The following is a 140,709-nucleotide window of genomic DNA, read 5'->3' on the forward strand; positions in this document are numbered from 1 at the left end:
GACGGTTTGATGAAATGCCCACTGTTAACCCGCAGCCCACTGAATGCCCGCACTGTTTGGTAAAGCCCCTCGGAGGCGCGTGTTTTCAGCAGCGCGGACAGTGTGCAAAATTGCCACAGACTGCAACGGAGAGGGGTGTCACCTGGGCCACGCTGTCAGCGTCCCCGTCTGCCAGCCCCAGGCCAAGGAGAGGGGGCCCAGTGCCGCTGGCCAGAGCGAGGCTGGGACGCCAGCCACACCCGCCCTGACGGCGGGCCTCCAGGAAGACTCACGGGCGGCAGGGCCCCTGGGGGTGGCCTTGGGCAGGCTTGGGCTCTGTCTTCTCCAGGCGTTTCTGCTCACACCTCACCAGGCAAGTCAGCTGGGGTGGAGGGGACGTGACTGCACAGAGGTGACCCTGGGCAGAAGTGAGCTCTTCATTCTGAGAAATCCCTGCTCCCCACTGTGGGTGCGGAGAAGCGGAATTCTGCAGAAGTGGCACGTCCTTGACTTTGCACCTCGACTCCGTCTCCTGCAGAGGGGGGGCAGGCCACGGGCAGAAAGCTCACGTGCTTGGGGTCTGCCAGACCCGAGTGGGGTTGCCAGTCAGCTCTGTCACCTCCGGCAGGTTTGTCGGGGTCTCGGCCTGGGGCTCCCCACCTGCAAAGTGACGAGGGGACAGTTGCCGTGGTGACAGTGTCTCTCAGTCTGATTGATGGTTGCAGGCACTGCTCTGAGTGCTGGACACCTCAGCACCCCTGTGGTGACCTCAGCTTACAGATGAGGCTATCGAGCACAGAGAGGGTGAGTAAGTTGTAAAGGCCACACAGCCAGGAGGGGCCGGGGCTGCGATCAGTCCAGGGAGCCTGGCTGCGGGTCCGCCGGTAACACCATAGTCCGCCAGGGCTGTGGTGCCGTGGAGGGAGATCTCCCAGCCGTGAAGTTGCTCTGTGCTGGCAGCTTGTGTCTGAGACTCACAGGAACGGAGACTTGGGTGTTGCGGGGCTGTGGGCTTGCGACGGAGCTCTCCACAGACGGCGATCGGCGGTCACGGGGAGGCTGTCATTGCTACAGTACGTCTCTCTGCTCCCGGATGCTCTGCCTGCGCCCCGGTCCAGCCTGGCCACCTGTCTAACTTCCACCTTCCCTGTCCAGGCCCACTCCCACCTTGGCCCATTGGGACCACCGTTCACCTGCTTTCCAGGCTTGAGACCACGTGAGCCCTCTGTGGACAGCTCGTGCCCCCACCCTGGGTGCCTGGGGCCCCTTCCCGGCTCCCTCTCCCAGGCGCCTCCTTGGTGCCTGCATAGCGTCTACCTGGGTTTGTGCCATTCTGAAGCCAGGGTGTTGTGTGTGGGTCCTGTCCCCCCCACCCCCGCATCACCCAGAGCCGTGCTGAGCCTTTGTGGAGCTGTGGACGTGGGTGTCACGATGATGGCGATGATCTCGTCAGGAGTAAGGCTGCATCCTTGTCAAGCTCTCCTTGTTGGCCAGGCCCCTGGTGCCGCCTCTGCCCTGGGGAGCCCACTGGGCAGTGTGCAGCCTCCAGCTGCACCCCTGCCAGAGCCCCAGCTCTGTGTTCGTGGTACGAGTCAGATGGACTCTTGCCTGCTGTGTGGCCTTGGGTGCATTGTTCACCCTCTCTGTGCCCCATTCCCATTGTCTGTAGGTTGGGGTTAGTAGCAGCATCCATCCCTCGGGGTGCAGGAGGACTACAAGCAGCCTTTGTAGCTCTGTGCGCAGCACCTGCCCGCAGCCCCCGCCTGGCGCAGGGCTGCCGGGGGTTCTCCTGGCCGCAGAGCTCAGAGCCGCTGTCGCTGGAGGGCTTGTGGAAGCGCCGGTGCCTGGGTCCAGGGCCTCTGATTCTGAGTCTGGAGCGAGGGGCCTGAGAGTCTGCATTTCTTACCAGTTCCCGGGGTGCTGGTGCCCCTGCCCAGAGGTCGGCTCTGAGAACCCAGGAGTCTGTCAGCTCTGCTTCAGTGGGTCTTCCGTGACCTTGATGTGTGTGGAAGGCACAGTGACCCCGCAGAGTGAGGAGAGCAAAGACATGCGGCAATGGCGGCTCGATGCTTCTCGGGGGGGCGGGGTGCTGCTTCCCGTACCAGGTGACCCCGCCCTGGTCCTCCTGGGGGCTCTTGTGCATGTTCTGGCCTCAGCTGGAAAATCCCCAGGAGACAGGACGAGATGAAGTTGTCACGCTTCCCTCTTCTTCATTCTGCAGCCGTGTGAGGTCCTACCTTGTGCCCGCTCTGAAGTGGGTACGAGGCCACCCACACCGGGCTGGAGCGGGGCAGGAGCAGCCGCCGCTGCCTGAGGAAGCCCGAGGTGGGACCCGGACGGGCGCCTCACGAGAAGGGTCAGGAGAGCGTGGTGCGCAGGGCTGGGGAAGGTGGGCGGGGGGGGGGGGTGCGAGGCCAGGGAAGCAGCCCATCAGAGGCCGCAAGGGTGGGGCCCTTCGGGGTGCAAGGGCTGGGCAGATTCAGTCTGCCGTCTCTGTAAAGCTCCAGGGTTCAGAAAATGTGCTGCTCTCTGCGTGCGCCGGGCGGGGGACGCACCCCGGCTGTTTGGAGGTGGGGGCAGCTGCTGAGGAGCTGATGACTGTCCTCTGTGGAGCCTGTTCTCTGCTCTCCTTGCTCCTGGCTCAGCACAGCCTGCAGGTTTAAGAGTTCAGGAGGCGGGAGGGAGGGAGGGAGGGAGGGAGGCAGTGGTTGTGCGCTGCCTTGTGCACCTGGGGCGGGGGAGCCGCGCGTCCCCTCTGTGAGTGCCGGTTTTCCCAGCCGTCACCCATCACCTTCATGAGCTGTAGAAGGGAGACTTCAGGGTAGCAAGACCCAGGCAGCTCGGCGACCTGTCTGACTGCCCGGTGGAGGCAAAAAGGTGTGGTTGGCGGGGGTGGAGCAGCGGGGGAGTGGGGAGGAGAGGCAGCACCAGGAGCCAGTTCCCCCCCAATTCCCCGCATGTCCTGACCCCAGGGAGCACCTTCTTTCCTTAGGCATCCAAATCCATTGCCTTTCCTGGGGAGCATCCTGGGACGAGAAGATCTTTGCAGTCACCAGTGGCTCATCCTTTGCTTCCAAGTAGATCTGCATCCTAACCCTTGGAGATGGACAGGCATCTCTCCATTTCACGGATGGGAATGCTGAGGCCTGGGTGTATCGACATGTCCAGGGGCAGCTAGTAAATGCAGAACAGCTACAGCAGTTGAACAGAGTCCGGGTCAGACAGTCTCGTGAGCTCACCTGCCCCTGGAGAGCCAGCTGGGTTCTTCCTTGGGGCAGCCGGGCTCGGAGGATGGACCCAGACTTGGTCCGGGGCGAGCTGTCCTCTGCCCTCTGTCACAAGGCACCATGGCAGGAGGAAGAAGGCAGGACAGCCCAGCCAGCCTGCTGTGGCCAGAGTGTCCCCTCTCAGCGGGGCTTCTCTGCAGGACATGCTGGTGGCCGAGAGCCGGCCCACGGCCCTCCCAAGTCTGTGTGACCGCCAGCCTTCCTGGGCTCCGGAGGCGCACGTCAGCGTGCTTGTGTCCAGAACCAGGAGCCGTGAGATGCTCCTGGCCCGTAAATCATGGAAAACAAGGACATAACCTTGGTTCTTTCTGCACCATCAATACATTACCTAATTCAATCATAAAACGGAAGAGCGGGTCCATTTGTATAATTCCGTAGGAAACGCCAGCAGATCTTTGCATCTTAAGTGCTGCCTGCGCAGCCTCTCCACGGGCCGCGCGAGGCCTCCTTCGACGGAGCAAGGGCCAGGCAGGAGAGGGTGTCGGCGCGCTCTCGCGTCACCGCCTCCGCGAGGACGCTTACTCAGGGCCCTCTCAATGCCTCGCCGCCGGGTTTGTTTGCAAATGGTCTGCAGGCTGCTAACAATTTGTGTCTCACGATTTGTGGGAGCCTGGCGGCAGCCTCGACCTAACTAGTAATGCTGACAGGTCACCGGACGCAGCGTCTTCCTCTTGAAGCTGCTGTTACAGGAGCTCCTTCCGAGACTGGGATTTCCAGGGCTGCAGCCCCCTCCCCAGACAGCTGACGGACAGGCTGGATGAAGGCCGCACCCCAGTGCCGTCTTAGCCTGCGCTGCGGGGCCCCCCCGCCCCCAGCACCCCACTCCCAGCACCCCGCTCCCACCACGGGGGCAGGTGCTGCTGGCAGCCCGCAGTCAGCCATCTGGTCAACCTGAAGCCACAGGGCCGACAAGTCTGTTTGCTTGGTTGTTGTGGCCTCCGCCAGGTTGGGGATGGTGGGACGTGTCAGGTGACAGCAGAAGGACCCAGGCAGCCACTGAAACACACCCCAGATTTGGCAGCACCCCTTTTTTGGTGCTGTGGTCAGGGTAACAGCTCCGGGCAAGATGAGCCCCCTGGTCTGTTTGTCCCCTTGGCCGCCCAGCAGTCACCGACAGACGGCCTCCTGTTTTCCCAGGGAAACCCAAACTGGATGTTGAGGCCTTTCTGATCCTGTGGGGTCCTCCCCCAAGAGCACAAGTGAGGTGCGAGGCGGCCAAGGGTTGACAGTGGCTGTGGTGATGAAATGATTTCGCCTCGTGTTTCCTCCTTCCTTACGCTCTTGGGGGAGGGTCTCCCCCACTCAGTGACCCCTTGGCAAATGATCACACCTGTTTGAGGGTCCTGGGGTGGCTGCAAGCAAGCTCCATGGACCGGGGGGCTCAGGGCCAAAGAAACCCCTCCTCTCCCAGTGCTGGGGGCCGGAGTCTGAAATCAGGGCATCAGCGGGGCCGGGCTTCACCCCCAGTCTCATCGGGAGGCTCCTTCCGGCCTCTCCCAGCTCCCGGACCCCCGGGTGCTCCTCGGCCGGTGGCTGCATCCTCCCATCTTCATTCGAGCCTCCTCTGTACCCCAAGTGTCCCTTTGCCTTTCTCTCCCAAGGATGCTTGTCACTGTATTTAGGGTCCACCCTGATGACCTCATCTTGAGGTCTTTAAATTAATCATATCTGCAAAGAGCCTTTTTCCAAATAAGGCCACATGCTCAGGTTCGAGGGGCTAGGAGGTGGAGCCCTCTTTTGAGGGGGACGCTTGCTGTGTGCTGGGGATTTTGTGTCCATCATCCCTCCTTCTGAAACCCCACCGGGTACCTTTTGTCCTTTGCAACTACACGTGAGGAGACTGAGGCTCACAGGCACGTGAAGGCCACGTGGTAAGGCCAGGAAGCCAGGGGCCGAGCTGGGCTTCAGCCCAGGACTGCTGGCCTTCAGGGTCCAGACTCCCGCCTTGGTGCTCCACGTCCCTCCCCGCAGCTGGAGCCTCGAGGGTGTTGGGTTCAAGTTTTCGTTCTTCCCTGAGAGTATGAGCCCCTTAATTCCTTTGTGTCCCCAGAAAAACCCCGTTTCCCAGAAAGTGCCCAGGCGGACAGTTACTCAGCCTCAGGAAGTAAAGAAATTTTGATAAACTCTGGCCCTCCCAGATCCCTGGCCAGTTCCGAGGGGGGCACGCCCAGGCCGGGGCCCCGCCGAGCCTCTCGCGTCAGGCTCGCTCATTTATCCCGCCCACCCCAAAGCCCACAAGTGAAGAAGGCGCCCTGGGGAGAACACGGACAGAGCGTCCCTCTGGGTGCGTGTCTCATGCGCCCTCCCCGCTGCGGCCAGGACGCCAGCCGGGCCACAGCCCTCCGGTCTGTTCGTCCCCTCTCCCTCCCGGCCGTCACCAGTCCCTCGGGCCCTGCTGTGCGACTCACTGGCTTGTATCAGCCCTGCTTTTAGGGTTTCAGCCTCCAAGCAAAAGATGGTCTCTGCTTCTGCAGAGGGATCAGGACAGAGTCGGACCAGCATCCTTGCTGCTCACCCGCGGCCCCACGCGGACCAGGAAGCCACCTGCTGTCTGTGAGCCAGCTCTCCCGCGCGCCCCCCACCCCCGTGAGGATCAGGACCGAGAGCACGGATGGTGACAGGAGCAGGGGTCCCGGTCCTTCCCTGCAGGACTGTTAGCTTGGCCTCTTCCTCCTAAGAGACCGCCGAGCCTTCTGTCTTCCTTTCTTCTCTCTCTTTACAGAACCCACAAATGGAGAAAAGTATTTAACTTCTAAAGCCGTGATCGCAGTGAGAACGTAGGACCGAGGGCTTGAAAACCTTGTGAAATCCACGCGGGCGCTCACCGTGGAGCGGCCCCCGGGGGGACTTAGGGAAGCCTCGGACCAATTTGTCATCGCCCAGTTACCTGTTGTCTCAGCTGAAATTCAGAGATAGGTTTTCCTTAAGCCTAGAGACAACGGCACACCCTCCGTCGGCCTCAGTGAGCCGCTTCAGCCGGCATGCCATGCCCAGCGTGAGGCCCCCGGGCGGGCCCGCCTGGCGGGCGGCCTCTGGGAGGAGCCAGAACCCTGGGCTTCACGTGCTGGACCGTCCCCCCGATGTGACCTAGCGTCCTGTCTGTGCTCATCCCCATGGGGGTCGAGGGTCAGATGGTACCAGGTGAGGCGGAGGACGGATGCAGAGTTTGAAGGGGTGATGGCAGGAAATCCTGCCCTCCAAGACTAGGGCTCCTTTAAGAAGGAGAGACAGCGCGTGGAGTCTGGCCACTCGGGCCCCCGCCGTGGGACGCTGAACTGGATCGTGGGATGAGGTCGCCGTCGTTCAGAGAAGGGTGCCCAGGACCAGGGTGCTCGGTGCAGACGAGGACGGGGGGAGGCAGCGCAGGTGCCGTCCATCCGTCCACCTGCCCGTCCAGCACCTGTGTGCTGGGTGGGTGGGGAGCTGGGGTACAGGCCAGGACAGAGACCTGGAGTCTTGGGGCCCCCAGCCGAGGAAAGGGGTACAGCTCTGAGGGGCCGCGCCCACGAGAAGGCTTCTCTGGGCCCCGCTCTTCCCGGTGACCAGAGGATGTTCAGAGGAGGAGGCACTTACGCCACAGCCGGAGGGCAGTGGGCCGGGCCCCCAGGACTGGGCCCCAGAGGGTCGGATGCATGGCCAGGGGTGCTGGCCCAGCCGTGGCAGCGTGGGCACGCTCAGAACGACCATGCGCTCGCGACCTGAGAGGTGGCTTGGCTCCCCCAGGCTCTGAGGAGGTGGTGTCCCTCCACCACCCGCCTGGCCCCGGGCCAGCTCAGTGGCAGGTTCCTGGCCGGGGCCTGGGGGGCCCAACCGGGAGCAGCCTAACCCATGTCTGTGAGCTCCTTGTAGACTGTGGTCCCAGAAAGGAAGGAGAGAGGGAGGGAGGAGGGAGGGAGAGAGACAGGGAGACAGACAGACCGACAGAGACACGGAGACAGACTGAGACACAGACAGAGAGAGAGACAGGGAGACAGAGACAGACAGACAGACAGAGACAGGGAGACAGACAGAGACTGAGAGAGAAAAAGAGACAGAGACAGAGACAGAGAGAGAAACAGAGACACAGAGACAGTGAGACAGAGACACGGAGGCAGAGACAGAGAGACAGTGAGATACAGGAGGGAGGAAGTCCTGAGGTGAAATGTAGATATGCTGGCCGATGTTCAAACGTAGACTTACTTAGTGAAAACACTCAAGGTGTAGCTTCTGCTTTCAAAACAAACAAGTGCTTAACTTGAGAATGGAATTCCGGGGGAGAACAGAGAGCCCCCCAGCGATGTTCTGTCTTGTTTTCCTCGCCGTGCGGGTGACCCACGTCCGCGGAGCGGACCCACCCAGGAGCGCAGGGCCGTCCGAGAGCAGCGCCCCCTTCCACGAGTGGGGGCCGAGGCACGGGGTCTCTGCGGGCACTGACCCCTGGGGGGGCCCGGGCTCCGCGGGGCCCTGCTCAGAGCCGGCAGGCAGGTGGCATACACCCATCGGAGGAGAGGCTCCTTGGGGCGCACGGGGGTCTGAGGGGCTCCCCTGGCGGGTGGGGTGGAGGCGAGGCCCCCTGGGGGCGGGGGGACGAGGGCTCCTGGCTGACCCGGCCCAGCAGCTGGTCTGGGACTCTGTCCTCCGTGGAGTGTTCCCGAGACCACGGACAGGGAACGAGGGGACGGGGCGTTCAAACCGCTCCTGGCAGAGCAAAGAGGGGGAAACACCAGCACCCTTCTGCCCCAGAGCGGCCTCAGGCACAGTTACGCACAGGTCGGAGCGGCGCTCGCAGGGTGGGCTCAGCTGACTGAGCGGGTTACCGCGCTCGCCCTTGCCAAAGGGGGGCCCGGCTAACAGCCCAACGAGCGGTCTGTTACTCCTGAAATAGCCGCTTTCCGAGCCGCAGGCAAAGGGGGCGGAGCCCCCCGCGAGCGGGCGGGGCCTGGGCCGCAGGGAGCGGGGCCGACGCGGGGAGGCGGCGAGGGCGCGAGGGCGCGGAGGAGACGCCCCTCCAGCGCCGCACCTGGGCACGCCTCTGGATCCTGAGTCTGGGTGTCCTCGGCCTGGAGACACGGCTGGGCCGTGAGCGCGAAGGCGCACGTGCTCTGCACGCGTCCCAGCGCTGGGCTCCCTGAGGGGCGGCAGTGAAGTCTGGAGGGGGCGGAGGGGGCGGAGGGGGCGGGCGTGTGGGCAGCGTCCCCGTGCGGGACGGGAGCCGCAGGCCGAGGCACGTCAGAGAAGCGGTCTGTTTTCTTCCCTGTGAACAAGGAGAGAGGTGCCCACCTTCACGGGCTGCCTGGCCCGGGCTGAGTCCCAGGGGGCAGCGCAGAGCCTCCCAGCTCCGGCACGAGTGGCACCCACTGCACCCCTGCTGACTCCAGGGGTGTGTCTGCTCCCTGACAGGGACGGACAAGGCTCAGCCCCGCCCCTGGAGGAGCGGAGCGGGGCCTCACCGCTGTCCACGCCCAGAGACCTGCCGACTTCCCCTGGGAGGCCCGCGGAGCGGCTGCACCAGCGGGACCCCTCAGGAGGCTCACCGGGCCCTGGCCCCTTCCCGGCTCCCCAGGCAGGGCTGGCCGCTGCCACGCCCTCGCCTCCCGGGTCTGCGACGCCGAGCTGGGTCTGCCAAGGTGTCCAGACCTTTCCCACCTTTACAATGGGAGCGAACTTTTCTTTTAAGGACAGGAGCCCAGCGGGGAACTTCCTGGTTGAGAGAGAAGCGGCTGGGCCCCGGGGCTGCAGGGCCCCGGGGCTGCAGGGCCCGAGTCCCCACCGCACGAGGTCGCCGGGGTTGCACCCCTCCCATGAGGCCCTTCCAGACCTTCCTCCAGGAATTTGTCAACAAAACCCCCAATTTCCCCAAGTAGACTGTGAGCCCCTGGCTCGTCCATCCATTCACTCATCTGTTTGCTCCCTGGATGAATGAGTATTTGTGAGCCGGGCCCTGGGCGGGGTGCTGGATTAGGGCAGTGGGGTGGGGTGGCACCTTGTTTCCTTTTTACAGATCCCCAGTGCCCGTCACTGTAGCTGTTTTGTCAATGGTTACACAATAATTTGATGAAAACAAAATTAAGAAGCACAGTTTACTTTAGTATTAAAGCATAATTAATAGTAAGAATCAAGTTCAATAAAAGTCCACCTCAGCTGCAATTTTCCTTCCTCATCACGGGTGTGGGAGGTCCGCGGGGCTGGGCCCCTCTCCCATTTCATAAGGAGAAAGCTTCTGAAGAAGTCCCTGTGATGCTGCCAGGACTCAGAGACCCCCGTAACGGGGTGGGGGGTCAGCCAGTGGTCACTGGACGTCACAGGCAGGCACCGGTGGAGACAGACTCTGAGCATCAGAGGAAACACAGGAGAGAGGAAGGCAGGTGTGGGAGGAAGTCATGGTGGCTTCCTGGAGGCGGTGGGAGGGGGAGGATGCCCTCCTTGGAGACAGCAGAGCTCCGACTCCCACAGGCTGCATAGGGGCCCTTCATTCCCCCAGTGGGGCGACCACGCACGCTCCGGGCGCCGGGGAGCTGAGAGGGACATCTGCCAACTCGCGTTAAGAACATTTAGTGCCAGGAAGGGAGTCTTGCTCCCTGACGCGGGCAGGTAAAGGAGATCCCCCTGTGGGCTGCGGAGCACCCCTCCCTGAGGCTAGGAGGAGACAGAGTGAGGGCTTCCCCCTGCCCTCCTGCACCAGCATCCCCTCGAAGTCCTCCCGCGGTCCACCAGCACGGCCAGACTGGGTGGGCACAGCTCCCTCCACACAGGTGCCCACGGCTCAGTGTCCGCCGGCCAGCAGCGCTGAGAGTGGTCCTAACAGGTCAGAGAGGCTTGAGAATCAGGGCTCCCTCGACGGACAGTTGACCAGCAGGGGCAGCACGTACAGAGCGTGTGGGGCTGGAGCACAGAGGGCGGGGGGGACCCCGCGGGGTGAGGGCTGGCCCTTGAGGCTGCACCGCTGGCCCTTCAGGCTGCAGGGAGGAGTGCCCTGGCAGTGCGGGAAGGAGCAGCGTGCGGTTGGGCAGCTGCGTGGAGGACGGATGGTGGGGAGTCAGTGTGAAGTTGGGGACAGTGTGGAGTCGGGCAGGACGGCAGCCTGGCGAGGGTGGAAGTGGAGACTAGGGGACAGGTCCTGGTGCCTGTTACAGCAGCTGTCCTCAGCCGGAGCCCTGGGCCCCAGGGCACTTGGGACAATGTCAGGAGGCCTTCCCCGTTGTCACAACCTGGGGGTACCATTCACGTCTTCTGGATGAAGGAGGTAAACATCCTGCAGTGCCCAGGACAGCTCCCCCTGCAAAGAATGGTCCAGCCCAAGGTCTCTGTGCGCAGGCTGAGCGCCCCTGCGTGGGAGGGAGCGATGGGCGGACCGCCGGGGGCAGGGCGGGGCAAGGCGGGCCCGGGTGGCATTAGAGCGCTGTCTGTGACACCTGGTAACTGGCGGGGCCCCCGGGTGCGCTGTTGGGTGCGCCATTTTAAGGTGGACAAGGGATTTGCATGTCCGTGTTGAGTCCTGCCGTGAGCTGGCCGAGACGGTGGTGAGGTCCGGGCTGAAGAGCCAGGTCCAGACCTGTGAGGTGGCGTCATGTGCGTGAGTGACCCCTGCACGTACAGTCCAGAGCCGTGGTGCCAGATCCCCAGGAGAGAAGGAAGATGGGGACCTGCCGGGCCCTGAGCCCTGAGCCCTGCGGGCGGGAGCGGTGAGAGAGAGAAGGTCCCTGTCCTGCTCAGCTCGGGCCCCGCTGACGGGTACCACAGACGGGCCTGAACAACACACCTTCACCGTCTCCCTGTCCTGGAGGCTGGAATCCAAGATCAACCCAAGGTCAAGGCGTGGCTTCTCCTGAGGCCTCTCGCCTTGGTGTGTCCCCGCCGTCTTCTCCCCGTGTCCTCACGTGGCCGTCCCTGTGTGTGTCTGTGTCCTGGCCTCCTCTTCTAAGGACACGGGTCACATGGAATTAGGATCCCCTCCAGTGACTTCGTTTTACCTTAATTACCTCTTCAGAGACCTCCAGTTCCAAGCACAGTCACATTCTGAGATGTTGGGGGTTGGGATTTCAATGTATGAATTTGGGGGACGCAAGTCGGTCTATAGCAGGATCCCGGGAGGTGGGAGACTGACCTTAAGAGAAGGCATTGCTCGCTGGGAGGCAGTGGGCGCTGTCCTGGGTCCCGCCAAGAGGTCACGCCCAGGGACAGTGGGCCTGTCCGCCGGATTTGACACTCAGCTCCGCTGGGGTGTTTTAGGAAGAATTTCCCCAGAGAGAGTGTTTTGTCCTCGTGCCCGCAGTGGCCATGCCATAAACTTTTTGCCAAATTGCATTTGTGGCTGAACCCTGGACCTTCCACTTGGAGACTCAGGGAAATGGTGCCCAGAGTTGCGGGTTTCACAGCTGGGCCACAGGAGGGGACATTGGGAGAACCAGAAATAGGACAGCTGGGAACACGTGTGCAAGTGTCTGTGTATGCACATGTGTGCACCTGTGTGTCCATGTGTGTCTGTGTGTCCGTGTGTGTCCGGAAATATGTGGCCCGCACGTGGCGTGCTGCTCAGGGGGTGGATAGGTCCTGAGTCCCTGCAGGACGGCTAGGGCGGGGTGGAAATGACACCGGAAGTCTCTCTCCCCAAGTCCCTGCCCCACACTCGCTCAGTGCTTTTTGGAGGCAGTAAGGTCCCCGTCACTGTTCATGCTCCAGCTGTGGCTGTCCGCATCGGGCAGGAGGTCCCCGGCTCCATCTGCCTGCGCCACTGGCTGGAGGCCGGCCCCCTCCTCACTCTGCACCTAGGGCTTCAGGCAGCTGCAAAGCAGTCTTGAGCCCTGCAGGCCGGTGCCAGGTCCCCGAGGCACCGCCCACTGGCTGGTGACCTGGGCAGGTGCGCTGACATCTCTGAACCATCCATCCCCTCACTAGCCACTTGGAGGGAGAGGGCATGGATGGGGTCAACAGGCCGGCCAGATGAGGACCTAGAGAGGACCGGCCCCGCGGACAGTGGGCCCCGGCTGCCCAGTGGCGCTGCTGGTGCTGGGTGAGCCCGTCACGCCTGCCACTGCCCAGGGCAGCGCCCCTGTGGTGCCACCGCAGCCCAGTGGGACTTGTGTCCCTGCCCTTCCCCCTCCGTGGGGGTGGGGGGTCAGGGCGGGGGGGGGGTGGGCAGCGGAGCCACGCCCCCACCTGATGGAGACCCGGGAACTCTGTGTAGCGGGAGATGAGGCAGAACGTGACCTACATTGTAGATTCGCACGGATGATTTCATGGACTTCCGGCAACTCCAGCTCATTTCCAAGCTACCGTGTCCTCTTTTCCCCATCTGTGGACGCTGCGGTGTTCAACGGACCACAGGGGAGCCCCCGCCGTGCCCTGTTCTCCAGGCCCCGCCTCCACCGCACTTATCCTCAGGACCCCCGCGCCCCACGCAGACTGCCGTGTGAGTCCCTGGCCCCGTGCACCTCAGCCTCGCTTACACTCAGGGACAAAGGACCGAGGGTGACGACTTCCACAGCAGGGTGTGGAGACCGCTACCTGAGGTCACCCGGGCTCCCCCGTCTCCTCAGGTGGGGTGGGCCTGCTTTTGGCTGTGAAGCAGACCCTCCTCCCTCCTACTTGAAATCTGCGCAGCACAGACCCAGGAGGACCTACGAGGCCGTCTGCCCCGCCCCCGCCCCGCCCCCCGAGGCTGCTGGGGCCCCTCCCCCAGCTGCCTGACCGCTGGGCCTCCTTCCTCTGCTTGAGGCTCTGCACCTCTCCGGCTTCCGCTATCATTTCATCTCCTCCGTGACGCCCACGCTGAGCCCTGAAACTGCAGAGTTTGTCTTCCTCAAGTTTACCTTCTGATGTCTGAGGGCCCGCTGTGCTTCAGCCAGTCTGAGCCCCTCCGAGCGGTGGCCCCAGCTGTCCCGGGGGTTCCGGAGGTCAGAGACGTCAGGGGCGGCCTGGAGGCCCGTGGAGAGAGCTGGGGCTCCAGCTGTCCCTCCCTCTCCATCCCTGGCCACGCAGCTGCCCTGCCTCACCCTCTTGTGGCCTGAGACCAGGCCTCCTCTCGTTCCTAACCTGAGTAGCTGGCTCTTTGCTAAGAGCTCTGCTGGCGTCTTGTCTTTGTCACATCCCCTGGTGCAAAGCGGGCGGGCGCGTGACCACCTCAGGAGACGGTGCCCAGGGGAGATCGAGGGACCTGCTCCAGACCACAAGGTTGGTGAGCTGGTGATGGAGCCAGACTTCAGCCCAAAACCGCCTGACCCACAGCTTTCCTTTGGCCACCTTGCTCTTCCTTCTGTGCCCCGCCCTCCCCACCTCCATCCGCGGCGTCCCTTCCCTGTCTCTGCAAATCCCACGGCAGCCCTGCCTCCTTCTGTGACTCCCTCCCTGTCCTCCTCTATCCTTTGTTGGCTTTAAAAGTGCCTGTGAAAGCACGTGTACCAAGCTTCGCAAATACGTCGTAACAATGGCAACGCAGCTAAAATAGATGCTTCCCGTGAGGAGAGAGGAACTTTCGTGGGTGCCTTGGAAGTGACAACATTTATTCGTCTGAGTCCACCTTTCAGGGACGAGGCTGTTGGTAGCGAGCCATCTGTTGCCAGGAGCAGCGTCTGAGACTCGCGGGACGTTCTCCACGAGGGACGCACGTCTCTCGGCGTCAGAGAGACCCCGGGACAGTTCTCAGAACCGTAGAGGGGCGCGTCCTTCCCAGAGCCAGCTTCCCTCCGCGGCTGGACGTGTGCCTCCTTCAGCATCGCCTGCTCTCAGTTGGATTTTTAAGAGACGTCTTCTCAGAGCAAAACACGGCTTCTATTTCCGTGCTTTTCTTTCTTCTGCGAGATGAGGGTAGCGGCAGCTCTTCTGGGAGGGTCACCGTGCGTGGCGAGCATTTAGCCCAGCGTGCGGGGCGGGGCTGGGGCTCCATCCGTGTGGGTGACGGATGCGGTGCCTGCCGGCCCTTTCTGTGCGTCATGAGCCCTCTTCAGTGCAGTTCTCCGCAAACACGCCTTTGCGCCCTGGCTCTTATCTCCTCCCCCGATCGTGCAAGAACTTTCCCGAGAGCATCTTCCCAGCCTGACCGCCCTCCTGGAAGGAACTGGGACACGTGGTGCCAGACCCCTGTGCTGAAGGGTCACTAGCCTGCAGTATCCCTTCTCCCCTCCCCCACCACCCCCATCCTATCTCTTCTTAAAAATGGACACGAAGTAGGATTAAAGTGGGTCCCAGTGAGGAACGGGCGACCTTGCTTAGCTCTCAACCCTGGGCACCCCTGGGGAGCTTCCCAAAACGTTAGCGATGCTCGACCCCGTCCCCAGGGATGCTGCCAGTGGGTCTGCAGGGGGGCTGGGTCTCAGGTTCTGTAACCACCCTCCACCCACCGGATGGTTCCCGCGCAAGGCCCGGGCTGAGAACCCTAGCCAGGGGTTTGCAGAATCAACATTGCCTTTCCGGGGCCTCTGGTCCTTGCTCTGAGATGGCTTCGGTGGTGGGGAAGGTTACCAGACGTAAGGGTTCTTGCCCAGCTCCTGTGAATGTTTGGCTTTGCCCGGGGAGATTTGGAGGAGATACCAGCTTGACGCTCAGATGGATCAGCTCATGCTGGGGGCCCGTCTCAGACCTCTGCCCCCACCTGCAGAGGGAGCACGGGAGGTGTGGCTCAGGTACCTGGCAAGGCGGGCTGGCCAGCCCGGGGAGGCTGCTCAGCCACGGGGGCAGCTGCTACCCAGGGAGGGCACAGACATGAAGTTGAGGGGACGGACTGGGCTGGGGGCGCTTCGTGGGGCCGCTGTTTCCGGATAGCCTGCCCGCTGTCCCCCTGTGGCACGGTTGCAGGAGGGCAGCAGGGACCTGGCCGCAGCCGTGGGAGCTGTAGCTCCAGACACACGGGAACCCTGTCCCCCCCCCCCCCCCGCTCCTGGGGAGAGCGTTCTGCCCACGGTGCTCCCACCCACCGCTTGTCACCACTTCACTCCTCCGGAATGCTCTCGGGCACGTTGCCCAGGCAACCAGAATGCCAGCACGTTGCCATCCTTCAGTCTCCTCCAAGCACCTGTGAAGCCTGGCGTGCACCAGCCCCCGGGGCCTCCGAGTTCTGCAGACGCTCCCAGGGGAGGGAGACGGGCCCCGGGGTGCCGTCCACCGCCACAGCCACCAGGGGCATGCAGGGACCGCAGCCGAGGCTTGGGAGCACTTCCGAGGAGCCAAGCCTAACCTAGTCTCTGTGGCGTTCCCATGAGACCCTGTAGGCTGTCACCCCATCTTACAGGTGGGGAAACTGAGACTTAGGTTCCGTGGATCACCCAAACTCACACAGCCAGCAGGTTGCAGCGCCAGGACGGGGAAGTCAGGTAGCCGGCTGTGCGCCCCCTCTGTCCCCACACACAGCGCCACTTCTGGAGTCTGTGTGGGTTGGTCATCTCCAAGCCTCTTTCCTCTTGGAGATAAAGATAGCCAAGCCCACCTCACCAGGCCCCGGGGGGGGGGGGGGCAAACCATCTGTGTGCGAGAGCTTCTGACTTCAGCCCTGAGGACCCTGGGGCCAGACAAGCCTCCGTGGTGGGGCCTGTCCTGTGCACGGGGCAGTTTCTGCACGTCCCTGGTCACTGCCCACTGGACGCCGGTGGCAGTGCCTCCCTCCCCAGCTGCTGATAAGCAAGGCGGTCTCAAGGCCCTGCTCAATGTCCTGCGGCGGCCTGGTTCCCCCACCCCCAGTGAGACACACTGGGACACACCGTCGGTGTGAACTTGGCGGCATCTGTGACCCACCAGGGGTTGTTACCTTCTCCAAGAGCCCGTGAAAGGATTCCCTGGGCCCCCCACCCAGGGCCCTGATGGCTGGACAAGGCTGGGACGGTCCGGTGCCTGCCCAGGTGCCTCCCCACGGGCAGGGCCTCTGCACGGACTGTCCGGGGAGCCGAGTCACCGCGGCTACGGGTCTGAGGGCTTGATCTGGCTGTTTCTTCTCATGTGTGCCTGGTCCCACGGTCTAGGATGCTTGGGACCTGGTTCCTGAGCACAGAGATCATAAGTCCTCGTGTCCTAGACTTGCAGTGACCCAGCCGGGCGCCTTCGTGTGTGGTCTCATGTTGTCGACATGTGGGTGATGAGGGTCTGGGGTGAGCGCACCCACCCACAGATGCTGCAGGACAAGTGGGTCCGTCAGGAGACCAGTCTCCCATGCTTCGCCCAGTACCGAGCGCCCAGGAGCGGGAAGATGCGAGGAGGACCCCAGACCCCGAGGCTGACCCTCCGCTCCAGGGAAGGAGAGGAGGCGCTGGTCACGCTGGAAGTTTTCCACCCAACACAGATGGACTGTCTCCACTGCTCCGTCTCTGAGAGTCAGATACCACGTGTGCACCTGACCCCCGCTGGGGCCATGGAAGATGGAAGCCTCAGGGACTGAGGGCCTTCCCTGAGAGGGGGGGATGCTGTAATCCCCGCGGGTCGCGGGGCTGAGTGAGGAGCCACTCAGACAGGACATTTCGGTGACATCAGGCTGGGAACATGGTTCAAGGGAATCCCGGCTGCATTTTTTCATTAGGAAAATTGAACCATGACTGCTTTCCAGGAGAAAGTGTGTGTTCCCTTCCGGAGCTGAGGGGCGGAGACAGAGGGACCTGTGCCCCTGAGCAGGGAGGCCGGGTCTCAGGCTTGCCGTCCTGCTGGTGATGGGGGGTGGGGGACCCAGGGCGGAAGGAGGCTCCCTGAGCGTGTCTGGGCGCCAGGGGCTCGCACGTGCAGGGAGAGGAGATGGGTGCCTCCTGGCACGGAAGACCATGTCCCTCGCTCTCCAGGGCAGAGAACTGGGGCAGCGCAGAATCAGGGGTGACCTCGCACAGCCAGCTCTGCCCTCGCACCTGGAATCGAACGTCTCTTCCTGATGGGACGCACGTTTTACCAGGAGGAGGACAGATTCGTGAGTCGAAGGCTCACCCCACCAGGAGTTTTTCTCCGCCCAAGGTCAGGGCTGGTGCGTGGCTGCTGTCTCCCCTCTATCTCAGCCCTGGGGTCTGGGACTCCTTGTGTGGCTCCCTGCAGGCTCCATCCAGCCAGGACCCCAGCCTGCCGCCCCTGGGTCTCCAGTCTCTGCAGAGCGCAGAACCATGCTGCCGTGTTCTCGGAGAAGATACCCTGCGTGTGCTGGAGAGCAAACCTAGGGGTTCTTCCCTCCAGCCTCCCGCCGGCCCCCTGGGGGGCGAGTCCTCAGCTGGAGCGCCCCGACCCTCCCTGCCAGCCCACACCCGACAAGCACGGGGAACGCAGGTGTGAAAGGAAGGGGAAGCCGTGCCTGTCACTCACCCACCGTCCTCTCTGTTCGGGACGGCTGCTTCCTTAGATTTGTCCCGTTCCACAGCCTGGCCGGCAAATGGGTGAGTTTCAAAGAGTTAAAAACAAAGTGGGAGGGGGAGGGTGTGGCTCAGTGGTAGAGCCTGCGGTTAGCGCGCTTGAGGTCCTGGGTTCAGTCCCCAGCACCTCCAGTAAATAAATGAATGAATAAATACCTAATTCCCTCCCCCCAAAAAAAATAAAATGAAAAAAATTTTTTTAAATGGGTTTTTTCCCTGGAGTGTGTGCTATGCTTGGGGACCTGGGTGGAAAGGGGTGGGACGTCTGGCAGATGGGACGTCACCAGGTGACCGAGGTCAACGTTGTCACTTTGGTCGTGATGACCACAGGCACCCCGATGCCACGTGACAAGGGGGACACTGCAGCTCTGGTGCCTCCCAAGGACCCATTGCCCCAGTCTCGCCATGAGAGAAACACCAGACAGACCCAAGCAGAGGGACAGTCCGCAAACTGCCTGACCCCTCCTCCTCCCAGCTGTCAAGGCAGGTCTGAGCAGCCGCCACAGCCGGGAGGGGCCCGAGGAGACGTGATGACCGACGTCACGTGGTGCCCCGAGAGGGATCCTGGAAGAAAAAACGTGAAGTCCTAATGAAGTACGGAATTGGGCTCCTGGTGGTGGACCCGCGCTTTCCCTCAGCTTTAAGAGACTCAGCCGAGGGAGGGAGGGAGGGTGTGAACCTCGGGGCATCTGGGAGGGGGGCACACAGGGACTCTGCGCCCTCGTGCGGTTTGTCTGTATATCTAAACCTACCCTAACCTGAAAAGCTTATTTAAGCAAACAAACCAACAGAAGTGGAGTGGGAGTGAGAGTCGTCTGGACACAGGGTCCTGCCGGAAGGGGGGCAGGTAGGCTCCGTGGGGGCTCCCTGGGGTCCTGGGCCCCAGCTGGGGGGCCGCCCTCATTCGCAGGGCTGTTGGGGGCGCCCTCATGGGCACAGGGACGTCTGTGAACCAGCTGTCCTGGAAGAAGCGCATCGGCGTGTGCACCACCTGCGTCCTCAGAGGCGTTTCTGGGGGGCCATCGGGGTGGGTCACAGACACACTCGTCTTCCTAGGGGGCGAGGAGCCCTCAGTGCTGCCTGCTCCAGCCGTTTCCTCGAAGGTTGCAGACCTGGGACTCCCGGGGCCTAAGCAGCAAGCCCACACCCGGGCCAGCCTCAGAGAGTTCTTCCCACTGTGGCTCGTCCCCCAAACCGGCTGCGGACAAGCCCCAGGGCAGACGTGCAGGGGTGGGAGTCTTCCTCGGTCATCTCTCGCGGGGGGTGTGCATGGGGTGCGGAGACAGACTGGCCACACGTCGGACCCTCCAGGTCCCGTCTCGTCCTGGAACTCAAGGTGGCCTTGGGGCCAGGCCGCCCCAGGGCTCCGGTGTCAGCCTCCGGCCCAGCCCTGAGTCTCAGGGCCCCAGGGCTCCGGCAAGAGGGCGCCGGCTGCTGGCAGGGGGGACCCCTGCAGACCCCTTGCTCGGGGAGAAGTACACCCTTCAGTGGAGATGTCTTTGTCTCCCTTAACTGACAGTGATTTTCTTTGGAGAAGAAAACATACAGAAGGTACCGAATTGAATCTCAATTTGTTGAATCTTATTAAACTGCTCTTGGGGGAAAACAGATTTCAATAAAAATTGAACAGGGAGAGAAGCAAGCCACAAACTGGAGAACACAGTGAGGTGGAGCGTAGCTCCCAGTTTGGAAGCGGTGCGGTGGGGTGGCTGGCGGAGCTGCTGCTTCGTCTGAAAGTCTGGGTTACTGCAGGGGGCGCCCTCCGGGGCCCGCCTTGCCCAGGGTGTAGACGCCGCAGCCAGACACCCAGGCGAGGAGCGTGTGGACGGATCTGAAGTCTTAGCTGCACGCGCGCATTGCAGAGGCCGGCTCTGGCCCCAGCATCCTTTTTCCCTCGCACCTTTTAGGGACGGGGAACAGAGTGAGGATGCAGCGCGGCCCACCCGAGTCAGTCTGTCCACTACCGCTGCACCTTCGAATGCTGCTTCAGACCTAATTTACACTCCCTAAAATTCACGCCTTTAAACTGTGGAGTTCCGTGGTTGTAGTGCATCCACAAGGCTGTGCACCTGCCATGGCTACTAACTCCTGAACAGTCTGGTCGCCCTTAAAGCAAACCGCGTAACCACTAACCGTCACTCCCTAAGTCCCCCGCCCCCAGGCCCCGCCCCCACCGACCCTGATTCTGGGTGTTCTGTGTAAGTGGATTCGAACTACACAGAGCCTTATGTGACTGGCTTCTCTGAATGTTTCCAAGGTTCATCCCCATGGTAGCAACTAGCTTTCCTTCTCACGGCCAAGTAGCGTTCTGCTGTGGTGAGGGGCCACCCTTCTTTTTGGGGAGGGGATTAGATTTATTCATTCATTCATTCATTCATTCATTCATTCATTTATTATTAATGTTTGGTGAAGGCACTGGGGATTGAACCCAGGGCCTTGCGCACGCTAAGCACACGCCCCGCCTCTGAGCCATACCTTTCCCCGGCCCAGGGTCACAGTTCTTGACCCCTCATCAGGTGAAGGGTGCTGAGGCAGCTTCCCTTCCTTCTGCCGTGAATTTTGCGCCACGAGCGTCACGTACCCGCTTTGGTGTGGACGTGGGCTCATCCCCAAGACTGGAATTCCTGGGTCTGCTGGGAACCCTGTGTCTTGGAGGACCCTGCAGGCTGCCTGATGGCTGCACTATTCCGCATTCCCACCAGCGGTGCACAAGACGCCCCGTCTCCCGCAGCCTCGCTGGCACTTGGAAGTGTCCGGCTTTTTTGCTGGTGGCAGTCCCTGTGGGGTTGCAGTGGAGGCACGTTCGTTAGGGGTCTGTGGATGCCTCAGAGTTTGGGGGGAGGCCGTCCCACCTCGGCCTGCACCATGGCCTGGCCTTCTCGGCGTGTCACCACCAGCTCTGATGGTTAGTGGTGTCACCAGCCCCTGCCCACGTGTGGGGTCCTCTCCCATCTTGAGAGACGACCGACAGCGCCCCAGATGCCACCCCCCACCCCGGGGAAGAAGATGTGTGGGTGGATCCTGGAGAACCTCTTAATTGTGAAATGGGTCTGGAACTGGGGGCTTCCCAGCCCCGTGCTGAGGAGCATGAGAGGGGAGGGCAGAGTGTTCCTGGGGTCCTGCCTGGTTGGACCAGCTGGAGGGATGAGGGCAGAGGTCACTTGTTGCCTACGTGGTCCCTGCGCATGTGGCTGAATCCCCTAAAACCACAGTGCATCTTTGCCCAGGACGCTCCCACGCGAGTCCAGGAGGGACCAGATCAGGCAGGGGGGCAGCAGGCCTGGTGACGGAGCACAGGATGTGGGGCATCTGACCCTTGTAAAGAGACCAACCGGGAGTCCCCTGCAGGCCACAGGACGGGCCGCGGACCTCCCTCCGAGGGCAGCCGTCCCTGCTCCCGGTCCGGGGGCTGCGGGTGGTGGGGCTTCTGTCCCGACTTGCTCACCTGCCTGCTTTACTCTCCCTCTGTGAACAAACCCACCACTTTAGAGGGACAAACAGGCCTTGAAGAGGAAGAACGAACCAGACTCTTCCCGCCAACAACTGCAGTTGGATGTTTTTCTGCGTAACAGCTGGGTGGCGTGGAAAAGAGGGATTTCTATGCTAACCAATTACAGCGCGCGATTGGGGAAAAGGGCAGAGACAGCCTCGTGTGAAGTTACGCCGGGGCGGGCCGGCCAGGCTGAGGTGCCGCTGTCTTCATTTCCTGGGGCGCTGGGCCTCCAGGTACTGATGGCAGGCAGGCTTGTGAGTGGCTGTTCTTCATTCAGCCTGCGGGGGCCTGGCGGGGCCTGTGGGGCCCAGTGTGACTGTGGTACCTGGTGGTGCCCAGTGAGGTCTCTGGGTACCTGGTGAGACCTGGGGGTTCCTGGTAGTGCTTGGTGGGGCCTAGTGGTGACTGGTGGGGTCTAGAGAAGCCTGGTGAGGTGGTGGTAACTTGTGGTGCCTGGTGAAGCCTGGGGATACGTGGTGAGGCCTAGTGGGACCTGGTGGGACCTGATGGGACCTGGAGATGCCTGGTGAGGCCCGGGGAGGCGTGGTAGGCTCAGTGGTACCTGGTGGTGCTTGGGAAGCCCCATGGTGCCTGACGATGGCCAAGGGCACCCTCCAGGCTGAAGCAGCACGCCTGCTGGAAGCAGCGCCCCAGTCCCCTGAGGGCTGGACTCGTGTCCAGGTGTGCAGCGAGGTGGGAGAGCTCGAGGTCCTAAACCATCCATCCTTCACGGAGCCACTGTGGCCGCAGAGGAGCCACACTTAGAGTGTGCATGGTGGGGGGTGGTTCTCCGTGCACAGCCAGCGGGGCCGCAGCCCCTGCACCGAGCTCGGCTGGCTGCAGAGAAATTGTGCCCTGGCAGCCACGCGGTGCAGAGGCATTAGCATGATGAGCATCTCCCAGTTCCTGCAGCAAAGCGCTTTCCTCCCGATGAGAGAACCGGGGCCTGACTGTTTGGGGATCCATTAACACGTGTTTCTTCCTTCGACTTGCCGATGGCTGGCGGGGACAGCGTGTCCCCGAGTGTCAGTGAGAGGGGTCCGCACCGAGCACGTGGGCTGCAGAGCGGGGGGCGCACACTCACACACACACGTGCACACACACTCTCTCAGGGACACGCACACATGTGCTGAGTCCCTTTTAAAGTCACGTGACTCCTTTGAACCGAACGTGCCCAGCCCCATCCCTAAATCCTGCCTTCATGTCAATTTTCAGACGTGATGTTGGTGACAAGCTCTGACTTTGAAGGTGCCTGTCGCCGGTCCCTGGGCCTCAATCGTCTACGCTGGTGGGAGGGCGCGTGGGCCGGGTCCGCACGCCCTCCATGTGGCTGCCATGGGTGGCATCCTTACCTGCCACGCCCGGGAGCCACCTGGGCCCAGCCTGCGCTGAGCCCCACTGCCCTTGCTGCGCGGTGCGGGGTGCTCCCCTCTGGCCTCCCCGCCCTGAGGAGGTGGGTAATCGGGTTTCAGAGGGTGCTCCCCCCAGAGAAAAATCGAGGGAGCAGAGATGTCCCCAGAGCAAGCACATGGGCAGAGGCGGTGCCCCGCGAACTTGCAACTTCTCCGCAGCACATCTTCTCCTGAGTGAGGTTTGGAGGAGGCCTAAAGTCAGAAGCTTGCCCGTGTACGTGTGTGGCATTGCAGGCCTCGGGCCTGCTGTAAAATATGCATGTTCGACTGAGAGACGAGGTGGGGTCTGCGGAGTGCAGGGCCCGGCCCGGAGCAGTGGATGCCGGGGCCTTGTGCTCCACCCACGTGAAGCCCCACCAGCTGCAACCTCTGTCCCTCTGGACCTTGGGACGCGGCCGCAGGCTTGGCGGCCCCCTCCTTGGATCGGGAACTTCTGTGACCCAGAGGGAAGGGTGGGCCCCAGATCCTGGGTGTGGACCTCGTCCCTGGCCCTGCCCTTCCTCCCTCGTGTCCTCTGGGAGCCCCCGTTTTATTCTGGGCCAAAGCAAAGCGGGGATGGAAGGCCTGTGAGGTCGTCTCTCCAGCTGATGGGTGGGGAGGGGCCCTGAGACCCGGTCCCCCTCCCTCCCGGGCAGCAGTGTTCCGTCACTGTCACCGGGAAGCTGTGAGCGGGCAGGCTCCCCGGAGGAGGCGGGACGTGCCGGCCGGGGACCAGCTCATGTACGGCAGGGCTGCTGCTCCTACGTTGCTGATCAGCTGGCCACACTTGACTTGGCCTTTGGAGTCCACTGATGAAGGGTTTCGTTCCTCTTGCGGAGCTGGGGTTAGCGCTCAGGACGAGGTCGGGCGGGGGCCGGGTGGAGGCAGGGGAGCCCACACTGACTGTCCTCTCTCTTCCCCACGCAGCTCCACGCCCATCCGCTGGCCCGGCTGCTCCCGGGGGAGCCATGCTTGGATACTCATAGCCATGTTTCAGCTCGTCCTGGACCTGCCGTCGTGTGAGTCCCTGGGCCCGGGCCCCGAGTTCCGGCTCCTGCCCCGGCCGCCCCACCGGCCGGCCCGCTTGTGGAGTTTTAAAAGCGGGCAGCCCGCCCGGGTCCCGGCGCCCGTGTGGAGCCCCCGCCCGCCCCGCGTGGAGCGCGGTCACAGTCACGGGCAGATGCCGGGTGTCCGGGCCCGACGGGCGCACAGACCCAGGGACCAGGTGGCCGCTCTGGTGCCCAAAGAGGGGCTAGCCAAGCCCCCAGCCGCTGCCAAATCCAGCCCTTCCCTGGGCTCCTCCTCCCCGTCCTCGTCCTCCGTGGGGGGCAGCGGGGCCCCCTCGGACCAGCAGGCCCTCCTGAGGCGGGGAAGGAGGCACCTGCAGGGGGTCGGCTTCAACAGCTTTGACTTCCGCGGCAGCCGGCCCACCACGGAGACAGAGTTCATTGCCTGGGGGCCCACAGGGGAGGAGGAGGCCCTGGAATCCAACACATTTCCGGGCATTTACGGCCCCACCACAGTCTCCACCTTCCAAACACGAAAGACAACGGTGGCCACTGCCACCACCACCGCCACCGCCACCACGGCCACCTCCATGACGCTGCAGACTAAAGGGGTCACTGAGCCCCTGGACCCCAGGAGTAGGATCCTGGTTGGGGTTAGCACAACGGAGCCTTCCGCCAGTCCCAGCAAAGACAGTGACAAAGACAGCAAGCCCCCGCGGGTTCTGGGGGAGACCTCAGGTACGCACCTCTTTTCTGGTTGGGGTCCGCTTGTGGGGGGCCTTTGGGGTGGGGCCTAGGAGGGACGCTGAGCTGTGCCCGGGAGATGCTGTCTGGTGGGACTCCCCAATCCCCAACAGTGGAACCTAAAAAAAGGGTGCCTCAGGGAGAGACGGGGTGCTGTGTGTCCATGAACTTGCCCATGGGTGTGCCCTGGCACACGTGGGTTGTGCTGTAGAGGGAGGGGCTAGGCTGTTCTGTCTGGTGGAGGGAGAAGCGAGAGGGTCTCTCCTTAGTGGTGGCCTGAAAGTGGACCCTGTACCCGCCTGGCCTGTGTTAAGGGTGTCTGAGCCCCACCAGACACAGAGCCACAGCTTCCTTCGCAGCAGAACTTCATCTCCTGGGCCAGCCCAGGAGTAAGACGTGGGCGCATCTGCTGATGGAGTAGGGCTGTGTGGCATCTTCAAAAACCTTCAAGGGTGTGACCCTATGAGGGGCGACTGCCGGACTGGCTCAGAACTAGGAATGACCTTACACAGCAGGAAAGACTGAGGTCAGGCATCAGGAGGAACTAACTCCCTGCGGTGTTAGTTGAGGCTTTGCACACTGACTCAGGCTGGGGCTCTCTTTTCCCCCAAGATGGATTAGGAGGTGTTTGGAGGACGGAGACCAGATGAATGGCTTTGGTTCTTCTGCCCGTGTTATTCCAGGTGCATGTAGACAATTAGCGCTTCTTGGCCTCAGCATGTCTACCGCAGCTTCCTCTGTGTTTCTTTTCCCTCCTGTAACCCCTCCAATTGCTTCGAAGTGAGTAGCCCTTGAAAACCTCCCAGGCCAAAGCTTGTCCCTTCACTTGTGACCCCCCAGCACGTACCCGGCTTCAGGCTGGGCTCTGCTCCTGAAATCTAGCCGGAGGGCACAGCATCCCGGTCCCCTGTGTTCCGAGCCTCCTCCGGCACCCTTAGGCCCCACGCCCCAGCCTGACTCCCGGGTTCACAGATTGGATCTGTGCGTGCACACCTGAGACTAAGGGGCCGTATTTGCTGACTTGTAAAATAGGATGCAGATTCCAGGGCATAAGCACAAAGGGGTGGGGGCTCCGGGCCGCCTCCTCCACCCCCAGCTTGCTTCTCCTCTTCCGCGGGGCTTGGGCCCGACACGGGTCCTCTTCAGAACCCAGAGGACAGAAGAGAACGGCTCCTCAGGGTCCCTCTGCAGCCGGGGTGCCACACTGTCCCTCTCATGCTGCGGGTGCCCCAGACCCTGCATCCTGGCCGGCAGGCGGGCTGCGGTCGGTAGTCGGGCAGGTTTCCGTGGAGTGGGTGGCTTTTGTTCTGTGACCTACTTCCTTCTTGCACCCGGACAAGAGACCTGCAGTCTTTATCCTGAGCAACTCTTCCCTAGAGAGCCGCGTGTCTGTGGAAGCAAACCCAAGCTTCATTTCAGGCTGGGGGCCGGGGGCCGGGTCCAGGGATGCGGCTGGGAGCTCGGGAGCATCACCGGAGAGGGTCTGCGGGGCGGCGCCTCCACCGTCTCCCACGTAGCCTCCTTCCAGAATCTACAGACACACAGAGCCTGTGTGACATCTCTGTGCCAGGCTCCCAAGAGCGGTTTACAAAGCATTCGTTTTTATCTCAATAAACTCACAAGCCTTCATTGTAATAGAATTTAGCACTGCCTTCATTTGCTGCCATCTCCTCTGCATACGTCACTTACTGTACAGACATGGCTGAGCAAACTAACTCCCATTTATTCCGAATTACATTTGTTATGGCTAAAGTAAAACGCCCGGGCCGGCATTATAAGGTTCAGCAAATTAATTCACAGTACATTGGCCACTGCCGATCCAACATGACAGACGCTTATCTTGGGAAAGATTTATGGTTCTTCATAATCTAATCTGGTGCTAGGTTAATTTGTTTAGCACAACAAATTTAAAAGGGGGGAAAATTTGTGTGTTTGCTTTGAACGCAGAGGAGTGTTGATTCTGGGAAGCGATGCTGAATGCTCAGGAGGGACAGCCCGTGGCCCGCAGACGCTGGCTCAAGGGTCAGGAAGAGAGGAAGTGCTGAGATGATTTCCCCAACAGGGTCCATCCACGCTTAGCTGGTCCTGCCTGTGGGACCCACGCCCCGGGGTGCTGAGGGCCTGAGCGGGGTCCTGAGGGTTCTCGTGCTCCTCAGACGTAGACCGGGGTCCCTAGCTCCTTGTGGAGTACGGCCTCCACTCACACTGCTCGGGCAGAACTTAGGGTGGCCAGGGTGGTCTTGGGGGCCCCTGAGCTGTGGGCAGGGGGCTGTGCTGGCCATGTGAGCGGTGTGTTTCTGGGCTGCAGGGGTGCGTGTGAACCTGGGCTCGGCTGCGTGTCGCTCGGTGACCCTGGGACAGTTCTCTTCTCTCCTGGTTTCATTTTTTTTCATCAGCACAAAGCTCAGAAACCTCTCTCCTAGATGGTCGCTGCGAGGATTCAGTTAATCAACACTGAGTACAAAACACGAGGCCTGGCACCTAAAGATCTGCCCCCCGTGCCAGTTGTTTCACACCCAGGGAGAGTGACTTCCTAGAGCAGGTTGCCGGTGTCAGGGCCAGCAGGCCCAGATGCGCCCCCTCACAGCTGGGAGCACCCCTAAAAAGTCAGGAAGGAAGGTTTTAGGAAGTGATGTGAAGACGTTGTTAAGTTAGCTCTGTTGTCCAAAGAAGTTGCAATCAGATTTAGAGAGTTGTCTTTGTTTCTGTAGAGACATGTTTAAATGTGGATGCTGTGTTTTCCAGTCTGTCTGTAGCACAGGCCTTGGTGGGCATAGAATGGGCAGGTGGCCGGTGAGCGGGGGCCCTCTGGAATCCCTCCAGAGCTAACATCATATGGAATAGCTGCCGGAATTATCCAAGGGCCCCTCCTGCAGGAATCACCCTGCAAGTAAAGAGGCTGAGAAGTCTCTCCCAGTTTTAGCATGGTGGGTAAGAGTGCCACTGCCCGCCCGCCAATTCCTGGCTTCACTGTGTTAGCTGTGTGAGCGCGGGCGGCTCGCTGCTCCTCTCTGTGCCTTGGTGGGAATTATAGAATTAACTGTCTCATAATGTTGTAAAGATTAAGTGAGATAGTGCGTGCCAGGTGTTCAGTGCCTGGCACATAATAGCTCCTTCGTACATGTTGGCTGCTGTTAATATGATAACGATGAAGATGGTGATGGTGATGATAATGGAAATAATGGTGATGATGATGGTGGTGGTGATGATGGTGATGGTGATGATGGTGGTGATGGTGGTGATGATGGTGGTTGTGGTGATGGTGGTGATGATGGTAGTGGTGATGGTGATGATGGTGGTGATGATGGTGGTGATGATGGTGGTTGTGATGAGGGTGGTGATGAAGATGGTGGTGATGAAGTTGGTGGGAATAACAGTGATGGTGGTGATGGTGGTGCTGACGACAGTGATGATTGTTATCCTTGTGATGATTTGCATCACCAGGTTGCTGCTCCATTTGCTGCTCCATGGTGAGGTCATTTGATGAGGTCCTGTGCCCTCATCCTTGACCTTGGTGCAGTGACACTAGCTGGGAACTGCTTGGGATGGAAAATCACCTGGCTCAGGTTCACCAGGGTATTGAGTTCCAGCCTCACAAGGTGCTGGTGGAGGGTGAATGTCGGACGGTCAGCAGTTCACCTGAGGTCAGGAGAGGAGGGCTCCCCACAGCGGAGCGTTGTCCTCCTGTGACAACTCCCTTGCTGGTCGTGTTCTGAGTCTGGAATCACAGTGTCTCCCAGGAGAAAAACGGAAAGTCGTTTCCTGGGCTTTAATCTTAAGCCTCATAAAGGGAGCTGCGGGGAATCTAAGCCAGCTGGTTTCAGTCCCCTCAATTGCCTGCCACAGGAGCTCCTGGGCCCCGGGCGCGTGGTTAGTGCTCAGTAAAGATTTCCTGGACCAGACACTCCTAGACCCTACAACTGCCTGGGATTCAGCCAGTGCAGACACATCTGGTGCTTTCCCCAACGCCAGTGTTCACAACTCTGAGAAGGTGTCCTGCCCAGGAGGGGCCAAGGTCCCCATTATCATTCAAGGTTTGTCCCCATTTAGATCAATCACGTATTCGTGACACCTAGCAGCTCAAGGATGCGATGGCTCCGATGTCATCCCAGTCCTGCCTGGTAATTTTTACATTGGAACCCACTCATGCGTCTCCAAGGATGATTTCCAAGTTGCTTTGTCCTTGTCAGTAGGGGGCCTTCAGCGTCCTCGTGCTGGGACAGGCTGCTGTCATCTTCTCTCGCCCCAGTGGTCAGCTGACCTGAACAGGGAGTGGAGAGACCTTGGCTCAAGTCCCACGAGGATGGACTAGTTTCCAAAGGCCGGGAGAAGGGGAGGGGAAGCAGGAGAAGCTGATGTAACAGGGGCATGGGCCCCTCTCCTCTGCTTAAAGCCGTGATGGCTGTTTAAATGCTGAGCCCCTTTTAATTAACTTTCTGGGTGTTTGCTGCCAGGGAAATGAATCCGTCCTTAATTTAAAGAGATTCGAAGCAAATGACTCATGAACTTCAAAAGTTTTGAGTGGCTTAATTGGGGTAAGAGCATCAATGAACAAATGAGCACAAGGCGCTTTCCCAGGCGTCCTACACTCTGCAGGCGGCGAGGGGGGTCTTTGGGGTCTTAGCTGGGACTTTCGGAATCAGTGCGGTGTGGCTTGTCCTGCGGGCTGTGGTTGCCGGTGGGGACCTGTCGCGGCCACAGGCGGATCCTGTGTGTCTGCCGACAGCTCTGGGACGCGTCCAGCCTCTCGGAGCGCGTCCCTGCTTTTGCTGAGCAAAGCTATGTTCACACCAAGTGGATAAATGAGCTCTGACTCGTGAAGCTGGCCGGGTTCTTCTGGAGATGACTCTGTCGCCGGCTCCCTTCATTTCCTGCGCGTCCTTCCTGTTCCACCTTGTTGCATTTAGTGCTTCTTAAGCTTTTCGTCTCCCCCAGGGCCTCACCCTCCTTCTAAGAGAAGTTGCGATCGGAAGGCCGTTTAACTCGTGCAGAACCCCGGCGCCTGTCCGGGTGTACTTGCTGCCTTGGCGCTGCGGGCCCCCTCTCCCCGCTGGGCTGCGGGCCTCAGCAGGCCCTCGGGAGGCGCAGGATGGGGGCCCGCGCTGGTGCTTCCCTCCTTGGAAGCTGGTGTCCTCTAAGGGTGCGGGGCGGGGGGGTTGCCGGCTCTCCTGGGCCCGGGGAGGAGGGAGTCTCCCCTCCACGGTCACGGCACTAACAGGTCCGTTTGACATACGGTGGATTAAATTCATGGTTTTCATCCACTCACGGGAGAATGATTCTGAGCGTTGAGATTAAATATTAGACAGAACATCATTTTTAGGATTTTTATTTGACTGTGTTAGAACTGGTTTTAGAGTTTCTGGCTTCTGATCAATTGCGCAGCGAACCGTCCACTCCTTAGTTGACATTAAATGCTGCACCTCGGGGTGGGAGCAGCAGGGGGCAGTTAGGGGATGGAACCTCCCCCAGCATCTTGCCCTCTTTCCAAGGAGCTTAAAAATCGCTTTGGGAAAGCCGGACAGGGAAGGCCACGTGCTTGCACAAGAGACAGGTGACAGCTAAGGACGCAAGAGGGAGTGTCACCATGCGAGGTCGGCGAGAGCACAGTTGTTGCTCTGGAAATGGGTCGGGGAGGAGGGGTGAGCGAGGCCCGGTTTTGATGGACAGGGAGGGTGCGCACATGCAGAGGACGGGGAGATGGGGAGTGGGTGGAGGGCGGAGAGCTCCCAGCACAGTGGCGAGGCCAGCGCCCCTGAAAGCCCGGAGGCCTGCCTGGTAGTGGGAGCCGGGAGGCGACCCCAGGACCGTGTTCTCCCCTCTAGAACAGGCGCTGGAAGGGAAAACCCTCGAGGCCCCTCGTGCGGCTCTGACCTGACGCAGGACCGTGCGAGGCCCCGTGTCCTTCCTCCAAGAGTCAGGAAGACAAACTCGGTGCTGCTCCCCTGCCCATTTTGTCGTCAGCGAAAGGAGGTCCTTGGGGACCTCCACGTCTTCCAGTGTCACCCTGCCATCCGGGGGCCCAGGTGGCGGGCCCAGCAGCTCCAGGCACAGGTCAGCTCCAGGGCCAGCTCGGCAGACCCTGGAGACTGGGTTTCAGAGCCGCCGTTTGGGGTGAGATGTGCCTCCCCACCCCCTACCCCTGCCCGCGAGCCGCCCTGCGTGACGGGGCTGCTGTGGAAGGGCCCGTGGGGATACACCTGGCAGGGGCGCCCCCGTCCTCACCCCCGCGGCAGATCGGGCCCCAGTGGCGCTCTGGCTCCGCAGAGCCCCCCGCCATCCCGGAGACTCAGGCCCGCTTGCAGGCAGACACATGATGGCCGGGCTGCGTGGTTAGAGGGGAGGACGAGGCCTCTGGTCTTTGCTCCCGACCAGGTCCAGTCTCCGCCTTGAAGTCTGTCGTCGGGGGTAATGAGCGGTGGTAACGGAGGAGGACGCTTCTCTCAGCGGGAGCTTCGTCGCCTGCAGCAGGGGCTCAGAATCTCCCGGCTGAGGTGGCCGGTGAGCGGGGCTTGTAGGGGACGGAGCCTGGACCAGCGGGGGGGAGCATCTGACCCAGACCTGCCTCAGGCCCTGGCCACCCACCCGATGGCCAGTGGTGTGGCCTCCACTGCGCACGTGACGTTGGGGAGTCCCGGCTTCCTTACCTGCCATGGCTGTTCTGAGACTCGACCGTGTCCACTCCGGTGGAGCGCAGAGCTGTCAGGGGTCCAGGGCAGCAGTGAGGGAGCCCCCTCCGAGTGTGGACCCCCCGGGGGGTGGCGCAGTGCCAGTGCTGGGAGGCGCCGGGAGGTGCTGGGAGGTGCCAGGAGACGCTGGGAGGTACTGGGAGGTGCCGGGAGGTGCTGGGAGACACTGGGAGGTGCTGGGAGGCACTGCTTGTTTTGTGTCCTTCAGCTGCTCCCTCGAAGGTATTGGGACGAGGACACGTGGGAGCCTGGCTATCAGTGGTCTAGCTGTTCTGTGACTTCCACCTGCCCTGGAAGGCTCTGGGCGTCAGACTCCCCCCTGGAAACCCAGCAGAACCCCTCAATGAGCCATGCCCACAGCCCCTATGTGTGGGGGGTGGGGGCACCGCCCTGGGGGAGGTCGTGAGCTAAAGCATCCTTTGTACGGGGACAGCCTGCTTGTCTCCAGGGTCCCCTCTGCCCACCACCCATCATGAGTGGTCCAGGCTCCCAGCTGGGCTTCACCCCCCATGTTCTCAAACCCACCCTGGGGGGCAGGGAGGTGCTGACACTGAGAATCAGGGGCCAGTGGGCTTGGCCCCAGCGCTCCTCACCCCCAGCAGGGCCCTTTCTGTGGCTCCGGGGGACCCTCCCCACCACACATCCCTGCTTGAGGCTTCAGGACATCCTGAGCGGGGGCCCAAGTCTAAGAGGAGACCATGGTCCTCACTGGGAACGCCCCGGCCCATGCACGAGGTCCAACGACCAAAGGGCCTTCCTGGCTGCTTGGGCCTTCAGGAGGCTCCAGGGGGCTCCCCGCCCGCAGAGCCCACAGCAAGGTGCGCGGAGGGCAGATACCCACGCGGTGTGATTTCACACACTGTCTGGAAAGGCCAGCAGCCCGGGCCCCAGCCGGGACTCCAAGGGTACGTCCTGGGACCCAGGGCAGAGCCTCTAAGAGGCACACAGCTGGGTCCCCTTCTCTGTCCCCACCTCCGCAGGAAGGAGAGCCCCAGTGTCCTCTGTGGCGACGGGGCAGGAGGAAGGGCTCTGGGGACAGAGGCAGCTGGAGAAGGTTGGGCTGGGCGGAGCTGCCGAGGAGCAGAGAGGGAAGGCCAGCTTCCAGCGCAGGCCTCCTGACCCGCCCCGACCCAGGGCTCGAGTTCCTAATACACACTGGCAGTGCCCCCGACTCCCTTTCAGTGCGTCTTTTCATAGACAACGTAACCTGCCGGTACCAGTTTATCTGAAAACCCGTGCAGGGCCCTGACTGATTTAGCGGAAGCACAAAGGAAGGTGACTTACGACAGGCTGATCCGGGCCCATCTTCCCTGGGAGGCATAATGAGGCGTGAAAGGCTCATGCCCACCCCAGGCTTCACCAGGAAGGTGCTGCGATCAACACGAGCCGAGGCGGGTGTGTCCCCTGGGCCTGGACGGCAGGTGACTTTCTGAAACAGTGGACAGTTCTCTTCGACCTTCAGGACAAAAATAACACAGCCTGCAGCCTCCTTTCGTTGTGCTTGGTGGTTGAGTTCCTGGAAACGTCGGTGCTTCTTAAAATCACGCAAAAAATATTCTGCGTCTGTCCCTGGTGATGAAGGAGGCTCCGTGGGCTCAGAGCGTTTGGAGCCCAGACGTGCGTCAGGATGCTCGAAGTCACAGAGGGCGGAGGGCCGTCCGCCCGTGGAGGAGCGGGTCTGTCCTGCGCACTGCGGGGCGGGGAGCATCCGGCCCCACGCCACTGATGTCAGTCATTGTGACAGCCAGACTCGACTCCACATTGCAAGGTGCCCCTGCCCCCCGAGAATCCCTGCTCTGGTCCCAGACATCCCAGGGGCAGCCTCGCACCTGGGGGAGCCCCGTACCTCTCCGTCACCTGCATGCTTCCCACAAGAGGGCCAGCTTTCTCCCACATCCGAGTGTCCTGGGGGCGCGGCAACAAATCACTGCAAACTGGGGGGCTTAAAACAACAGAACTGCCTCTCTCCCGGTTGGTTCTGGAGGCCAGAGCCCAGAATGATGGTGTGGGGGGGCTTGCTCCCTCCCGAGGGCCCTCCAGTGCCGGGGCTCGGGTGCTGCACAGCTGGCGGTCTCGTCCGCACGTGGCTTCTCCCCTACGTGTCTGCGTCTCCCCTCTCCTTACAGGGACGCCTGTCACTGGGTTCAGCGCCCACTGTGGTTGCCCCGGAGGGCTCCCTGGGAGACTCTTAACTGTGTCTGTAAAGGCCCGTTTGCGGAACACGGTCGTATTCACAGGCTCCAGGAATGAGGGCATGGCTGTCTGCCGGGCCATTCAGCTCACTCCGGCGGGAGGAGCTTTCATTAGTTCTGGCCGGGGATTTTCTCCTGCGGCGGCTGCAGGTCCTTCCTCCTCCTCCAGCCCAGGTGGTGCTGGAGAGGAATGAGGGGCGGGGAGCCAGTGGGGCTGGGAGGAAATGGAAGCTTCCTTTGGAGAAAATGCTTTGTATAAACTGAGCTGCACAGGCAGGTCAGGGATCAGAGCTTGCGGTCCACTGGCCGTGTCCCCTGGCGCTCCATCCCTCACTCAGCTGTTCACTGGAAAGTGCTCCCTGAGCCCCTCCTGTGCTCCTGGCTCAGAGGCGCCACCCAAAGGCAGCGCACGCGCGGTCCCTCTCCCCTTGGGGGCAGCGGACAGACAGACACACCTGCACAAACACGAGTGAGGAAACTCCAAGGAGAGACGCATTCGAGGAGAGGGCACTCGGGTGGGGCAGGTGGGTGTTGCCGGGAAGGCAGCCCCCAGGACCCCAGTGATGAGAAGGAAGCAGTGACTGGAAAGGGAGGGTGGAGGTGAAGGAGACAGTGAGATGTGACGGGTGCCGTCAGGGCTGTTTGGAGGGTCCTGTGAGGGGGGTCTGGGAGGGGAGGTCAGGGTGCTGGGCCGGGCGAGGTCCTGAGGTGCTTGGAGGCAGTCTGAGGCTCTGGGTTTTACCCCGAGTGTCCTGGGATGAGCAGAGGGACGTGGTCCCATAGAGGGTCCTGGAGGACAGACCGTGGGTGGGGGGCAGGAGGCGGGCGGCCACAGCGGAGGTGATGGCAGGAGTCCAGTGGAGAGGGGAGGACGGGGGCGGACGGGACTTGCTGAGAAATCTGGTAGGGAGGTGAGGGAAAAAGCAGTCTAGAAGGCCTCTGGGTTTGGGTCTGGCTGAGATAGGCGGCGTGGGTGGCACGGGTTAGGAGGAGCCTCGGCCCCGCTCAGCGGAGTCGCCTTGAGCTGCCGCAGTCACTGTCCAAGTGGGACGTCTGTGGGCTCCTGGGTTTGGGAGTTTGGGGAAGGAAGGCTGAGCCTTAGGGTGGACACCCAGGAACCCTCCTGTGTTTGGATGTGGACGCCTGAGATCACCCAGGGGGAGTGTGGACAGTGTGTGATGGGGTTGGACATGGGGCCCGGGGAGGCAGTGAAGCATGAGGAATGGTGGGGGGACGGGAGGGGCAGGAGGAAGGAGAGGAGAAGGAAGGGTCTCACCATGGGGGAGGGGGAGGAGGGCGGGGTGGGGAAGAGGGACAGGAGGAAGGGGAGGGGGAGGACATGGACAAGGAAGGGTCAGGGCTTCTGGGAGGCAAGGGAGATGAGAGGGCAGGTGACTGTCCTCTTGTCCTGCGTCAGGTGTGGGCGATGGGAGGCCTGGTGAGGAGCCCCACTGGGGAAGATTATGGGGAGAGGGGAGGGAGGCGAGTGGAGGCAGTGGGCGGAGACAAAGGGTTTAGGAGTCTGGTCTGCAGGGGTGCCGGGAACGGGGAGGGGAGAGGACTACAGAGGTGACAGAGGACTTTTGCTGTTTTAGGGAGGGAGCATGAAGGCCCACTGCCTGCCGGTGTGAGTGGTGCAGAAAAGGATGAAAGTTCACGGTGGGGAGAGGACAGAGATACGGGGAGGCAGGGCCCTTGAGCTGGGGAAGGGCTGGCCTTGGTTGCTGAGGCAGAGGAGTTGGGCTGGTGGTGGAGAGAGTGGGGCCTTAATCAGGGCCTGGGAGACACAGCTTTACCCAGTGAGGGACCATCCCCTTTCACTGGAAGACCTGCACCAGCTCAAGGGGGACGTGTCCACCAGGGCTGGGGGGCACAGAGGAGGCCCTGCGCCTGCAGGTGGGGACTGTGAGCAGGCGAACAGAGGTCGCTTCTAGTGGAGGTGGGGGCAGGTGAGCGAGGCCTGACTGGCGGGGAGGTGTCTTGGGGGGTGTGGGTGGGGAGCCTTCCAGGGCCACGTGTAGAGGCCTCCAGGCAGGAGACTGGTTGTGGGGAGAGCAGGCGGGGGCAGGGCGGGAGCTGGAGCTTTCCTGGGGGGCGCGGGTGGGGTCCTGGGCAGGAGAGGAATTGGATGTTTCTCTAAAGTGTACACAGGAGCCATGCGAGGGCTGTCCCCAGTATGCAAGCCGGCTTCTGTCCCCACTGGCCTTGGCCATGACTGGGATCCCCCACCGTGGTGACGTGAGCTTGGGGTCCTCACCTGGTGTTGTAGTGGGTCAGCAGAATTGGAATAATGCATCCCAGACACTGCCCTGCACCAACCCCTGCGCCCCATCTTCCAGGCCTTGCAATTCCCGCCCCCCCCAGTCAAACAGGTTCTTGGGAAAACATCACCAAGTGCTCGGTGCTCCTTCCATCCCCAAGGGGATGCAAGCTTCAGCCCCTTCCAGGTGTGGGAGTCAGCTTCTCCTCTGTGGGAGCCTTTGCCGGAGGCTGGAGGGACTTGGGGCCACTAAACAGCTATCTGGAGCACAGCCTTCAACTGTCTGCTCAAACCCCCACCGGGACTGGCCCTGCTCCTGCTGGAGACTCAGACCCACACTTAGAAATGAGTCCCTCACTCTTCCCTCTGGGGCCCAGGCTTTACTGGGGGTGCACAGTCTCCTCCGTGTGGGGAGCGACTCCAGCTCATGTCCAGAGCAGCAGACTGGCCGTGTCTAGGAGGAGAGGATGCAGCCACCTGTAGCCCGCAGGCTCCAGGTTGCAGAGGCTAGTGGGGACTCCCAGCTCAGCCAAGGTTATCTGGTCGCCTGCAGCTGGAGTGCAGGCAGCGGCCTGCTGGAGGGCAGTCTTGTTCAAGTGTGGAAAAGTCTTGTTTCAGAAGGGTCCCGGGAGCCCAGGGTAGCAAGGCCATCTTCTGTCCAGCAGGCAGGGAAGAGGAGACTGGCCACGTCTGCAGCCAGGGCTGAGGTGCCAGGCCCAGTGAGGCTGGTTCCAATGGGAGCTGATGACAGAGAGCCCACAGGAGGGTGGGCTGGGGGAGGAGGTGCTCCCGGACCAAGGTGGAGAGGAGAACTCAGTGAGGAGACAAGGCCAGCCATCTGCAGCCCAAGATGGAATTTTCCATGGAAGTTGCTTCTGTGCTCAGGATGCTGTTGAAATCCACATTTCAGAGGGATTGAGTAAGTTCACTGGGGCTGGGTCTCAGTCTCACGGCCATGAGGGTGTGAATTCTGCTGATGCCTGGAAATGAACTTTCAGGCAGGCCCCTCCCTAGTGAGGCTTCCAGATAAGAATGCAGCCCAGGTGTCGGGGGCACCAGGAGCCTCAGAGCAGGGATGCCGTCTGGAGCTCAGGGCCTGCAAGACCCCAGTGGAGGACCCAAGGAAGCCACAAGGGGCTCTTGACCCACAGAAGCTGACATAATGAGTAGGTGGGGTTAAGCCCCGGTGCTCCTGGTGCTTTGTTATGCAGCTTTGGTGACCACTACAGCCTGGAACCCGGGGATGCCAGTAAGTGGGTTTGAACAAGTGAGTGCAGGGATAATGGCCATTAAGGTGATGGGTCCAGGTGGGCCCATCTTTCGATGGCCAGTGCCCTGCACCCCCACCCCAGCCAGTTTGGAGAGAAGCATCAAGCTTCTGGAAACTTCCATCTTGCTAACTCTCAGCCCCCGCTGAGTTAGCCCCCAATGTTCATGGGGCCTGCAGCCCCCGAGGGTGCTGCCCCCGCTCTCCTGCTCCTTCTGTTCTTGGCCAGCTGGGAGCTCGTCATTCTGTTGTGTCCTGGGAGGAGAAAAATCATTGGAATAAATTATGCATCAACACCAAGAGGTGGGTCATTTATTAAGAAGCGCGGCCGTCCTGGCTGCCCACCCGTAAGTAGCACCTCCAGCGAGTGAATAGATGGCCAGGCTCCGGACCTCGATACCGACAACTTCTTCCTTTTCTTGCGTCAGGGGAGCTGGTCGGGGGGGGAGGAGCCCTCAGCCAGGTCAGTGTCCCGTGGGTGTCACCACGCTAACGGGGACTCCCTGGTGGGCGAGCTGGAGCGTGCGGGCTGGGCCTCGCGGTAGCTGGCTTACCTCTGCAAAGGCCCCATTTCCAAATAAGGAAACTTAGGTCCTGGTGGGCAGGGCTCCAGCATAGCTTTGGAGGGGGATGCAAGTCAACTGGTCATTGGATTTAGGGCCTCCCGCCCCCCAGATAATCCAAGATGATCTCATCATGAGATCTTTAACCTGATTGCATCTGCAGACTCTTTTTCAAAAACAAGGTCACCTTCGCAGGTCCTGGGGGCTAGCACTTCAGCATCTTTTTTGGGGGACAAAGTTCAACCATAGAAGTGCCCCCTTCTTTCCACCCCCCATGGCCAACCAAATACAGCTCTTCCTTCCTGTCCGTGTGGCCCCCTGAGAGCGAACCCTTTGGATGGGGGGCTGTTTGGGAAGACGGCTGCAGAGGGAAGGGGTTCTTTACCCTGAGAACAGAAGTTTCTGGACATTTTCCTTGGCCACACGTGGAGAATGTTACATCCTATTAGATGAGGTGGCGGGGAGGGGAGGTGAGTCTGCTGCACATTTAGGGCAGAGGTTCTTGTAAAGTTTACCGTTGTTGACTTTGGCTTTGGGGAGAAAATGAGTCTACGAGACGCCAGAAGAGAAGTCGAAGCAGCGGGCCCGGCACCACTGTTCCTGAGACCGGGGTCCGTCTCAGCCCACCTGACCCGGCGTCTGGAGAAGACACGGGCAATGGGGAGGCACTTCCCTTCTTCCTGCTCTCGTCTCATCTTTACAAGTCTTAAAGAAAAGCGAAAACATGAGCCACTGCTCTCCTGCTGGACTTGCTGTTCCTGTGGGTTGATTTCTGGGAGGGGTGCTGTGCTTCCTGCCAGCCCAGGCTGCAGGCCGGACGCAGGGCCTTCTGCTCCGCAGCTGGAGACGGCGCCGCAGAACCCACGGCCCTCCTTTCAGGTCAGAGCTGGAAGAGAAGATGCATCTCCCCCAGCAGGAAAGCACCCGCCCTTCCTGCCCTTCAGGGCTAAGCCCACATCTGCTGGACAGAGGCCCCCCTCCCCCTGTAGAAACGGCATTCCTGGAGCGCCTGTCAGGTGCATCTTGGAGCTGGGCATCCAGAAGTGCAGAGGGAAGAACAGACACTCCAAGTGACACTCGACACCCACCGGCCCCGCTGCCACACTCAGGGCTTGAACAATTCTTGTCCCCTTGCACGGCTGGATCAAACTGTGCCTGTACTCCCCCTTTTCCTCTAGGCAGAGGGTATATCTTTCTTCTTTGGGTATCTCTTCTGAGTCTCACTCATAGATTCAGCTTCCGAAATTAAAAGGAGAGCGCAGATGCTTTTACCATGAGAACATTTCTTGTTGTTGTTTTGGGAAGTAAGTGAAGAGCTGACATTTGCTCAGGCTCCTTCAAGATGTCATCTGCGGGGAAGAGCTGCAGCTTTCTCTTGGCATTTTAAGTGCCCCCAAAGAGCTAAGCAAAGTACAGCATATCAAAGCATCCTGTTGTACACTTTAAATGTATTTAACTTTATTTGTCAATTATATCTCAGTGGAAGTAGAAGGAAAGGGCGCAGGACGAGGCAGGCCAGCCAAGGGGCCGTGGGCGTGGTCAGCCTGTCATCATATCAAGTCAGAGTTGCAGGGACAGCTTGAGAAGGAAGAGGAAGCAGGTGGTTTCAGGGACGGTGGCCTCAAAGCTTATGGTGGCATATGGAGGCGTTCCAGAAGGACTAGCTCCTGCCGGCTCCCCGCCTGCCTGGGGCAAAGGCAGAGGCACACACACGGTGGCCTCTTAGCCCGGTAGCTTCTAGAGAAAAGCTGAAGCCGCGAGGCTCTGGGCTGGTGCCCTTCGCTCCCATTGCCTCTGATCCGATCTGTCCTGGGGGGCTGGGGTTCTCCTCGACACCCACCAGGAAGGGGCCTCGGGGGCTGGGGGCTGGCACCAGCAGCCAATCCTCTTCACATTGCCCATCCCCCAAGACCCCTCCCTGGAGGCCAGAACGCCCCCTCCTCCTCTCAGCTGTGATAACAGAGCAGGGAGGGGCATCGGCCAGCCCCCACTGCCTCGGCATGGCCGTGGGGCGTGCCCCCGAGGGAGGAGGGCTCTGCTGGGAGAGAGCGGATGTGAGCGTGCCTTCCCCCTTGTAGGGACCAACGAGGCCATTTCCACAGGCCTCTCGGGGTGCGAGGACAAGCCAGAACCCTGCTCAGAGGGCCCTTGGCACACAGGGTATTAGGACAGCAGTGTCTCTCTCTTCCCCTGAGAAGGCAGCTGTGTGGTGGGGTGGGGCCCTCGGGGTCACCGTGTACTGAGAGGGGCATACAGGTCCGGGGGCTCTAATGCCATCTCATCTAAGGGCTTGGCTGTGGCGTCATGTGGCTGACCTGGGCAAGGTCCAGCCTCCTCGAAGTGGATACAGGGAGAAAGCACATGGAGATGCTGGAGAGGGGCTTCCCTGCCCCGCAGTTCTGCTCTACCGGCCCATCCCCGGCATGGTCCACCGGCTTTCACCCGTGTCCTTGGGCCTGGGAACCTGCTGTGCGTGGCCAGGGCTCTGAAAGGAGGGAGGTCCCTCAGAACTGCACTCTGCCCACAGTGCTGGAACTTTCCATGGACAAGAGCGGCACCCCCAGCTGGGCGCCCCGCGGTGCCCGACGCTGGCTGGTGCGGAGCGGCTCAGCAGCAGCAGCGCAGGGGGGAGCCTGCACTCCCACCCCTGTGGGACCTGGCGTGGGCCGAGAGCCCCGGGCCTCAGTGCGCACATCTGTGAAGCGGGGCGACCTCTGCCAGGCTTCCCCGGGCTCCCAGGTGACGCATGCTAGAGCTCCAGGGGAGTTAGAGTATGCGCTCACCCTTCCGCCTGTGTCCTCGAGAGATCCTCGGAGAACTTCCTCCCCAGATCGCCATCCCAGCCTGGGCTCCTGCCCGTGGCCTCTTCTGGTCCAGTTTCCTCACAGATGAAGTTAGCAAGGTTCTGGGCTCAGCCCACTGGGTATTTCAGCATGTGTGAGCATGGAGAGTAATTAGAAAGCTGTTCAAACCCTTATTTTCACCTCAGGAATCGTCGTGGGGTTTCCTGGCCCCTGGGCTGTGGGCCGCCCCCTGCCCCGCCTTCTCCCTGCTGCTCTGGCGGAGTAGGGCTCACGGGAGGCAGCGGAGTCCCATGGGGCTCAGCTCAGGTTTTCACTTGATTTCTTTTTTACAGAAATAGGCTGTCCCCTCCCGGCTGCCCGCACGAGGGAGAGGCGGCCTGTGCTCGCCCAGGGCCCCCGCTGCCCTGGGAGTCGCCATCTGCAAACCCCAGGGGTCGAAACACGTCGCACAGCAGGGAGACGCGGCCCCAGGGGACCCCGTCTGCTCATCCATTCGTTCGATTATTCATTCATTCAACCAGCCAAAGTGTATCAAGGGCCTGGCCCTGCAATCGGAGCTGGGGCCTTCGCAAGTACAGAACAGTCTCCTGACCTCGGGAAGTCCGTGACTAGTCCAGTGGGAACCCGAGACCCCGGGTCAGCTGGCACCCCTGTTCCGAGAGGCCGGGCCTCGCGGTTCTAGGCGATCAGGGCAAGAGCTCATCCTGCTCCCGAGCACAGGGGACCCACCGGGCGTGACCCGTGGGGAAGTTCCCGCGTGTCCTGACCCACCCCGGTGGTCCGGGCTGAGCCCCCGCCCCCCTCGGGGGCAGGGCAGGGGCAGGGCACGCCCACCGTGACGTGCGCTCTTTCCCAGATACCGGCGAAGATTCTGGTGTTATGATCTGCCCACACGCAGCCGTCTGTGTCAGAGCCAGAAATAGAACGCAGAAGATTCTTGCTCTGATTTCTGCTCTCATAATTCTAGGGCAAGACGCCCTTACGAAATGTGGATCAAAGGAGATTGGGGGGTGGGGTGCGAATGGAGCAGTTCACGCGAGGGCTGTGCAGCCCCAGCCCGGCCTCGCCGAACCTCCAATTAGCTGCGTTTATAACCCATCACATCCAAGTATTGACTCGGCTCAGCCCAGGGGAAAAAGGGAGCGATTTGCAAAAGGCTCCTCCAGTCATGACAATGAAAATCCACATACAGACCTGCAGATCTCCCGAACCCCAGGCACCTGTTCTGGGTGGAGGAAGAGAGGTGCCAGCCAGGGAGCTGCACTTGGAAGATAGCAGCATGTCAGCTGAGCCCCAGGAAATGAGCGGGGTGTCGGATCTGCAACTCCCGCCTTAATGTTAACGATTAGATACATTCCGTGCTCACTACGAGCCGGGTTCTAAGTGCCTGGCTTGAATTCAGTCAGTCAGGGTCCTTGTAAGATGCACAGCAGCTCTGGGAGATGAACACATCTCTGATCCTTATTCAGCAGAGGCCAAAACAGCACAGAGAGGCTAAGTGACTTGTCCAAGGTCACACAGCCTATAAGAGGTGGAGTCAAGATTCGAACTCGACTTCAGGGATGTTCTTTCCTTTCAACAACTCTTTGGAGTATATAGTCCAGATTAGGAAAGGGAGACTACAAGAGATTAAGGAGTTTAGGGGAGTTGCAGAGGTTGACCCCAGTGCTGCCTGGCCCCAGAGGCCTGCTGTTCCCAGCACCCCGGGCCTCTGAGCCCACACATGTGTGGGACCAGCCCACCTTGTGGCTAAGCCTGGAGTGCCCTCTGCCCCGTGTGGTCCTGGCCAGCCCTCTCTGTTCAGACCCATTCAGACCAGTTCTCAGCAGCTCACAAGGCAGCCCAGAGGCAGCTTCTGCTATGTCTCCAGGAGGTGCAAGTCCCAAGAGGTCCCAGCAAAGGCAGCTCGAGCATCTGCGGAAAGGGAGGGGGCAGAAGGTGAGAGGGACGTCACATACCCCTGCATCAGCTGTGGGAAAGGCCGGCCCTTTCCCCAGCTGCAACCAGGCAATAAACACACGACAGCCCGGCCGCCAGGACATCTCAGTCCAAGTCCGACTGGGCAGAGTGACCGCAGGGTGGCGCTGCGTGTGGTGCACAAGCTGTCCTCGTTCTGGGAAGGGAGGAGAGAGGCAGCCCCGAGAGGAGCATGGGTGGTGGCGGGGCCGCGTTTCTCACCTCCTGCTGTGCAGGTTCCAGGTCCAGGGCTGCCCGCTGCCCCCGTGTCCCCATCACAGGTCAGCACGTCCGTGCCTGCTGTCCGAGCTGCTGCCGGTCTTGGCCCCGGTGCGTGGAGGGGGCTCAGCTGACCCCTTGGTGGGCACTGCTCGGTGGGTCTGGGGCCCCCTCGGCCCCCAGCAGGATCCAGAGGGTCCTCACTGCTAAATGGAGAAGACAAGAAAAGCATTTTGGGCTCAAGGCATTTCCAGCGGGACGGCGGCCTGTCTCCCCTCCTGACTCTCACTTCCGGGAGCTGGGAGACGAGTGATTCCCGGGAGGGGTGATGCTCGGCACACAGGGTCCCAGCTGGGGACCCAGGGTTGGGCTCTGCCTCAGTGGAGCCTGTTACCCCTCGCAGCCTGCCTGCAGCGTCCAGCTCAGCCCTGTTTGTCTCCTAAAGGCTCTAATTCTGTCTTCTGCCCCGAACACAGCCGGCCAATCCAGGGGACCGGAGCTTAGGAGGAGAGAACCGAGCCAGGCTCTCCGTCCAGGAGCCGCTCCGCCGCCCAGTTGCTGCAGCTGCCTGGCCGCTCCGAGCCTCTCCTTTCTCTTTGGTGAAACGGGGATCCGAAAAATGCCTCCTTCGTCAGGTTGTGAGGACCGAAGGAGCCAATCCTTGCAAAGTGCTCAGAGCACGCCTGGCGCCCAGGAAGGGCTAGGAGGGGGCTCACTCGGTACATTCTGTGAAATAGTCCGCACAGGACAGCCAGATCTGACATTGCCACTCCCCTGCTCAACAATCGCCTGTGGCTCCCGCTGCCCGGGAGAAAAGTCCACGCTCCCTAACTGGGTTCAAGGTAGTGGTCACCTTCACACGTGGCCCCCAGGGGCCTTCCTCCTCCCCAGGGCCTTGCCTCCTCTGCAGCGCCCTCCCGCCCCCCCCCCCACTGCTCCGGAGCCCCCGGCCACAGACACGCCTCTCGCACAAATCTGCCTTTGACCCCCCGTGGCCGGAAGTGACCGCTCCCTGCAGTGTGCAGGATGCCTTCCCTGTTGTGCTTATCTACAGAAAGAGCTGCAGGATAGGATGGGAAGGGGGCCTCCCCCCGACCCCCGTCAGCCCACTGACGGGGCCCTGGGAGTCTCTTTCTCCCCTCCACGTGGCGTGATGCGGACTGATTGTAGCCACGCGGGCCCACTGTATCTATCGAGTAAGTTAACGGACAGAAAGGTTTTTAAATGAAGAGCGTGCCCCTGTTCAGGTCCCCCGTCGACTGTGTGCACTGGGGGCGCAGGTCGGGGAGCCCCTCTGAATGGGGTGTGCAGCTCAGCTGGGCTCCGCCTGGGTCTCTATGGGGACCCGGCTGTCCTGGGCTCTTGGGTGTAGAGCGAGGCCTGGGCGGGTCACCCTGCGAGGGCTGGTTTGCGGGCCCTGGTCAGGCAGGGACCCTGCTGCATCCAGCACCTTGGGAGGGTCAGGGCAGAGGCTCGGGAGGTGGATCATTACCCATTTTGGCTTGTTGCAGGGTGGGGATGGTCTGAGTTGTTTCTTGAGACGAGCCTGCCCTGCCCCTGCCTGTAGTTACTGCCGGGAGGCGGGCAGAGCCCTGTGGGCCCCCGGGGGCTCCGGCTGGAGCCACCGTGCCTACGGGGAGGGGCTCGAAGGCAGAGCCAAAGAGCGGGCCGGGGGAGCTGCGGCTGCTGCTGGCCTCTGCCCGGCACCCCGGCCGAGCCTGTGCGTTACAAGCACTGATGCGGGGGGCGGGGTGGGCGCGCTGTGCTAGCGTCGCCCCGGGGTGGTTTGGGTTGGTCCCGTCACACGGGGTCGGATCCCGGCTGCTGGCCCCAGCTCTCTGAGGCCCGTTTCCTTGGGCTGGGCCAGAGCTAGAGGAATACCCGCCAGCTCATCTCAGTCGCGCCCAGGGGCCAGAAGAGGAAGCCACGAGCCCAAGGCGGGCTGGGTCTAGGCGGTGACCCGAAGCCCTCGTCACAAGAGCTGGTTAGGCCTCTCCTACGTTCCGGGGGTGCCAGCCGGTACCAAGGACTGATTTTCCTCCCTCACCCTGAAAGTCGTGTTTCTTCCCTCGTAATCTGTCAGAAACGCAGTGAGACCCCACGCCAAGGTCCTTGAGCCCCTGCAGCGGCACGACTGGGGGACCCGGAGCCTGGACGCCTGCCCCAGAGCAGAGGAAGGTCGAGGCCATCTGGCCGCGTAGACGCCCTTCACCATCTCTCATCTTTGTCGACCTATTGCGAGCAAGCCCGACGCCTTGGGAAGGCGGGCCCTCCTGAGGTGGGGGTCCAGGAAGGGGGCTTATCTGGGAATTCACTCAAGTGCGTGATTGCAAACCGCGGCCACGGCAGAGTTTACAGAAGATGAATGTCCTTCCGAGGGGAGTTAGTGTGGCTGGAGGGGGTTCGCCGGGCAGCAGTGGAAGGGGTGAGCCCTGCAGGTGGCATGAAACAGCTCGGGGTCAGTAGAGCAGGGGGAGGCCCGGTGCGGGGGCAGAAGGTGCAGCGGCCGGCGGAGGAGCAGGGCATTCAGACCACGGACGGCACCTCGCGGGGATCTGGAGACAGGAGACGCCCCTGGAAGGTCAGAGCAGTGAGCTCTCACCTTGGTTCTCAGGGTTCCCTCTGGCTGCTGTGTTGAGGAGAGACATGGGGGCAGGAGGCCAGGTAGGGGTCCCAGCGCAGGGGTTCAGGAGAAGCGAAGTGAAGCAGGACCTGCATGGAAGCCCTGTGACTGGACTCAGGTCCATGAGGACAGAAGTCCCAGCTGGAGGAGGTCAGGGCTGGAGGATGATGTTGAGACCTGATCAGTGTGTCACCTGCCGAGCTGGAGGGAGGTGGGCAGAGCGGGGCAGGAGAGGGCGGGGGCACATGTCCAGGATCCTGGTCACCCTGATCGGGCCGCTGCAGGGGCTCAGGGACCTTGGTGTGGGGTCTCACTGCGTTTCTGATAGATTACGAGAGAAGAAACATGACTTTTAGGGTGGCCAGGTTCCAGTGGAGAAGAGAGAGGTGGGGAGGACAGAGCTGTCTGTCCCTGAATCCCACGGGAGATGGATTTTCCATCATCACTAGCCTGAGACTCCTGGTACCAACTAGAAGCTGAATGACACAGGGAACCAGCCAAGGTGCCCGACAAGCAAACGTTGTTGCCTGCACGGACCTTGGGTCCTGCCAGCTTTGGAGGGCCCATGGGTCTCAGCACAGCAGCTCTCCTCCGGCAACGTCACAGCCGGGTGACAGCTCCTGGAAGCCAGGTGACTCCTCCCCCGGCGCTGCCGTGCTTCCCTGGCGAGCGTGTTCACCTGCGGTCTCATGGCTGTCTTCCGAGCTTTCTAGGGGACAGAAGTCAAAAAGTTAATTTGATTTTGAACAGATTCTCAAATCGGCTCCCAAGAGGCAGAGATCAATTTGCATTTCATGTCTTCCCACTGAGTCATCTTGGCTGGTATTTCCTGAGTTCTCTCACTGCACAGAAGTGACCCTCAGAGCATATTTTTAAAGGAAGAAACCATCTGAAGACGGGAGGAGACAGCAGCTTCTTTTGTGCTTGTGGCTTCTGTTCCTCACAGCCCCGAGGGTCACAGTGGCCCTCACCTCTGACTCTGAGTTGTGCATTTGGCCAAATGCACGTTTCCTCCTGCCTCCCTGTCAGAGTCCAGCATCTCTTCGTGTGCCCTTGGCATCTGGGTATCGACTGGGCAGTAGGGCTCCCCCCATGCAGACCCCATGCCCCAGGCCCTCCCCTAGTGTGGGCGTCCCCATGCAGAACACAGATCCCCTCCCCTGGGAAGGTGGACAGCCTCTGACAGAGCAGACACCCAACAGAATTGGAAGCAAGGACTCCAAGAGATGTTTGTACACCCACGCCCACAGCAACATTATTCACAATCGCCGAAAGGTGGAAGTCACTCAAGAGCCATGCATAGATGAATGGATAAACGCACCGTGGACCATCCGTACAGTGGAATATTATACAGCCTTGAAAACGAAGGAAATTCTGACATCTGCTACCATTTGGATGAACCTTGAGGATGTTATCCTAAGGGATGTAAGCCAGTCACAAAAGGACAGATACTGTGTGACTCCACTTAGATGAAGTCCCTGGAGCCGTCAAACTCATGGAGACAAAGTAGAAGCAGTGGGTGCCGGCAGCTGCGGGAGGGGATATGGGGAGTTACTGCTCAGTGGGGGCAGAGTTTCAGTTTGAGAAGATGAAAAATTTCCAGAGGTGAGTTGCACAACCGTGTGAATATACTTAACATGACTAAACTGACACTTAAAGATGGTGAAGATAAGTTTCACATTATGTGTATTTTTTAGCACAGTTTTTTAAAAATTAAAAAAAAAAAAAAATAAGGACCTAACAGTTCCATGTGGTGTGAGGACCGAGGTGTGTTGTTTCTGACACTGGCCCCCATCGGATGCACCGGAACTGGAGGGACCGCCTGGAGGTTCTAACGGCAGAGGCGCCATCAGGTCCTGCAACCAAGAAAGGGCCCTGCTGACGCCCGCGCTGGGGCTCTTCAAGGGGGGAGGGGAAGGGGCGTCAGAGCAGGGCGGTGGTCGGCGGGGCTGGATGGGCTGCCTGCAGAGGTGGAGCTGAGCAGACCAGCAAGCACGTGCTGGAGCCAGGTTCCCCCCAGAGAGGGGGAGGCACCAATTCGGAAAGGGGGGAAGCGAGCATGATCTGAAGGCGTGGGTTGCATTTGGAGGCTGTAATGGTTCCTCGGGGCTTCTGCAACAAAGTGCCACCAACCCGGGGGCTTAAAACAAGATGTTCATTCTCTCACAGTTCCGGAGGCCAGAAGTCTGAAATGAGGTGCGGGCAGGACCGTGTTCCCTCCGGGGGCTCCAGGGGACCGTCCTTCTTTGCTTCGTCCAGGCTCTGGGGCTCCGGGTGTTCCTTGGCTGGTGGCCGCATCCCTCCAGTCTCTGCTCCGTCCTCACCGGGCGCGGTCTCCTCCCGTGCGTCTGCGTGTCCTCTCGTCTTCTTAGAAGGACTCCGCCCACTGGATTTCGGATCCACCCTAATCCAGAATGACTTCATCTTAATCACATTTTCAAAGACCCTGTTCCAAATAAGGTCACATTCTGAGGCTCTGAGTGGATATGATGGGTGGGGCGGTCAATATTCCACCAACTGCAGAGGGGTTGGTACCCTCATGCTTTCCCAGGTGAGTGTTCAGAATGATGTTTCCTGGCTTCCCAGCTCAGAGGACTCAGGAGCAGCAAGACCCCAGCCAGCACTGTCCACGGAAGACAAGGGCTCCTGGAAGGAACGGCTGATTCCAGGGTCGGGGCGGGGAAAGCAGAAGTCACGCCCGGAACACCTGGTACCAGTGGGTGAGGATGCACTCAAAGGACCGAGGGACGTGTCCACAAGGCGGAGAAGCTGGCTTGAAGGGGTTCCCGCTGACCAATCCTGCGACAATTTCAGGTACAACATCAGAAGCAATGCCGTCACCGGTTGAATAAAGTAAGGGGTGCCTGAGTGGATAAAGAGATGAAGACAGGGAGCCCTTCCCCTTGATGGTGGATGCGGTTAATAAACGCAGAAGGAACAACAGGACTGAGCAGGTGCCAGCATCACAGTGATCGTCCAGGCAGGAAGCACCAATGGGCCGTAAAAGAGTGGGGGAAAGTTGGGTGAGGAATGGACTTTACATCTCAAATTGTCTCCCAGAAAATACTTATTTTCCCAAGGAGGGGGAGGGGAGCAGCCTTGCAGCGCAGACGCCTGGTGGGCACCATCTGGGCCCAGTGGTCCAAGTTGCCCCCACCAGGGAGGGGACACGTCAGCCTTTTCTCCGGCCGACAGGAGTCACCGAGGACCCAGCCTTGCGCCGTGACTCCCCCCCAGATCCGTAACTCAGGAGGAAACGTCAGAGAAAGCAGAGCTACGTGCTCAGGATGCCTGATTATTCTGTTATGTCCAAAAAGACCAAGGTCTGGGAAATTGTCCCAGACTGAAGGGGACTGGACAAACCGAAACGCACTAGGATGCGTGGTCCAGGCCGGGAGGTGCCGGGATCACTGGTGGGTCCCGTGGGGCTCTGGGGACAGGCACGCTGGTGTGTGTCCTGTCCTCGCCCCTTTTGGAATTGTTTGCAAAGACAAAGTAAAATAAATTAGACAACCAAACCTAAGAGCCGATCACCCTTTTCAGTGCCTCCCTAAGCTTCTCCCTGCACGCGCACACCCAGGCACACGCACCAACACACGCGCGCACACGGGCACACGCACCAACACACAGGCACACACACTGACACACGTGCACACACCAACACGTGCACACACGGGCACACGCACCAACGCACAGGCACACACACTGACACACGTGCACACACGGACACACACACCAACACACACGCACACACAGGCACACCCCCCGACACACGCGCACACACAGGCACACGCACCGACACACGTGCACACACGGGCACACGCACCAACGCACAGGCACACACACTGACACACGTGCACACACGGACACACCCCCCGACACACGCGCACACACAGGCACACCCCCCGACACACGCGCACACACGGGCACACACTGACACACGTGCACACACAGGCTCACACACTCACACACAGGCACACACAAGAAAAAATGTTCCTGCCACCGGAATCCATGTAAGTCAGGGGACATCGTGACCCCACCCTCAGGTAAAACACAGCTCAGAGACAGTACATTTACTTTTCTGTAAAAGCCCTGGTCTTCGGAGGCCATTCCCACGTGAGCTGTTTCCCTTGGTAATTGCATCCTTGTAGGGGAAAAAACAAAAACAAAGGTGAGGCGATGATGGCAAAGACCCGCCAGACCGAATGCCAGTTCCCAGGTACCTGGAAGGGCAGGTCAGATGTGCTGGCCTCTCCTGGGAGATGCCCTCAGACCCCATGTGCCCGCGCAGCCTGTGATGGCTCCATGTTTGTCTCTAGATGGGACTCGGGGGTCCTGAAATGTGGCCTGTGCCCAGACACGCCCCATGGTGGCTGCAGTGCCGTCCCCGGCCCCACTGATGGCTGCCCTGGGCCAGGTGTGGGAGGCTGTTGATAGACAGGAAATGTGTTCTCTGCCGCGGGTCCCAGGGGGTCATTTGGGCTCCTTATTGTCAGGTTACCTCAATGTCATCAGAGTCCCCAGGACGACAGGACGCAGGACAGAGTCCATACAAGCAAAGGCTGGAAACCCAGCACCACATAGCCGGGGACACGTGTGTGGTGGGGCAGAGTCAGGGATGCGCCGGGGGGACGTGATGGGGGCAAGAGCTGGAGCCTGGGGTTGTCGCGAATACAGGGGAGAGGGCTCAGCATGGGCACAGAAACACAGAAAACCCGGGAACTGCAGGATCCGCGCCCGCCCTCCCGGGTGTCTGTGTATCCGTTCGTTCGCTCAGTCATTAGCTGGAGGCTGTGGGCGGAGGCGGAGGCTTTGCTGGGAGCTCGTGGCAGGCCAGCCCGACTGGGCCCCTCTGACTCCTCCCTGCCCAGCCCCGCCTGCCCACAGCGAGTCTGTGCTTTAGGCTGCGACCTGGACCCTGAAGCCCTCTGGGCGGCAGGGGTGGATTTGCCACACGACGCTCAGGTTGGCTGAACCCCATGTATAGGAGTCCTCGCCAAGAACATCTCCTCACTTACCTACTCAGAACTGCTTGGGGAGCAATGGGTCTCCGGACTTTGATAACACTCGTGTGCTGATTCGGTCTCGATGATACAATTGTGGGGGAAGGGGGGCCACGGCATGCGGATGGTCGCCCGAGAGCCTCAGGGGCTGGAACGCAGCTCAGGATGGGAGGTGGAGCAGTCTGGTGTCTCTGTTTGGGATCAGTAGGGACAGGCTGCAGGGACCGACAAGGGGTGTAGAGGAGTGTGAGCACGGGGACGTGGGTTCACGGCGTCCCCTCAGTGCCATCGTGAGCCCACGGGACAGCTGAGTGTGTGGACCCAGTGGGCCCTTCAAGGCCTGCCTGGGTCGCCTGCCTGCCCAGGGCAGGCACGTGCGTGCGGGTTCAGCTCTGGCTCCCTAGGGCTGGCCGTGACCGCCCCTCCTGTCCCAGCCGCAGACGTAATCCTTGCGTCTGTATGAGGCTCCGCGATGTTTAAAGGGCTCGCACACGGTTTCTCCTCCTGCGGATGAGCAGGCTGAGAACTGAAGTGGTTTGTCCAAGGTCAGAGAATCAATCAACCGAGCAATTACTGAGCTATCAGAGAGCGTGGTGCCGAGGGCCCCGCCGGAGGGGCCCGGAGGAGAAGGTCGTGGGCCGGTCTGAGCTGCGCCCCAGGTGGGGGTCTGAACGCGGACGCCGGCGGCAGGTGTGTGCGCACTGGCACGCCCAGCCAGAGGTGCGTAGCGCCCGCAGGCACGTGTGCACGGGGGCACACCAGGCCGACGCCAGCCTCGGGTTCGCCCAGTGGTTCGCCCAAGGGTGGGGGTGCCACGTGAGTTAGGGGGACTTCAGGTGAGGCGACCCGAGTGGGGCCCGAACGCTGAGCTCAGCAGCTCTTGAGGGGCCCGGGGGCCCAGACCCCGTCCTCCCACCTCAGACTGACGCCACCGCACCAGGGAAAGAGCCCTTCAGAGTCTCCTTGGAAGGAGTGAAGGAGGCGATCCCAGGGGAACCTGCAGCTGCGTTTCCCCTCCGCGGCTGGAACTGAAATAATCAGAATAATCACGGGCAATCAGGCTCAATAACAATGTGTAGTGATAACAAACGGTCGTCGGGGGCCCTCCAAGGCCCGGCCTTGGTTGGCAGCCGAGGATGACAGTCTCCTGCCTTAACTGCTCCGGCGCCAGCCCCGCGGCCCAGGTGTGGTTCCGCCCCCTCTTCCCAGCGGGAGCGGGCATCCTGCTTCTGTTTGGCTTCTCTCCCTGCCTTCGGGGCCACCGCCGTCCCCGCCTTCCAACCTGGACGGCAGGTCCAGATCTGGGTGCTTTGATTAGGAAATAACACAGAACAAGCCTGAGAGAGGGGCTCCTCTGGGGGCCAGGACCACCCCCCCCCCCGCCACGGCCAGCCCGCCGCGCGCCTCCGATCGCCTGGTGCCCAGGGATGAATCGGACATGTTCCCAAGCTCCCAGCGCGCGGCGCGGAGCGCAGGGGATGGGGGAGGAAAGGCCGCCCCGGAAGGTGTGAGGCACCCCGTCTGCGTCTGGCTGAGCCCAGAAGGCCGGTCCCGCGGGGACCCCAGGCGGACCCCGGCCCGTGGGGGCTGCTGGGTCCTGAGAATCTCACTCTCAGAGAAAGTCCTCGTGCCACGTCCCTCTGGTGCTGGGCGAGCGGCCTGCTCGGGGTTCGGCTGGGACTGAAGACGCGTGGAGAGAATGTGGGTTTTGGAACCAGGCTGAGCTGGGTCTGAACACAGGCTCTCGCGTTTAGCGGGCTGCCGGCCACCGGGACCAGCCTTGCTTTCCTCCCCGCAGAGTGAAGGCAGCAAAGTCGGGGTGACAGGTCACCACAAATGGGGCATCTTAACATGACAGAAATACGTCATCCCCCAAAGTCCCAAATCAGAGTGTCGGCGGTCCCTGCCCCCTCCGAAGGCTCTGGAGGAGGGTCCTTCCTGCTTCGGTTCCCTTGGCTTGTGGCCGCACCCCTCTAGTCTGCCCCTGTCTCCACACGGCCTCCCCCCGTGCCCCGGCGTCTCTCTGTCTCTCTTCTCTCCTAAGGACTCCTGCCACTGGATTTAGGGCCCAGCCTAAGTCCAGCAGAACGGAGACCCTTAACTAACTCTGTCTGCAAAGACTGCTACCAGGAAAGGCCCCATGCAGAGGCACGGGGAGGCAGGAACTAGATACATCTCCGGGGGCACTGTTCAGCCCCCTGCACCTGCCTGATAAGAGCGCCACTGTAGGAAGAAGTGACGCCATGCGCAGTGGCCCGCCAGCCCCTGGTGTGCAGCGATGACCTGACAAACGGTGGTCTGTCATCGTCACCCTAGGAAGGACCCGAACCGTCCAGCCCCGGCCGCTCCAAGTCTTCTTGCAAGCTGACTTCACACCATGACTGCAAACAGGCTTTAGGGCTCAGGGCGAAAATCTTCACATTTGCTGCAAACTCTTTCCACTGAGCCCCGCCGTCTTGCAGCTCAGCAGGCGCCAGCTTGGGTGTTTGGGTGGAACGAACAGCAGGCTCTAGGTTTTGCCTGTTCGTTTGGTTGTTGGCAGCTCAGCCTCTGGAAATGCTCTCCAGCCTGAGAAAGTGCCCCCCCCCCCAAGTCGGGAGTTTGGTTGACATGGCAGCTGGTGACCTTGGGTGTCCCAGATGAGACAGGAGCGGTGGCACCCCGGGTCACCGCATGCCGTGTTAGTTCCCTGTGTCAGAGCACCGCAGCCTGGGGCTTAGAGCAGCGGAAAGGACTGCCTCACGGCCCCAGCCAAGAGCAAGGTCGACGTGGCGGCAGGGCGTGCGCCCGACAAGCGCTCGGGGTGGATGGTCCCGCCGCTTCCGTTCCCAGGTGACCCTCGGCTCGAGGCCACATCACTCTGATCGCTGCCTCCGTGGTCCCGTGGCCCTTTCCTCTCCGCATGTCTGTGTGTCCCCTCCTTCCTTATGAGGACACCAGTCACATCCGATCAGGGCCTCCCACCTCCGGTGCGACCTGGCTGCTAATCACATCTGCCACGACCACGTCTCCAGATACGGGCACATTCGGATGCACGGGGTGGGGGGCAAGGATCACACCCTACCTTTTAAGGGGGTACAGTTCTGTCTGTGGGACTGTTTCTCAAACTCGGTCACACTCCAGGTGCCCCTGCCCCCAGCAGGTCAGGCTCAGGGGCACTGGCGTTTCAGTCCTGTTAACTTCATGTTCCCTGCACAATCGGTAAGTACCTTCTGGGCGTTTAAACAGCTGATGGGACCCCCACCCCCGTCAGGACCTACGGGGCCAGAGCGGCCTCTGAGGATGCGCACCTCTACAGGATCTCGCGTGGGGCGTGGAGCGGGCACTGCCTTCGGGCTGTGCTTTGTGCTGCTAAGAGAGGCCACCCTGCCCCTGGACCCTAGGTCGTCTGACCCACCAACGCGAGATAACATCCCCACCCCATGCGTCTCTGCAGGAAGCCGAAGCAGGAGACGCTGTGACCCCAGGTGTCTGTTTCATCACCGGGAGGGGCACCAGGACCCCGACGCCAGAGGAGTACAGAGACCCCGCGGGTAAGGGGCTCTGTATGGCAGGGGTGTCTCAGGAAGGCGTGTGCACGTGTGTCTGGGTGCCTGTTTGGGCCTGCCCATGTGTGTGCACATGCGTGTACACGCGTGTATCAGGAAACAGTGGAGGCGTGGATGCACTTCAGGCCACCAAGGCAAGGCTGCCCGGCTGTCTCACTGCCCTGCACACTTCCGTGCTGAGGACGGAGACGGCAGGTGACTGAAGGGCCCCGACAGCCGAGCTCATCTAAGTTCTCTAGAAATGGTGTTCGGGGAAACCTAGAGTGAACGGTGCCCGTGGCAGCTGCTCCTTGACGGACAGAAACATCCTCTTGATCATTTGCAGTGGGTGCCCCCGGAGTGGGGCTGAGGTGGGGCACGGCGAGAGCCTCACATCGCCTGCAGAACCCCCGCCCTCCATGCCCAGGAGGGGCCCTTGCGGCCAGGGTGGGAGGGCGACGTGCTCCGATTTGGCCTGACTGGACGAGTGAGGAGGGAATGTGACCTTCTGAGAGTCAGAGAGACACAGAGAGGCAGAGAGATAAAGGGAGACAGAGAGAGAGATGGAGAGACAGAGATAGACACAGAGAGACAAGGAGAGACACAAAGACAGAGAGACAAAGAGAGACAGAGACAAATAGAGACAGACAGAGACAGAGAGACAGAGAGAGAGAGAGACCAAGGAAGAAGGAGGAGGAGCGAAGGGTCACCCTCTACTCCAGCCACACCGCCATTGTCCCCAGAGCTGGTGACGTATTGGATGGCATTGCCTGGAGGCGGAAGAGACCCCACCCACTGCCCAGAGCTGGGCTGGAGGGCGAGTGGGGAGCAGTCAGTTCTCGCCGGTCTCCTGTGTGGAATCTGAGACTCTGAGCGGGTAGCCGACCTCCCTGCCCACGGCCACGTGGTTAGGAGTGACCGAGCCACTCGTGGAGGCCAGTGCCCCGTCCCCTCCCCCGACCTTGCTTCCCACGCCCGCGGCACCTGCAGGGAGGCACTCCCCCTCTTCCCCATCCCAGCCTTTCTTCTGCACCCTCATCCGGAGACCACATCCCTGTTCCCGGATCCAGCAGAGGCTTCCGTGGCCTGGGAACCATTCTGACCACTCAGTCCAGCACAGCCTCTGGCACACGGGGCAGCCGTGAACGAGCGTTCTGGTCCCATTCAGTTCCAGAGTGGGTGAGGCGACGGGTCTGGGTGCAGGGCTCTCTGGGCGGGGCGGGGGCAGGAGCCCAGGGGAGGGGACCGGCCCACGCCCGGGTGCGCCCATCTGGGCGCCCTCAGGCTCACGGCCCAGCATGTTCTGGCTGCGTGTCTGTTCTCCAGCTTTATTTAGGAGCTGGCCTTTCCCTCTGAGGAACAGAGAGGCCTGCTGGGCAGCCCAGATGATGGTATTCACCCAGGAGAACAGAAGTCTGTTGCAACAGAAGTCAAGGGAAAAAGCTTCCCTGCTCTCCAAAAACATGTGTCCCTGGACCCTGACACGCCGGCCAGGCCTGAGCAGAAGCTGGGTGCACAGTGACTCTGGACACCGGAGCTGGGAGGCTGGGCCTGGCTCCTGGACTCGGCCTCTTGTTGGCCCCATGTCCTAATGCGACCAGCCCTCCTCCCACCCCTGGCGCTGCTGTCTCACTAGATGGTGGTCAGTGCCCACCGTGAGGCTGGGCGAGCTAGCCCTGGAGCCACCGGGCAAAGAGCAGGGCTTGTGGGTGCAGGAAAGTCCACCAGACACACTGGAGGGAAAGCCACAGAGTGTCAGTCATCAAAGGACCGGGGAGAGGCGCGGAAGAGATTGGTGGCGGCCGCCAAGATGGAGGGGCAAGGAAGGGACAGGTTTGTTTGGTGCCTGAAGGGTGCAGAATTTCCCCGGGGAGATCCCAGCAGAGGGCAGGAGGTGAGGTCTCGGTGGGAGGTGATGCCTCGGGTGATGCCTCCTCAGCGTGGAGACGGTCATCGCAGAGCTGAGAGCTCCCAGGATGGCCCAGGGGGGCGTGCGCGCAATCTCTCTGAGCCCGTATTCACCGTCCTGCAGAGCTGGGAGGGCTGAGTGGTCCACCGGGCACCTAGCAGGGGTGGAACAAATTGGGCCGCCTCACTGTCGAGTCGACACCAGCCAAGGAGGAAGGAACCTGGTCCAGTTCCTGCCGTGGAGCTCTTTTTGAGGGTCAGCCGCCATCCTTCCCTAGCTTTCCCGCACCACCATGTGCGTCAGGACCCAGGGTCTCCTTGCTCCTCTCAATCCCTTCTGTCACTGAGAAATGACCTCCTGCCCCCCACCCCCCACCCAGTGACAGCCACCTGAATGATTTTGTCTTCCAAGGAGAGTTCGCGTCTCAAAGACAACAATCAAACCAGGAGCTTGATGGCAGAATTCAAGGCGTGAGACCAAGGCTGGGTCCTCCGGGGAGAGGGAGACCTTGGAAGCTGGGGAGACACGTCCTGCTGCAGATGTGGCAGCGGCCCCCTGCTCTGCCCAAGGCGCTGCACAGGTTTCCTGCCAGTCGGGACCCGGGGGCTCCGTGGCCGTGTGGCCTTCATTCTGGCCAGACAACAGTCCCCTTCTGTGGCCTTTCCTGCTCATCCCTTCCTTGCCTCTGAGAAAACGAATCTCCTCCCTTCACAGAATTGTACATCTTTGCTGCTGGAAGGACCCTTGTGCACGAATCCATCCAAAGTTTCCAAAGTTCTTTCTAGTGAACCCTCACACCCCCAGGATGGAGAATGAGTTAAAGGGGGACAGCAAGGCATGAGTGGGGACCCAGAGCCACCTCCTCAGTCCTTCTCCAGCCCCTCGAAGGCACGGTGTCAAGGCTCAGAACAGGTGGAGGAACCACCATGGAAGCCCAGTTCCTCATGACGTGGATGGGGAACCAGGGCCCCAAGAGGAAGCAAGACCTACCCGGGGCCAATCACACATGGATTAGCAGGAACAGATTCTGTTTCCTTCAAAAATAGCCAGATGCATTATTCATATATAAATACATAAATTACTCATATGCATTATTTATACATAAGATACTAGTATTTATCCCAGCTCTCTCTTGAAATGCTCTGTCTTGTCATCTGTTGTCTCTAAGAGATTAGTCACTGTTACTTTAAAGTTGGTGCCGGGGCAAGGGTATCGCTCAGTGGTAGAGCACATGCTCAGCACACACAAGGCCCTGGGTTCAATCCCCGGTACCACTGTTAAAGAAATAAAATAAAATAGTGAATGTCGGTGCCTGAAAACTCCAGAACCTAGATATTCTAGGAGACTTTTTCTGTTTTTTTCTTTTTCCTTCCCTTGTGTTTTGTCCATTTGGTCCTGTCCCTGGGTGTGTCTGGTAATCTTGTGTTAGATGCTGGACATCATGCGTGAAAAGCTGCAGAGATCGTCTGAGGCTCTGGATCAGAGGTAGACCAAACCCTGCCTGTTTCCTGTGTGTGTGCGTTGTTGTGGGAGCTGAGAATTAACACATGTAAAATGGCTGAACAAAATCCTGAGGATGATGTTTCGTAACCTGTGAAAATTACGTGAGCTCTGAACGGCGGTGTCCACGGGCGGAGTTTCTTTGGACGCGGCAGCCACCCCCCACCCCACCCCCAGTTTGCTCGGCTGTGTCTGTGGCGGCTTCTGGGCTGCAGGCAGGATGAAGGGCTGTGCGGGAGGCGGTGTGAGCCGTGGAGCCTCAGCTTAACCGGCTGGCCCTTTGCTGGAAGGGTCTGCAGACTCCCGCCCCGGGGCCAGGCAGTGAGGGCAGGCTCCTGTGGGCCAGAAGCTGGGTTTCCGTCTTTCTGGAAGGCCGTCTAGCCCCCGGACACCCCCTTGATTCCAAGCAGCCGTCCTCTGGTGGGTGGTAGGACAGCGCCGTCTTTGTGCCCTGAACCCGCAGGGGATTCCCGGCTCCTGGCGCCCAGGCTGAACTTGAGCACTCTTCCGTCTGTTTCTGCTTGTTCTCTTGGATGGGGTCTCAGTCTCGTGCTTTGAAAAAGCCTGTCTTGCAGACACGGGTTAGAATATTGCCGGGACCCCACCACAAAGCAAAGAGCCACTGTTTGCCGATCAGCTTCCTTTCCGCAGCCCTCCCCTGGGCCCCCCACCCTCAGGCCCTCCTCCCTGCTCCCCTGGCATCATGGGGATGGATCCCAAAGCCATCACTGCCTGGATCTTTTATGCTCTGACCTTGCAGCAGCCCCGGGAGGCAAGATGCAGAGACAGGTCCAGCCCTGCCCGGGCACCAACGCTTCTCAGCTGGCCCGGCAGGGGGTCTACCCCCGGTGGGGGGGTGGGGGTGGCAGCGGTGATTCTCATCTTGTGCCCCTCCCTGCAGGACACTGCCCAGCCCTGCTCCCATCCTGGTGGGGGAGGGAGGATCAGACCACCGCCACATAGTGAGGAAATGGGCTTCCATGGTGGTCCTGCATGATTTCTTCTGAGCCTTGACACTGTACCTTCTAGGGGCTGGGGAAGGATCCTCGGGAGGGCCACTGGGGCTTCTGGGGGGGCTGGGGGTGGTGGTATTGGGGTCTTTTAAGCGTGGCTGTTTGTCTGTTTATTGTTTTAATAAAAAGGTAGTTAGCAGCATAAAGACAGCAGAGGCGAATGGATGTAAGGATTTCCCGCCAGGAAGCCTTGAAATGTGATCCAGGAACCATGCGCGCCGCTGACGCTGGGCTCGCTCGCCTTGCCTCTGTTCTCTTGTCCGCCTCCCCACCCGGGTCAAAACTGCATTGCAATTTCCCCAAACTTTCTGGCTACACAGAGGTTTTAATGGGACGTGGGGATAGCCATCTCCCTCCTGCTGGCTCCGTTGACACTGCCAGTGGATTTTGAAGGCAGAGCTGACAGCCAGCTGGGCCTCCGCGCTCTGTTTGCAAGCTTAGCGCTGTGCGCTCCGAGGAGCCTGGGCCGGACACCGCACCCCGCCCCTGAGGCTCAGTTTGACCCTGAAGGTTTGGCTCAGAACTCACAGGAAGGCATGTCCCTGATGGAGGGCAGGAGCCACATCAATGCAGAGAAATAGACTCTCAACAGAAAAATAGAGCTGGGCCCCAAACCAGGAGAAGCCAGCCAGGTAAGAGGCTCCACACTGCAGGAAACAGCTCAGAGACGGCTGAAGGCATGGCTGTCCTGGCTCAGCGGGGGCCGCTGGCTTGGCACTGGGCACCCTTGCTCTGGATGCTCCTGGTGGGGTTTGTGGACAGGAATCCTGACCATGCTTCTCTGGCTCTCTGGAGCTGAAGCTTGTCCCAGCCAAGACTAGGCAACAGGGGTCGCCCCTCCTGGACTCAGATTCCCGAGCTGAGTTTCTTCTCTCCATCCAGAGACGTTTGTTGAGGGTGGAGGGGACGACAGGGAGTGGGCTGGCATTGGGGAAGCAGCGGCACCCCATGGCGGGGGCGGGGACGGGCTCCTCTCCTAGCCCACGTCCTGTCAGGCTCCACGGACACGCGGCTTCTCAGCAGTTCAGACGTGTGTTCTGGGGGAGGAGAGCGCAGACGCCAACATGTCTGCGGAACGTGGGGTGAAACCAGCTCTCTGAAGTCAGCTTCTTTCCCGGGCGATTCTCACATTTGTGCGTCACGAGCCCCTGCGGGGGCCTCAGTGCAGGATACACGTTGTGATTTGGGCCCAGAACTCTGGTTTTGGGGGGACCCCGAGAAGGGTCTTTGGGGAGGCAGAGGGCCTGCACCCACCGTGGCCCCTCCCTTCAGGCTGCCCACAGCCACCTCCCTAAGCCTTCTATCTCTACAATGCAGGGCAAATCCCTTCTGTCCGTCCCCCGTCCCCACTCTTCATTCCAGTGTCAGCCTGGCGTTCCTGAAGGGAGAGCCTGGGGCTCACCTGTGTGTGGTTGTCAGGATGTGAGAACAGTGAGCAAGGCTGGGAGCACGAGATGTGGCCCCCAAGGTGACTGGGCCTCTGAGCTCTGAACTGAACCCCCCCCAACCGGGAGCCGGGACCCTCCTGCACTGTCCATCAGTGGAGCCTTCTTGCCCTGAGTCCTCACACTCCCAGGAAGCCATCTCTGACCTTCATCCTCCACACAGCGCATCCTCTTTCCCCAGAAGACCCATCCCTTTCCCTCTTCACTTAGTGTATCAGCTAGCCACGGCTGTGGAAATGCCACATAACAAACAGCACTGAACCTTAGGATGTACAACTGTATGAATTACCGGGGTTCATTCTGTCACTCATTGGGACTGGCTTTTGTCCCCGAGTTCAAGGCTGTCAGCTCTGCTCCACCTCCCATCCCCCCACCAAAGGCTGGGCATATTCTCATGGCAACAGCAACATGCGAGATGCCTCTGCCTGGGTTCTGCCATTGTGAAGACCGGGTGGGAGCCACCGTCCTCCACACACCTACTGTGTGCCTGCCCCTCCTGGTCTGGAGCCCCATGGCAGCGCCTGGCACAGGACCTGCAGACGGGGAATGTGCAGGCGGTGCCATGAGGATGGTGTGGAGTGAGGGCAGCCAGGCTTTGTGGGGAGAGCCTCGCTGTCTGCCAGAGGTTTGATCCATTCACTGTTTTATGGGCTAAATTTAGACCCTGTCCTGATGGCGGGTGCTGGGTCCGCTGGCGAGTAATCCAGTCACAGACTTGGCAGCTGACACGTGGGACCAAGAGCCCCAGCTGCCAGGCCCAGGCCCGGGGACGTGCCGCTCTGACAGCAGAAGGCCTCAGCTCTCTGCACCCCTGGCCGATGGGCGCTGCGTGTCCCTCCTCACCACCTCCTTGGCATTGGGCGGTTCCGGCTGCCCCGGTGCCCCTTCCCAGGCTGCCGTCCTTCGTTGAAGTCGCCAGGTGCTGTTGGGAGTTAAGGGGAAAATGGGTCATTTCCTTACTGGCTTCTGAGCTCAAAGCCCAGGATCAGCTGCTTTGGTTCTTCAGTGAGATGAGCAATAACCTCAATGCGTGCGTGTGTGCCCGGGTGTGTGCATGTGCGTGTGCCCGTGCGTGCGTGTGCACGTGAGCACGTGAGCGAGCCTGCGCGTTCCAGGCGGGGATCACGAGCAGCACGGGAGAGGTGGGGCCGGTGACACACTCCAGAAGGCCCGGCGCACACGCTGCCTTGAAGCCCGGGCCCACCCCCCGGGGGCTCCGGCGTTCCCCTCGGGACCGGTCTTTCTGCCAGAAACGACGCGGGCCAGGAACGGGCATCTCTGACCCCGGGCCTGCGGAGGCCGGGGCGCCAGGCTGCAGCCACGTGTCCGGGTTCCCCTTCGGTGTCTTGGTTGTTTCTTGTTACTGAATGCAAGTCTGAGCCACATGGATGGAGCCTGGCCTCCGTGGGTGACCCATTTTCAGAGCCATGAAATTCAGTTCAGAAACCCTTTCGAGCCTTTGCCGCTTTCTGAAAGGGGCAGCTCAACCCCCAATCCGTGCGGTCAGGCAGCGCGAGAGGCAGGTGGAAAAGGGTGGACAGGGCCAGGAGGGTCACCCCTCGCCCTGCCCAGCTGCCCCTCCGTCCCCGCCCTGGTCATGCCACACGCACGCCGTACCTGCTCCGGGATTCTCAGCCGTCCCCTAGGGCAGGGGCCCCAGATTTTCCATAAAGGGCCATCTAGGAACTACGTCAGGCCTCCAGGCCACACGGCTCAGTGCCATTGCAGCCCAGAGGCAGCCCGAGACAACATGGAAACAAGTGGCCGTGTCCGCGCGCCGGTAAGACTTTATCCCCAGTGGCAGGCGGTGGGCAGGACGCCGCGGTTTTCTGATCAAGGCCTTGCTGCATTGGGTGCGGTGTCGGCGACCCCAGGAGCAGGTGAGACACAGGATGTCGCCCCTCAGGAGGCCGGCTGAGTCAGGGTCTGCATTCACTGGCCCCTCGGGGATTTGGAGGGTCTGCGCCTGCCGGGGAGGGAGAAGCTAGCCCCCGAGACGCGGCCGAGCTGAGTGCATAAAATAAGAGAAATGTGTTCTCACGGGTCTGGAGGCCAGGAGCCAGCATCGGGTGCCTGCAGGGCCGGGCTCCCTCCCGGGGCTCGGGGGGAGGCCGCTCCCATGTCTGCCTCCAGCTCCCGGTGGCTGTGGTGGCCGCGGTGGCTGCATCACTGCCCCTGTCCCCATGCGGATTTCTTCCCTGCGTCTCCGTGTCTTCTCCTCTCGTGTGTCTTATAAGGGCACCAGACGCTGGGTTGAGAATGACAGTGCCTCCAGATGCTTAAGTGATTAATTACACCTGTAAAGTCCAGATTTCCAGATCAGGTCATATTCCAAGGTTCTGGGGGGATGTGAATTCTGGGGGAACCCTGTTCAACCCACGACAGAGAGACCCCATCACCTGTCCCGGCGTCAGCGGTCTTGGGGCCGGGGGAGTGTGCGGTGAAGATCGGGGCTCAGGGTGCAGGCCCCGCCCTGCTCTGTGATGTCCTGGTGGGGGGGGCTAGCTGAAGGGCGTGGGGTGGGGGGGCCAGAAGGAGAGCCCGGCCGTGGTTCTGAGTCAGCTGGGAGGTGGGTAGTGGTCTTACAGACTTCGGGTGGGGGCTCTGGGCCTCCGGGACCCTCACTGCCACAGTGCCCCCCCGGGGGCCTGAGCATCACAAACCGCAGAAGGCATAGGAGCTCCTGGGGCCATGGGGGCAGGACGCCAGCATCTGCATTTGGGGCGGGGGACAGGGGGACACAATTCGACCCCATGACAGGAAGCAAATCCTGCTGCCAGCGAGGGGGCTTCCCCGGCTCTCCGTGTATCACACCCCACCCCCCTGAGGGTCCCCGGTCCGAAGGGGCAGAGCTTGCCTCCTCCCTGGCCCAGAAGATGGTGCTGAGAAGGGACTGGCAGACACTCGCATTTGCTGGGGTCTGGCGCTGTCTGTCTGTTAGGGTCGGGCTCCCTCTGTCTTCTCGTCTGCACAACTTAGTTCTCAAGTTCAGCGGTGTCTCCCGACGCAAAGGAGGTTCTCAGCTGGGGACCTCGCCCCCAGGTGTGGCCAGCCCGGGGGTGGGACAGCTTTCAGCTGAGCATGATGTCGGCGGATGCCATCCAGCTCCAAGGCCCGTGTGGAGCCCTGAGCCAGCACGGGCCCCCATGGGCGCTGCAAGCTTCCCCTTCCAGCGTGGGCCCTGCACGCGGCGCACGTCTTCACCTGCAGAGTCTCTCTGGACCCGGGCCCCGTGGTCACTGGCCAGCCCTTGCGGAGGGAGGACCACTGTTCTGCTAAAGGCCTGGGCCCCGGAGCAAGACTGCTTGGGTCCGAGTCTCGTATTTTCTGGGTCTTTGTTGTGTGTGCAGTAAAGAGTTAAACTGGCTCGAAGAAAGGTCTTGGGTCCCCGTCCTGGGAGATCACCGCTGAGCCATGGCGTGTCCTTCCTGAGAAGAGTGTCTTTGTTTATCCGGAGCCTTGGGCTGGGCAGGCCGGCTACGCCAACAATGTGACTTCTGGCGGGGCCTTGGGGTGCTGTGTCTCCTTGACCTCTGGACCGGCGGGAGACCGAGACCAGCCACGTGGGAGGTCAGCCATGTGCGCGCCACCACGCCCCAACAAGATCTGGACACCCAGGCTCGGGGGCGCTTCCCTGCCTGGCGATACCCCACGCATGTCATCACCGGTGTCGCTGGGGGGAGTTGGCACCACCATCCCCGTCAGCGAGGATGGGGGAAGCTCCTGGCCGCTCCTGCACTCCGCACCAGGCACCTCTCCCCAGTGCTGATTTTCGTCTGTAGGCTTTGGCTGTCATGGGCCGTAAGTGGAGGGTAACGGCTTTATTCAGTGCCGTGGATCTTTCCTGGGAACTGCTGCGCCTGAGCGTAGTCTTGGGAACCTCCCCGATTGCCCTGTGCAGCCTCCCTGCAGAAACGGGGAGCTTCATGGGGTTGTGCTAATTCGCCGAGGACGACGTGGGCATCACTGCCAGCGGGACTCACTTCACCACGTGGATCGATCTGCCGCCACTGAGTCCATCCTGCACCCTCGCCCTCGCCCCCGCTCCCGTCTTGTCTGTGCTCTTAACGTGGACGGGGCTGGAGGGAGGAGGAGGGCGGTGACAGAGAAAGGACCACATTTTTCACATTACAGCCACACAGGGTGTAATCTCGGGACATTTGTGACCCGCTAACCACATGCTGCCGCTGTGATGGTGTCCCTGTGAATCGATTCAGATGGCGTGACGTGGGCTGGAGATGTGAACACCCGTTTCTTGCGGTCACACATTTCTCCTGTTAGCGGAGAACCTCAGCACCCTTAACGTTTGGGTCCAGATCATTCCTTCTCGTGGGGCCGCCCTGTGCGGGCAGGATGTCTGCCAGCATCAGGACCTCTGCTCGCTAGACGCCAGGGGAGGAGGCTCCCTCATCCCCGCTGACAATCAGAAGTGCCTCACATGGCCCGGCTCCCCGGCCACGGACCGCAGCTGCTGCCTGCCTCCGAGGCCCCTCTGGGCTGCTTCCTTGAGGGCTCACTTCCCCGTGCTGTCAGGACAGAGCCGAGTCCTGTGAGACGCCCGCACAGCCCCTTCCTGGGGGAGGCTCTGTTCTCCTGATGGTCGGTCCCGCCCTCGGCTGGGGGAACTTCCGATGAGCGGACACTTCATCTCAACGTCTTGGCTCCAAGCACCACCATCACTCACCCCGTGGAAGGCCTCTCAGGGTCACTCAGAAACCTGTGTGCCTTTGTGTCCCTGCCACAAAGCAGGTGGCCTTGATTTTCGGTAAACACCCCAGTTTTAGAAGGTGCATTTTCCCTCAGCAGCCTACCCCCCACCCCCCATAGGCAGCCAGCTGCCTCAGCATGGGCCTAAACTTTGGGGTACCTCTTCCTCAAGGAAGTGGGGCTGGCCTCTCGGCTGTCTCCCAGTGGATGCCGCAAGCTTCCACTTTCCAGGGACCATTTGTCAAAGACGTACTATGCAGTCAACATTTTGCAGTGTTTGCGGGGAAGGAGTGGTCCCTCTGCAGTGGAATTTGCACTGCGGGTGCCCGCTGTCACCTCCCCAACCCCAGGAGACAGACATCCTTGGATCCATCCATCACTGGGTCCTTGTTTCCATAACACAGGCACACGAGAGCCCTGCTCTGTAAATGAGCTACGGTAAACACAGAAATGTCATCTCTTTGCCTCGACAAACTCCAGGGCCATGGTTTCTGCCTCCATCCGAGGGCATCAGCCAGGTGTGCCACACCACCCCTGCCGTGCTGCGAGAAGGGTCCTGGGGGGGCAGGTTTCTGCCCTGGACAGTTGATTCAGCTCCATTTAATAAGAAACTCATCGAGACCCAGAGATAGATTACCAACTTCCACATCAATCTTCAGGGTCTGATCTTATCACAAACCAGCACAGATATAACCATAAAAGCCCTATTGATGGATGCCGAGCTGGGTAATCCATCTGTCGCCATCCATTATTCCGGGTATAATTTTTCACTATCCGGGCGGCAGCTGATTCCTAGCGCATTAGTATAAAGTGGCAATTGCCGGGAGCAGAAGGAACCCCTAAATTAGCAGGAACAATAACACCTGTCAGGAAAGGGGCTCCAGCTTCCACGCCCAGCTCGCTCCGTGCTGCAAGGGTTGAAGACAGAGAGGAGAATCTTGACCTTGGAAGTGGAGAGGAGAAAGTTTGTTGACTTTTCCCCCTTCCTTGGGAGTATAGAGTGCACGTTCCCTTAAAGTGACATCACTGTCACCCCAGTGACAGCCCCGCCGCCCCACAGCTGGTGTAGACACTGTTCAAGGGTGGCCCCCCCAGGGTCAGCGAGGGCTCGGGCGCAGATACCCCCGCCTGCAGTGTTTAATAAGCACCGGAGATCCGGCTGGAGGGGACATTGGCCCAGGAGCGAGTGTGGAGGGAAACGAGCGAGGAGGGAGGGGGTGGGAGGTGGTCCCCCTGAGAACGGTGCCTTTTGTGGGGGGAAGTCCTGTCCACAGACCACTGGGTAAGGTCCTCTCAGCACAAAGATTCCGTGATCTGAATATTTGTGTCTTTCACAAAATGCGGTTTCTTTTCAACGTTAATGGAAAAAAATTGATAGACACAGAGCCTAAATATTTTCGAGGGCCATTGGTGGGATGCCATCGGTAAGATTCTCCCTGAGTTCCAGTCTCCAAAAATCCAGACTCCTGATTAATGCATGTCACACAGAGGGATCTGCTCTGAAGCTGGCTTGACATGGACGCACCCTGCGGGGCGGAGCTGCCCGCTGCTGGTCGTTATGGTCCAACTTGATAAGACAGGGGCTTGGCTGTCTTTGAAATCACCTTGACAGTGGCCAGTGAAAATCTCAAAAGACTGTAAACCTTTGCTGGTAGAGCAGGAAGGTTCTACAGAACCAAAAGCTTGCTGTTTGAGCCCCAGATTTAACCAGCTATTCAAAGTAGATTCTACATTTTTATTTATTTGGTAAGTCACTCCACCTTCAGCTGTTCACCTAAGTCAGGGTCTGCAAACCATTGCCCATAAGCCAAAGCTGTTTTTATAAATAAAGTTTCATTGGGACCCAGCCACACCCATTGGTTTGCACATCATCTGCGGCTGCTCTTGGGCCGTAATGGAAGGGGTGAGAAGTCACCAGAGTGACCCACCACCTGCAAAGCCTAACATGTTTACTAACTGGCCCTTTACGGGGAAGGTTCGCCTACCCAGGATGCACGCAAACCTCAGGGACCCAGTTGAGGACTTGACTCCTGGCATTCGGAGAAGCCTCATTGATAAGACGTACTTGAAACTACACAGCTTCTCATAAGTGGTTCTGCTCTCCTCTTAGGAGCGATCTCCCAAAGAGAGGGAAAGATGGGGCGTCCCTGTGGGGCTTCCATCCTCCAACCTGCTTCCTGCAAATGTCACTCTTACCACACGTCAAAAGGCTCAGTCCTCGTTCAGCCCTCATGACTGTGGGGTCCGTGGGGTCTTCCTGTAACCATTGACTCTGCATGCCTGAGCCCAGTGACCCATCAAAGCCCACGGGCCAGATGGTGAAGCACAGGACTGTTTTGCAAGCAAAGTGTGCGAGGAGCAGGAAGGAGGTGGCCTCTAACCGGCTTTATTACCAGGTTTGCTCATTTGGCGTTGGATGCTTGATTGTCCCCGGGACTCCAGAGCAGAGCATCGCCTTGCTCTGCAGGCTGGGCAGCGGGTTAAATCGATCACGTGTGTGAAGACAGGCGTGGCGACGTCTTTCCAGAGAGCATCACCATGGTGTTACCGTTGTATTCCCGCCCTGATGATCCTAGCTGGTTATTAACCCATGTATCATTTCCTCCAAATTTGAACTTGGCAAGTCCTAGGGAGAAATTTCACACGGAGGCAGGAGGGGGGCCTCCAGAACAAGGCAGGCATTGGAATTATGTCGTTACCTTCCTTCCTGTTCCCCTCGCTTTTTATCCTCTACTTCTCAGTTCCCGAGCTAACAACGTGAGGCGCAGCTGCTGTTGTAAGATGCTGTGTCCGGCAGCGCGCGCTGGGGGTGGGGCGGACATAAAGCCAGTGAAGGTTTGGATCTTTTACAAGGGGCTCCAAGATGCACGAGAGCCTCCGGCAAAGGGCTTCTGTTCTGGTTTTCGGTGAGGGGGCTCCGTGAGCCAAACGTTTTCTCCTCTGGGCCTCAAATCCTTCCATCCACCAGAAGAAGAGACTCAGTGCTTCCCCATCTCTCCCAGCGGGGGTGGGAGGGAATCGGGTATCTAAGATACGACTGGTCACCTCAAGGTGACCTTCCGAAGAGCCTGCTAACCAGACATTCACCCCAACAGAAGGATTCCCTTGGTAACGAGATGGCAGGTCAGAACCCGCTGGTGGCCCGGCCTCCTCTGGCCCTGCAGACACTGGGGGGTGGACGACAGAGCGCTCTGCTCCTGTACGGAGACCCTCAGTGCCTCCCGCTGGGCCTGGCCTTGCAACTGAACCCTCCCTCCTGCTCCTGCTGGCGCCACTCAGCACGCTTTCTTACATCGCCCTCCTCCACAGAGAATTCTCCTGGCCCAGAAGATGGCAGGTTTATCCCAAGAAACAAAAATTCAGTACTTGCCATCAAGTTTGGCATGTGACCTGCCAAGATGGCTGAGAGGCTTTTCTCATGGGGCCCAGAGCTCTCTTTTAGGGGTCTGTCTCTGGAGGAAGTAGTGAGGTTCAAGTACCAGCCTCTGTAATTTAGAAGCTTGTTCTCCCCAGGCAGGTAGAGGGTAGACCTGCCAGCCTCTGCCTTGGAAAAAGTGAGGACCTCAGATCAAAGTTAAAACTGAGTTGAACAAAGTCTGAGCTCAAAATCATTTAACACAACTGCTTTTTGAGCCAGAAGATTCTATGTGATCCAAGGAATTTCCACAAACTTGCCCAGATGGTTTTCACTTCCATAATTTATGACAACAGTATCTACCTTTGAGGGTCGTTGCTGGGAATAATTGGGATAGCCCACACCTGACGATTGCTAATGCTTGTTGAGCACGCCTGTCATCATCATTATCACCACCAGCATCATCATAATCACGGTCACCATCATCATCACCATCTTCGGTATCATCACCATCTTCGTTATCACCACCATCACAATCATCATCACTATTGCCAGCATCTTCACCATCACCACCATCATCATCATTCCACTTCCATCAACATCACCATCACCAGTATCATCATCATCATTACCACCATCATGAGCACCACTGCCATCACCACCATCACCATCATCATCATCACCATCGTCACCACCATCATCACCATCACCACCACCATCACTACCATCACCATCATCACCACCATCACTACCATCACCATCATCACCACCACCATCACCAACATCAGCCTCCTTCTCATCACGGGAAGCACAAAGGATGAGCACCTACTCTTCATGACTTCATGACAGCATGTTCATCTCTTGACTGGGCAAGGATTGTGTAGATGGAGGGAGGGTGAGGAAAAACTGAGCAGCCACCTCTCCCAGTTGTCCATTAGACTGGACATCCATTTCAACCTCCCTCTCCCAACAAAGTCTGAGTCGGCTCTCAGAGAAGCTTGTGAATAAATAGCAATCACTGAGGCTGGTGGGCACATCCTCATTGGTAAGATTGAAGGTGGTCCCTACGGCATAAGTCGCTATCAGCCCCATTGGCAAGCTGATTTGGCAGTCCTAGGGGGAAGGCAAGCTGGCTCAGAGATTTGTAGCACATGCCACAGATTGGGCACAGGTGGATGGGAAGCCGGAACCCACAGTGAACGCTGCCACTTTAAACAATGGGCACCAACACAGCTGCTCCTAAAAGCAGGCACCAGGGCTAAGCTAGTCAAAACGGCCTCTGCCTTGCGTGCAGCAGGTGCTCGATAAAAGATTATTGAATCAATGGCTCAAAGAATGAATGGAGGGAGTCCCATGACGTTCATGGATCTTCTCCAGTTTTTCAGGGGTGCTTATCCTGTTGGCTCAGGAAGGGAATGCCTCAGGACAAACAGAAATAGCCCAAAAGTGAGGCCTCCAGGAAGAGAAAGCTCGTTTTCTGGTCACGCCAACTTTGAATTATTTATTAGCAATTCCCCCACGAGGATCCTCTTCAGTAGAGAGGTAACATCTGTTTGTGACACTGTGTCCTTGGGAGGCACCAGAAAACTCTTACACCCTGAAAAGCTCCATGCTGGACCACGCACACGTGATGTTCTCACCCCAGGACCCGCCGGGGCCTCGGGTGCGATGGGTGGGTCTCTGTACTTGGATGCCGGGAGTGGAGGGAAACAGATGCTCGAGTGACCCAGGTGGGAGGACTTGGGGAGTTGACACTTGTGTGGGGCGGGCTGCTGCCACCTGCAGGGCTCTCTGCAGAGAACTTCAGGGCCCTGGACCTTCCAGGTGGCCCACACTGACCAGCGGATTCAGCCTTAATGTCCATGTCCCAGGAAGGATGTAATGGATGAGTTGTCCGGAGAGACCTAGCTGGGGAGGGAACCAGAGGTGGGGGCTGTTACCAGCCTGTCTTCTCCCCCTCCCCCTGCATCTGTGGTTGGTGGACAATGATGCTGCAGGGGCGAGGGGCAAAGGGACAGTGCGGAGAGAATTCCTGTCCTTGCCATCCTCGTCCTCCAGTGGGGTTCACAGGCTGCTCTCCCTCAGGCTCTGGCTGTCCTGCTGCTGGAGTGGCTGGTCCTTCTGTCCCCATCCTGCTGCCTCCTCCCCACCATGTACACACACACACACAAAGCAGAAGCAAAGGCCAGGCTGCAGATCCTCCCGTGGGACTTGGGGAAGCATCAGCTCTGGGCCTGGATCTTTTATTCCCCAGAGCCTCAACCGGCAGTATGGTTCTTGGAGAGAATTCTGAAAAGGGGAAGATGCTCCCCAGGGATCCAAGTGCCTGAGTCTCCAAGAGTGTCAACCCACGCGTCCCCCATCTTCCCAATAAACCCTGGGCTGTCCTGGCTCCTCCTGGGTCAGGCCAAACCCTGCTCCTGCTTGCAGGCCAGCTGCCCCAGGGCTCAGACTTCAGGACAGGACCTACCCAGGGCAGGAGAGAAAGGCGGGGTGATGGGTCTTTGGGGAGTGCCTCCACCAGAGCCCACCTGCACCAGGTGAAGGGCTTGGCAGGTGCAAGAAGGACACGTGACCCTGTCAACTGGGGTCCCCTGCTGGGACACCCTTTACACGAGGGGACTGGTGTTCAGAGCATTCTCAGCTGGGCCCCTGAATCTCGTGCCCCTGGTTTCATGGCTCCCCTCTCTGCTTCTCTGTCTCCAGGTTTGGCGGTCCATCAGATCATCACCATCACCGTCTCCCTCATCATGGTCATCGCTGCTCTGATTACAACTCTTGTCTTAAAAAACTGGTAAGGCTTCTCGGCCCTGCTGGCCTGGAAACAGGGGTCCCCGGGGACATGCACACAGGAGAGTCTCTACTTTTCAAATCTGGTCCAGCGCACAGCCCAGGGAGTTGTTTCTGTTTGCTGGTGAATTCCACGCTCGACCCCTCACCTTTGCCCTGGGCAGCTCGGCCGGCAGGTGGGCGGCTCGCTCCCTGGCACAGCCCTTCCTTCCGGTGGCGAGCCCGGGCCCCTTGACTTAGTCCCACAGGCAGCAGCAGGTGTCCTGTTCCCAGAGCCTGTCTCTCAGATCCCAGTGCCCTTTGAATGTCACCCTCCCAGCGCGTTTTTCATTATTTCCCACCAGCTGCCTGGGTGCGGGGGTGCGGTGGGGGGGGGGTCTGTGCCTGCCCCTCGCTGTCCCCGGCTGTCCCCGCCGGCCTCTCTGTCTCCTGCCTTCCTCTTGAGGCCGCTCTGGGTCTGCCGAACTAGGTTACTGCTTTGCTCCAGGCAGCCTGTCTTTGCCTGTTTCCTCCTGGAAATTGGCCTACTTTGAGGTTGGCCTTGCTAGGTGTACACACCTGCTCCACCCCTGGGAAAATCAGGGAGCTGCTGGGCAACACTGCTTCTCGTGCGCCTCCCTGCTGCCACTCCTCCAGCAACGCAGCTCCTTTTAGCATCGAAGCCACCCGCCCTTGTAGAGTAACACACCCAGCCCCCACTGCTGACCGGCCAGGAGGTCAGGCGGGCTGAGGGGAGGGGCCGCCCTGGGCCTCCGGGGAGCAGAGAAGCATGGAAACGGGAGCGAAGGCCAGTCTCCAGGATTAGAGAGGATGGGGCTGGGGGGCACCACCCCGGAACAGACCTCACGCTGAGCCGGAAAGGCCTGGAGTGGCCTGATGGCGGCCAGCAAATTCGGGACCCAGGGTGTTTTCTGGGGCAGGCGACGTGGATGGCACTCAGCCCCCGGCGGGGCATCTTGGGCAGGGCTGCCTGACTGGGGAAGGGGCTCCGGGGCCCTGGGCCGGGTGCGTGCGCGGCGGCCCCAGTGCCCCCGGCTGGCTCGATGAGGGGAAGCCCCTCCCTCCAAGGAGGCGGCCAACTTTGCGACCCTCTCGCTATGTGACAGGCAGGCAGCCTTCCTCCTGGTTGTCCTGCATTTGGGGTTTGCAGCAAGCCCGCCAAGACTCCTTTAGGGAGGACGCCCCAGGGTGCAGGTGGGTGGGCTCCACTCACTTGCTGAGGGGCCCCCAGCTTTCATACCCATCTTCCCACCTTCATTTGTGGGCGAGGCGTCCCACCAGCAACCAGGATTCCTCTCATTGGGAAGACGTGGCAGGGAATTAAAACAACTTACGGGGAGATGGGCTCGTGGACCCCCGCCCCTTACAGCCCCCTCTGCACAGGCTCTGAACGTGAAGGGGGGAGAGGGAAGGATCTGGTACCCCAGTGAGGCTCCTGGAATCTCCCCTTCCCTGCCCTCCTCTGTGGGCAAGACACTTCCCTCCATCCTTGTGAACTTGCCGTAGAAGTGACCTCCGGGGGCTGGGAGGGGTCACTGCGTGTCTTCTCCATCAGATCTCTTGGCCCGTAAGGGTGGGGTCCCGCGTGTGGTCTGCACAGTGTCTGGAAGCCTCTGTGGCCCAGAAGAACGGGGAATGGAGGCAGGTACCCACGAGGCACACAGCACAGTTCTCTCCAAGACCCAGTGATCCGGTCTCATTTCCAGCTTGTGAGAAGGGTCAGGGGAGGGGCTGAGGATCAGGGTTCCCCCCCCCCAATTCTCCCCAAGGATAACTCCATGGTCCAGTCCCAGCGAACGATGACCACTCAAACCGGGGCACAAAGTCTTCCCCACGGGCCCCTGCCATGGTGTCCATCCCATTCAGACGCTCCTGGGGAAGCGTAGTCAGTACCCCTGTCCGGCTGACATCCTGTGGCCGGAGGAGGCTTCAGCTCCCCGATAGCACAGCTCAGCCACTTACCTCAGAATCCTCCCTGCAATAACGACCACATTTAAAATTCAAATTTTCTTAAAAAAATAAAAAGAGAGCGCTGATTGCTTGATTGTGGTCCATCTTTCTGAAGAGGCTGGGAATTACCGTTTAATATTAAATGATGGATAATTAATGCCTGGAGAGGAAGGTCCCACCGCTTTAAGCGCTGGCGTTGTCTGTGGGTGCCGGCGTCTGCCCGCCGCCCATCCCGACGTCTCTCCGGCCCAGCTGTGCCCAGAGCGGGAACACGCGCAGGAACGGCCACCAGCGGAAGGCCACCCAGCAGGAGGAGAGCTGCCAGAACCTGACGGACTTCACGCCCGCCCGCGTGCCCAGCAGCCTGGACATCTTCACGGCCTATAACGAGACCCTCCAGTGTTCGCATGAGTGTGTCCGGGCGTCCGTGCCCGTGTACACCGACGAGACGCTGCACCCGACCGGGGAGTACAAATCCACGTTTAACGGGAACCGGTAAGCACAGGCGGGAGCCGGGCGCGGTCGCCGCCCGCTCCTGGGGGTGCCGGGCTGTCCTCGGGGTGAGGCAGCCTTCTTGTCCTGCCGGTGGCCCGCGCACACGCAGGCAGCCGGCCGGGCGAGGTGAGGCGAGAGGGGCGGGGTAGGCGCAAACAGGGGTTTCGCCCTCCAGGGAGGGGACGCGGCGGCGGCGGTCGGGGTCCAGTCCAGACCCCGGCACCTGGCTACGTGCCGACTGTCCTGCCCGCTCCTGGGTCCCGCGTCTCGGAGGCCGAGCAAGGCTCACTGCCCAGAGTCCAAAGCCAGCCTCGCAGTCTCGAGCTCCCCAGATACCGACAAGTCTTGATCGTCCCGCCCCCACCAGCATCTCTGAACCCCCATCAATAAAATGTCAGCAGCAAATCTAGCGAAAATATCAAACACCAGCCCGACTCCTGGTTGTTAAGTGCCCTTTTTTATTAATCATACACAATCCCTCAAAGAAGACACGCCTCTCACCGGCCCGGGGAGTGTGCAAGAAACCCTTGAGTCGCTTCTGAAGGCTCATCCAGAATTAGATTGAAACAGCAATAAACTAGGTTTTATTTTTTGAGTGAGCCCTCACTCATGCAGCATTTTGTAAATAATAAAAAAAAAAATCCCACAACTTAAAAATCTTAGGAAGAAATGAGCAGGACCCCAGGCAGACTTGAGGGCCCATGGTCAGCAGTGGGAGAAGCCGGGGCGCTGCCCCAGTGCCCTAAGGGGCTCCGCCCTGCACCCACGTCCAGGAGATGCAGGGGCTGTTCCCGGAGTTGATGTCGCCTTGTCCTGTCCCCGAGAGCGAGTGGGAGCTCCTTTAATACTTACTTACAGCCGGACTCTGCCGTGTTCTCTGTCTGAGAGGCCCCCTCCCCAGGGGAGAAGGGGGCAGCAGAACCCTCAGGATGGCCCGTCTAAATGCTGTGGCCTCCACTCGGCGACGTTTGGGGAGCTCGTGGGCTGCATCCCAGCCTCGCCGAGGGCCGTGTGCGCACGGATTCTCAGACCGTCCCCCCGAACGTGTGTGTGCCCGTTTGGGTGCCAGCCCCGGCCGGCCAGTGCTTCCGCCTTTGGGGGAAGAGGGGCGGGTGGGTCTCGAGGTGTCACAGCCCTAACCCTCCGCCCCTGGCCGCGGGCAGGGCGGGCACAGCTGGCTGGCGTGGGAACCCCGGGCGGAACAGGTTCTTGCTTTCTGTTTGAAGGTGATGCTCTGTTGGCTCTCGCCGGCCTTGGGAAGTGGCAGCTCAGTCTCAAAGGGTTGAAACACCCGGGCGGGGGCGGCATTTTAGGCGCCAGGCCTCGCCCTCCCTATAACATGCAGTGAAGCGGGTGGAGGCAGAGACGCTGAGCCTGGCTCTCATCCTGCAAGTCAAAAACTAAAACCTGGAGATGGCACCACCGTGGGCCTCAGCACCAGATTCCTCCTGTGCACAGACGCCTCAGGCTGCGTGACCTCCAAGGACAGGGCGGGAGGGAACACCGGCCGGCTCCGGGCGGGGCGGCCAGCGGGGCCAGGCCGAGCATCACCTCCCTGGGGCTCCCCTCTACCCGAGAAGCCAGGCTCCTTTTCCTTATCGGTAGGGGAGGGGGTAACTAGGCTTGTTTGTTTCTTTGTTTAATGGAGGTCCTGGGGACTGAACCCAGGACCTCGTGCGTGCGCAGCGCACGCCCTACCCCTGAGCGACACCCTCCTCCTAAGAAGCCAGTCTTCGGGGGCGGGCCCAAGCCAGCCGGCTGGTGGGGTGCCGGGTGCCAGCACGCGCCAGCCCGCCTTTCTGCCTGCTGCAGACCCTCCTCTTCTGACCGGCATCTTATTCCTGTGGCCTTTGTGTCTGAGAAGTGGTTTGAAATCTCCTGCTGACTGGCCGAAGTCTTTTTTACCTCCTGGGGGCAGGGCAGACGCCATGTGTCTGTTTCATGGTACGTACCTCTTTTTTGGGGACCTTGATTAATTTTCCCTTTGCCTGACCTTCCCTCCACCCCCTCACCCCGCCTCCCTTCCGGATGTGGCAGGTAGAATTCTGAGGGCATCACCGCCCTGGTTGCCAGCCAGAGGGCTGGGCTTGTGGTCTCTCTGCTGCACTCATGAGAAATGCCCCCGGGTCCCCCTGGAAGGGACCGATGGACGCCCTCGAACCCCCACTCGGCACCCGGTTGTTCTGCGGGTGCCACTCCCCTGCAGTGCCGGGGACCCCAGTTCTCCAAGCGAGCTCCAAGCGCAGCTCCCGTTTCCACGACAAGAGGAGGCAGGGCCGCGGCGCCGCGGGTGGATGCCAGGCCGGGCCTCCATCACGTGTCTTTACGGGGGTGGGGGGGCGGGGAGGGCGCGGAGCAGAATTAAAATACAATTTTGAAATATAAAAATAAGAGATAAGAAAGAAGATGATAAAGGAGGAAAGTGAAGAGCTGAGACATCTACTAATTTGGAGCCGGAGACCGGCACCAGAACGCACTGAATTTTCCACGCTCTGCTGGGTGGGAACATTCCGTTTGCTTTCAGTGATATTGACTTTAATGCTAACGGTAAATTGCTTTCTTCTGGGCTGAGCCTCCCGAACGTCGGGCTGCTGGGGGGAGAGCGTCTCGGCCCCGGGGCCGCGCGTCCCGCACGCACAGGCAGTGGCTGCGGCCAGGGCTCTGCGTTTTCCTTTCTGACGCTGTGTTTCCAGAGGACGCTCGTCTCGCTCATCCACAGACAGCATCTTCCCTCCCCAGAGGTTCCTCCTGAACGTGACGTCAGGTCCCTTCTACCAGCAGGAAACCAATTTCTGGGGCTACAGATATTTGAAAATGTTCTTTGTTACTTTTGTTGACCTTCTGATGTGGGGGCTGCAGGGGGAACGTCACTGTCAGAGTCGGGGGAAGGCCGGGGGCGGGGGAGGCGTCTTCTTGGGGCGCACTCGTGACCCCCAGGGGACTCTGCTTACAGCGCTTAGCCAGGGCCGGGGGAGCTGGCTGCTTTGAGAAGTAGGAGTGAACCGATCAGGCCCTAATCCCAGCCCTAGTGAGCAGCCTGTTTGCTCCAAGCCACATCTCCCACCCTCACCTCCTGCCCTGAAGCCAGCAAAGCCCACTGAGCGCTCAGAGTAGCCGATGGGTGAAGGAACCTAATGAGATTCAGATGGAAAGTGAGTCCCCCTCCGGCCCAAAGGCCTTTGCTGAGGCTGTAAGAGGAGGTCTGTCCCTGCAGTCGAGGGCCAGATGCCCTGGTGCGGCCCGTCCGCCAGCAGCTCGTACCTTTGTCTGCCTGGATGCGACTGGCCTCGTCAAGGCCGGTGACAGGGCTCCCGCTGGAGTCCCGGCTGGGCTGGCGGTGGGGGGCCTGCCCATTAGTTGCAGAACTCCTGCTGCCCTGTGGGGCCTCGTCAGGGCGGCCACAGGGGCGCCAGTGTCTCTGTCAGGATTTCAAAAATGCACAAACACACCAGACGTGGAGCTGGGAGATGCTGGCCGTGCCCATCAAAGACCTCACTCTCTTCCTCTGAGCCCCACGGGACCCCAGGCCTGGAGGTGGACATGCTTCCACTCCAGGGAGGCCCCTGCTGGGCCGGGGGCCGGGGGCACACGGTCCCCTCCCATGGCATTCCAGCCGCAGCTCATTGGAGCACTCTGAACATCTCAAAACTCAGTCCTCTCGGCAATCCTATCTGACAGATGGGAACCTGAGGCGTGGGGAGGTGAAGTGACTGCCTGAGCTTACAGTCAGGTTGTAAGTGGTGGGGCCACACGTCCCCTGGTCACCTGGCTCCGGGCCCTGCTCTGCCCACCACCCAAAGAGCCTTGATCGCAGTCCCCTGTGGAATGCCTCTGTCCTCGTTCCAGCTCCGGCCTGGCCCCAGATGGGATGAGAGCTGAGTGGTGGGAGATGAGGGCGGGTTTCCAGCCACTTCGGCATCCCCATGGGGGCCCTTCAGCCTGACTCTGCAGGGCAGGGAGCCACGCAGGTAGGAGGCAGGTCCTGCGTGTCCGAAAGCCTGGGCTGGGGACCTCCTCAGCCCCAGTGGACAGGGAGCCACAGCTCTGACTTTAAATGCAAATCAAATTGGGAGAAAGTGCTTTTATTCCCTCCTCATCTTCCAAAGACCTTCATGTCTCAAGCCCAGTTCCCTTTCTAGCAGCACAGGGCACAGAGGAACCCCCCAAACACTGGGGCAGGCCCTCCCCGTGTGCGACCCCAGGGACCCACGGACACTGGGGTGGGCTCTCCTCGTGTGTGACCCCAGATGGGCCCCGGGGACCACTTCTCCTCGTGTGTCTGGGCCGCACTTCCCAAGTCTCTCAAGGAGCTGCTTCAGGACCAGTCCTGTCTTCAGGAGGAGGATACCTGTGTCCCCAGAGCTTGACCGAGTCACCGTGATCTCAGGTGGCTGGTGTGGGGAGGTGAGCAGAACCCATGGGACTTGCTCCAAGCGCAACCACACTCAGCCACGGCGCCCACGGACTCAGAGCATCCGCTCTCTCCGCCTATCCCCCCTCAGACACGGACCAGGAGGGCCACGCCAGCAGCCCTGACCGTCCTTGATAAGTGTTTCCATATCCCGTCCCTGAGCATCGGGCGACTGCTTTTCACTCACCGGGGGAAAGCGTTCGGACTTGAAGCAGCCCTGATTCCTGCAGTCAACGCCTGGGCGTAAGGATGGAGGAGAGAATGGCTCAGATCTACTGGGGCACTTACTGTCCCTTAAATAAACAGCAAGTAATACTAAAACATTTAATTAAGGTTTAAGACCCAGCAGAGAGACTGATCTCTTGCATGGCTACTAAGCCTCTCCACATGCATTTTTAATGATGATATAGCTGTTTGTTACCCGCCGCCCGGCTTGCGTGCTCACACTGACTCCAGCACACTGGGGACCGGAGCCCCGCCCCAGAGAGCCCGCTTCCCTGCCGGCAGGTTGACGGCAAGACCGGGGCTCGTGGACACAGGCAGCCCAGCCTGGGCAGCAGTTAAGCCTGTCTCCCTAGGTTCAGCCTTTACGATAGATTCCAGCAGACTCTAGCCCCAGACCCCCTGCGTGGTGGGGCCCGATTGGATGCTCTGGACGAGACAAGATGCTCCCAGGAAAGGGACCTTGGAGCCATGCCTCCCATCGCTCGTGCGCTAATTTCCTGTCATTTTTCATGTTAGCAAGTAAACTTCAGAAAACCTCACTAGTGCTCAGACCTTCCCGTCTGCCACGGCCACGTCACGCCGAGCCGAGCCTGGTGAGCCCGCACCGAAGCCAGTGCGGAATAAATCATGTGTTGTGACTATTTTCAAAAACACACCAAAGACATAACTAATAAAACACAAGAAACGCACCTGAGCCTTCCCGCTTTGTTCTAAAAAATACATTAACAGAATATCCAGCTTCTGTAATTCAAAGGAACGCTGTGTTCAAAGCAACATCCAGCCCCTTCTGGAAACTCCTCTCTCCCCAGGCTGAGGACCGGCGCCGAGCGGAGCAGTGGGGAAGGAGCCTTCCCGGGGTGCGGGGGACTCGCCGCAGCTCCCGCACTCTGGGCCCTAACGCAGTCTGCCTGCTGTTCTCTTCGTTCTGCGCAAGCAGGCGCTGACCCTCAAGCCCAGGACCCCGTGCGGCCTGCAGCCCGGTGGGCCCAGGGAGCCGAGACTCTCCCGCCAGGCAGCAGAGGGCACTAGTTTCTCCCAAGTCAGAATTTATCCCACATCCTCATCTCTCGGATCTCTGAAGCAGAAGCCTCCCGTTCTGGCCCAGAATCTTGCGTCCACACCGCCGCCTGTGCCCTCCTCTAGGCAGGATGCGCTCTCTCCAGCCCTCCTGGGGTCAGTGCCCGGCTGAGAGGCTCTCGTGCTGAGCCTCCGGAGCAGGACAACCCGAGCAGCCCCCATGAGCTGAGTGCAGGCAGCAGGAACTGGCGGCTTGGAGCGTGGCCGGGGTCGCTCCTCCTCCTTGCAGGCGACCTACCAGCCCCTCTACAAGAAGCCAGCGCCGCTGTTCAAATGGCAATTCAAGGTGCAGAGCTGGCACCATCCTGAGATGCCGGGGAGAAGCAGATGCTGGTAGGTTTGGAAGAGGCTGGCCCCCGAGTGGCCCAGAGCCCTGCCCTCCATCCTCCCACGTGACTTCACCTGTAGGCACTTCTGGCAGATAAGGATGCCGAGGACAAAGCTCCTCTGGTACAGTTGCCTCTTCTCTGAGCTTCACTCCACGTGGATTTCCCTCCCGGGCCAGGTTCAGAGCTGCAACCTGGGCAAACCCACGGGGACCCAGCAGGCACCCGTGGCACCTGGGGTGACATGTGACATACGTACATGCAAATAACACCAGTGCCGGTCGTCCTGTGCCCGAGGAGTCGCAGAGCCGGATGCTCTGATGGACAGAAATGAAACAGAACACGTTTAGGAGAGGAGGCAGTATTCACGAAGGCCTCCCTGGGAGGGGAGGTCAGCAGGGACGTGGGGAATTTGAAGCCAGAGAGTTATGCTTTGAGGCCAGGGTACAGGAGCTGCTTTTTTGTTTTGTTTTGTTTTGTTAAACCAGCAAAAGTGGGTTTATTCAAGAACAGCAGAGGAATTGCAATTTGGAACAAGCAGGCTGTACAAAAGCCACGGGTAAGTCCAACAAACAGAGGAGAGGTTATTTTATAGAGAAAAATGAGGCAGGTGAGAGGGTTTGGGGTTTTGTTTTTAGTGAAAGCCTGCTGGGAAACCGGGAGCTCAGGGTGTGAGCGGCTTCTCGCTGGCCGCGCGGCCAGGGTGGCGGCTTTCTGTCGGAGACGCAGTGTGAGTCTTGTCCTGTCGGGGCCTGTGGTTGATGACTCTTTCCTGTTGAAGACTCTGCTGCTGTGGTTTGTACTTGACTGTTGACCGAAGAGTCCACTGGAGGAAACTGGGAGTTGGAAGTGTAACTGGGGGGGATGGGGTGGAGGTGGTGGGACCTTGTCCTGGAGGATGCAGGGAGCCCGCGGCAGAGGCAGCCAAGACTTTTAAGTAACAAAGTGGCAGATGACGTCTGTAAGAAAAGAGCCCAGGAGTCGGAGCAGAAGCAGTGCCTCCCTTGGTCTGTCTGCGTAAGGTCGGAATAAAGGGTGGGAAGGAAACCACCAGCGGCGGCTCTCCGAGGAAAGCCCCCTTCTTAGGGAAGGAGGCCCTGTGACTCGCGGTCCAACCCCGGGCCCATCTGAGAGCAGCCGTCACCCTGGGGCAATGGGCAGCAGCTTAAACCCGAGACGGTCCTAGGCCACCAGGATGGGGGGAGGGTCACTAGACCCAGCTTTTAGGGTCCCTGTATTTTTTAATATATTTTTTAAATTTTTAAAATTGTCGTAAAACGTCCATAACAAAAAACTGACCATTTGAACCATTAAACAGGGCAGTTCTGTGGCCTTTAAATACAGCCACAGTTGTTACGAAAACCATCACCATCGTTCATCTCGGAACTTTTCTCACTTTCCCAAACTGACATACTGTGTCCGCACCCGCCTCACCCCGCCTTCTGCCCTCCGTCTCACTGCATCTGATAGTTCCAGGGACCTTGTATCAGGGAGATCGCAGAGGATTTGTCTCCGCTTTTTTTTTTTTTAACTTTCAAAAGGTTATAATGCAGAGAGACACACAAGAGGGACGTTCCTCTCTCATTTCAACAACTGCACTTTCTAACCAAGCCCCCCCCCCCCCGCAAATCCCAGAGAGCGGAGGAGGGGCGGGGGCGGGGCACGGTTGGAGAGCAGCTGCCCAGGGCGTCCGGCACACAGCTGACAGGATGTCGGCCCCATTCCACGCGATGACACCCCTGCCCACAGCAGGGCGGGCCACCCCACAGGAGGTGATTAGAAGCTCTATTTGAGGCCTCCCAGAGTTGCCCAAACGGGCATTGTTTGGAGGTAGAAGGAAGTCAAGGTGATTCTGCCTTCATCATCCAGACGGGGAGGGGTCCTAGAGAGGGAATGGGCGCCGTCGCCCCCACCCCGGTCTTCGGCCACCAAGACTCTTGGAGAAGATGCCAGAGACGGTGCTGACCGGGACACTGCTCCCACCACCCCTGCAGGTGTGCCCCCCACCCGGGTGCCCTTCAGCCTTAAGTCCTACCAAGGAGCACCCAGAGGGCTTCTCTGATTCAGGAGCAGGCACCTACCCCCTAGTCTGTGTAGAGGAAGGATGCACCATCATTCCTCCTTACACCTTTGAGGGTCCGGATTTCCGGTAGTTGTGGGGACGCGGGTGGGCACTCTGAGTGACAGCAGAGAGACACCCTGCCCCACCCTCATAACAGAGCTGCGGCTTGGAGCCAGCACCCCTCGGGGCTGAGCTGGGAGGCATCCCGACTCCCCTGGCCCTGCCCAGGACGGCTGCAGCTCTCTGACTCCCAGGGGGACGCTGTCCCTGGGGTCTCTCCTTGCAGCAGGAAGACTTGGGGTCTCCATTTTCCGAAGCGGCACCCCCCAGGTGGGGCGAGAGCCGCCAGCTTCTTTGCAGCCGGCTGACCTGAGCTGTGTGCACGGTTATTCACCGTCTCTTTCTCTCTCCAGCAAGATCAGCCCCTGGGCAGACCCAGGAGGTGGTTTTTCTGATGAAGTCCGTTGACCTCCCCTGAGTCCCAGCCTCAGCGAGCTCCTAGCTGAGCAGTGGACTGAAGTGGACTCCACTGCTTCCCGCAGCCCAGGAATGGAGCTGGCGGGCCCCCTCTGTGCCTTGGCGGCCAGAGCAAGCAGGGTGCTGGGTGCGCTCAGTCACCTGCAGGTCTGGGGTGCAGTGTCCCTGCCCTTCAACAGTTAATGTAGGGTGGTCCGGCCCCCTCTGGGGAAGCCCACACCCGATCTCAGGCAGGCGGGGGACCCCCCTCCATCAATTTCCCCGTAATTAACTCTCGGCTCCCCCTGGGATTCCTGGCGTGCGCACCGACTTCCGGTGACCAGGCCCCGCGAGGCAGCCTTGGGTGTCCCCGGGACTCTCAGGTGTCTGTAGCCAGGGGCAGGGGCCCTGCGTTGGAGGCTCGGGAGGCTGCCGAGACACCCCTGCCCCTGGCCTACTGCCTTTTAATCTCTTCTTGTTTTCTCTCCACACAGGATTCCGTTGGTGAACTTGTAAAAAAAAAAAAAATCAAAAATTACAAAAACCCCCCCACAAAACCTAAAACTAAACTATGTAAGGGGAGGGTCCCCGCGCCCACCACCTCTGTTTGCCGGTGGGGAACTCGCAGAGCAGGACGCTGTAGGCCAAATATATTTTTATAAAGATGCTGTTGCCTATGGGAACTGCCTTCTCCCAGAGCTGCTTCGGGGAACAGGAAGCAGACCCGCGAGGGAAGGAAGGACCTGGAGGCGGAGGGAAGGGACAGGAAGGAGGTCGCGCCGGACGCTGGGATTTGTACTTCGATTCTGAACCCGTGCCAATAATACCATTATGTGCCATGTACTGACCCGAAGGACTTGGGGACAGAGCTGCAGCCACGCGAGCCGCGAGGAGAAGTCGTACAGAAAGCAGGAGCGAGAATCTCTTCCGCCAGAGTCGCTGTTTCTGGTTACTATACATATATAAATATATAAATACACACACACACACACACACACACACACACACCCCTTTTTTGTACTGTAGCAATTTTTGAAGATCTTCAATGTTCCTTTTTAAAAAAAAAAGAAAATGTGTTCTCAGTTACGAAATCAGATTTATTGAACATGCTTAGTACGCGTAGAATGAACTGGTGTTTTCTACTCTGCAGACTCGCACACGTGCACACACACACACACACACGCACGCACACACATCCGCAGACGTTGGACACGGAGCTCCACCCGTGAGCATACTCCTTCTGGTGACCTGGCGCCCCGCCGCCATCCGTCCCGGACGGGCGGCCCCGACCCGCACGCGGCGACCCTGGCCTGGCAAGGTCCGCACGTGCTGGCTGCCTGCTGGGTGGCGCCAGAGGTGTGCTGAACTGTCATCTTGGGCCAGAATGAAGAACGCCATGGTTTTATATGCATACATATATATACACGTACTAGATAGACACATAAATACGACCTTTTTCCATTTACCTGTTTGAAGAAGCTACCTGACAGCCATGTGCGCCCTCGTGTGGCCGGCCGCTCACCAGCTGGCCTGAGCGTCACATTGGGAGGGTGGGTGATGGGCTCCTGGCCATCTTTGTGTTATACGAGCCTAGACCGGATTAAAGAAAATGTTCCAGTTCCAAAAATTAAAGGCCTGCAGCCTGGTGCCTTGTGTGCGCTCGTCAGGGCAGCGCTGAGCCATGGATGAGCGCGCCATGGGTCTGGGGCCGGGCGCCGGGCCCCGGGCGGGGACGGGGCTGGGTGGGCGTGTTCTGGTCTCTTCTCCACACCAGGCGCTCCGAGGTTGCCTGCTCTTTCTCGAGCCCAAGAGCGACTTTGACTCACGGTGGAGGGGTAGCAAAGACGCTGTCTCTTGTCGGCTCCCATCGGCCAGCGTTTGTGCTTTGCTGTCAAGAATCCCACGGTGGAGCCACCTGGGGGACATCGGGGCACAGACCAGCGTCTTGTTACAGAGAATCCCAACCACACACACACTTCATCGCAGACACCTCCTCACAGCCCCCACCTCACCCAGGTGTCCCGGCCCCCGTCATGCGGTCGGTGGGGGTGCTTTAAGGGATGGGGGGCCCATCTAGACCCCACGCTGCCCCTTCAGGCAGAGGGCGTGTCCGCCTGGGGACCCCAGATGCCACGTGCCTGGCCTCCTATGAGCGGTTTCACCAGGAGGTGCGAGAACCAACTGGGTGAGATGCTGTAGGCCAGGTTAAAGGTTAAAGGTCGTCAGGCAGGGAGCTGACCTCTCGTTTGCTTACTGGCCAGGCTGCTGACCTGAAATGTGTTTGAAAAGTTGGCTTTTGTACTTTCTGAAATAGGGAGGGGTAAAGCGATGCCCGCTGGGGGCCCACCGCCCTGTGAAGACCTGAATCAGTGAGGCTGCTCCTGAGGTGGGAAAGGTGGTTTCTTGGTTTCCTTTGTGCTCCCTCCCGCCCCCCAAACTCTGACACATCAAACAAGATGCCGCGAACGTAGCCGTTGTCAGCGATGGTCCCCGGGTTCCCGACTCACCTGTGCGGCGCTCCGTGGTGGCCTGCCAGTCACGCAGCTCATCCCTCTCATCCTCCTCCGGTCCTTCTCCCGCTGGAGGGTGCCTCTCCTTACTCAGGCAGGCGCAGCTTGACATGAGCGCCAAGGCAGAGCCGGCAGCAGCCGACGGGGCGCCGGGAGCGGCCGCTCTGTGTCTGACGCGCTGAGAGGAGGTGATGGCAGGGGGTCTGCCCGTCCACCCACAGCAGCACCCAGGATTCCTGGCGGGGACGCAGCTCGGCACCCGCCCCAGAGCTCAGGCGGCCCTGGGATGCCTGAACTCTCCAGAGATGCAGGTGACGCCAAGCTTTCAAAGGAAGTTTGAAATAACAGCCCCCTCTTCCCACCCCAACAGCCCCTTGGACAGGTGCTCAGGGCAGAGCTTGGAGGCACGTGTGCAGCCACCAGCCATCGCCGGCCTGACCCCCCCAGTAGTCCAGCGCTGTGCTCACACCTGTCAGAACAAAACATCCGTTTAGGGGAAGCCTCCCATTTCGTGACGATTGAGGGAGGGAGCATAGAGGTGTTTTATTTTATTTTTTTAACGGTTACCTGGAAACATCATCTCTGTGCAAGGAGATAAAAAGTGCAAGTGAACGGGCCACAGACTTCCGCTCCAACCACACAGCGGCAGCAGCGCAGGCTTTCTTCCTGAATCGGGCCCCCGTGCACATGTCCAAACGCGGGCGCCCTTCCACAGCCTTGGGCGACATCCTGCGTTGCTCAGTGTTCCCTTTCCTTGGCTCTTTGGATTTCAGAGTCCATCGGCGACCCTGCCCTGTTCCGTCAAAGGTTTGAGCCTTCTTAGCCTCCAGGGCTCGGTCCTTACACTTGCTTCTGCCCTTTTCTCCCTCAGGAATAGTGCCCAAAGGGCCACGTCATCCAGTGAGGTCCCAAATTCCTGTCCACCTCCATCTCATCCCCTCAGTGACCCTGAAGCCCCACCGTCCTGGGCCGCCGGGTCTTCCCTGCAGACCCTTAAAACTTCCGCAACGACTGGGCTTGGTTTTCGGGAATCCACCACGTGGTGGGGTCCACCTCTAGGCTTGGTTGCGTCTAGTCTTCACCCACATGGTGCCGTTGTCGTCTGGTTGAAGTGAAGGGTGTCATTACTTTGTTTACAGGTTCTGAGTGCCGAGGGGAAGATGCTCGAGGCAGGGCCACGAAGGCTCCCTGAGCGTTTTCTGCCAAACTCAGAGTCCAGCAGGGTCCGAAGAGAAGCCACTTGGGAAGCCACGTTTTCTCCAAAGTGTTTCTGGTCTGAGGTTGGGTGGCCCCTTGTGTTGGCTTCAGCTCCCAGACATTCATCTCAGTCCTTCGTGAGCATTTTAAACCTAGAAACCTAGAGTCCTCGGCAAACCCCACCAGCTCTCTGGACTTGCCCCCCAGGAAGTCAGCAGCCACTGCTGTGATCTTGCAGCCGTCAAGCACTCTATTGTCTCAGAAATGTTTTTCCTTCTCAGCCACGTTTCAGCGTCAGTCAGAACCTTCCTTGCAGGCACTGGATTCAGGAACTTTGTGTGTGGATGTCCGCCCCCCTATGTTAGGCTATGAAACAAACATAATGGGAAGTTGACCCTTCGCCTTGCATGGTCTCCCTTTGAGTCCATTGCCCGTGGAGCTATCCCATCTCTTTTGCTTCTCCTCCCCTGTGGTCCAGTATCATCAGTCGTTCCTGAGGCTTCTCTCGGAAGAAAGCAGTTCCAGGGCTCAGGCTCAGGGCTGGCACCTGCAGCCCTTTAACGGTCAGGCTGGGTCTCCTCAGGGTCTTCATTTCAAAATGGCGCCAGTACACACCTTTTCTTTGGCCGTATGGGGAGATCCCAGCCCAAGTGAGTCTCCACACTCCACCGGGCTGTCTTTCCCTGCCTCTTCCATGGAGCCATTGCACAAGCCACGACGGGAGAAGTTACTAAGAGCTGTGAGTTCTGTCGCGAGTCCAGGGCCATCCTTGCTGCAGCGTGTGAGTGCTTTAAGCAGACACCACTCCCATACGCAAGGAGAAGAGAGATGTCTCTTCCCGGCTCCCCACAACTAGCAGACCATTCCTCCATCTGTGACTCAGCAAAGCCTTGTTGCTCTTCTGCCGTGTTGGTGAAATGGCGAGGAGGAAGATGGACGCAGTCCTGCCTTGTGGGCCCTGCCTCTCTACTCCAGGAGGAGGCAGACCGTTGGCACAGAAGTGAACAGATTAGCAGCAGGGAGCGGGTAAGTGACGGGAAGGCAGGAGCGCAGGGTGATGGGAGAGACACAGCGAGAAGTGGGAGCGGTCGTGTGTCTTCCTCTCCCCACCATCTCCGGTTGGGGAATCGCCACTTGCTTCCTGAAGGTGGGTCTGGGGGTGAAGGGAGCCAGAAAGCCTCCCTCCCGTTTCCCGGATAAAGATGCAGTGCCAAGGAAAAAGTCGTCCCGGTCATTACAGCCTCTTCCAGCTGGTCTCCCACCTAACCCCTCAACCGTTCTAGCCAAGAGCGGTACTGCCATGGAGGCAGGGAGGTGGGGCCACGCTGAGGTGTGTCACCCTGACGGTGAACTTGCTGTCTTCCCGGACCGCTGTCACTTCCCCAGGTCCCCTCCCCATGCTCATCCCTGTGTTGTCAAGTCACCATCAGGTCAACCAGCTCTCAGGGAGGACAGGGGGATTCAAGGACAGAGAGGGAGCCCGCAGGACACTGGGGGCCCCGGGGAGAGTCATCCCTCCTCGTAAGAGAAGGCAGCTGCGTTTTCCAAAGTTCAGCCTCAACACTGATCATACTCAGCAGCGTACGTCTTAAACAGCATCTGCTTTGAAGGAAACAGTGATTCCCAAACATGCTGTGATTCATGCAATTCTGGAGCGGTTGCTTTGGTTCAGTTTGTCAATTTGCTGTGCCATACTGTTTTTTTGAGCGTTTTATTTGTTTTCCAGTGTAAATAGCACACAGCCCACATCAATGAGCCAAGCTCTCACCATCTGAGAATCTTTGATGGTTCTTCCCGACTTGATCTTCCTTGCCCATTCTGAGCCAAGATTTGTGCGTGCGTTACACTCGGCATGATTCTCGGGATTTCCATCGAGGCCGTCAATGATCGATTGGCATTTTGAAATATGCTCCCAGCCCTTCATTCTCAAAAGTGTGGGGCAAGGTTGGGTGCAGTTTTGCGTTTTGGGGTTTCAAGTTTGCATTGGAAGGTAAGGCGTGAGGTACACTGAGATGTAGGCATGGAATCATCAGTCTTTATAGATCATCCCAACCATTAAACAAGCAGAAAGACTGAGCTTCTTTGGATGGCGAAGGAGGCTAGAAAGATCTCAGCTGGCAAGCCCACTCTGGCCAGACTCCAGAGTTCACATCGGTCACCGCGTGAGCCTGTAACCCTGGGAGGAGGCATCTCCAGGCACAACCTCTCTTTACGCCAAAGGGCCGGGGGTGGCACCCGCCCTTCATCAGCGCCGCCCGGGCAGCCAGCCTCCGGGGGCTGGCACGTGCCCCCTCCGTTCTGCTTCACTTTGGTTGGGGAGGTTGGACACCTAGGCTGCACCAATGAGCAAGCTATGTGCACAGTGGGGCCAAGAGTGTACAAGGACAAGGAGCAGGAGGCGAGATGCTCGCGTGGGCTCTTGAAGGCAGTAGTGTCTGGATAGTGGGGAGTGGGGGCAAGGGACTTCTCTCCACAGATTTCCAGACACCGCGACAGCAACAGGTCCCCGCACCCACTGTAAATGTGCACCCAGCGCCCACTGTAAAGGCGACCAAAGAGAATGGCCCCCTGGGTTATGACATGTGTCCACACTGGAGCTGGAATGCCAAAATAAATCCTTCCGGGGACACCACTGCCTTTCCCACTTGATGGATTCCCTGCTAAATTCCCCAGGAGTTACTGTGCATAGAATATGGAGAGTCGTAAATCTTAGTCAGATATGGGACAGCCTCAGCTTAAGAGGCTGGTATAAACTGGGCCGGCCCTGCCATCTGGGACACAAGGGTTCATAAGCACTTCGGGGTGGGGGAGCAATGGGGGAGGGGTCAGTGAACGGTACACGGCTGCGCTCTCCTCCGCGCAGGCTGGAATCAGAACACACGTGGACCACGGATGGTATGCATTACATGCGTTAACATAATAAGCCGAGAATGCTGCTAAGACAGGCCCTGGTTGCCCACACCTTGACTCTCACAGTAAAACATCTGCCGTGTGATGCGTCGCAGGAACGGACACAGAGAGAATGAGGCTGTAGGGACCCCTCCTTTATAAAGTTAGTGAGTTCCGTCCTAGGTGGTCTCTCTTAAAATAGAATCCTCTGGAGACCTGTTTTTTTTTTAAAAATCAACACCCAAATATTTGCAACATCAAATAACTCCCCAGAGGCTTCATTCTTACGTGGACACAAACTCCGCTGTCCCCACTGGCCAGGTTTTGTCTGACTTCTGAGTCTGCAGCCCACTCTTCAGTGCTGATGCTCACAGCTTTTGGACTGGTGAACGGTCAGTTACTGCCAGTCTTCCTGAATTTTGTTAAGTTACTGCCTCCAGAGAAGTGGGGAGAACTTTGGCCGTGGGAGAAAGCGGAGAACTGTGCCGTCCGAAGTAGCTTATTTTTTGGAATCATCATTTACCCTGAAGACTGGTTGCCACTAAAAGTGCAAGATGGGGGACCCTTTGAGGACCCTCAAGACAGTTGTTCCGAATCATTACACAGGAAAAGGGAGGGTACAGCTCAGTGGTAGAGTGTGTGCTTAGCAAGCACGAGGTCCTGGGTTCAATCCCTAGCACCACCATTAAATAAACAAATATATAAACCTAATCATCTCCCCTCCCCCACAAAAAAACCAAACTAACTAAAAAAAAAAAATCACTGTGTAGGAAACTGCAAGGGCAAATACCATTGTGCCAGCCTCCTGGACTGATGCCCCCTCTCCCAAGAGAGCCACACCATCCTTCTCCACTCTTCCATGATGCCAGGCCAAAAGGGACACGTCCAAAGCCATTGTGACCCCCCACACACACTAGCCTCCAATTTCCAACCTTTGGGAGACAAGTTGGAATAGAAGAGAGGGTTTGGCTGAAGTCTCAGTTTGCTGAAACCCACATAACAGTAGAGCAGTGAGCCTATAGCATTGTCCTCCACGAGGTTTTGTGTAACCACGGCCGCCACTGGACAAAACCTGTCCCCCTCTGCCTCCAAGGCCGAGTTTGGGCCGGCACTCCACTCCGTATCACCCCTCCCTCGTGCACATGCGGTTTCTAACACGAGTGTCGTGACTGCCGACAACTGGAGGTCTACAGAGCAACGTGAGCGTTTTCCCCTTGATGAACTTGCGGCGGGTGAAGACGAACGTCCCAGGAAGGAGAGCTGCCCGCGGTGCTGTTGAGCATTGTGCCCCTTCCTCAAGCGTGCACAGCCATACTTCCAGTCAGGGGCCTCGAGGACGGGGATGGGGTGGGTGGCTGGCTGTGAAAAGTCGGCTCGCGTGGCAGAGCCCACCTGTGGCCACGCTCTCCTGGAATCGAACTGCTGTGACCACGCACACATTTTTTTTCTATTATTTTTGTTCGTTTGCTTTGCACACGCATTCGGGTGGCTTCCTCTGAAGCTAGAAGGGTGAAGGTGCTTTGGCCAAGTTGGCTGTCAGTCAGCTGACCATAGAGTCGATCCTTAAAGATGAGTTCCCAGCCCAAGATGGCAAGGAAGGGCTTGAGGGTCGGCAGACGTTGCAGAGACGCTCCCCGGGGCCGCTTGGCGGGAAGACCAGCCCATCCACAGTGCTGCTGCCCCTTGAGACATTCGCCAGCTGAGGGGGAAGGAGGTGCGGGAACTTGCAACAGTTTGGAATGAAATAATGAGATTTGGGGGAAATAATGCAATCAGTTTTGGGTTCCAGATAATTGTTCTCTGAAAAGCTAGAGAGTTTTGTGGGGTTCTTTAAATGTCCTTTTTTTTCTAGCAGCCCCCACTTGAATAATTTCTTCCTCTTTCTTTGCTCGGAGAAGCCAGATGGTGGGGGCTGGAGCCCAGAATGCAGTTAAGTTCAGTTAAAATTACTTAAAGGAAAAGCTTAACAACAGCCAAGCCTCACCTCACCTTTAATGACTTTGTTGATCAAGCTTCCTTAACTCATGACTGATAAATGGATCGACAAGAGATTCATTGATTTTCCGTCTCCCTCTACTTATGTTACTGAATGTGCGTTAAAACCTCAAATGTGAGTTAAACCCAGAGAGGACATGGGAGGAAGCTTCAGACCATGCATTGATTATATTTTCAAAATCTTTCACATTTTTTTCAAAAGGAATAAATGTTGACTGCAAAACATTTAGAGAATATCAGTCACCGAACGGAAGGGGAACATGTGAAGCCCTTCAATTATTGTTTACTGCAGTGGAAACCTCTCATTACAGGCTGAGCTAGTGGGGCGGCTTACAGAGGTCTCGCCGTGGTAAACACACTTGGCACGTCTGGCTCCAACGTGCATTTTAGAAACAGGACGCCCAACTAGCGTGTGAACGCATCTTTGCCCCTTTCACTTGTCACCGACGAACGTCTTGTCTGGTCACTGGAGTGTCGCTAGGATTGAGTGGAAGAGGCAGTCAATGGATGGTGTGTCTTCACCTCGTCAACTGTGGGTCCTGGGGCACATCTGGGTGTTGGGTTGGGATGAACAGAAGACTCAGAGAAACATCCAAACTCTTAGCTGGATTTTTCACGTGGGGCATCTAGCCAAGGGTCACAGTCCTAAGAAACAGAAGGATCTACTTGCATTTCGACACCCCTAGTGTGTTTGAACAACACTTGGCTTCACTGGTCTGATTACACACGTGTGAACAGGGGTCCATTTCCCCCTCTTCCTCCCCAGCTCAGCCCTGGGACTAGACAGCTCACAAACCGTGAACCTGAGCCACAGGACCAGGAGCCACACGGTGAGGGCCACAGCGGCCCGATCTCGCAGGTTTTAAGTGGAACGTCTTAGGACTTTCTTCCCCCCTCCCCAACTCACGTACACTTACACTGCATTTAGTTTGCTTTCCCTAAATTATTTTCTGATACAATAAACTGTTAGCTGTTTATTTACACTTTGACATGGGTCACTCATTATTTTTCCACGGAAAAGCAGATGCCTCTGTTCACGTGTTATCCGTGCGTCTGTGCCAGCGCCGTACCTTGTAGACACATTTATATCTCATCTTCCTGAAGGAGGTGAATGACTGTAGTCCTCTGTTGTGTTTTTTCCTTTAAAGGCACATCATAATCATGTTAATAATAATTGGGGAGGGGGTGGGGAGGGGCGCTGGGTGTGATCCCCATGCAGGTGAACTTTTATTCCGGATTTTTAAAGCTGTTTCTGTATTTCAAAGTTGTGTAATTTGGAAAACATTGTAAATGGCACCTGCATCAACTTTGCTGTGTGTATTTAGTACTCGGATGTTGCTATTAAAAAAAAAGATAATAATATGAAAAAAAAAGAAGAAGAGAGACAAGAATCACCGTTAGTTCAGGCCGTGACCTCGAAGTGACGTTTTCTGAAATGCTGTTTGTTTGTTTTGTGATGACATCACCCCAAACTGCTCTACGCGTGTGCACATTCGTGTCCGTGTCGGGGTCCACAGACCCCGAGATTCCCTCCCTGGATCTTCACTGTTTGCAAACCAGTTCCTTCCCATTTCAAGCCGAAGGAAAGGCTTCCAGGCCCAGGCCCTGGGTTTGTGGCTGAGCCGGTGCTCACGGGGACTGCCCCACAACACTGTCCCCGGGACCACGAGCCCCCGCAAGAGCAGGCTGGGGCTGCCGGTTGTGCCTTTGTGGACAGGCCGAGTCCAGCCGACCTCTGCAGGGACTTCCTGCAGAAGAAGCCACCCGCGGGGGGAGAAGACAGTCCCAAAGCGTGGGCTCGCGTGCCTGCAGCAAGGGAAGACGCGCCAAAGGGCCCCGTCACTGGAGCGGGGACGCACGGAACTCACGGAATTTACGGAGGCAGAAGACGGGCTCCGGCCAGGCTTACTATGTGTGCGTAGGGCCCCGCTCCCAGCCCAGCAGTTCTGAGCCAGGGCAGATTTACCCCCGCGACCACTCAGCCGTGTCTGGCGGCATCTTTAGTTGTCACCCTGGGTAGGGGGTGCCACTGTCCTCTGGTGGGAATGATGATGCTGAACATTATCTCACGGTGCACAGGGTGGCCCCCAAAACAACTGTCAGTCCCAAATGTGGGCAGTGCCTGGGGGAAAAGCCTGCCCTCACCTTCAGAGAACGCGGGCTGAGCTCTGCTCTGGTGGCGGGCAGGGGTTCTGCTCCCCTGATGTGGATTTGAAAGTCTCCCAGCCCCCAGGACCTCGGGCTGTCAGACAAAGCCTAAGAAAGCAGGACCCTGAGGCAGTCCCCTTTTCAGGGATGTCCTGCTTCTCAGCACAGCACATTCTGCTCCTACTGGCGCCTGTCCGCATGCCCGCTGGGGTCTCCTGTGTCCGGGATCCCTTGAACACACTATGGAACTCAAACACATCACAGAGGTCCCAAGACACAGGAGGGAGGGCACCTGGCTTGGGAAGGGCTCTAGCCCAGGAGGGATGGGGCCCAGGCTGGACCCAGCACCTCACCCAGCCCACTTGCCTCCAGCCACACCCTCTCCGGCCTCCAGAAATGTCTCTGTGGAGCCATTCACCTGCTGCTAAGTTTCCTGGCAGCTCTTTAAGTGCGTCCATTCCTGGGGCCTCCGACCAGCATCAGGAAGACGGGAGGGAGGGAGGCAGGGAGCCGGGGCTCCAGGGATCAGGCAATGCATACGAGCTGACCTGCATCCCAGGACCCCCATCAAAGGTCTGCAGACTTGGGGAAGTGAGGGCTCAGCCATCCTTTATTAAAAGGAGAACACGTTCAAGGATGCGGACGTGCCAGTGACTGGAAGCAGTGGGTGGAGGGTGCCTTTCAAATCTCAGTGAGCATCATTTCCCTCTAATTCGCTCAGGAGAGCAGGTGGCACTCTGCCCCTGCCCTCGCCCCATGTCTGCTGCATGAGCCATTTACCAGTTGCCTCGTCCAGCACAGGACCTGCGTGGATGGACGTGCTTCCGTTTCATCCTAGCTGTGAGCACGGCCTTAGTCTCTGCTCCTCATACGCCCGGAGAGCATCCATTTGCTCCTGAGGCCATGAGCCAGTGGACAGCTGCAGTGGCCACGGGCTCCCCAGGGGAAGCCTCTCCTCAGTCAGTGAGGGGCTGAATGCCCTGAGACACACTGACAAATGGGAGACGTAACTGTCTTTAACATGCAGAAAAAACAATACCACTTCGGTCGTTTAACTGATTTAAACAAATCAACAGCCTGGATGCCATTAAAATAAACTCAATTTGCTCGCCAGTGAGAGGGGGAAATTGGGCTTCTGGTGTCCATTTGCTAGTGCGTAGAGCACTTGCCTTTGAATTGAAGCCAAGAAAATCAAGACAGGGTCCCAATATGGCTGAATACATTTGGCAGAGCTGAGCCAGACGGCAGTCCAAATATGCAAGCCCAGCAGAAACTTTCTGGCGCTGGATGGTGGCTGGAGACGCTCCCCGCTCCGTGAGCATTGGAGGGACGTGGCATGTTACACAGGATGTCATCAGCAAGTGTCTCCACCAACTGTAGGGAGGGTGGAGAGGCAGAGAGATATGTTTTCAGGGAAAACCAGCCCCACTTTTCCCTGCTCTGTTTCTGCCCTAAAAAAAAAAAAAAAATGAGGGGCCAGGGGCGGACAGGAGTGAATCCAGAAGGAAGGTTTAGGTTTTTCCTCCCCTACAGAAGCCCGGGGTCTGGTTGGGAAGGGACAGAAGTGGTGGGTGGGGGCATCACCTTTCAGTTCTTAGACAGCTGAGCATCTAGCCGGAGGCCCAGCTGGGCTTTTAAAGGAGAAGGGGCTTCCTTTTAAAGTGACTGTCCCCAGAATAATGTTTGCATTTGGCTTCAGATTGCCAGGTAAAGGTGAGGCAGATGCCACGGTTACAGGCGGTAATAAGACTTAGAAAAAAAGGGGCACTCTGAATGCACAATTCTCTGAGCAGAGAGCAGCTGCGAAGGCAGAGATTTGCCTCTTTATTTTTTTTTTTTCCTTTTTGTGCATCTGTGATTCCTTATTTCTGTTTCACGTCTTCCCCGAAGCGCTGTGCCTCCTGTCTGGTTGCAGCAGCCCCAGTGTCCCGATAGGACCCACCGTGTCAGTACAGGGAAGGGGCTGCAGTGGCTGGTGGGAGAGGCTGCTGGCCACTTTGCCTTGAGACCTTCCCAGCATTTCTCCCCGGAGCTCACCTTTGGCGAGAGGGTCTGAACTGGAAAGGGCCCCTCACCCCTCTGATCAGTCCACACCCAGCACTGTATGCTGGCTTTTCTCCACAACTCTCTCTGCATTTCCTAAATATTCAGCTTTGAATTTGGCAGAAATGGGGCAGCAAAATCTCCAGCCTTCGAGGCTGTGGTTCTCCAGGCTTGCAGAGTTTCTGGAAGCGAGGTCATAGACGCCAAAGCAGGAGGCGGAGGCGAGAAGCTGCGGGAGAAGCCGCGAGGCGGGGCCGGCCGGCAGTCGCCCTGCGCCGGTGCTCCCGGCCCCGCTCAGACCCGTCCCGGGAGGTCCCGGAGCTCTCCGTGGTGCTGAAGACGCTGCGCGCGCTTCTTGGGAAGAACCAGCGTGTAGACGTCCTGCTGATAGTTTTAGACAATCACCCAGAGCGGGTCACTGAAGACACTTCTACACAAACAAGAACTTCTTGAAAACTACATGATGTGGACACTTTTTCTTTTTTTTTTTCCTTTTTTTTTAGATAATAACACAGAATGTACTGTAGACAGGGCTAGCCCTTCCTAGGACCCCAGACCACCTCCGACCAGCAGGCTGCATGGGGCTGTCACCCTGAAAGCAGCTGAGTCACGAGAGCACTCAAGCGTATCCTCCCCAAGTCAGCAAGGGACACCCCCCCCCCTTATGCTAGATCATTTTGGGTCGCAGAGGAAAAATAACACGGAAGTGTTACCACGAGCATCTGGCTAAGTTTTGTACCTCCCTGTGAGAAAAAAAAAAAATCACATCATAGTCACTCCAGGAATGCAGCAGACACCTGATTCCCTAGACCAGACCCTTGCTGGGCTTTGAGACTGTGCAGGGCGGTGAGTGATGGCTGGGTGTGAGCAGACCTCAGCCCCAGTCCTTATATATGATAACATTATGCAGAAAAGTAATGAGAACCATTGAAAGATGCTGCTCACTTTGGGATTGAATTACCGCTTAAATCAAGCTGGCAGTGGGCAGGGGGCTTGTGGAATGTAATTAGGAAGGAAGCTGTAATTCAACTGGGAAGCCCTGGGTGCTTTCCAGGAGAGTGGGACTCCTGTAAGTGAAATACAGCCTTCAGCTCCCGTTCCGTCCTCAGTGATTTATCTCAGCTGAAGGGGCTTGCTTGAATGGTTCCAAATGTTATTTTCAACGACCAAATGAACATCTCATTCTGGAATCAGTGACACATGGGAAACAGGCTGGAAGGAGGTGGCTGGTGGAGAGGACAGGGGACCACACAGCGGTCTGCTGAACTCCACGTTTCAACCCCAGTTCAAGGCAGGCTGCAGGGCGGGTGGATTGGGGGTCTTGGTCGGGTGGCAAGTGAGAGGCCCGGGGCTTTTCCTCTGAAGGTCAACGGACAATAGACTTGTCTCCCATGGTCAGTGTGGGGGTGCGTGTGGCCAGGGGCAAAGGTGCACCAGCCAGGGAAATATGAGAGAGAACAGCCAATGTCAGACCAGGTCAGGTCCCATGGGTCCCAGACCATCTCAGTGCTGGACGCATCCCACCCTCCTCTTCCTGCCTGCCCACCCCAGGTGGTGGAGTCTTCCCTTGCAAATCAGAACTTGTTCTCCTGCCAAGGGCGTCAGAGACACTGCTGTTTCTGTCCTATTGTCTGGGGCTTTTTTGGCTGATTCAGCCAAGCTCTACCAACCCCCTAAAAGGTGTGCCTCCCCAAGCGAGCAGCCTCTTTCTGTGGCTAACTTCATCTTCTGCAGAACGTGAACTCGTACAAGCTCATGGGCTGATGGGCCCAACCATGGGTCCCAGCCTCGCAGAGTCTCTAAGCCTGTCTTGGTGGCTTTAGTACAGAACTCTGGAAAGGGTCACTCTAACCCAGTTCCCATGATTATTTTTAACTTTCTTGGACATAAGTGTAGACTAGGAACATAGCTGGGGTGAACGCACACTTGGGGGAGACTAATTGGCAGAAATGGCAGAGTGGAGGGGCGGGGGCGCATTCACTGCCACTCAGCACGTGAACACGAGGAAGGTGGGGGTCCTTCCTACCTGTGGGCCATTTGCATCCAGTACCCGGAAGGCTGGAGGTCCTTGAGCCCCACTTCCCACCCAAGCTTCCTCTGCTCTCTCTCGTCCCCCCTCGCCACCCCACACAGCAGAGCATCACCTTCCGTCCTTTGTAAGGGGCTGCCTTTGTGAATTTAAGGAGGAGCTGTAATCCTGCCTTGAGTTCAGCCTTCCTCCTTCCCTGCTGAGTTTTACTGAGAAGCTGCAGTGTACCTGGTAGTAAGGAGGGAAAAGGCCTTGGAGCCAGAGGAGGGGCAGCCCACCTGGGAGCCGCGGGCTTGCTTGTCCTTCAGGGCACCATCACAGGAGGGTGTGGGCTCCCTCCCACCACACCAGCCGCAGATCTGTGCCATGCACCCTGCTTGCATTGCATTACTTACTCCTCAAGGCCATCCCAGCGTTACAGATGAGGAGACTGAGGCAGAGGAAGGCAGACTCATTTTCCCGAGGTGTTGCAGCCTGACTTGGACCAGGTGGTCCTACTCCAGTGCCTGCACACTGGCCTCTCAGCCAAGCCACCTGCCTGCCGAGAAGGCCACCTGCTAGTGAGGGCCAAGCACTCTGGCGGGAGGGTCTTCTTCAGCCAACACTACTGGGAAGGAGATTCACCATCATGTGATGAAGGGAAACTGAGTCAGATACACAAAGCGGCAGGTCCGAGGCAGTGTGTACCTCACACACAAGAAAGCACAGATAATAGGGCCTGGGGGACCCAAGGGCGGCTCTCACGAGTGAGGATGCCACACCCCGTCTACTTGCCCTTGTAGGCCACGGGACCCAGGTTTGCTGGCAATGCAGTTGATAGCCCTCCTGGAAGAGCAGTGGGCACCAGACACGTCCTTGCTCAGGGAAGAGGCGGGCTCTGTGGTGGAGAAATTCTCCGTGAGCACCGTCAGAGCTGCCACAGTGGGGCTGCACACTCAACGAGCTGCCTACTTGAGCAGCCGAACCAGGACAGCAGCTGTGCCTACCCCCCTTTCCAGACGAGGCTTCATTCCACACCTCCCTCCTCCCCCTCCACCCTTCAGGCACTGCACGCCCTGCTCAGCACTCACGCACGTGGCCACTGCAGGCAGAGGGGTGCAAGGATGCAGGACGTGGCTCAGGCTGCACAGAGAGCACACACCTGTGTCTGCTCGCCTGCTGGAACAACACACCATGTCCGGGTGCCCCGTGACAACCCAGGACACGGCTTCCTCAGAAGCTGCCATGCCAGGCCAGGTCCTTGAACCTGGACGTGTGCAGGAGTTAACAACTCCTGGGGCAAACTTTGAGAGAAGGAAGAAAGAAGGAGCAGAGGGTTAAGCTCTTCTCCTTCCCCCCGTGGTGGACCTTCCAAACAGTGTGTCCACAGAGCCTCCTGGAGGGGTCCTGACTGACCGAGCGAATCTGCCTTGTGCTCTGGGGAGGCCTCAGCCAGCACAGACACCCCCCCTACACACACCTTGCATTTGTCTTTCCAATTCTGAACTCACCTCTTCCTCCACTGTTGTGTTCCTAAACTTTCACTCCCTCCACTGAAGACTTGGCACAGAAGCGTCCCCTCAAGCTCAGGTTTCTAGGGAAACAAGGCAAACAGAACTGGGTCCCAGAAGGAAAGCATGACTCCCGTTTACGGGGGGGGGGGGGGTTGGGAAGGTAGCCAGGGATGTCGCTGACTGGCGGCGACATCTGGGAACCTGAAGGAAACCAGTCTGCTTCAGAGGGGTTGTCCAGGGTACAATTTAAATGAGGCTGAAGAGACAGTTCAAAGCCTTGAAGGATGGGTTCAGACATTCAGACTTCATTCTGTGGACCCGAGGGGAACAGTCTGTTGTCACACTCTGGGTCACCTGGACAAGAGGCTCATGTTCAGACTAAGTGCGTCTGGTTTTGACAGTGTGCCGGGCAAACCAGATGTGCCCCACTGGAGCGGAGTCAGTGTCTCAGGTGCTGAGCAGTCATGGGTGACTTTGAGCAGAGGGGTAACATGAATGGAGCAGAGTTTTGAGAAGAAAGGGCAGGGGCAGTGGGTTGGATGGAAATGAGACCAGAATCAATGCTCAGAAAGAGACGTGAGAGCAGTCAGCCAGAAGACGAGGCCACCACGGCTGACCCATGGCCCAGGGGGTGGGTCTGGGGGGAACAGAACACAGAGCTGTCTCCATGACCATCTGTGGTGCCTGCCAGAAAGCCAGTTGTCCATGCTGGAATATTTCCACACTCAGGGCTGTTCCAGGCACAAGTCCCAAAGGTGGTAGGGTGGGCAGAAGTGGACAGTCTTATGGGGCGGTCTGGGAGAAAGCAGGCACCGGGGCCCCAAAGAGGGCCATTGTCCCAGACTCTCCCACAGGGTGGCCCTATGGAGGAGGCACCCAATGTGATGCTTGTCTCTGTCTGCTGGGAGGGTGGCCAGAGAAACACATGCCGATGAGTGAAAAAGGGACTTGGGGTGAGTTCTGGTGAAAGATGATAAGGGGCCAGAGCAGAGTGTGGGGGCTGCCCAGTGCTGAGGAAGGCAAGGGGGCCACCCAGGAATCGAGCCCCATCATAGGGAAGCCAGTTCTCCCCACAGGACTTCTGTTCTTCTTCGGTAACGGCTCAGAGCCCTCCTCACCATCCTTCCCATGCGGTTCTGATGCAGGAAAAAGAACGGATATGGGGGGCGTGAGATGGGCCATGTCCCAGGTCTCGGCTGAGCCCCTGGGACATTCCCTGCCAAGTGTGGGTCCTTGGCTTTGTGCAGGGAGGATCTCAAGTGTGAGCCACCGTTGAGTTAAGGTAGATTTATGTAGAGAGATACACACTGCAAAGGTGTAAGGCAGGAGAAAGGCAAGGAAAGAGGTGCGAGAATTGGGTGCTCAGGTTAGAGTACAAGTGGGTACACACTCCACAGACAGAGCGCGACTGTCTCCAAAGAGGAGGGAGCAGAAAAGGGCCACTAGGAGTTAAACCCCTTGATCCACTAAGCCAACTGGGAGCTGAGCCTTCCACCATTTTGGTGAACCTTCCACCATTTTGGTGAATCTTCCACCATTTTGGTGTTAAACTGCTGTCCTTCCTGGAGTGGCTGCGCCCTGCCCCCTTCCCTCCTGTCTCAGTTCTGGCCAAGCCTTGCTGCCCTTCCCTCCATCCATCTGTATCACCTTCTTGTTGGTCCGCCCACCTTCTCACCTCTTCTTCTCACTGCCCATCACAAATCCGACCTCAAACATTTTCTGCACAAAATCTCCATTGGCCCAAATACCTTCACAGAAATTCCAAACCCATTTGCTCATTGTCTCTATTTTCATTCCATCTGCTCATCAAAGGGATGGACATCCTCGAGGTCACTTTTTGCCTAGAAAAGAGCAGAGCTTGGGGAACTGACAACCAGGGAAAGGCTGATTTTATTCAATGGAAGATAGAACCTAATTCTCTCAAAGGTGTGTTCTGCCTCTCCCCTGATGGTGGGTTCTCACTTCTCAGTTGCATCCAGATTTCCTGGGGCAACGTTAATTATGGTTAGACCAGGAATTTTTCTCCCAAAGCTGTGGGTGTTTTCTGTCATCTGTGCCCAGTTTGAGGGCCGACCAAGGTGAAACCCACCATTAAAGGGGGATTACTGTCTTCTCCTTTCGTTAAGGGCAGCTGGTGATGAAAGGAAGCAGATCAAACATCAACGAAAAACATGCAAATCAAACCGCTAGGCACCCGGGGGCCCTTTGCTGCGTGCTTGGGAGAGGCAGCCTGCCTCTGCGTTGCTCTTCCCTGGCTGTGCTCCAGAAGCACAAGCACGCAGCCCGCAGCACCCCGCCTGCAGCCTGGGGTGCTGGGCTGAGCACGGAAGGAGCCGGAAGCAGTGTCTCCCCGAGTGAGACCTTCCAATGCCAACTGCAGGAAATACGGTGGGACCGCGGCCACATCAGGGCTTTATCTTTTACTGCTTAGCCCTTCTGTTAGCATCTCATAAATCCCCTGTTCACTCTTGAGATAAGGCAGTAGTGCTGTTCCTTTTTTTTTCTGACATTTGGGTAAGATAAACCACAGAAAACTCAAATAAAGGGGTGTCCAAACTGTGGGTGTTTCCTGCCAACGGGAAGCTGCCCTTGTCCTTCAACAGGCATCAGACTGGGTGGCCTACGTCCCCCCATCCCGGGCTTTTGGCCCCCATCCCACTGACCTATGTTACAACCTCAACGACTAAAGCATTTGTCCCCCAGCATGACTTACTCTTTGGGGGTCCACGCTGAAGTTTTTTGCTCAGTCTAAATTGTTGTTCTCCCAGGAAAGATATTTCCAGCTCTCTAAGACAGAGCTCACTCCCACGTCCCCTCCTTCAGGAGGCTCTCGCGTCCCGCTCCTCACGCGCCCTGCCTTGGGGTTAGTGCCCTCCCGCCCTGTGCTCCTGCCGTGTGGCCCTGAGGTGCAGCGCCCGTCACTGTAAGGGCAGTGCCGGAGGCAGTGGTGGGGCAGCAGGTGACAGCTACTGAGCACAGACCTTGTGCTCACGGAGACCAGAGTCTCCCCTGACTCTGGCCTGAATGGCCAATGAGGGATGTGAAGGAGGATTCACAAAATGGCCGCACTTAGGCTAACAGATTGCTTATTCTTACGCTTTCCCTTAAAACGGTCAACTGGCCTGACTGACCGGTGGCTACTCACGGTTCCAGGCTCACTGTTAAGACTAAAGCTGTTGATCTCACTGTTTCTACTTTATTCCAGTGATCAGAAGCTACAGTCATGCTCAGTCTCTGAGGTGACCTCCAGGGAGAAGGTCACAGAACTGTAACCTTACAAAGTAGGCTGAACACCGAGACCGCACCCTGAGTGCTTACGAGATAAAAGGTGACAACCGCTGGCCTCGATGAAACTGGTCGCCTGGAGGCATCATGGCGCCCCTCTGAGTCTTCTGATGAGAAAATGACTCACCAGAAGTTGATGGCGATCGCTGCTGTGTTGTTTGAGCTATGGCTGTATACCCACCCTGCCCCAGCCCCAGGGGGTTCAGTTTGGAAGGCACCACCCTGCTGTGAGTCCCCCTTGCCCAGCAAAGCAATAAAGCTGCCTCTCCTCTGCTAAGCCGCAAGCCCTGGTCTCTGCGTTATTTGTCAGGGATAGGGGCTGATCTTTCGGCAACAGATGCGGTCTGGTTTTCTATTGTTGTACAAGTCACCCCAAAGTTCGTGGCTGAAAACAAGAATTATCATTTTTTTTGGTCTCTAATTCTTCTGAGGGTTCACTGGACTTAGCTGGGCAGTCCTCCCTCAACGCCAGTCGCCTGGTCACCACCATATGGTCGTTGGAGCTGGAATCCTCTGAAGGCCCCATTACTCATGAGCCCTGAGCCTGAGCTGGGGACAGTCAAGCAGCTGGGACGCCTACATCTCTCTGCATGTGGTGTCCCCGCGAGCTCCAGCTTCCTTCCCTCTGAAGTGGTGCTGACAACATGACCCATCCCAGTGGACTGTTGTCAAATTCAAACGAGCAGGTAAACACTTGACAAATACCAGCAGATGCAGTGACCATCGTTGTTATCAGGAAGACTTGGGAGCTGCGGGAAATCTTTGGACACTTAACAGCTGTTGTTAGAATGTAGGACAATACTTGTCCACACAGATTCTGAGGGGAGACAGAGGCCAATGGATGGAATTTATGCAGAAAGAGATTCTGGTGCAACTTCTAACAGTAAAATAGTTCAGAAATGGAGCAGGTTGCCATGACAAGGAGTAAGTTCCCCATTACTGAGTGGGTCCAACACAGCCTAGCTGACCATTTACTGAGGAGTGGGAAGGGGATGCCTTCACCAAGTGGGACATTACACTAGGGTATTTCTAGGACTCTTCTCGCTCTGACTTCCTACAGGCGTCTGATTCTGTTGCTTCTATCAACATACAATGCAAATGTCACCCTTATTTCTTCATCTGGGCATTCATTTATGCAACAGATATTCACTGAGCATTCCACAGGTGCCAGGTCCTCTGCTAAGCACTGATGACAGGGTGGTGATGGTGACAGTACCCAGAATACGTGGAGCACGTGAACCTCATCCTAGAGTCCAATGGAGGACACAGACAGTTACAAAACCATGTAACTGGAGGAACGCTCTATTGGGAAATAAACCCAGGCCATCTAACCTCATCAGTGGAAAAGTAGGGAAGGGGAGCTTTACTGAAAGAAGGCATCTTTAATTTGAGAACTAAAGGATAAGTAGAAGTTTAGAGGCAAAGCACGTTTGGAGGGAAGAGGTGGGAAAGGGAACAATGCATGGGAAGACCCAGAGATGAGAGAGAGTGTGGCGGAGGGGCTGAATAGAGCCCTTTACGTGCCCAGGGCGCAGGATACGGAGTAGACAGGATGTGACTGAAGAGCCCCGCTGACCGTTGAGAGGTATCATTGTTCTTCTGGTATATACGCTGTCACCCAGCCTCCCCCACAGTCTGTCATTTAGAAAAGCTATTATTTAGCTGATGACAACCTGTCCCAGTAAGGTTGCAGCAGAAATAGAGAGAAGGGAATGGATTTGAAAGATCTTTGAGGAAAAGTTGGCATGTCTTGAACCTGGAATTGATTTTGAAAAAAAGAGATGGGTAATTAAGTTAATGTTTAAGGATGACCAACATTTTGAGCTTAGCAGACACAGGGGGACTGGAGGGAAGAGCTGATGGGAAGATAAAGACAGGGAAGTCACTTTGGAACGTGGTGACTCAGAGATAACGGCAGGGCACGATGGATTCTAGGTAATCAGAGACGGGAAGCCAAACACTGAGTAAAAGGCTGGGCTGGGTTTATTGACTCAAAAGGCACAAGAAGATACATCTTTGCTTCCACCAATCCAGAGACAGTGGTATCAGGGCTAAACTTCCATCATAAGCAACTAGAAGCAACTAGAAAGCAACCGGATTGCTCATTATAAGCAATGTTTCCTATGTCTCATGGATGAAGCACTGCGATCTGTGAGAGAAGGAACAAATGAGGTGACTCCTTTCTCCCTGGAGGTACTTTTCATACTGTGGCATAGGGAAAGGGGATCCAGGCAGACAGACAAGAGCAGTCTCACTGGGGTGAAGAGAAGAGATTGGAGTTTGGGGAGACTGAGGCTGGAACGGATAGGAGTCCAACATTGGGAGGAGGGAGTCATGTTGGAAAAAAAAAAGTTCCAGAAATCTACATAGAGGTTGTCAGGGGTCTGTTGTTAAATATTAAGCAACATAGGGTGACACTTCATGTCTTGGTGGAGAACTACCAAGGAGCTGTAAAAAGTAACCAGTCCTGAAATCCACACAGGAGGCTTTGCTTAACATTTGTGACACTCAGGAGAGACCCCAGAGAGTTTTGCCTTATTAATAAGACTAAACTGCCATGGATTAAAGGCTATTCTAGATTTGTCCAAAAATAAATAAATAAATAAACAGTCTCAAAATGGTCAAACTGGTCCACAAGTAATTTAACTGCACCCAGAACAAAATTCACAGTATTCTAAAGGATATAAAAATGCAGGCACTCAGCAATGTACTATTCAAAATGAAATTTACTAGACAGATGAAAAAAAGCAGACCAAGTAACTAACTACAAGGAGAAAATATATTTAATAGAAATAGCCCTGGAAATCACAGGGATGGTGCCATTAATATATAAGTTCTTTGAAACAGTTATTATAAATAAGCTCAAGGGCTTAAAGGCGGATATAAAAATAAAGAAAAAAGTAAAAGATACTAAAAAGCATCTAAAGCTGAAAAATAAAATATCTGAAATGAAAAATTACCTGGATCAATTTAACAGTAGTTTAAATGCTTAAGAAGAAAGGGTCAGTGAACTTGATATATAGAGGTAGAAGTTATCCCATTGAAACACAGAAAGAAAAAAAGACTTAAAAAAGATAAATCTTTAGTGATTTGAAGGGTAAAAGCAGTGTAACATATATATAATTGCAGTCTCAGAAGAAGAGGATGAAACAGGGTCAGAAAAATATTTGAAGAAACAATGACTGAAATTTCTCCAGTTGGACAGAACCATAGCCCACAGATCCAAGAAGCCTCATAGACTCTAGCAGGATAAACATAAAGAAGACCACAAAAAAAGCACATTATCACCCAATTCTTGAGAGCTAGTGATAGAGAAAAATTTTTAAGTAATCAGAATAAGAAAAGATACCTTCCACATGGCAACAAAGGTAAGACTCACCATAGATGTCTCATCAAAAATAACAGAAGACAGAAGATGGTGAAAAGACATCTTTAAAAGGGGAAATAAAGATTTTTAAAGACAACAAAAGCCATGAGAATTTGTGGCAAGCAGACTTATACTAAGAAATGTACAAGTTTGTCAGGCTGAAAGAAAGTGATATCAAAGGAAACTCAGATCTGCTCAAAGGCGTGAGCCACACCAGCAACAGTAAATATGTGGGTCAGTTCAAAAGAGGCCCTTTTCATCCTGACTTTTAAAAAGATAAATTACTGTGTAAAGCAAAAAGAAAAATTACAGTGTTCTCTGGAGTTTAAATAGGTAGAACATCTGACAGTACTAATCCAAAGGGTGAGAAGGAGTCATGGAAGTTTATTATTGTCAAGTTGCTACAGTAGACAGAAGAGGGCATAATATGAGTTGAAGATGGACTGTCATCAGTTAAATGTGTGTGATGAGTCCTACACAAATCACAAAAACTAAAACAAAGAGGTATAACAAAGGATGGAGATACAATGAAATACTAGAAGATAATCTAATATAAGGCAGGAGAAGAGGAGAAAGAAAAGCAAAGAGAATTGACATGAATAGAAAGATGAGAGACCTGGACATGATCATACTGATAATTATAATAAGTGTAAACAGTCAAAATACGCAAAGTAAGGGCAGATATTATCAGACTGGAAAAAAGCAAAATCAGTGGTCTGCGGGTGAATGTTTAACAGCCAGCTCTCTGGAGGAATACGAGTGCTAGTCTGTGTCAACTGCTGATTTGTGTGGTGTATGGCCAATTTCAAGCTACCACATGACATCCACCAGCTTGGAAAAGTCTTATAAAGTTAACAATCAACTTTTTTTGCATTCTTTTTTATTCAAGTCTAGTCAGTTTACAATGTTGTGTCAATTTCTGGCATGCAACATAATATTTCAGTCATACATATACACACATATATTCCTTTTCATATTCTTTTTCATTATAAGTTACCAGAGGTATTGACTATAGTTCCCTATGCTGTACAGTAGGACCTTGTTGTTTACCTATTTTATATATAGTAGTTAGTATCTGCAAATCTCAAACTCCCAATTTATCCCTTCCCACTCCCTTTCCCCCAGTAACCATAAGTTTGTTTTCTATGTCTGTGAATCTATTTCTGTTTTGTAAATAAGTTCATTTGTGTCTTTTTTTTTTAGATTTCACTTATGAGTGATATAATATGGTATTTTTCTTTCTCTTTCTGGCTTACTTCACTTAGAATGATGATCTCCAGGTCTATCCATGTTGCTGCAAATGGCATTATTTCATTCTTTTGTATGGCTGAGTAATATTCTATTGTATAAATATACCACAGCTTCTTTATCCAGTCATCTGTCAGTGGACATTTATGTTTCTTCCATGTCTTGGCTGTTACAAATAGTGCTTCTATGAACATTGGGGTGCATGTGTCTTTTGAATTATAGTTTTCTCTGTCTATATGCCCAGGAGTGGGATTGCTGGATCATATGGTAAGTCTACTTTCAGTTTTTTTAAAAGAACTTCTATACTGTTTCCATGGTGGCTGCACCAACTTATACTCCCACCAACCATGCAGGAGGGTAACAGTCAACCCTTGCGAGCCAGTATGGGCTGGCTCTAGCATGTCACTGGTGAAAAGCACCTAGGTACGTGCTGTCTACAGGAAATACACTATAAATACAAAGACACTGATAAAAACAAGTAACTGATAGGTTAAAGTAAAAGAAACAAAGGGGGAGGGGAGATATACCACACTAAAAATAATCAAAAGAAAGACCAGATGGCTACCTTAATTTCTGACACAGCAGATTTCAGGACAAGGACTATTACCTGGGACAAAAAAGACTATTTTACAGTGATAAAGGAGTCTGTTCATCCAGAAGACATAACACTTCTGTGTATGCAACTAATAACAGAACTTCAAAACACACTAAGCAAACACTTACAGAGCTGAAAGGAGACATACACATTCACAATTATAGTTTCAGTGTCCTCTTTTAGTATTCATGGGATAATTGGACTGAAAACTAGGACAGTAGGAGACTTGAGCAACACGGTCAATGACTTTGACCATTTATAGAAAGTTACCCCAACCAACGGAAGAATATATTTTCTTTCCAAGTGCACGTGTGATCCTCACCAATTTAAGCCATATGCTGGACCATAAAACAAGCTTCAATAAACTTAAAATACTAAAGTCATACACAGCATGAGTCTGATCATAATATTTTATTAGAAAGTTTTTAAGAAACCAAAAAGGTATCTGGATTATATCCAAATCTTTAGAAATTGAACAACATTCTTCTTTCAAAAAAAAAAAAAAAAAGCTGCCAGAGACACTAGAAAATATTTTAAGCCGCATATAATGAAAACATAAGGAAGAAATCACAAAGGAAGGGAGAACACATTTGGGAATGAGTGATAATGAAAACATACTATATGAAACTTTGTGCAATGTAGCTAAAATAGTGCTTACAGAGACATTTATAATTTTGAATGTTTATATGACAGAAGAATAAAGTTGTAAGATCAGGGATTTAGTTTTCCCATGTTAAGAATCTAAAAAGAAAAAGGCAAATTAAACAAAAGTAAGAAAAAGCAAGTAAAGATACTGAAAGCAAGTAAAGATACTGAAAGCAAGAGTGGAGATCGATGAAATAAAATATCAAGAGCAAGAGAAAAATTAATTAAATAAAAAAACTGGTCCTTTAACATGTCCATAAAAGTCAAGTTCAACCAGACCGATACGAACAAAATTAAAAAAAAAACTAAAAAGACAAAATCTGTTAAGCCGGCACATCAGCCTGAGAGTGGGACACAGGTCACCCAGAGGATGAAGGGGAAATGTTGAGCTGCTGGGAATAACCTTATGAGAGTAAGGCAACAATTCGGGTGAAATCGTCAAATTCCTTGAAAGATGCAAGTTACTGAAACTGGTAGAAGAGTAAGAAATTTTGGATCGCTGCATATGCATTAAATCACTTGAATTCACAAGTAAACACCATCCACAGTGGAAACTCAGATCGTCATGGCTTCGTACTGGTGAGTAATATCACCAGCCTGAGGAAATCATACCAGCCCTACACAGCCGCTCTCACAGACTGGAGGGTAACCCCTCCCCAGCTCACTTAGGGGTTGACAATGAAAGACATAACAGATAAATCCACAGGCCAATATCCCTTATTAAACTAGAGGCAAAACCCCCTAATACAATTTCACCAAATAAATTCAGATATAAAAGGATAATACCGGTTGGTGCTTATCCCTCAGAGGGAAAAAAAAAGGGGGGGGGGGGAAACAAGATAATTTCGATGGATCAAGAAAAAGCATTTGACAAAATTTAACACCCATAATGTTAAAAACTCCTAGCAAAGTAGAAACAGAAGGAAACACCCTCAGCTGATAAAAGGCGCCCAAAACAACACAGAAGCAAAAACCAATTTTATTGCTAAGAGCACTTTTAATGGAAAGCCTGAACACTTATGGGAACGTGACGAGGATGTCTATTTCCACTGTATTTATTCACTATTTTACCGGAGGCCCAAGCCAGTACAATAACAGGAGGAAAAGGAATAAAAGACATGCGTATTGGACAGGAATCAATACAACTCTCTTTATTTGCAGATGATTCGATCATTTCCCGCATGTGAAAAATCCTAATGAATCACCAAAAACATTACCAGAACAAACAACTAAATCCAGCAAGTTCTCTGAAAACAAAGTCAATATACAAAAATCAATTTCATCTCTCTGTTATAGCAACGAACAAATAGAAAATGAAAGTTTAAAAATAGCATCACTTATAATAACATCGAAAAAGTGTAATATTTAGGGCTATATATGTAGTCAATATAGTTACATATGCATAATACATTATTTATACCAAGTAAAATGGGTGACTATGTGGGGATATGTGTATACATGCATACATGCAAAACCTGTGCACTGGAAAGACTGAAGCCTGAAGACAGATGAAGAGGAATACCTTGGTCAAAGACTGCAGGCTACATTAAGATGTTAATTCTTCTCAAATTGATACATGGATGCAATACTCTCCCAATCAAAACCCAAGCAGATTTTTTTAATCTTTTCTTTTATCATTGAAGCGTAGTCAGTTTGCAGTATGTGTCCGTTTCTGGTGCACGGCACAATGTTTCAGTCGTACATATAAAACACCTATATTCCTTTTCATATTCTTTTTCATTATAGGTCACTACAAGATATTGAAGACAGTTCCCTGTGCTGCACAGTGTAAACTTGTTTATCTATTTTAAGTGCAGTAGTTAGTACCTGCCAATCTCCAACTCCCAGTTTATCCCTTCCCACCCCCTTTCCCCCCCGGTGACCATAAGTTTGTTCTCTATGTCTGAGTCTGTTTCTGTTATAGCAACTGGAACAGACTAAGACTTTTTTTTTTTTTCAAAATCATTTTGCCCGTTCTAGAGTTTTTTGTTTTTTTTTTTTTTTTTTTTTTTTTTTTTGCATTTCTAGATAAAGTTTAGAATCAGTTTGTCAATTTAAAAACCAGTTTTGGAGAAAATGGAGTGTCTTAGTCCCTTCTAATTGCTATAACAAAATACCATAAACTGGATGATTAGAAAAACAGAAGTGTATCTTTGCAGTTCTGGGATCTGGGAAGTCCAAGGCCATGTGGTAAAATAGGAGGAGAGAGGAGGGGGAAGTGAGCTCTCAGGGAAGGGCACCACCCTGACTATGCTGGGGGCCCACCCTCACAGCCTTATCTGAACACAGTCACCTCCCAAAGGCCACACTCCAAGCGCCCTCCTCACACTGGGAGTCAGGGTTCTGGCAGATGAGTTTGGTGAGGACACAAATATAAATCTATAACAAATAGCAAAGATTTATCACTTTTTGATTTCAGTACTTACTACAAAACCACAGAAATCGAGGCAGCGTGGGACAGCCGTAGAGATGGACGTGTAAGTCAATGGAACAGAACAGAGTCGAGAAATACACGCACACGTATATGGCCAAGTCACTTTGTATAAAGGTGCCGGGATAATTTAGTGGGGAAATCATAGTCTTTTCAAAACTGGTGCTGAGCAGCCCTGTGCAAAAAACTTAGCTTTGATTCTTACTTCATATCATACTTAAAAAATAATTTGAAATGGACCATAGACTTAAATGTAAAAGCTAAAAATATAAACTTTGGAGATAAAGTATAGGAGAAATTTTCATGATCTGGAGGTAAGCACAGATTTCACAGGACAGAGAGAGGACAAAGCAGAAAAAAATTATAAATAGGACTTCATTTGGGTGGGAGTATAGCTCAATATTAAAGTGTGTGCTTAGCATGCACGAGGTCCTGGGTTCAATCCACAGTACCTCCATCAAAAAATAAACAAATAAACCTAATTACTTCTGCCCCCAAAATAAATACATCTGTTTAAAAAAAAAATAGGATTTCATTTAACATGAAAAACTGCTTTTCAAAAAAAAACAAAAACAAAAACAAAAAACAAAGAAAATAAAATTAAGTCACAGACTGGGAGAAATATCTGTAAAGTATATTTCTGATAAAGAATTTTTATCCAGAACATGTAAAGAACCCAGTAAAAGCAGACAACTTGATGTTAAACATGGGCACAATACTTGAACAGATACTTCGCAAAAGAAGACATAGGCTTGGCTCACAAGCACGTGAAAAGGCTCCCAGTATTCTTAATCATCAGAAAACATAAATTAATATTGAAAAAAAAAAAGGAGGCCACTTTATAGCTCTGGAACAGCTAAAATTAAAGCGAAAGTACAAGTGTGGCGAGGACGCGGAGCCACTGGACTGCTGAGACGCTGCTGGTGTCTCCAGGCTCTCGGGAAACCAGCTTGAGAGGCAGCTCCTTGGGAAGTGAAATGTGCACTCCCAGTGAGATCCAGTGATTTACTCCTGGGTGTTCACTCCGTAGAAATAAAACCATATCCCCCTTGTTCACACATGCTGGTAACAGCGTCATTCACCGAAGCCCAGCCTGGGGAACAGCCAGTGTCCATCGGCAGGTGGCTGGGTGCAGAAGCCGAGTTAACGTCACACAGAGAGGCATCTCCAGCACCACACAGGATCCGAATCCTGAGACAATAAGGCCAGTGAGCGAAATAAGGCAAAGGCGTAAGCAAGTGCTCTTTAGCTCCACGCAGATGAAATTCCGGAACAGACACAGAGCAGGTCAGTTTGCCTGGGGCCGGGGCTGGGGACAGAGAGGTCGCTGCTGCGTGCTGTGATGCAACCTTTGGCAGAACAGAGATAGTCTGTGTTTTGTGTATACATTTCTCAAGACTCATCAAAGTCTGCACGTAAAAATGGCTGCCTTTTACTGTTTGTAAATTACACCTCAACGAAGCTGATTTTTTTAAAGTGAAGTATAGTGGGTTTACGACGTTGTGTTAGTTTCTGGTGCGCAGCATAGTGATTCAGTCATACATGTTCTTTTTCATTATAGGTTGTTGCAAGGCTCTGACTACGGGTCCCTGTGCTCTGCAGTAGGGCCTTGTTGTTCAGCTCTTCTATACGCAGTAGTGAGTGTCTGCAAATCCCGAAATGATTCTTAAAAGTGTGGAGGAGCTGCTGGCCAGGTGGGTGAGGCAGGACGTACAAGCCCAGGAGCGTGCAGCTAACAGTCAGGGCGTGTCCTGTGCGGGCGGGTTGACGAGGCCTCCAGGTGGGGAGGAACGCAGGGGGGCTGGGTGTTCACACTCACCTCTGGCCCTCCTCTGGATGCCGAGTTCGAAGGGCCCCTATTAGAGACCTAGGGCTGAAGTCAGAAACGAAGAAAGCATGGGAAGCAAGAACAGCCAAGAAAAATCACTACAAGGTATAAGTGAGAGGCTTTGGAGATTGATTTGCTGAGGGCACGAGGGAGTGGCAAGACTCTAAAAAGTCTACAAGTAAAATGTTTTTAAAAGACAGATGACCCCACAGAAAAGGGCAAAGCTCTTGAACAGACACTTCACAGAGGAGGCTCTCCAAGTGGCCCATACACACCAGAAAAAGCGATCGGTATCATTAATCATCAGAGAAATGCAAACGAAAAGCACTAGAACACAGCCCTTTGCACTGTCGACTGAGATAAACGCGCAGCCTACAAGTTGAGAGTTACGCTTTATTTGGCGGGAGGACTCGAGCCGGGATGGCAGCCCCTCAGATGGCTCTGAGGGGCTGCTCCGGAGAGGTAGGGGAGGAGCCAGGAGATATAGGAGCTTTACAACAGAGACCAGGTAGTTGAACAGTAAGAGATTACTGGTTAACTGAAGAAAACCAGGCATCTCAAGTTAAAGAATTTAGCACTTTTCTATGCATGGGAGAAAGCAAATATGTGGGCTCATTTAATTCATTCCTTTGACAAGCGCCTCCACTATCTAGGGCCAGGGTCCTGTCCTTTCTTGTTCTGAGTCCCCTCTAAGTGCGCCACTGGGAGTGGCTGCAGAGGCCGGGCTGCAGGCTGGTCTCCACTGGGGGGTGGCGGCAGTGGCTGATGACTGGATGGCTTCAGCGTTCTTTGTTCACTGATATGGCTGCAGTGTTTTTCATTCACAGCACCTAGGGTTTTGGCAAAATTTGAGGTTATGTACTTTCTTGAGGAGACAGAACAGCAGAAACATGTAGTAACTGCGACAAGCACTGATGACACGGTCACACTGGTGACGTTCTCTACCAAAATTGAAAGCACATGTTTCCTGCGACCTGTTGATGCCATTTCCGGGTGCATACCTGGTGCAGAAGCACACCTGGCTGGGTGCACGAGGTTACAAGGGCCCCAAAATGGAAACAAGCCAGACTTCTATCATGGAATAGACAACATGAATTTACAGCGAAACACTTAGGCAGCAGTAAACATGAACAAGCCACCTCGACACACGTGGATGCATCTCACAAACGTAACGCAGACAGAAAGCAGCCAGATGCGGAGTGCACACAGCATGACTCCGTTCCGTTCCACAGCAGGTGAGGCCGACGTGTGGTGTGCAGGGATGCGCGCTTGGGTGGCGTCGCTATAGCAACAACAATGAGAGCAGAAGCAGTCCCTGTAAAAGTCAGGACATTCCACGTCTTGATTTAGGTGGTGGTTACATGGGTGTGTGCTTTAGAAGTACTCAGCAATCTGCGCAGGCCTGTTTGATGCACACTTCTGTATGTGTATTACATTTCACAACCAGATACATTCAAAAAGGTCAGCAGAACACAGAGCAGTCATTGAAAGCTTCAGGGTCATGGAGCACAGCTGCCCAGGCTGTGCACTGCACTATGCCTGTGGGAGCCACGTGCCGAGATGCAAATGACCTCAGAAGGGAGTCAAGAGAGCAGAAGTGAGCACCTGGTCCAGGGCCTGGAGAGGTAGGCGCTTTATGGAGAAGCATGTGGAGCTCGGGGGAGGCCGGGAAGGAAGGGACAGAGGGCCTGCAGCCCAAACAGGACAGAGCAGAGACGGGAGAACCCCACCCCCACCCAGGGAACCCCCTCCTCCCAGGGGTCCCCTCACTGGGCCTCACAAGGCTCCAGGTCCCTGCCACCTGTTTCCCTACGAGAACCCAGACCCCGGGAGCAGCCGCCTCAGAGCTGCCGGAGGTCAGAGCCCCAGGCCCCTCCCAGGGAGAAAACAGAGGACTGGCTTTGAGTGTGAAGAAGGCTGTAAAAACGCCAAAGACACGGGTGCAGCCCCGCCCCTGAGCGGGGGCCTGGGCTCCCCTGCTGGTCAGGGCCCTCCCCAGGGTCACGGGACCTGATGTCAGGGTTAGAGGAAGCCTCCAACCAGGCCGCCCCCTAGGACTGCGGCTCGTTTTTTATCCTCACTTGGTGGATTAGCTCCTGTTAATGATTCCTGAGGGTAGAAATGTTATTCTGTTAACGTATTTGCATGAAAATAGAAATTCAGAGCCTTAATGTGAGGGACTCCTGCCCAGGGAAGGCCTGTGAAGCGACTTTGCCACTGGAGGTTCTGGACTTGCTGTGAATCTGAGAACCATGGACTCCCCGCCCTCCCCAGAGAAGATGACACAAGCCCAGAATTGTGTGCTTTGAGGGGGTTCGCAGACACCCCCGGCCCCCACCAGCCCATTGGAGGCTCAGGCGGACACCTGGGTGGGAAGCACCTGAGGACTGTGTAGCTGTGGGCAGGGCTGAGAAGGCCCCATCATCCGGAGGGGGGAGGACCGGGAGAGACAGAGAAATCCTCTTCTGTAATCTATTAATAATAAGACCAAGTAACAGCCCCTGACCACCAAGTGTCCCCGGGCCAGGGGCTGCTCTCAGCACATCGCAGGGAACGGCTCCCTTACAATTAGGGGTTCAGACTAGAAACCCCCAGGGCTCCCTGTGGCCATCCAGGGCCTTCGGAACCGGGGCAGAGATGGTGCTAAGACATGCTGAGTCTGTTCGTGTGCACGACACACCCTAAGGCCAAAGAAAGCGGACACTGGAGTTTGGAGCAGAGAAGGGTTTACTGCAGGGCCGGGCAAGGACAGGAGGTTCACGGTCCAAGAACCCAAATTCCCTGTGGGTTTTGGGGGAAAGATTTTTATAGACAGAATTTTCAGTGAGGGACGCAGGGTGAGTGACGTTTTTCTGACTGGCTGGTGGTGAGGTGACAGGCGATGCTCCGGGGTCTGGTGCTCAGCCTGAAGTCACCATCCTCCACCAGGCGGGGGCCAGTCCCACAGAAGAGCTCAAAGCTGCTGTTCCGTGTGTCCCTTGCAGAGGAGCTAGGATCCTGCCCCGAGGCTGCGCTCTTGCCTCCTGACTGCGCCCCCCCCCCCCATTAGCAGCTGTTTGAGCCTGCCCTTTGGATCTCAGGGAAGGTCCGGGAGGCTGAATGAAGCCTGTGTCCTGCAAACGGAAAGGATTTGTGCCAGGGAGGACCCTACGGGGTCCTGCTCTGTCTCAAGTCCTTGTTGGGGGACTTGTGTCATGGGTGGTAAAAAGAATTTACCAAAGGCAAAGAATGAAAACGGAAAAGGAGTGTATTAGGGTGCACTGCCCTGGAGCTCGGGAGGTGCCCGTGGGAGCCCCGAGGGCCGGGGGTGGGGGCTGTTTTATGAGGTCGGGTCACAGGTGCCTGATCGGCTTGTGCACAAGGCTGTGATTGGCTGTAGGTGAGACAGGCAGTTTGGGGTCCGGGAAGGGCGGTGGGGTTTCTGGCTCTGACCAGGGGGGCTGAAACAAGCCCACTGAGCTGCTGTGGGACTAGGCACTACCTGAGGCTGCTAGTCTGTCAGGGCAAACACGCCCAGTGAAGAACGCACTCTAGCTGCTGAGGGATCTCAGGCGTGTGTCCGAGAGCCCGGCGGTGGGGGTCATCGGACTTTGAAGGCTGCCAGGTGGCCCCAGGCCTCAGGTCGGGAAGGGGCCTTGCCCCCCGCAGTCCCGTCCACGTGGGTGATAGCCCCTGGTTTATGACACAAACAGAGTCAGGAACAAAAACTCAGAAAGCAAGTCCCACCCATCATTAGCCTCTGTCCAAGCCTAATGGCTGTAATTAAGGCAGAGAAGGACGTCTGGACTATTTTAAGCCAGCGTTGCTGTATCATTTTGAAAAACAGAAAGCTGGGTTCTGAAACTACAGGTGGCAGCTCCCCAGCAAGACCCAGGGATGCCTTTCATGAAGGACTGTTTGCACCCCTGCTTCTCAGCCCCCACTTCTTTTAACTCAGACCCGAGATCTGCTGCACGCCCTCTCTGTGTGCCAAGCACAGGGCCGAGCCGGGTGCCGGGCTGAGGGTCCCCAGGTGATGCCCGGTGGGGCCCAGGGGCCGAGAGGAGCCCACGCTCCCCAGCGCCCTGCAGGCCCCCCGCCACCTGGAGCTGGAACTGATCGGAGCCCCGGGGGGTCCTCCCTGGCACAAATCCTTTCCGTTTGCGAAAAATAGTCTTCATTCAGCCTCCCTGACCTTCCCTGAGCTCCAAAGGGCAGATTCAAACAGCTGCCAATCAGGGAAGGGAGGGGGCGCAGAGACAAGGGAGGGGCAGGCAGGAAACAAGAGCGCAGCCTCGGGGCAGGTCCTGCTCCTCTGGGAACACACACAACAGGGGCTTTGAGCTCTTCTTCGGGAGCCCAGCCCCCGGCCCCCGGGGAGGATGGTGACTTCCAGCTGAGCACAAGATTCCTGGAACTCCACCTGTCACCTCACCACCAGCCAGTCAGAAAAAAGTCACACACTCTGCAGCCCTGACCCCAAACTGTGCCTATAAAACCCTTTCCCCCCAAATCACCAGGAGCTCGTATTTTTCAAGTGCGAGCCGCCCATCCTTGCTCCGTCCTGCGGTAAACCTGTCTCTGCTCCCGACTCGATGTTTCAGTTTGCCGGGCCTCATGGTGCCTCAGGTGCATGAACTTTTGGCAACAGAGCTGGCCCCTGGGGCCACACGCAGAGACCCCAGGACAGATTCCACACGCCCCCACTATGCACTTGATCTAGATTCATGGCCTCCCCACTCAACAGGGCTTGTGCAGATGCACAAGGACGCCCCCACCCCCCGGGCCCACTCGCCGTGTGCCTGTACCCAGATGGTAACCCCAAATGTGGTTAAACAGAGCGCGCCCCCCGCATCCCACCTGCAGGTGCCCCCATACAGGCGTCCAGAGCCCAGAGAGCCCGGGTGACGGGCTCCTCCCCGACCCTGGAGCCCAGAGCCCGGGTGCCTCTGCCTCCTTTGTGCTCCTTTTTGGGGTGTTAATCCCTCTTTTCTCTCCCTTGGGGATGCACTGAAGGGGCTGCTGCCTGTGGGGAGCATATAACATCTGTCTGACACCTACTGGGGTGACGCTGGTGCAGCGACACACCGCCGACACACCGCCGGGCACCCTGCAAGGCCACACAAACCGAGACGTCAGAGTCTGGAGCAGAGAGAGCTCTACTGCAGGGCCGGAAAGGGGGCCGGGCAGCTCGTGCCCCAAAACTCGCCCCCTCCCGTGCACACTGCAGTGACTTTCCCAGGCGCACCTCGCAGCCCAGAGGTGAGAGCCGCCCGCCGTGACGGACAGTGGCCTCCCCTCGGGCACAGGGAGCCTCCAGGATCCTCAGCATCAGAGGCAAACTCAGGTTTCGTGGGGCAAGAAACGTATACAGTTTTAGGGCCCACTTGTACTTAAAATACAGATAAATATGCAAACTTAGATTCTGGAGTGAATGTTCATTTAAAACGAGAGAAAAATCATAAAGCGTTTGAAACCTTACAAGTCTTAAAAGTACGTTTTCTTCCCGTTTATGTTTCTGGCTTCCAGTAAGAGCCTTCTTTGAGTTGTATTTGAGTTTGGGGTGTGATCCTTAATTTCTGTAAGAACTGAAAAATCAATCAGAAATCCATGCATGTCACTACTGTCGTTGTGCTGAGCTGAGCTGCGTCCCTGTGTGGCCAGATCATCCCGTAGTCTGTAGGCCAGCTCATCGATGTACGGGTAGGGTTTTGTCACAGGAACCCTCATTCCACCAGCTGCCCCACTGGGTGGGTGGCACTGCGTGCTGTTTCAGCTGAAAGCCCCAGACTTGGCTGAGACAAGGATACATCAGACTCGATCCAGCACTCGGCACACGCGAAAGCTGTGCCGTGGTGTGCGGAGACGGCTTCTGGTCACTCTGCTAGAGGTTTGTGCCTTGTGGACACAATTCCGGTAAAGTCTGTTTTGCAGTTTCCACCATGAAAGAAAAAAAATGTGTGGTGTGTTTGTAAATGTATGCACAGCACTTCTGAGTGTGTTCCTGAGAGCTCCTGTTTTCACGAGTGCACGCAGGGAACCGAGCGTTCCCACGCCCCCTGTTTGGACGAATCCACTGCACGCTAGTTTTGGCTCTTTGCTTCTCCTCCACCCAATACAGAATCCAGCGCTGGGCACGAGGAGACATTCTCACCTCAAGCTATAACCCCAACTCCTGCACCTTCAGCCGAGTGGTTGTGTGGGCAGCAGAAGCCTGAGGATCTATGCCTGCACCAGAGACGGAAACACACCCCACCATCCCCAGTGCACCCCCAACTCAGCTTCCCCATGGCCACACGCCGTTGGCCACTCCAACGCCCCCGGACAAGAAAGGAGGTGCGATGGGGGAAAGCTGGAGGGGACAGGATCAGGGGTTTGACCATCACAGTTACAATGTCTCCTGAGAATTGTATAAAAACAAACCCCAGTGCAGTTCTAGAGAAACCCTTGAATTATTTAAGTAGGGAAAACTGATGAATTTGAAAACATTGGGGGGAACCGTCGAGGTGGTCTGGGGCTTGATCTCGCCGTGAGCTCTCAGAGGCAACGCAGGGGATGGAGAGAGAGTATGATTTTGCATCAGGAGGTAGAGGCTGGACCCTGCCTCCTCACTGATTTCCCACGAGGCCCGGGCAGATCAGTTCCCGTTCTGCGTCTCCATTTCCTGGTGCGTAAAGCTGGGCAGTGAGAAAGTCAGCTCCACGCACCACCTCCAGTCATCGTGGGGACGAGACACCGAGCACAGCAGGAAGTGCCTTGTAAACCACGCTGTGTTCTAGGGAGCAGAGTTATCACGGATGCCCGCACACTGGGGAGAAAGCTGGAATCAGCCTCCGTAGAGCGCATGTCGTCACTACACACCAACCGGCAGGACCGCCTCAAGCTCAAGAGGGCGCTTGTCTGAGAGCCTCCCTTTGCAGAGTCCCTCTCCACTTCCCCATTGTTTATTAACGCAGAAAAATGTCTGAGCACCTGCTCCAAGTCGGATGCTGGTGTCACAGAGGTGAAGAGGCTGGACCCAAATCTGGAGGTGGATGGGACCAGGTTGGACCAGCCCTTCCTCCCTGCCCAGCAGTCATGGGCTGGAGTCTGTTTTGCCAGACAGAGCAAAGCACAGCCAGGGCTGTGTCTGGGCAGGCTCCTCGTGGTGGTGGCAGCTGTCGACGCGGTGATAGTGGAGGTGGTTGTAGGGGTGGTTGGTGCTGTTTTGCATTGGCTGTTGCCCATGGTGGTGGCACTTGCTGTGATGGTGGTGGTGGTGGTTTGTTGTGGGGGTGGCGCTTCTTGTGGTCGTCGACATGGCTGCTGTGGTGGAGGTGGTTGAAGTTGTTGATGCTGTTTAAGGTGGTGCTTGTGGCGGTGGTGGTGGCGGTGGTTTATGGAGTGACTGCTGATGCAGAATGTTGTTATGGTGATGGTTGTGATGGCTGTGGCTATTGACTTTGTGATTGTTGCAGTTGTTGCAGTGATGATGGTGATGGCTGTTCTCGTGGTGGTTGTGGTTACTGTTCACGTTACTGTAGCAGGGCTGGTGGTGGTAGGCATTGCAGTCGTTGTAAGGGCAGTGATGGTTGTGGTTGTTCTGACCGTGGTGGTGACTACTGTCAGTTCTGTTGTGTGTTGGTGATGGGTGGTGGTGGCAGTGGTGGTGGTTGATGGTGTTACAGTGTTGCAGTGGTGGTGGTGGTTGGCAATGTTGTGGTGGTGTTCATAGTGGTTGTTGACGTGGTGGTGGTTGTGGCTGTTGATTTTTTGTGGTTCTTGTTGCAGTTGTCGTTATGGCCTTGGCAGTGGTTGTGGCGGTCGCAGGTGTTGATTTTGTGGTCGCTGATGTTGTAGTTGTAATGGTCGTGATGGTTGTGGTTGCTCCGGTGGTGGTGATTGTTGCCGGTGCTGCTGTGTGAGTGTGGGTGATGCGGTGGTGGTGTGGTGTTGGCAGTTGGTGGTGTTGTGTTGCAGGGTTGCAGTGGTGGTGGTGGTGACATCATCGTTGTTGGGGTGGTGGTGGCGGTGGTTAATGCCTGAACTACATCTGTTTCCAAGTGTATCCACCACAACCTCCTTTCCCGAATAGCCACACTGACTTACTTTAATTATTGATGGAGAAGTTAATTAAGACATGGAGCTTCTGCAAACCTCAAAGCACCAGCCTTCCAGAGCTCTGTCTTTGCCATTTATTATGACCCTCAATTCACAGGCAGTGATCCAGCCTTCAATCTTTGTGACGAGCTCCAGTCGCAGCCAATTTAAATAATTCTGCTGGTAAAAACTCCGCAAGATGCTATCAAACACTTTACACGTCTAAATATATAGCACCAACTGTGTCTAATCATCGTCTGTTTTTTTGAAATCCCATCGGGAGGGAACGAGCGATAAAGAATGTCTGGTGCAGTTTGTTCCTTTGAGTCCCTCTTATCATTCAGGGTTCCTGAATCTCCCATTTCCCCAGTTTTCCCGTTATTTTATTTGCTCGAGAACAGCCTGCTACGTGACACCGAGAGCCGCTTGGCTCAGCCCGTGTGAACGAGGGGCTCCCGCACGCGGCGCTCGGTTCACCAGCTCGTTCCGGGCGCGGCACTGCTGGCCTCTCGGGGGGCGGCGCAGCTGGGGGCTCACGCTCTGGTCCTGCGCCCGCTGCCTGACCTCGGGCTGGAGTCACCGCCGAGCCTCAGTTCCTTCATCTACAAGCTGGGACCGGCACGCCAGCCTGCGGTGCTGTCTGGAGGATGAGCTGCGGTCAGGACGCTCAGCTCCTAACGCCAAGCCTGACGTGGAGGTGCTGTCCGTGTGACAACGAGGCACAGTGTCCCCTAAACAAGAGATCGAGGGCTCACTCCTGCACGCGCCAGCACCTCCCTCCTGAGGGGCCCCCGGCCCGGCCCTCCCTCCTCCATCCCCGGCCTCCCTCGCACGGGCCTGACACGCAGCCTGGAAAATGGCAAGAATCGACAGTCGGTCCCGGCCCCAGGAAGCCCGTTTTCTGCTGGAGAAGCAGTCTGGCTTCCCAACTCGCAGGGCACAGGTAAAAGGGAAATGTGGGGTCCTTGCTGTAAATCAAGAATTTCAAAACAGCAGGGGATCATGCCAAACACAGGGCCCTTCTGAGCACCGGGCCTGCACGTCTGTGTGGGTCACTCACCCAGCAAGCTGTTCCCGGGGAGGGGACCGCCTGTCACGGCAGGCCACGTCGGGTCCTCTGTGTGCTTTATTTTATTTCACTCGCTGAAGAGCCCCAAAGGGTAGGGATTTTAATCCCTCATCCATAGATAAGGGAAACTGAGGACTCGGAACTCTGAGAGATTTCCCAGGCACAAGTTTCCAAAGTCATTCTCTCTACTGATGAGGCTGGCAGCTGGGTCCCTCCCGGCACCTGCGGGCTTCCCCAGGATGCGGAGGCCGAGAGGAGCCCCAGGCTCCCTAGGGGAGAGAGCACACCCTCTTCCAATGGCCTTGCTCCAGGCCCGGATCTGCCCCGACTGTTTAGAGCAGAGTCTCTGGGTTCAGGGTTCAGACCCCGTCTTCACCTCCTGCTAGTTGTAGGATGCTGGATGGCTATTTAAACCCTCTGGGCCCCAGAACCCCATCTGCGGCACAGACCAAATTGTACCTCCTGGTGTTGAGAGGATTGGATGAGTGAAGAGGAAAAGAGTGTTTAGAATAGTGCGTGACTTACAGCAATTCTGATAGGAGTGTCTGCTGTGTTATATAATAATAATCTGTGTGGATTTGGGATAAAAAGTTGGCTTCATTTCAGCAAAGGAAGGAGGTGGCCACATGAACCATTCTAGTGGGAAGGGTCCCGAGGTTGGGATTCGTGCCACGATCGTTTATTAATGTCTGCGGGGGGCGCACTGGGAGGCAGGGCGGGGGTGTGTTGCTGGCCTTCCTTAGACAAAGGGAGTGTAGAGCTCCACGGTGGGAACATCGACTGATGGATTCTTGTCCCTAGAAGCCACCAGCCCGACACAGGCCAGGCTCTGCGCTGCAACCCCTCCAGCAGGAGCTCACTTCATCCTCACGGGACTCGGTGTTGAATCTCTGCTTTAGCCCAAGGCCGTTTCTACAAGATGCTCCAGCATCTGAGGGAAGATATAAAAAGAATAGTGACCACAAGACTGGTTTTCAAAGACAACAAGTCCAGACTGAGCCCGGAAGCAGGGACTAGCCTGCATGGACACGTGCCCAATTTGGAGGGCTTAGGGGGCGAGAGCCATGTGGGCCAGCTCAAAGCCTTTGTCTGACTATATGCTCAGGTGACGATACGCGGTGTCTGTTGGACTAAATAATGTTACCGTTTCACATTTACTGTTTGCCGGCTTTCAACACGGCTGCTGGAAGGTGTGAAATTCCCCACCTGGCCCCTGCTGCGATGCTACCGGGCGCCCCAGGTGGAGCGGACATTTGCTGGACATGCCCGTGACCATGGGAGGCGCCCGGGGGGCTTTGGAGGCCTGTCCACAGCCCGGGGCACCCAGGGAGACGCCGGAGGGCTCTGCCCTGTGCCCCGGGAGCTCACACCAAGTCTGCAGCTCTAGCCACAGTTGCCCGGACCAGGGGTGTTTGTCCAGAACAACGGCTGACCGCAAACGGGCTGGACACAGGGGAGACAACAGGACGCCCCTTGGAGGAGCTGGGCGTGCATCTGTCCCCAGGGACTCTGCGGGGCAGGTGGGAAGACTGGCCCCTCAGACCCTCTCTCTGGGTGGGCTCCAGCCCCACACGTGTCCCCCTTCTGGTCTTTCCTCAAAAGCCCTGTCCTCAGGGCAGCCTCTCTAGAGCTCCCTGCAGAAGCCCCAGTCTGGCTCCTCGCAGCTGCTCCCCCAGGGCAATATCGCTGCGGAACGTGCCCCACAGTGACGTGATGGGTAACTTCATGTGTCTCCTTGACGGGCCCGAGGGATGCCCAGAGAGCCGGGAAACCTCATTCCTGGGGGTGTCCATTGTGGGGTGGTTTCTGGAAGAAGTTAGCATTTGATTCAGTTCATGAGGGGAGAGTCCCCACCACCACTGTGGGTGGCCTTCTCCAAACTTTTGGGGGCTCAAATGGAGCAAAAAGGCAAAGGAAGGGCGCATTCTCTCCCTTCTTGAGCCAGGATGTCCACCTTCTCCTGCCCTTGGACACTACAGACTCGGGGGCTCATACCCGTGGCCCCGCTGTTCTCAGGCCTCGGGACTCGGACTGAATGGTACCACCCGGTTTTCCTGGGTGTCTGGCTGTGGGTGGCAGACTGGACGTGGCCTTCATAACCACGCCAGCCTGTTCCTACAATCAACCTCTCCCTCTCTCTCCCTCCCACCTCTCCCCCCCAACCCCATGTGTATATATATATGTATGCTGTGTTCACTGCTGTTTCCCAGCACAGAGACCAGTCCCTGTTGACTCAGCAGACATCCATGGACTGAGTAGGTAAGCAGGTGGCAGAGAAGGGAAGCTGCTCTGCATGCTGCCTGGGGTCCAGCTAGGGGGGTCTTCAGTGGTCCAGCAGACCTGCTCTAAGCCCCACCTGCAGACCACAGCCCCAGGGAGACTGTGCAGCCAAGGCGACTGAGCTTCTGTACACAGGTCCTGGAAGACACCGCCCACCACACACTGCGTGCCTTCAGGGTATCTTTCTTCCTGAGAATCTTAGAGAACAAGGGAAACTCCGATGATCCGTCCCTGGTCCCAGCGCTGTGGAGGCCCCGGCCTCTGGTCCACACGTGCCTAAGAGACAGGTAACAGCTCTGACCCGAAGGATACACCCTAAGCCCTAGGCCTGCCATCCACCCCTGGGGATCAGAAGTCCGAGCTCAGGGCTAGGTAACAGACTGCAGACGAACAGTCAGGCACGTTCTTGCCATCTGCACGTGTTTTCACAGACTCTGCTCTGTGGGGGCAGAACTGACTGTGTTTTCAGTCTGAAGATCTGGAGAGATACAGCTCCGGGGGAGCCCACACTGACTGTGGGTCTGCGGAGCAGGGGGTGCTGTGGGGTGAATCATGCCCCCTAAACGGTGTTGAGGCCCTAACCCCCAGTGCCTGGGACTACGGCCTTCTTTAGAAACGGGGTCTTTGAAGATGGCCAGGTTAAAGTGAGGTCGTGAGGGTGGAGCCCTGATCCGACATGACCGGTGTCCTGACAAAAAGGGGAATTTGGACACAGACGTGCACGCAGAGAGAAGAGGCTGTGTGATGATGGAGGCAGAGGACAAGGGAGCGAATCGTCCTACACTCAGGTTTCCAGCCTCCGGAGCAGCAAGCCCAGGGCGTGGTTGATCTGGCAGACTGACGCAGGAACGGTGGCACTTCCTCCTGCTGGTTGTCAAAGATTTCCAGGTTTCCTCCTGGGCAGGTGGTAGGGCCACTGGTTCCTGGTCCCTCTCAGTTCAGGGTGACCATTGGGCCTGCTTGGCCAATGCACGTAGGCTAAGAAGTGCATATGAACTCTGCGGAGACGCTCCCAAGCTCAAGTGTGATTCACCACGTGCCCTCTGCTTCCATGATCGTGGGAGCTGTGCTGGGGCACAGACTCGCCAGCGTCCCCCCCCCCCCCCCCCGAGGACTGACAGTTACACGGGCCCTCTACCAGTCTGTGAGGGCCCTTTAATGAATGAGGACAGACTTTGGTTAAACTGGGCCACTACAATTTGAGGGCTACTTGTTACAGCAGCAGAAATTAGTCTATCCTGGCTGATACAAGTAGAATGGGAAAAATGAAGTGGGGGAGGAAAGCAAGAAGGGAGGAGGCATGTTTGCTGGATGATGATGGATTTCCCTCCCGGGAAAGCTGAATTCTGGGGCTTCCACATGGCTGCCAGTTGTGCCCATTAATTCCAGTCACGATCCTGGCAGTTTAAACAAAGAGTGTGTGCGTGTGTGCCACACGTGCACGTGTGTTTGCGTTGCTGTGTGTGTGTACACACACGCACATTGTGAGTTACCCAGTGCCCTTCGGAGCTCCCCTTTGGCAGCTGACAATGTGCTTGTCCTCAGGGGACAGAGTGCACATTAGCCCAACAGAGTCAGAGACACTCTGTGAGCACCTGAAACAAGGTACCTTCCTCTGCTCTGGACGCCGAGCCGTCCACCTGGGGCCGAGGTGAGCTCCTGGTGAGGAGCTGATGGTATGAAAGAGCTGGTGTCGATGGACTGGACGTAACTGGTTGTAATCAGCCCCCTCCCCTGGCAATCTCCCTCCGCAGAGGTCTGAAATACGGCAGAAACTCATTTAAGGCAGAAGAATGATAACAGACCCAGAGCTCGAGAAAACCAGCTACCTCTGAGCAAAATCAGTCTTCATCAGAACCAACCCATTTAAAAAAAAAAAAACAACAGTGTGCCTAGTTGTATGCAGGGCATTTGCATATTTTTCAAATTCTTAACAGAGAAAAATCACAAGGTGTCAGGATAGGAACCTCAAGACAGCTCCCATTTCCTTCAAAATGAATGAGAAGTGTCATTTTTAATGAAGGCAGAAGAAGGATGCCTTTAATCTGCTCCCACTTCCCCCCTCCCCCCGCACACTGGGAGCCCTCTCTCTGCAAGCTGCCGCCGCCTGGAAAGGAACAGGGAAATGGCCCAGGCTGGTCTGAGAGGCGCTCATTCATCTTTTCAAACTCAACAGCCGACTGCCTGGTGTGGCGACCCTGCGAACTGGACATGGATTCCACAGGACTTCATCTCCTGACCTCAGCAGGGCTTCTGTGGGTGCCGAGGCCCCTCTGAACCCACCCAGCACCGGGCTCTGCCCTGGGAAATCCGCAGCAAGGCCAGGGCAAGTCGTGCCTCCCCCAACGCGAAACGGGAGGACGGGCTGCGGAGCAGAGGCTTTCTGTGAACCTTGCAGAAGGTGCAAGCTTTGAGGATGGGGACCTGCACAGAATGGGCTTTGAACAGCTGTCCCAGCAGGACTGCGCTGAGCTGTCCTTGCCCGGCATCTGCATGGAGCCACCATCATGCTCCCCCCACCCCTGCAATCATCCCTGTGAGCAGGACACCCCAGCCTCGAATGCCTGCATCTTCATCACCACCCACCAGCGTGGCTCCCAGAGGGTTGCTTCTTTAAAAAAAAAAGGTTGGTTTTAAGTCTCCATTCACTCTAGAAGCTTTCCTAAGCTAGAGTAACTTTATGGGACAGACTTTGTGGCAGGTGGAGTTTGAAGCGGGCCTTCAGGATTCCTGGCCCCTGATTGGTACACCGCTTTATAATTCCCTATGCCTGAGTGTGGATGGGCCTGGCCTAATCAGGCAAGCCCTTTGAAGGGCAGGTCTAGGGATCAGAGAAAAAAAAGGAGCCAGGGAGACCTAGGGCACAGAGATGCTCTCCCATTGGCTTTAGCAGAGGAACCTGCCATGTTGTGAACCTTGTGGCAAGGTATTCATAAATGGCTTCTAGGCACTGAGAAGCCCCAGCCATGAGTAACTAAGAAAACAAGGACCCTTTAGTCCTACAACAGCAAGAAACTGAGTTCTGTAACAGAATGTGAGCTTCTAAGAGGAACTTGAGCTCCAGAAAGGGACACAGCCCAGCTGACACCTGGAATGCAGCCTCGTGAAACTCTGAGGGGAGAGCCTGGATAAGCTGTGGCCCAGACTGCCAACCTGTGAAAACTGTAAGGCAATCAGCAGTTGGTGATGTAAGCTGCCATGTGTGGGGTCACTTGTTACACAGCTTAGCTAACCGATACAGACTTTCCACAGGAAGTGGGGACTAAGTGCTTTTGTGCAAATGCATGGGTGGTGGAGTGAGGAGGGTCTGGACCACCTCTCCTCCTCTGTTCACTTTCTCTGTGGTCCTGCAAACCCATTCCCCACATTAACTGAGTGTGTCCTGGTGTCAGGAGGGGTTTCATGTAGCGTGTCTCCATGTGAGCTCACACTTTCCTGGTAGAATTTTGCAGCTGGGGCTTGTCTCCCTAGGAAGTTGGAACCCCTGGAGGGCAAGGTCTGTGTCTTTCATTTCTACCTCAGCACCCGGCCCAGTGCTGAGCAGCCTGGTAACCACTGTAAGAGCAGCCGAGTCCCTTAATTCAGCAACATCTCTGTGGCATTTTTGGACATGACAGACATCTTCCATTTTGTAGCAAAGCTGGTTTGGATGGCGTTGATTCATTCCTCCCACTGGCTCAGGGCTCAGGAGGGAGCCCTCGACTGTCTGTGTCAGGCTGGATGCTTCCACCCACCATGCCATAGAGATGAGCTCAGAAATGAGCAGAAGCCCAGGCAGTGGTCAGTCAGTGCATGGAGCTGTCCTGGCCCCAGGGAATGGTTAACTGGGTGGCGTTGTTTTGCTAGCTGGTTGGATAAAGAGAGGCCCCTGCTTGCACTGCGGATGGTCAGATGTGCACACAGACTTCCTGCAAGAGTTCGCCCATCGTGAGGGAAGTCCGCCTTCACATGGAGAAGGGGAGAGTCAAGATGATTACAGAGAAGTGGAACTGGATCCTTGATCAAGCTATTCCTGTAAACCACCTTCTTCTGGATTTCCTTTATTATTACACAACCTGAGTTAGGTTTTTGTTATTCCTCATAACCAAAAGCACCCCTAAATAGAAGATATTTATTCCCTCTTCACAAGTGTGCACAGAAGCCTCATTTAAAAAAAAAAACCTGGTATTAGAAACCATCAAAACTGGAAATTATCAAAGGAGAAAAAAATGAACTCAAGTTCCTCCTAATAGGTGGTAGGCAGAAATCTAAGATGGTTCCCATAATTCCCATGCCCTGTAGACACCATCTGAATATCCCTCCCCTTGAATGTGGACATAACATGAGATATCACTCCCCTAGGTGATCAGTGTTATGTTATATGACAAAAGTGAATGTATTTTGAAGATATAATTGAAGTCCAAACCAGCTGACTTTGATTCATCCAAAAGGACAATGTCCTTGGTGAGCCTGGCCTAATCAGGGGATCCCTTAAAAGAGAAGAGAAGCAAGAGATACTCTCTGCTGGCCTGGAAGGAAGCCAGCTGCCCTGCAGTGGGGGTGCCACGTGGCAGGGGGTGTCATGTGGACTTTAGGGACCGAGGGCCTCAGTCCTACCATCACAAGAAACAGAATCCCGCCAACCATTGAGCTTGGAAGAGATGATACTGTGGCTGCATTGACACTTTGATGTCGGCCTGGTGAGACCCTGAGGGGACCCAGCAAACTCATACCCAGACTCCTGGCCCCCAGAAAATGCAAGAGCCTAGATTTGTGTTGTTTTAAGCTGCTGAGTTTGTGGTAGCTTGTCACACAGCAATGTAAAAGGAATATACACTATAACTCACCACTCAGGGGACTAGTTAAGAGTTAAATATTAAAATATCTGTGCTGACATAATCAACCTCTATCTATCATCCATCCATCCATCTACGTGTCTATAACCCAAGTCTACTCACGATTCTCTCCTTTTTGATCAACTCAAGGCCAACTGATTACAAACTTCAACTGCACCTTCGTCTTTATGATCGTGGGAGCAATCTTCAGGCATATTCACATATTTGTTCACATATGTTGACTACTGTCCCCATGTCAGACCCTTTTAAATACACAAGCTCTCCAGTGTTCACAACAGCCCCACGAACCAGACACGAGGTGTCTTTGCTTTGTAGATGAGATGGTTGACACTCAGGGCCAAGCGACTTCCCCTTGGAGTCAGAGCCAGGTTCTGCATCCACGGCTGGCCTTTAACACCAACCCTTGTTCCAGTAGGAGAGAAGCCAATAGCATGATATGAGAAAGCCAGTGCGGGTTTGCATCCTGGCTTTGTCCCTTGCTTTGGGATTGTGGGATTTGGACTGAGTGACAGCACGTTCCTGTGCTTCTGTTTCTTCCGTAATAAGGAGCAATGATTTGCTGCAAGGGTTAAATGTGATGTTATGTGAAAAGTGCCCAGAATGCTACCGGCCTGTGGAACAGGTTGTGGGGACTGTTACTTCCCATTAGTGTTACATGCGTTGTTACCATGGCTAACACTACCTCCTGGTAAGAACGTAACAACGTTACTGGCGGGAGCAGAGGAGAAAAAAGCCACCATCGCCAACTGATGAAATCGGAAAGGAAGCGGGGTCTGCCAAGTCCCAAATTCCCTGCCCCTTCCCGCTTCTTGTTCCTCAAACTTCTTCCCAAATTATAAAGATCATCGTGGGACTCAAGTGACTCCAGTTCAAAAAGTCCAAACCACTCAAGTCATGTCTAATTAGCCAGCCTTAATTGACGTTAAGATAAATAACTTTGCAAATTATTTTTCCCTGTGAAATTGGGGCTTGTTGGAGGGCAACCATCTCTCATTTAAATCAATGAGTTAAAACAAATGTGATTTAGTGGATGTCAAAGGAGAGGAAAACCTTTAATGCTCTAATCAACTCATCCGTGTTGATAGTTGGGGGGAAATTCTACAACACATTAATCAGCTGTGGAGGAAACAGTTTGGAGACAGTCATGTGTGAGTTGGGAGCATAAATAAGGAGCGATGATTTAATAACACGCGGCGCTGAACGTTTTGGTCCCCTGCAGGTAGCGCTTCCTCGCGGCAGTGACCCGATGTCTCATTTTCTCCCACCAGTTGAAAAGGCTGGTCTTCAGGCACCATGCTCACTGTCTGTAAAGAATAGAGCTTAAAGCACTTGTTTTTGCTGAATATTTCTCACTCATCTTACCTCTTTTCTTGTTCCAGACTCCTGCTGATATCCAAGACTGAAGTGTTAAAATGTGTCCAAATTTTCCCTGAACTCTGACCAGGAGGCTCTAAGGGAACTAGCAGGTATCAGTGAGGGGAAAGCTGCAGCCCACCTCCCGCATGTTTGGGGGTTGGGGCTGCCAAAGCTAACACCAGAGGCAAACGCGTAGCACGCGTCTGAGGCTGCAGGCCGGGGGCAGCACGATCTGACTGTCATTAGGGAGGTTGTCCCAAGACACTGAACAGCTTGTTCAGTTTTTCTTTGTTTTCAGCTTTTATCTTGATCAAAAAAAGCCAACTTTATCTTTAGATTTCACATTCTATTTAAGTTGTAAAAAATGAGAAAATATTGAATCCGTTAACATTCTCTCTATTGAAAGTGACAAAACTTGATAGAAACTGTCTTAAGCAAAAATGGGAATTTATTGGCTCATGCAACTGAAAATCTTGGCATGGATTCAGCATCAGAATTATAACCAAGACACAAACAACGCACTCAGAACCTTCGTCTCTGAGCCCTGCTCTCCTTCTGCCAGCTCCAGCCGGGGAGTTGCAGCTGTCCCGTGGGGATGGCAGGATGGATGAGCCAGCTGCAGCCTCACGGCCTCTCACGTTGAGATGAACAAGAAGAATGGCAGTCCTTTCTGCAGGTGGACCCTGCGGTCTTGCCATCCACTAATTCGATGGCCCTAGAGTAGGGTGGCTGAGAACTCAAGCTCTGAGTGACTTCTCAGGGTCACACCTCTGCTGTGTGTCTTTGGGGAAATTACTCAACTTCCCTGGGCTTCATCTATAAAAAAGGGATGGTACCTACTGCACAGGGTAGATGTGAGGCTGAGACACCTGTGGGCAGACTGATCTCAGGGCAGCACTTGGGGCACCTGGGAAGAGCCCAGCGAGTGTCAGCTGCTGTCGACAGACTCCCGCCTGCATCTGTCACAGGGCAAGGGGAGGAGTGACCTGGACTGATTGCCTAGGCTGGGGTCCTGTGTCCCTGAAGACCACCTAGACAGAGCAAGGAGAAACGGCAACCCCACGCTAAATTTATGTTATCCCAGGGGGAGGCAAACCATGTGGCAACACTGTGACATGGGGATGGGATGATCTGGGTTGGTGAGCGCCGCTGGCGTCACCAGCTCAACTTATGGTAGCTGTACTGACTGTGTGTCCCTTCGTCTTGCTGTCGCCCCAGGAAAAGAAGCAAAGAAATCCTGATCCTGTGCAAGAACTGCCCGACAGGTGCAGGGAGGTCCAATGCATCACGTGGGACCCAGTGACAAACACAACCTGATGCCTGAAACCCTCCAGGCTCAAGAACGTCTCCTGGGCTTGGCTTCCCCAGAGGCTGCTCCCGCGCGTGAGGGATCCATTCGGAAGAAGGGCTTTTGAATTATGAAGCTAAGGGTGGGAAACAATTTGCCCCAAAAGGAAGCTGACAGCCCATGAGGGCAGAAGTCAGGATGGAGGGATGGAAGTGAGGCCAGGGCGGGGATACAGGCTCTGAGCCCGGTAACCAGCAACTCCTCGAAGGAAAATGACATAATGTCCTGAGCCTCAGTTTCCTCATCCCCGTCAAAGGGAAAAATAACCCTGACCTCAGTGAGTTGCTGTACAGCTGATGAGGTGTCATGTCATAGCGGCTTGGTGAGCAGCTGACTCTGGGGCATTTTTTAAAATCCCCTCGATGGAGGTACTGGAGATTGAACTCAGGACCTCACGCCAAGCACGTGCTCTGCCACTGAGCGATGCCCCACCCCCTTTTAAATGCGTGGGAGAGCAGCGCATCTCTAAGTCTGCGCTGGGAAGCACCTGGACCCGTCCATCCGATCACTCATTAAAAATGGTACCATGTGTGGGTCTCCCTAGCACGGGGCCTCCAGGACGCACCTTCCCCATCACAGCCCTCCAACCACAGTAAACTGGGGTCTGATCGCTGTTTAAACTCTGTTTTCAAGTTAACTTTAAAATCTGTCTTCACTGAGGGCTTTGCATATGAGGAAAGGCGTGCTAATAAAACCTAAATTGGACCTGATTGGAGAAGAAGCCACACAAAGAATCCTTCTCCAGGGGCACCAGGGGCTGCTGTCACATGTGGTCCCACTCAGCAGCCCCCAGCTCAACAAAAGGTCAGGGGCACCAGGCAAACGTCTAGACAAACTTGGCCGTCACTCTTCTGCAGAAGCTCCCCTGTGGGTCTCAACCCTGTGAATCCATCCTCTCCCCTCCGCAGGGTAATCTCGCAAACCCACCCTGCGGTCAGCGTGGAGGGTCTCCCTCTTGGCTGCTTGTAAGGCTGGTCTCAATTGTCTGGGAGGTTGGGGGAGGCTTGGGAAGGCTGGTTAGACTCTTTGAGCCTCAGTTTCCTCAACTACAGGACAGAGAGGAGGCCCAGGTCACCTCTCAGGGCGGCAGCCGAGCGTCACACTGCCGAGCCTGCAGAGACGGGGCCACGAAGCCCCTCCTCGTCCTCCGCCTCCTCTTCTTCACCCCAGGGGATGCGTTTCCTCTGCTGAGTCACCTCAAATCCACAGGACGTCAACCACATCTACAAACGCAGCAGCACTTGTGGTAACGCTGGGCTGCATCACTGGCAACCCCAGCTTCCAACTGGCCGTCCAACTGGCGGTCACAGGAACGGGTAGAGGACCTCTCATCAGGTTGGAGAGGGTGGCAAGTCTGTAGGAAGTTAAATATGGAGAGAGGATCTGGGGTAGAAATGTCCATCGCCGCTACAGATCACTGAGCGTGGTACGGGGGTCTCACTAACCAAGACAAGCCAGCCAGAAGCATGGAGCCCCCTCTGGCCCCCGCATCCCCCACCGCTCCCCACTCCCACACACTCACACCCTGGCCCCTCAACCCCCACTAGCCCCTGAACCCCCCACTGCTCTCTGCACCCACGCACTGGCCCCGAAATCCCCCAACTGGCCCCCCACACCCCCCACTGGCCCCCGTACCCACGCACGGGCCCCCACACCCCGCCCACTAGCCCCTGACCCACCGACTAGCCCCCCACCCCATCCACCAGCCCCAGCACCCACCACTAGCCCGTGCCCCTTTTCCTCCCCTCTTGCTGAGTCCCAAACACACTTCCTTTTTTGGGGGGCAGCTCACCCCGTCACACCCCTTTGCGCAGACACCCAGGCACGGAGATTCACAGCGGCTCCGGGTACCGGAAGGTGCGCGTTCCGCTCAGCGCGCCCCTCGCCCACCACGTTTTGGGCGGAACCTGAGAGTGGGGATGAAGCCCACTCCCGGGAATCTCGGAGGAAGCTTGTTGCCATGGAGACCAGCTTGGCACCGTATGCAAATACCTGTCTCTCTTGAAATCTGCCTGACAGTGATGCTGAGCAGAAGATGTGGGCCACGGTAAAAATGGGGTTTTAACTTTTATGTAGGGCCCGTCGGAGCCCTGCCTGCTAGTTAATTATGCACAGGCACTCAGAGGCCCCTGGTGGACCAGTCTGCAGGTAATGGCCTTCTGACAAATTCTCTTCAACTCTTAATTTTTTAACGGGGATTTTTTCCCCCAGTAAGTAGGATAAGAAATGGAGAATCCGTTCATTCAGAGCTGCCTGCTCGGCACACCCGTTACAGGAGTCTTCACAGCACAACTCCCGTCTCCCCTCGTCCCTGAGAGGAGAACACAACCTTGAGCAACCCTGTGTCCTGCCTCACGCGCTCAGGCGAGTCCCACGGGGCTGTCCCAAATCCATGAAAAGTGTGGCAGGACTGCCCTCCTCCAGATATGAACACTAGCTGCCCCCTCGGGGGTTGCCCCCCGAGACCACGCCAGGGGTCCCCACGTCGGGCAGCGGGGAGTGGGTCCCAGCTCAGTCTCTGCAAGGTGACTTCGGCGGAGCTCAGAGGGGCGGGGTGAGAAGTTTGGGTCCTGAGCCCTCCGAGGCTTCCAAGGAGACAGAGAAGAAACACCTGGGCCCTGTGCAGCTCTCAGGGCAAGGTCATCAAAGTTTGCCATCGGTTGGTGGAGGAGACCAGTGAAGGGGGGAGCTGAAACTTCAGGGGACCGGAGGGGACTCAGGCAGAGGCAGAACTGGGAGAGGAGTGGAGGGCCTGTCTGGATGGTGGCGGCCTTTGTCATCAGGACCTTGGGCAGGCCCTGGTGAAGAACCTTCCAGAAGCAGACCCGGATGTCCTGGGCCCCTCAAGCCCACCCTCTCGGGTCTGGGTCCTTCCTAGTCGGGTGAGCAGGTGAAGGCACCACCCCCGGGACCCAGAGCCGAGCCAGAGTGCAAGTCAGGCAGACGGGCGGTCAAAGAGGAGGCTCATCCCCACAGGGGCAGGGGCGTGGGGTCGATGGCACGGGGACCCAGGGGGCACCTGGGAGGGATCTGCCTGGAGACCGGGAGGCAGGTCCCAGCAGTCACAGGGCCCTGTTTCTCATACTCTGTCTGGAGTGGTCCCATGTGCCTGGACTGGCGAAGAGACCCAGGCTGTGTGGTGGGGGGCACTGACCTGGGGCACAGCAGACAGTGGCCCTGGGCGCTCTCCTTCAGTCCTTCCCTTATGTCCCCTGGGACAGAATGTGGGGGGGGGCTGATGCCTGGGAAGGGAGGGGGCGGCCCCTTGGGAACCAACCAGGCGGCTGTCAAACTGTCCACTTCCCATGCGTGTCCTGAGCCTCCCTTGGGTCCGTCTGTGGTGAAGGGATGAGTGTGAGAGCTGGGTTATGCAGATGGACCTGGTGGAGTGAAGACGAGGTCGCCCTGGCGTCAGTGGCCCTGATCTAAGGGGAATTTGGACACAGATGCTCACGCAGGGAGACGCCGGGTGGACACACAAGCAGGTGCCTGGTGATGTGCCCGCAAGCCAGGAAACACCGAGGACGCCAGTAGAGCCCCAGGAGCTGGGCGGGAGTCCTGCGGCACATCGTCCCATGCAGCCTCCTGGGGCCGCCCTGGATCTCGGGCTCCCAGCCTCCGGAGCCGTGAGAGGGGGGGCTTCTCTGTTCAAGGGGCTGGTCTGGGGCACTTTGTTTGGCAGCTGCAGGCGCTGCCACAGGTTGGCCCTGGAACGGACCCTGAGAGCCCTCCCTCAGGGTTGGTGGCGACCGTCTGTTTGGGCAGGAGCTGGGAACGCTGGGCATGGAAGGTGGACCACGCTGGGCAGTGACCAGAGTGTCCACAGGGTTGGGGTGGCAGCGAGGTCACTGTGAGCCGTCCCTCGCTGGGCTTCCTCCCAAGGCGGTGAGAACATGGTGCTCCTGCTGCGGTGGCAGGCTCCCTCCCGGCTCTTCCCCTTTGATTCTCAACGTGACAAAGAAACGTATGAAGACCACGCTCCCACAGCTGGAGAGCAGAAGGCCAGCTTCTAGGGGCCCAACCGCCACCCCCAGCGCATCACTCCTGCTGCTCCCCTGGCCCCCAGTCTCCCTTGGAAGGTGAGAGCCTTTGAGTCAGTAACATTTCTCCAGGGGAATTTAGACTTGATGAACTGTTTCGTAGGTAAAATTCACTTCCTCCATAATTGGAAATGCAAACAGAAGTGATTATTGGCTGATTTGTAGCAATTTGGCAAATTTAAGGAGCACGCCGCTCTGCTGGAACAGAGGCCGGCACTGGCTGCTGGTGACGGACACGGGGAGGCGGGGGCGGGGGGCAGGGGGCGCCAGGGCAGCCTGGGTAGGAGGGGTGGCTTCCCAGACGGCGCTCTCCTGGTGCGGCACCGTCCCAGCTGCGGGATTCCACCCGCAGGAGATGCTTTCATAACGGAAAAGAATATGAAAAAGAATATATATACACATGCATAACTGAATCACTTTGCTGTGCGCCTGAAGCTAACACAACATTGTAAATCAGCTATACTTCAATTAAAAAAGAGAAAAGAAAGGAAAAAAGAACTCAGATCCAAGACTGGCTGCCAGGGCGGCCGGAGGGGCCGTCTTCAGCAGCGCTGAACACCCAGGGTTTGCTACTTGCACTTCCCTCCCCATCGACACACACACACCCATGTACACGTATGCACACGCCACACACGTGCACGTGCCACACCCCGCCGTGCACACGCCACACACATGCACACACACCCCCATCACACACACGCCACACCACCTCTTCTGTCCCCCTGCCCCTACTCTGTGCTGCCCCCTACAGTATTCACGCAGTTCTGTGGGGTCGGGACCCCCGGTGCAACCACAGGGGTGCAGCCGTGCTGGTGGTGTGGCCTCCATCTGCTGGGTGGCCCTCACCTGACCAGGGCTTTGTCACAGGGCATTTCAGCCTTTCCCCAGGAGGGTAGAGGAATCAGTGCTTTGGAGACACACAGTGGCCTGTCCGTGGCCATGCAGGGTCATCCAGGGGCACACAAGGTCATGCATCTCCCAGGCCCAGAGCTGGGATCTGTCAGCTCAGCCCCCTTGGAGTGCCCATCACCCCACCTGCTCTTTGAGTTTGCAGAGAACCTCTGATGTGGAAGCCAGCTCCTGCTCAGGAGTTTGGGTCCCGCGAAGTCCCACCCAAGCCCCTCGCAGGCACGTGGGAGGCGGTCTCCGATGTTTTATGCAGCTGCCTTGTGGGCCCCAGGGGACTCTGTTGGTGCCACTACTTCCGCAGCGTTTACAAGTGTGAAGCAGGGGCCAGTGTTGAAACCCAGGGAATTAACCTGTAAGCAGAGAATTCCAAGTTCTCGGAGGCTTTGCCAGAAAGTCTGGAGAATAATGTTTGATGTAACGACTGCCTCCTTCTGGTCTAGCTCCCCGTGTCAGAACCCCCGCTGACCCAGCCACTGGCTTCCCCTCTTGGGACTTAAAATTGATGCCTCCCCTCGCCCCCTCCGGCTCACTCACCCCTCCTCAGGCCCCCGGAACACCCCAGGGTGCGTTGCACCCTGGCCACACAAAGAGGGAGTCAGCTGCATGCTCCTTAGGGACCCTTCTAGCTTGGGGATTCTGGGATGGGGACCCCCTCCAAGAGTTCCGCTCCCTGGCTGAAAGGAGCCAGGTCTCCGAGCAGCAGTGCCGTCCCCGCGTGGGCACCTGCCGAGGGGCTCCCCCCGGCCTCCTGCGAAACAGCATCCTCCCGCCAGAATCGTCCTGTGGGGCTTCCTCATCCTCAACCCATGGGCGTCCCTGACACCAGCTCCACAGAGGTGAGACCCTGCCTGTGCACGTTCAGATGGCGGTGTCCTGAGCGCATGTCCGTGGAAGTTACAGGAGTGATTAAGAAGAGAAGCCGGAGTGAAAATGATTTTTAAGAGCTCTGGGTTGCTAAAGCCTCTGTCCTCAGCTTGGTCTCCAGTATATATTATGCAAATCTCTCTCCCTCCCTCCCTGTGTGTCTCTCTAATGGAAGAGTCTGGCTGGGTTTGCCTGGATTTTTTAAAGTAGAAATTTAAATACAATATCTGAAGCTTTTAGCCTTCCTGATGGCAACACAAAAAATCCAATTATCAATTAGAGCTGATCATGTTTATAGACCGTTCTCTTTATTAGAGCCATAGTGCAGCTAATTCCAGAGAGCGACTTCTCGGAAATGTCCCTGGGTTACAGCTTTGCTGACTCCCATTTTGGGGAAGATTTAAGATTCCGGCGAGAGCCTGCCTGCGCGCGAGGCGGGGCCGGCCACCGCCATCCCTGGGCGGCCTGGACGGCTCCCTCCGGCGCCCGAAAGGCCACCACACATGGCCCCACAGAACCAGGCCCCCAGGCCGGCCGCTCATCTGCCCCTTTTGTGTTGGGTTCAGGTTTTCCACCTCTGCGAGGCACACCCTTAAGTACCTGCAGAAAGTCTACAGAAAGTCTGCAGAATCAGGAGGAAGCCGCCTCCTCCACAACCAGCATCTCTGACCCCAGACAAGGCAGCCAAACCCCCGCAGGACACGTGGCATCACACACTGGCCACCCCCAGCCCTGGGGGCCCTCCGCCAGGCCTCAGCCTCACATCGTGTGGCGCTGCCTCTGAGCCCCTCGCAGCTCAGCTCGCCCTCCTGCCGGCGGTCTAACCCCATCACCCATCCAGTTTGAAGCGGTCTGGGAGGACGGGCGGTCTCTACCCAGAGGCAGACCCCACTGGGCCGGGGGCCAGGAGCAGCCTGCGAGGAGCTGGCCTCGGAGCCAAGCCTCCGGAGAAGACGTCTTCGGCGAAGTACCTGACCGGCCCCGGCAATACTGTGGGGACATCCCTCTGGTCCCCAGTGGGCGCTCGGACCTGCAGGCAGGCTCAGAGCTGGCTTAGGAGCGGAGCAGGACTCAGACTCGAGCTTTGTCTGCGTGGGGCCCGGACCCTTCCATGATGTGTGATGCTGGCCACTCACGCAGACATGACTCCCTTTTTAAACCAAGCGCTCGGCTCAGGGCAGGTTTGTTCCAGCCCCAGCCTCTTGGCTGTGAACTTGGGTGACCCGGAACCTCGTCCACACATCTGTAATAGCGCTGACAGCGTTGTCCCTGCTCTTGTTACAGGACTGGTTAGTAATTAGGGCTGAGCAACAATCAACTCACCACTCGCAGAGCCCAGCCCAGCCTCGCCCCATCCGGCCGGCCCGCTGGGTGGTGGGCGGGGTGAGTTGGCTCTGAGGGAGACAGAAGCCTCAGTTCACTCATTTGCTCGTTCATTCAGCGCATTGCGACCGAGCTCTGGGTCAGGAAAACCTGTCATCAGGACCCTGGAATTTGGCAGAGTCGCCCCATCCATGGGGTGAGAGAGGGGCCGAGTCTTGATCTGGGGTTCTCCCTCCTCCCCTGACCCCCACATCCCCATCCTGCAGGCGGTGGCTGTCGAGACGACAGAGAACCCAACCTCCTTTAGAAGGCAAGGGGGGTTAAGTCCGGCCAGCGTGAGAGGACGTGCTGGGGTGGTAGAGCCAAGATCGGGCGCTCCCACCCTCAGAGTGATGGGCCGGAGAGCAGACCCCTGCAGACTGGCTCCCAGCAAGCGCCGTGGAGGCCTGAGTCCACGGAGCTTAGCTGTGGGCTCGCCGCAGGACCTCCGCGGAGGGCCCGTTTCTGGGAGGTCTGGCGCGGCTCCCTCCCGGCTCGGAGCCCGGTGAAGGTGCTCAGACTCCTGCTGGCAGCAGTGGGAAGGAGCTGGTTACTAAATGAAGCTGCAGTCTTAGACAAGTGCCCAGGGGTACGAGAGAGGAAGGAGAGGGCTGGAGTCTGGATGGGTGACAAACCGAGGGACAGGAGTGGGGCGTCCAGGAAGTGGCAGCCCTCCCCTGTCGCAGACGTGGGTGCCCCCACTTCTCTGTGATGCTGGCCTGGCTGGTTTCCCTGCAGACGGAGTCAGCTCACTCAGCAAGGCCGGAAGGTGAAAATCTGTTCTGCCCTGGTGAGGACGCAGAGGGAGGACACGCAGGGCTTGACTGTGCACCAGACAAGGCCACATGCGTGGACTCTTCTAGAACCCGACAGACGAGGAAGCCTTCTGCAGGTGGGACGCGGGGCTCAGCTCCTAAGGGCTGGTGTTCCCGGGGACAAGCGCGGGGGCTCCCTCCAGCCTCTGGAGCCCTCCCCGGGGAGCGGGGAGCAGACGGATGCCCTGTGAAATCCCTCTGTGGGTTTTGACTCGGGGCAAACGAAGTGCTGCGTTGCATCTTAATGCGTAAATGAGCGGCAGGGAAGGCACTTGGAGCGCGTGCTCGTCTTCAGTTGGTGACGGGCTTCACCGCGCTCCTACGACTCCGGAGGCGAAGCCCGTCCGTGCGGCCCTTGTGCCTTTCCCACAAACACCCAGGCCAAGTCCGGTTTCATCTTGGGTGGAGGTCTTCAGCCCCCAGGGCCCGAGGTCTCTGAGCCGAAAAGACCTTCGGGGCTTCTAGAAGATGACAGGTCCGCGCAGGACCATCTTCTGTGAGAAGACGGTGCTTCTCTCTCTAGCCCAGGGGCCTGGCCCCTTACGGTGCTAACATGTGCATCAGAGCCTCTCCTCCCAGTAAACACACGCCAGCCGAATAAAAAGTGGGCCAGAATCACAAAGTCGTGGACTTCAGGAAGCACAGAAGACACGGGAGGCTCCTGGGTGTGGTGAGGTGAGGGGTGAGGAGGGGCCCTCGAGGAGCATAGGTGGACTCCAGACCCCCAAGGCGGTGGAAGGCACCACAATGGGGAGAGAACCCACACGTGGTCCAGATGCCGAGGGAAGATGGGGCGAGGGGGCCCCATTCAAGCCCTGATTCGTACCTTGTAGGTGCAAACGCAGCTACCCCGTCAGCCAGTGGCAGATGGAAAGGGCAGGACGTAGAGATCCCGGGGGGACCAGGGCGGGTGCTTTGTCCAGAGACTGAGGGTGGACGTTCAGGGAGGCAGAGAACAGAGCGTCTCTACCTAAATGATTGTCAGGGAGACCTCAAGGCCAGAGAGGCCCCACCTGCCCCCTTTCCTCTAGAGTCGATTTCAGAAGCCAGATCCTAAAAGAGCAGTGGGAAGATGCTTGGAAGGGCTCCCTAACGAAGGTGTTCTTGTTTAGAAGTGCGGCTTCTCCGGCCGGGCCACGGGGGGCCTGGAGGGGGGCAGACAGGGCAGCTTCGCCCCCAGTTACCACACTTGTTCCTCTTACGCTGCAAGGACGTGGGGCCAGGACTGCACCTTCAAGGCAGGGCCAGAACCTTCTCCCAGCAGCTCAGTCAGTCCCAATAGCCACCCAAGGCTCGCCTGGCAGGAAGCTCTGAGTTTGTGTTGTTCTGTCTTGCTCACCAGGAACAGAAGGCACTTCACTCTCTCTTTCCGGGGGGGTGATGTGAACCCCGTCACTTGCTCCTGCATCCTTTCTGGGGGGTTCCGAGATGCTCCAACCCCCGGGGTCCCAATGTGAAGACGTAGGGTCACCGGTGACCTTGTCCCCCAGCGGCGCGTTCCCCCGTGTTGAGCCCGGGCCTTCTGAGGCCACACGTGGTCAGCCCTCTGCAGGGGTGTGGTCAAGATGAGTGAGTGCAGGGAGGTTCCTGGGGACTGTGTCTCATGGTCAAGGGCAAGGAGGCACCGTGGGGATGGGCAGACAGCGAGACCCTTCTCCCGGTTTGACTCAAAAGCCTGGGGGAAGAGGAGGGAGAGCCAGCACGCCCTCCACGCAGAGCCCCTCCCGCTGGTGTCCCGAGACATCCAGCGGGAAAGCAGGTCAGAGACGAGCCCCCAGCTCCAGTACCGCAGGCCGAGGGGCCTAAGCTAGAAGCCAGACACAGGGCCCTGGGACGGAGCGCCGGGCGTGCCTGGGGCCTCTGTGCCTTAGGGAGCTCGAAGGTGCAGATGCTTGCTTCCCTGACGAGTGCATTAGCCGTGCCTTTCTTACCACTTTTATTTCACTTAGTTAAAATGTGTACTGATGGGGCCAAAACACGCCACCCCAAGTGACGGCACCCTGAGCTGCCGAACAGTGAAACTGGAGGAATGTGAGGAGCGGCAGGTGCAGGGAGGACTCTCCGGCCGGTGCCTGAAGCAGGTCCCGAGGGCCTCCCGGGACAGGTGTCCTCCCCACGCCCGGAGGGCCAGAGCAACCTCATCTCTGAGACAGAGACGCCGAGGAGAGTCTGAATGAAAAGACTCGCTAAGCTCCCCAGGTCCCACACTGAGCTCAGAGCCCTTAGTCCCACGTGTTTCTCCGCAACTTCCTACCTACCCTTCGTCAAACCTCGCATCTGGCACTTAGCCATCCCCGCGGTCGAAGGCCATCTGCAGTCCGTAACGTCTCGTCGGCCTGCGAATCCCACAAGATTGACTGGCACCCTGAACCCAAGAAAACACACTTAAAAACAAAAAGAATAAAAGTCCTACCAGCCTCCCGTCCCCGTAGACGGCACAGGGAGGCTGGAGTAAACCCCCCTCTCTCCCGCTCCCTCTGGCGTCCTCACATCTGGGCAGGCGACCCCACAGGGCCGTTGCCTCGTGTCACTTGGGTGAGACTGTTCCTGGGCGGCCTTTTCTCTTTCCTGCTGGGCCTCTGCATGGCGGTTTGAAAAACCAGCCTGCACTGATCGGCAGATGCGGTGGTTCCCCTCCTGTCCCCCAAGGCGAAACACCAGGGCCGTTGCCTTCACTTCACTGCAACAGTTGTCAAGAAGAAAGACAGCTCCCGCCCAGAATGTCGGTTCTGTTTCTCCGGCGCTGCGAGTTTTCCATCTCCAAGAACGGCTCTAAGCCATTTGGCAGTCTCGAGTGCCTGGGATCTCAATGAGAAAATCTGCTCAAGATTTGCCGGATGGAGAGAGGTTTATCATTTTGGCAGAAGCCTGATTATGTAAATCAGGACGTGCTCTGCCCATGCCCGGATGCCTCCGAAGCTCGCAGGTGTGCCCGAGACACCGAGCTGCGTGCGCTTCTCCCGGGCTGGAGGCCACAGCACCCCCAGAGTGGGTCCATAGAATGCTGCCGGCGGACACATCTCTTCCTGTCCACACTGGTGTCTGGCTGCACCTGAGATGCTCAAG

At 57.1% G+C, this 140,709-nt stretch overlaps 1 protein-coding gene across 1 annotated transcript; it reads left to right on the top strand.

Moving 5' to 3' along the window:
* Positions 1-22,824: 22,824 nt before the first annotated feature.
* On the top strand, positions 22,825-82,636 carry AJAP1 (adherens junctions associated protein 1). The gene is made up of 6 exons (XM_032495042.1): positions 22,825-23,276; positions 23,360-24,177; positions 69,919-70,006; positions 72,205-72,447; positions 74,260-74,391; positions 81,499-82,636. The coding sequence occupies exons 1-5, from the start codon at positions 23,245-23,247 to the stop codon at positions 74,330-74,332; spliced, it is 1,254 nt and encodes a 417-aa protein (XP_032350933.1). The 5' UTR covers positions 22,825-23,244; the 3' UTR covers positions 74,333-74,391; positions 81,499-82,636.
* The last annotated feature ends 58,073 nt before the right edge of the window (positions 82,637-140,709 follow it).

This window comes from Camelus ferus, chromosome 13, assembly GCF_009834535.1.
Source record: "Camelus ferus isolate YT-003-E chromosome 13, BCGSAC_Cfer_1.0, whole genome shotgun sequence".
Lineage (NCBI taxonomy): Eukaryota > Metazoa > Chordata > Mammalia > Artiodactyla > Camelidae > Camelus > Camelus ferus.

What these genes read in the sequence shown, in the direction of transcription:
- AJAP1 (XM_032495042.1), top strand. Translation starts at nt 23,245, where the DNA reads ATGAAGGGTTTCGTTCCTCTTGCGGAGCTGGG. An exon ending in GGTTCTGGGGGAGACCTCAG is followed by an intron (nt 24,178 to 69,918) that starts GTACGCACCTCT and finishes CTCTGTCTCCAG; the next exon opens with GTTTGGCGGTCCATCAGATC. An exon ending in ACTCTTGTCTTAAAAAACTG is followed by an intron (nt 70,007 to 72,204) that starts GTAAGGCTTCTC and finishes TCTCCGGCCCAG; the next exon opens with CTGTGCCCAGAGCGGGAACA.